Source organism: Podarcis erhardii (assembly GCF_964252035.2).
Source record: "Podarcis erhardii genome assembly, chromosome: 2".
In the NCBI taxonomy this organism is placed as follows: Eukaryota; Metazoa; Chordata; class Lepidosauria; order Squamata; family Lacertidae; genus Podarcis; species Podarcis erhardii.
This window is the reverse complement of record NC_138498.1, coordinates 126,616,864-126,721,036: the sequence shown is the minus strand read 5'-3', so window position 1 is coordinate 126,721,036 and position 104,173 is coordinate 126,616,864. Positions and strand designations below refer to the sequence as shown.

The following is a 104,173-nucleotide window of genomic DNA, read 5'->3' as shown; positions in this document are numbered from 1 at the left end:
ATTTATCCCGAGGCATGACTGTAATAGATCTTACTCTAATTGCCCCTGCTAAAAAATTTGCAGTTTTTGCTGTCACCTGGTTATCTTGATCTGCTCGAAGAAAGGAGACAGTAGCGATGGTTGAGTGACCCGTCACGGGCAATAACAGAGGGGCAATAACCTCATTCCTCAAATCTTTACAAAGAATGCAAACCAGAAGCGCATGAGCTACTGATTCAATACTGCCATCTCCACAGGGACACCACCATTTTCCCAGCGGAATTCTTTGAAACAGATCCTAAAGCACAGCTGAAGGCTGTACAGTCAAACCTTGGGTTACACACACTTCAGCTTGCGTTTTTTCGGGTTGCGGACGCCAAAAACCGGAAGTACCAGAAAACGGGTTACTTCCAAGCGCAATGAAGAATTTGGAACACAGAATGGTACAGGGGGGGGGGGAATTGCCTTAGAAACATAGACTGAACAGCTTCTATAAATCCGAGCCCCATATAATAACTGTGCTAGGCTTTAAACACTTCAAGGGCTGATGGTGTGTGATTGCCACCTTTTGTATGGAAAAAGCATTACAGAATTTTGGCGCTTTGAGACACTTTTTCCTTTGCACATTTCTGATGTGCTCCCCCTGACCCTATTGACTGAAAAACAAGGCAGAGGTATTTAAAGACTTTAACTTGTTTGGTCAACTTATTATCAATATACCATCTATGGGCCCTATCATTTCTTGAAACTTTAGTTCTCTTGCAATACACAGCCAGCTGTTCTCTTTGGCAGTATCCTGAGAATGCCCTCATCCATCTTTTTAGGCCTACTCTTGTTCTAGATAGAAGTACCGCATCATCTCTGTATAATAATATAGAAATGGTTTTTGTGGCCAGTGTAGAGGCAGGATCCTCTGGAGATGTTAAACTCTGGACAATATTATTTATATATAAATTAAATATATAAATTTAACAAAGCTTAACTGCCTTTGTGGCTGGTACGGATCCCGTGAGCTGCCCATTTGTAGAGCAACACACTATCAGCACAGCGTTTTTATACAGACGTTAAATCAATAACAATAATCTTCTATCTATACTACATGAGTTCAACTAATCCCAGTCTTACTCAAGAGACTGAATCAAATGCAGCTTTCAGATCAATGAAAGCTACATATAGCACACCACTTGGTTTCTTAACATACTATGAAGGAGCGTCTCCACCCCCATCGTTCAGCCCGGACACTGAGATCCAGCGCCGAGGGCCTTCTGGCGGTTCCCTCATTGCAAGAAGTGAGGCTACAGGGAACCAGACAGAGGGCCTTCTCGGTAGTGGCGCCCGCCCTGTGGAACGCCCTCCCATCAGATGTCAAAGAGATAAAGAATTACCTGACGTTCAGAAGACATCTTAAGGCAGCCCTCTTCAGGGAAGTTTTTAATATGTAATGCTGTATTGTTTTTAATACTGATTGGGAGCCGCCCAGAGTGGCTGGGGAAACTCAGCCAGATGGGCGGGGTATAAATAATAAATTATTATTATTATTATTATTATTATAATAAAATAGACTAGTACAAAGCAATGGTCTATAGCGGATCTGCCTTATCTAATTCCTGCTTGCTCTTCGGCAAAAATAGCTCCCATCAGGTTATTTAATCAACTATCTTACTGTAAAGATGTTTTGCATATAATTTGCTAATTACAGGTAGCAAATGAATTGGTCTATAACTAGCTCCGGATCGGGTGGAAGGCCCTTTTTGAATAAAGGGATGACTGCAGCTGTGGCCCAGACTTCAGGAAATAACCCGGATGAATCGATAAATGAGAATATTACTGCCAGCAGGGAGGCCCACCAGCCGATGTTGGTTTTCAACAGTTCTGGGGCCAAATAGTCTATGCCGGGTGCTTTATTATTTTTTAACTGTGAAGTAAGATACTTGACCTCGATTATAGATACTGGAGGCCAGTATGGAAAGTTTTCCAAAGATTCTGTTATTTGGTTGACCTCATCATCCTGCCCACGATAGAGTGAATGAGGATATTGGATCCCTTCATTGGGTCTAATAGTACATACTGGAAGATTGCAAGCATTCTCAAGCAGGCCCGATATTATACTCCAGAAGAGGGAGAGGCCTTATTATGAGAGGCCTTTATTGAGATAGGCCAAGCATGTTTTTCTGCTGTTTTTTTTTTCCATCTTAGCAGACGTTTCAAGCACTGGTATCCTTCCCCAGTATGATTTTTTTAAAAGGAGAGTGAGCCTTCTCCTGAGATTGAAGCTGTTTCCACATCACTAGCATTTAACTGGTTGCTCCCCATGTGAGTTGCTTCATGGAAACTGAGACTTTCCTTCCGACTGAAGCTCTTCCCACATTCGAAGCACTGAAACGGTTTTTGCCCGGTATGAATCCTCTGGTGGGAAGTGAGATGGGTGCTCTGACTGAAGCTCTTTCCACATTCCAAGCACTGATAGGGTTTCTGCCCTGTATGAATTCTTTGGTGCAGCATGAGACCAGTACTCTGTGTGAAGCTCTTCCCACAAATCTGGCATTGAAATGGTTTCTCCCCGCTGTGAATTCTTTCATGGGTAGTCAGATTGCTCCTATCACGGAAGGTCTTCCCACATTCCAAGCACTGGTAGGGTTTCTCCCCTGTATGAATTCTTTGATGAGCAGTGAGTTGGTTGTTCCGAGTGAAACTCTTCCCACATTCCAAGCACTCATACGGTTTCTCCCCTGTATGAGTTATTTGATGGAGAATGAGACCTGTGCTCTGTGAGAAGCTCTTTCCGCACTCTTGACATGGAAATGGTTTCTCCCCTGTATGAATTCTCTGATGGGAAGCGAGACAGGTGCTTTGACGGAAGCATCTTCCACATTCTAAGCACTGGTAGGGTTTCTCCCCTGTATGAATTCTTTGATGGAGCACGAGACTAGTGCTCTGTGTGAAGCTCTTTCCGCACTCTTGGCAGTGAAATGGTTTCTGCCCCGTATGAATTCTCTGATGGGAAGCAAGATTCACCCTCTGACTAAAGCTCTTTCCACATTCCAAGCAGGGAAATGGTTTCTGCCCTGTGTGAGTTCTCTGATGGGAAGTGAGATTCACCCTCCGACTGAAGTTCTTTCCACAGTCCAAGCACTGATAGGGCTTCTCCCCTGTATGAATTCTCTCATGGGAAGTGAGCTGGTCCTTCCGACTGAAGCTCTTTCCACATTCCAAGCACTGGTACGGTTTCTCCCCTGTATGAATTCTTTGATGGAGCATGAGACTAGTGCTCTGTGTGAAGCTCTTCCCGCACTCTTGGCAGTGAAATGGTTTCTGCCCTGTATGAGTTCTCTGATGGGAAGTGAGATCGCCCCTCTGGCGAAAGCTCTTTCCACATTCTGAGCACTGATACGGTTTGTGGCCCGTATGAATTCTTTGATGGGAAGTGAGACTTTCCTTCCAGCTGAAGTTTTTCCCACATTCCAAGCACTGATAGGGTTTCTCCCCAGTATGAATTCTCTGATGGGAAGTGAGAGCGGAACTGCGAATGAAGCTCCTCCCACATTCTAAGCATTGATAGGGTCTTACCCCTGTATGAATTTTTTCATGGGAAACAAGGTGGTCCTTCCGATTGAAGCTCTTCCCACACGTCAAGCAGAGATATGGTTTCTCGCCCTTTTGCGTTGTGTCCTGTGACGAGAGACCATCCTGCCAAATGAAGGTATTTATGCATTCATCATATTGATAGAGAAATCCAATGGGATTTATGTCCTGGGAAGCAGAATAGGAGCTCTGTCCGAAGTTCTCTTCACATTCCATGTATGTATATGGCTCATCCACTGTGTAGATTTCGTCAATCTCCCTTTCCAATTCATCACCACCTACAACAAAAAGACAAAGGGGAGGAAAGAGTAGACTCAACAGGTGATCAAGAGGACTAGAGAAGAGAATCTAAGGTTAAGGTTTTACTGTTTAGGAATATGTCTGGAATTTTTTCTTTACATTCATTTTTTTGATATGTTTGTTTATTGAAAGAAGTATTGAAATAAATTACAATTAAATGATGAATGTAAAATATATTTCTTGGACTGTAAATGGATTGAACAATAAGATGAAAAGAAACAAAATAGAGCACATATTAATGGGGGGGGGACATTATTTGTTTGCAAGAAACACACGTTGCCAGAAAACATAAAAGAGTCTTAATAAAAAACTGGGTTCAGCATTTATCTCATCAGACAGGATAAAAAAAGAGGAGTGATAATATATACGAACCCTAGATTATGAGAGAAAATGCTAGATTATAGTAATTTTAAAAAAACTATTACTGGGAGATCTGTATGGAGTACCCTCATTATTCAGATCCAAAAAAATCTGCGGACAGAAGTGATGTGATATGGGTGTCTAGTAGCCTAATGTTGAAAACCAACCCACCCCCACCCCCCAGAAATTCTATTTAGATTAATCTCAGACCATAATCCAGTTATTTTGGACTGAGAGGTGGAAGGAAAACAAGACAAAGATGGAGAAGGAATGAAAACATCCTGAATGATAAAGGGATACTGAAAAAAGCGCAAAGCACCCTAAAAGAATTTTTTGAAATCAGTGTAAGTGAATAAATTGATATAAATACAGTGAGGGATACAGGAAAGGCAGTAATGAGGAGTTTTTTAATACAACAAAACAGCATTCAGAGGAAAACTAAAGAAAAGAAAATGGAGCAAATTAAGAAAGAGATTAGCACTAATGAGAAAAAACTGTTGAAAAACAAAAAAATGAGATGGTGAAACAAAATATCAAAATGCTATAAACACAACTTTCTATACTCATAAATCAAGAAACTGAACAAAAGATTACCGTATTTTTCGCTCTATAACACGCACCTGACCATAACACGCACATCGTTTTTAGAGGAGGAAAACAAGGGAAAAAACATTCTGAATGAAACAGTGGATGTATCATTTTTGTGCTTCATGCTGTGGCCACAGACATGTGATCTGATGGTGAATTTGGGGTGACCCAATGCAAAGATCCTGAGAATCCCTGTGGATCCATGCTTTGTAACCACGTTTTTGCGCCATTGCAGCCCCAGGCAACAGTGGGTGCGTGATTTTTTTGGTGCAGGCTATAGCCATGGACATGCTATGTGATCTGATGGTGAATTTGGGGTGACCCAATGCAAAGATCCTGAGGATCCATGCTTTTTAACCACGTTTTTGCACCATTGCAGCCCCAGGCAACAGTGGGTGCGTGATTTTTTTGGTGCAGGCTGTAGCCATGGACATGCTATGTGATCTGATGGTGAATTTGGGGTGACCCAATGCAAAGATCCTGAGGATCCATGTGGATCTATGCTTTGTAACCACATTTTAAGTGGGGAGCGAAGGAAAAACAAAGAAGGGACATGAGAGGGGTGTGCAGAGAAGCAGCTGGCTAAGAATGCACGAGAGGGATTTAACGGGAGGGAGGAAAGAAAGGCAAAAGTTTACCCCCACCTAAACCAGCCATCTCTCTCTCTCTCTCTCTCTCTCTCTCTCTCTCTCTTCTCTCTCCCTCTCCCCCAGCAGCACCGGAGCACAGAGACACACTCTGCTTTCCCCTCTGCTTGCCTGCTTGTGTTTCAGCAAACACAGCAACGAAACAGAGGAGGGTGGGCAGTAAGACCCTGAGGCAGAATGCAGTAAAGCAGCCGCTTCCTCTTTTCAGGTTTCCCTTCTCCGTGAAGCGCGATTTGATTTTTGCCTGATTTTTCGGCTCCAGGGACCACACATTCGCTCTATAACACGCACAGACATTTCCCCTTCCTTTTTAGGAGAAAAAATCTGCGTGTTATAGAGGGAAAAATACGGAATAATTAAAACAGAAGAAAACTTAATTCGCCAATAAACCAGGAAGACTGCTTGCACGGTAACTAAAAAAGAAACAAAAAGAATGGATTATAGAGAAACTAGAAGAAAAAGGGAAGGTTATTGATGACCCAGAAGCAATAAATAAAAAATTAAAAAGTTGTTTCAAAAAATTATATCAAACAGAAAAAGAAGACAGCGATAAAATAGAATGTAAATTTCCAAGGATTATAAGTGACAAAACTGAATGTTTAAATTCTCCAATAACAATGATGGAAATCCATCAAGTCATAAGGAAGGCGAAACCAGGGAAGTCTCGCGGACCAGATGGACTGCCGGCATGCTATTACAAAAAAATTAGAAGATTCACTTGCAATACTGTTAAAAGCAGTTAAGAACAAGATCTTAAAAGAAGGAAAAGGACCAGAATCATGGTAAGAAGCATTAATATATTGGAGTACTTAGAAATGACACCAGACAAGCAGACAATCTTGATGTTTGTTGACGCGGAGAAAGCTTTTGACAATATATCTTGGAAATGTATGAAAAAAACCATAAAGGTGATGGGATTAGGAAAAGCACAGAGGTAATTTATCAAAATCAGAAAGCAAAATTGATAATAAACAATGAAATATCTGACCGCTTCAATATAAAGAAGGGAACCAGACACGGTTGCCCATTAACCCCACTGCTGTTTATCCTAGTTCTGGAAATATTGGCAATGATAATTAGAGAAGATTCAGAGTTAAAAGGAATAAGAGTAAGAAATAAAGCCTTTAAATTAAAAGCCTATGCAAATGATTTAGTAAAAACAACAGGAGACCCATTTGAAAGTTTACCAAAAATTCTAGAAAGAATCCACGGATTCGACCAGGTAGCAGGATTTAAATTGAATACAGACAAAACTAAATTGTTGGCTAAAAATACGGAGGCGCAAGACAAATTACAACTGCAGTCATCACCTAGTCTATTATACAATGATAATTACATAAGACTTGGAAAGAGGTAAACAAAATTATTAATATGGAAAAGACTGAATCTCTCTTTTTTGGGGACAATTAAAATGAATGTGCTGCCCAAAATGTTGTTCCTATTTTAGGCAATCCCAGTGAGGCGGGGCAGGAAGCTTCAAAGAATGGAAGAGAGACTATCAACCTTCATCTGGCAGGACATAAGGCCCAGAATAAAACAAGTTACTTATAGATCTTAAAGAAAGAGTTGGTTTTGCCCTGCCAGATTTGAAGATTTATCATGAGGCATCATGTCTATGCTGGTTAAAAGAATGGTTAATTTTGCAAATTATGGAATTATTGGATTGGGAAGGACTGGACAACAGATTTGGGTATGACGCCTATTTAAGTTACGGAAAGGTGAAGGTTCACAGGGGTTTTCTGAACTGTATAATAAGGAAAGCATACACAGTATGCGATAAATACAAAGGCCTATTGGAACAGAAAACCCTCTGGTGGCTTTCATCACTAGAAGCCATTTCAGTAAAGAAAAACATAAGGAAAAGAATTGGGCAGCCTATAAATAATTATTGGAAGAGGAGGGAAATCAATTGAAGTTAAATAAATTTGAAGAAATTAGGCATAATGTGACAGACTGGCTGCAATATTATCAATTGAATGAAACTTATTTTATTTTTTGGTATTATTAATATTTAGTTTTAAGGGCTTTAATACAATAAACCATTTCCCCCACTCTCTTTTTCATTTTTACAAGTGTTATTTTCAGGAAGGGGGGGGCGGGGAAAGGGATAATACGTTTTGCTTCTCGGTCTGTGTGTGTGTGTGTGTGTGTGTGTGTGTGTGTGTGTGTGTCTGAATGAAACTTTCAAATTAGATAAGAAAAATGGATTCACAACAGAAAATTCAAAGCTAGAAAAATAATTAATGCAAAATAGAAGCAAACGTATTATCTAAAATGTATAGATTATTACTTGATTGGGAAGCTAAAAAAAGTCATGATTAAATGGGCAAATGATTTTGGGCATACAATGCAGATGAATGCATGGGAAAATTTGTGGATCAGGGATTTAAAATTCACAGCGTGCTACACACTAAAAGAAAATATTATGAAGATGTTTTACAGATGGTATTTAATACCTAGTGAACTAGCAAAGTTGTACAAAACAATTCTAATAAATGTTGGAGGTGTAAACAGATAGAAGGAACAATGTTACAAATGTGGTGGGGATGTAATAAAATTAGGAACTTTTAGGGTAGCATTTATGAAGAATGTTCAAACAAACTTTTGTCAAAAAGCCCGAAGCATTTCTCTTGGGTTTACTATCATCAGATATCCCAAGCGATAAAAGAAGGATATTTTTATATGCCACTACAGCGGCAAGAATGCTCATAGCCAGACAATGGAAGAGTAGCAAATAAAGTTATTTGAATATATTGAGCTTGCGAAAATCACAAAGAATTAGTTCCCGACAAGCCAAAAGTTCAGTAAGGAATGGGAGTGTTATAAAAATTACCTAGAAAAACATTCCTTCCAGTAGCACCTTAAAGACCAACTGAGTTAGTTCTAGGTATGAGCTTACGTGTGCATGCACACTTCTTCAGATACACTGAAACAGAAGTCACCGGACCTTTCTATATAGTGAGAAGGTGGGGAGGGGTATTACTCAGAAGGGTGGTGGGAATGGGTGATTGGCAGATAGCTGCGATGAGCCTGTTGACGACTCTTAACGACTGCAATAGGTCTAACAGGAAAAAGCAAGGGGTGAGAAGGTGAAAAATGGCTTTGTCATGTATAATGAGATAAGAATCCAATGTCTTTGTTCAAACCAGGTCTCTCTATAGTTTTAAGTTTGGTGATAAGTTGCAATTCAGCAGCTTCTCTTTCCAGTCTATTTCTGAAATTCCTTTGTAATAGAACAGCTACTTTGAGATCTTGTATAGAATGTCCTGGGAGATTGAAGTGTTCTCCTACTGGTTTTTCTGTCTTGTGGTTCCTGATGTCGGATTTATGTCCGTTTATTCTTTGGCGTAAGGTCTGGCCTGTTTGTCCAATATAGAGAGCTTTTTATATAGAAAGGTCCGGTGACTTCTGTTTCAGTGTATCTGAAGAAGTGTGCATGCACACGAAAGCTCATACCTAGAACTAACTCAGTTGGTCTTTAAGGTGCTACTGGAAGGAATTTTTTTATTTTGTTTTGACCATGGCAGACCAACACGGCTACCTATCTGTAACTAGAAAAACATTGTTCTCAAATAAAACCTTTATTATGCTTTGATTAATTTTTGCAAAGGACAAAACAGTTATTATAATTAAATAAGTTAATACCAGGAGATGAAAAACATCTAAAGAAGGCAGTTAAGGAAGGAAATAAAAGAATGACTCAAATTGAGGTGGTGGACCGAAGTCAACTCAAAAGACAAGATTTGATAATTCAGAATAATCATCATCCGTAATTGGTGGAGGGAAAGATATTTAGTTATTATGTATTTTTTGTGTATTTGTTTCTTTTTAGAGTTAAATTGAACTGTGGATGGAATCTTTCTGTGGATGGGTGTAAACTCAAGAAAAATTTAAAACAAAAACAAAGAGAGAAAGTAATTAGGTCCTCAGGAAGAAATTGAGCCCCCAATTCTAGATGTGGGGCCTTACTATAGTTTTCACTGCCTTTGTTAACTGGTATTAACTGATATATATATATATATATATATATATGCAGGTTTTGGTGTCCTCGGGTGTCTTCCCGTGTAAAAGTTGGGGTGTCTAGGCGACGTTTCGACGAGGTCTCACTCGTCATCTTCAGGCTGGTGCTTTCGGCTTCTTGTTACTGGAACAGAGCAGGATCTCAGTGTTTGAGTTCCTATAAATACTGTAGAGGGGGTGTGGTGTATAGCCTCCAATGTTCTGGGCAGAGAGGAAGTTCCCAGGCTAGTGTGCCTTTTCTTCTTTTGTTCCTTAATTACTTGAGAGATATCTTGAGTGATTTCTTGAGTGATATCCTGAGTACCACTTAGGTGGGTCATTAGGTGTGGATTAGTTGTTAAAGTCTTTGTGTCTTGACCTCTTGAACTTTGTGAAGAGTTTTCCTGAGAAGATGGCTGTACTGTACTTAGTTGTGCTCTGGCTTGGCTTCGTGTATAGGGGCGAGCTGTGGTTTTGTGGCTTGTGTCAGCCAGATCTGTGTAGGGATTGCAGGGGGGTGCAGCATCCGGAGGTGCCACCATGGATTGGCTACTGGATGGTGTCTGTAATTCATCTGTGGAGAGGGTCTGGGTTTGGGTCTGGTGTGGTTGATTGGTGTTGGCGTTCTGTGTGCCTCTGGATCTGGTGTCAGTTTTTGTGGGGAGGGCTAATTTCCAGATGTCTGGCAAGCGGGATGTGTCGTCACGCTTGTTCATGTTGTGAGGGTGTTTCTCTATCTCGATGGCTTCCATGATTATTCTCTTGTGGTGATGTTCCGTGTTAAAGAGCAATTTGGAATCTGCAAAATTAATTTCGTGTCCTGTTTCTTTCATGTGTTGGAAAAGAGAGGAAGTTTTTTCTTCTTTTTTGACGGCATTCTTGTGTTCTGCGATACGTGCATTTATTCGTCTGTTTGTTTGTCCAATGTACGTGGCTGGGCAGACTTTGCAGGGTATTTCATAGATCCCTTGGTTTTCCAACTGGATTTTATCCTTGGGGTTTCTGAGGATATTGGCTATTTTTTGGTTGGTGCAAAAGGCTGTTTTGATATTGTGTTTATGGAGGATTTTGCTAATTTTATCTGTAGTGCCCTTGATATAAGGAAGGAGGGCCATGCCATTGTTTTCTTCTGTGTCTTGGTTTTTGGGGGGTGTTTCCTTTTGGATTAGCTTCGTAATCCTGTTTTGCTGGTATCCATTGGCAATTAACACGTTTGAGAGATTCTGTAACTCAGTTGTCAAGTGGTCTTTGTCAGCCAGGCGTTTGGTTCTGGAGATGAGAGTCTTGGCTACGGAGTTTATTTGTGCAGGGTGGTGGTGTGATTGTGCATGTAAGTAGCGGTTGGTGTGTGTTTTTTTCCGGTAGATAGTGTGTCCTAGGGAGCCATCAGGTTTTTTGTAGATTAGGACGTCAAGGAAGGGAAGTTGGTTGTTGGCTTCTATTTCCATAGTGAATTGTATTTTGGGGTGTAAGTTGTTGAGATGTGTGAGGAAGCTATCCAGTTTTTCTTTCCCGTGTGGCCAAATTACAAAGGTGTCGTCAACATATCTGAGCCAAAGACACCCGAGGACACCAAAACCTGCATTCCTGTACCCGTGAAAATCTACGAAAGCAAATATATATATATATATATATATATATATATATGGGAACCTGAGATTCCAAAAGCCCGGCTCTCTTCTGGGAGAAGTTTTGTTTGGCCCAACCATGGAATCCAGTCCATTGCCAGTTGTCTCTCTGGTCAACCAAAACTTAACAGAAGCAAAAACAAAAAACCTAACAGAAGTTACTTCAACTTCCCTAATGACACTGAAATCTACATTTTAAAAGGCCCGGGCACTTCAGACCAGCCTCATCTTTGTTTAAAGAGCCATAACTGGAGAAGAGAAAATGTCAAGAGCAACAACAACTTCCAGACCTTTAGAAAAGATCTGAAGGCTTCTTCGTGACCAGAGAGAAGAGGAGTTTCAAGAGGACTGGAGGAAATTCAAGGACTATTTGAACAAATATTGTAATATAAAAAATTAGAAATTACTTGAAAGAAACAAATAGGCCTAGGACAAATTAAGTTATAATTAAATAAATGGGATTCAGAATGTCAAGAAAAGTGAATTAAGATGACTATAATTGGAAATTGTTTTAGTTTAATAATGATATTGGAAAGCTGTTACTTTTAAAATACAAGGAAATTCAGAAGGGAGGGATTTGAGGAAGTCAGTCAAGATGTTTAAAAAGTTGGATTTGTGAAGAATTAAGTTTGTTATTATTGTCTATTTGTTTATTGTTCTCCCCCTTTTCCCCTCCCTTCCCCCCCTTCTTCTCTTTTTCCTTTTCTGTTTTTTTGTATTAATTTGCTTTGTGGTTTGTGTTACTATGGTGGAAAATGTAATAAAAAAATATTAAAAAATAAAAAAGACATCTGAAGGCAGCCCTCTTTAGGGAAGCTTTTAATGTTTGATGCATTACTGTATTTTAATATTTTGTTGGAAGCTGCCCAGAGTGCCTGGGGAAGCCCAGCCAGATGGGAAGGGTATAAATTTATTATTGTTGTTGTTGTTGTTGTTGTTGTTGTTATGATTATAGCTGGACCATAAAGAAGGCTGATCGCCAAAGAATTGATGCTTTTGAATTCTGGTGCTGGAGGAGACTCTTGAGAGTCCCATGGACTGCAAGAAGATCAAACCTCTCCATTCTGAAGGAAATCAGCCCTGAGTGCACACTGGAAGGACAGATCCTGAAGCTGAGGCTCCAATACTCTGGCCACCTCATGAGAAGAGAAGACTCCCTGGAAAAGACCCTGATGTTGGGAAAGATGGAGGGCACAAGGAGAAGGGGACGACAGAGGACGAGATGGTGGGACAGTGTTCTCGAAGAGACCAGCATGAGTCTGACCAAACTGCAGGAGGCAGTGGAAGAGAGGAGGGCCTGGCGTGCTCTGGTCCATGGGGTCACGAAGAGTCGGACATGACTAAATGAGTAAACAACAACATGACTACTTTGATATATTTGTAATTATGCAAATCTTTTCATTTTGTAAGCCACCTTGAGCATTGTTTTATCTGTGGAAAGGCACCATAGAAATAAAATGATGATGATAACTGGAGGAAGAATATTCACAGAGTAAATCCCTCCATGCAGGGTTCATGGTGGGAATGTTAGAATCCCAGATGCTTATTGAACTGCATCAAAATATTGGCGGTTTATCACATAGAGATACACATGGAATTTCAAAACAGATATTATGATCCAGCAGGAAGCCTTACGGAGAGAGTCCAGGATGTCACGATTCTCGTCCATGACCTCCGTATGCAGAGCTCTCTGGTCAGGATCCAGCAACTCCCATTCCTCGTCTGTGAAATGGACAGCGACATCTTCGAAGCTCACCGGACCCTGAAAGAAAAAGGAGAAAGGTCTCCTATTAGGCAGCGTAAGGATGATCTGCTAGACATTGTTTCCTGCCTGTTAACTGCTCTCTTGTTTTGATGGGATTGTATTGCTGTACGTTTCAATTACGGGAGTTTAAGGTGACGTCTCCTCTTCCTTTGAATGATGGGTCTTAACCTTTGGGCAAAGGGTGGAACTCCACACAGTGTTCTTCAAATCATTCTGTCTGCTCAAGCGTTCCCGTTTGGGAGACGGAAAGATCCCTTCTCTACTCTCCCGGTGCACCACCTGAGAGCCCAGGGAGGGGGAGGAGAGTGCAGAAAGCCCCGCTGTGCAACTGATGGGGCTGGTTAGGTGAATCGTGGCCGCTGTTTTCTATGGTTTGTCAACTGCCTCGTGTTAGTATTTCTAATGTAATGTCACTGGGAATGCATTTTGCAGAGAATTGGTGTACAGTGGTACCTCTGGTCAAGAACTGAATTTGTTCTGGAGGTCCGTTCTTATTATTTATTGGTTTCCCCATATTGTATTACAATACAGATGTACCAAAGCCAACACCATTTCCTCCCCATCCCCCCCCATACACTTACATTTCTATTTCCTCAATCCATCATATTATCCTTTTCTCCCTCCTCCCACTTCCCTCTGCCCCCACTCGATTTCCTCCATTTTATACAATTTACAATGATCTTTGAATTCCACAACCTTCTCAAATATATATTATTCTCAACTATATATTATTATTATCTTTCCTTACTAGTTTTTCTTCCACCCAGTACTTCACATTTTAATCTAGGCATATTAGCATATCTTTTTTTCAACAATATTTTGCCATATATTCATCAAAACTCATTCATTTCCACTCCTTTTTTTAAATTTCTGATTCGACTGATTTCTTATTATAGCAGTTAATTTTGCCAGAATTAAATATTCATTTAGTTTACAAATCCATTCCTCCTTTGTGGTTATAATAATAATAATAATAATAATTATAGTTTGTGACTTCCACCTAGCAGCAATCACTATTCTAGCAGCTGTACTTGCAAATAGAAAAATTCTCTCCCCCCCCCCCCCGTGGTATCTCTTCATCTATCAATCCAAGGAGATATGTCTCTGGTTTCTTTGTTATTGATATTTTCAACATCTTCTTTAGTTCTTCATGTACTACTACCCAAAATTTCTAAATTTCCTCACAGTGGAGGTCCGTACTTAACCTGAAACTGTTTTAAACCTGAAGCACCACTTTAGCCAATGGGGCCTCCCGCTGACACCACGCCACCGGAGCACGATTTCTGTTCTCATCCTGAAGCAAAGTTATTAACCCAAGGTACTATTTCTGGGTTAGTGGAGTTTGTAACCTGAAGCGTCTGTAACCTGAAGTGTATGTAACCTGAGCTACCACTGTCTTGGGGTAAGGATTGGCCAGTTGGCAACTGGCAGCTGGGGGCTGGTTGGTTATTTTTCTTGGTTCTCCCTTGACTGTGAAGGTGAGAGGCAGAGGGTGGAGGAGTTTGTCCATAATTCTTGCTGGTCAACTGCTGCCAGCCTGACAATGGCATTTGCCCCCTTTCCCCCCTTACAGGGTCCTCACTGCAGGGTCACATTCACCTGGTGCTCTACCAGCTGCACTGGCTCCTAGTGGAGTACAGGATCAGGTTCAAGGGGCTGGTTTTAACCTTCAAAGCCCTATACGGCCTAGGACCCTCGGACCTACGGGACCGCCTCTCCTGGTATGTCCGAAGAAGGACATTACGGTCTGCAAACAAAAACATCTTGGAGGTCCCGGGCCACAGGAAGGTTAGGCTGGCCTCAACCAGAGCCAGGGCCTTTTCGGCCGTGTCCCCGATCTGGTGGAACCCTCTGTCGCAAGAGACTAGGGCCCTGCGGAACTTGACATCTTTTCGCAGGGCCTGCAAGACGGAGCTGTTCCACCAGGCCTTTGGCCAAGGCACAGTCTGACTGCCTCCTTTGGCAATCCTCACAGAACTCTGGCCCAGTGGTTGCCATTAATTTGATTTTGAATTGATTTTAGAATGTATTGATTTTAGAATGCTGTGTTACTTTTATTGTTGTTAGCCACTCTGAGCCTGGCTTCGGCTGGGGATGGCAGGATATAAATAAAAAATTATTTATTATTATTATTATTATTATTATTATTATTATTATTATTATGTGCAGCTTTGACAGAAGCAGAGAGTCACCCTGGCTACCCCACCCTGTGATGAGATTCAGAGCTTACAGGGTTAAACAGCTCAGAGTCTACGTCCTGCCCACTTTGTGTTGTGTCTGCTTTCGGTTTTGACCTAGACGGGAGGCATCATTCCTGCGTCTCCCGCAGATGCTGGTTTATTATTGCTGCTGTGCAGAAACAAAGCTTCTTAGATCAGTGAAGAAGCCGCGTACCGACTCTCTCTTTTCTGCATGCTTGCACACAAGCGCACGCTGTGTTTACTCTGCTACAAGCCCGGAAAGCTGAGTGGCAGCAGAAGTGCACCGGACTCCCTCATAATCCCACCCACCCCCCCTTGTCAGGGAGGGGGCAGAGACCACCCCCCCATCCTGACCCTTCCAGGGAGGAGGAAAAGGAAGACAGTGTAGATTCACAACAGGGGTTTGAGGGAGGTTGCAGCTCAGCGGCAGATGAGGGGGAAAGCTGGGAAATGATGGGAGAGCCAGGAGAAGGAGAGTCTCCACCCCCATCGTTCAGCCCGGACACGGAGGTCCAGCACCGAGGGCCTTCTGGCGGTTCCCTCCCGGCGAGAAGTGAGGTTACAGGGAACCAGGCAGAGGGCCTTCTCGGTGGTGGCACCCGCCCTGTGGAACGCCCTCCCATCAGATGTGAAGGAAATAAGCAGCTATCTTACTTTTAAAAGACATCTGAAGGCAGCCCTGTTGAGGGAAGTTTTTTATATTTTATGCTGTATTGTTTTTAACACTCGATTGAGAGCCGCCCAGAGTAGCTGGGGAAACTCAGCCAGATGGGCAGGGTATAAATAATAAATCATTATTATATAATGACACCTGGCTGACATGTTGTCACTAGAAAGTATCCCAGACCCTCCATCTCCCGGAACGCAGTGAGCCTTAAAAGTAGGAGAGCAAAGAGCTCAAAGGCGGAGGGCACATAGCAGCAGCACCCGTAAAAGTGAAGAATGAGAAAGTGGGAGATTCACTTGGGACAATGCCATTATCCAGGAGGCAGGGTTCTATAGCCTCTCTCTGTAAGGACTGTAAGAAACTTTCCCTTGTCTTTATTCTTTCTTGATCAACCAGCCAGGAACCACTGACAGCATCCTGATGCGCCTCAGCCTTTCCACAAGTCTCCTTCCCCCTACCTACTACCTATGGGACCGCCTCTCCTGGTATGCCCCATGGAGGACCTTAAGAACCACAAAAAAACAACCCTTTGGAGGTCCCGAGCCTCAAGGAGGTTAGATTGGCATCAACTAGGGCCAGGGCCTTTTCAGTACTGGCCCCAACTTAGTGGAACGCTCTGTCACAAGAGACCAGGGCCCTGCGGGACTTGACATCTTTCCGCAGGGCCTGCAAGACAGAGATGTTCCACCAGGCCTTTGGTTCGGACTCGGTCTGACCCTTATGTTTCCCTCCCCTTATAGTTTTGATTTATCAGCTACTTTAAAACAAGGCTGCATTTTAAATTGCATTTTAATCTGTATTTTAAATTGGGTTTTTCCCTTCCCCCCCTTATTATGTTTTTATTGTGATTTTATTGGTGTTAGCCGCCCTGAGCCCGGCTCTGGCTGGGGAGGGTGGAGTACAAATAAATAAATATTATTATTATTATTACCTGATCTGATTCCAATTCTGCTGCATCCCCTTCGCCACCATGAAAAGACGGAAGAAGAGGTCTTACCCACATCGTTCCCTCACCTGCGAGAGAGAGAAAGAGGCAAGGGAGAGGCCATGATTCCATGCTTCTCTTGGGGGGGGGGTGAAGCCGTGCATCTCTTAAGTGCCTCTGAAAAAGTGTCACCTACAGAGGGCATCTTGGCATTTGTACCCATTTCACATTTTGTCGTGTAAAAATAAACCTCTGAGCTCTTGGCCCTAAATGTCTCCACCCCGCCCCCGCGAAAAGGATGAAAAGAACCCATGGATTAGTTTCAAAATCAACAAAATGTGACCACACACAGAAAAAGCTCCTTCTTCCTTACCTGGTGGCCTCTCTCTGGTGTCCAACGGAGTCCTCTCTGCCTCAAAGGAATCGGGGCCCATTTCTGCTAACAGATCCTTTCCCTAAAAGAGCAACACAGATTCAGAACAGAACATGAAGGATTTGAAATAGAAGAGAAGAGGCAAAAACTTTAGGATGCTTTCCATTGGTAGAGCATTTTGGAATACTCTCCCTCTTGTATGGAGCCCCTTGGGAGCATCCAGAGGAAAGTCTCTCTCACCTGCTTCCTCTCCTCTGCCTGACTCAGGAGGAAACCTTCAGCCAAGGCCACTGCCTGGGAACTGGTCTCCGCTCCACATTCCCTCACCCAGCTCTCCATCTCTGGGGGAAGGACAGCCAGGAACTGCTCCAAGATCACCAGGTCCAGCATCTCAGCTTTTGTGTGCCTTTCTGGCTTCAGCCACTGATGGTCTAGTTGGTAGAACTGGTGGCAAACTTCTCGGGGTCCTTCAGCCTCCTGGCAGCAGAACTTCCTGACCTGCTGGCTCTGCACATCAGAGCGGAGAGTGTCCTCCTCTCCCAGGATTTTCTGCATGGAGTTTTCCCAGAATCCCACACTGCTCTCAGTTTGGACGGCTTGGCTTCTGCCCACTTCAGGGCCAGCTGAGTCTTGCTCATCCATCTCTGCTCTTAGGAAGTCTCCAAGAGATCAGAAGAAGCCCCTTGGTCTTCTGCCACGTTCTGTCTCTTGAAATCAGAGGTGCTAGCAATTCAGACAAAACAAATCCATTGTTCTGTTATAAAATTGAATCACGGTCAGGAGAAAACATTCCCTAGAACCAGAGCTGAAGCAGAGCACAGCCCAGACTCTGAGCTCTTTTTTTAATTTAAAAAAAAAAAAGGACGGACGGACGGAAGGAAGGAAGGAAGGGAGGAAGGGAGGGAAGTAAGCCTCTAGCCCTCCCAGAAGTAAAACAACCAAATTTATTTCATGGTAATTACGTTGTAGTATGGAGTGAATTAAAAAAGGATTTTGAAAGATGGGGGAGAATTAAACTCTCACTGCAAGGAATGATTTATGCAATTAAGACGAACCTTTTGCCTAAAATGTTGTTTTTATTCCAGGCAAACCCGATAATAATTTATGCAGGATGGTTCAAACAAAGGAGCTCTCAAAGTTTACCCAGCAGGGGAAGAAGCCCAGAATAAAGTATAAAATATTAACAGATATTAAAGAAAGGTGGATTGGCACAGTCAAATTTAAGACTGTATGATGAAGCATCACTAGACTACAGTGGACGCTCGGGTTGCGAACATGCAACCCGCAGTGTCCACAGCCCACAGCATTGTATCTGCGCACGCGCAGGTCACGATTCGGCGCTTCTGCGCATGCACAAAGTGTGATTTAGTGTTTCTGCACATGCACAAAGTGCCAAAACCCAGAAGTAACCCGTTCCGGTACTTCCGGGTTTGGAGCGGTGCGCAACCTGAAATCGCACAACCTGAAGCGAGTAAAGCTCTGTTTTTGAAAGGGGGTTATAAAATGATTGATTTCTAAGATGGATAAAAGACTTCTGGAATGGGAAACTAAGGATGAAATGGTGAAAGTTGCAATGAGATGTGGGACATAATATAAAAGTGTCTTCATGGGAGAAGTTGTGGAAGATGTGCTTCTTGTTACACTTTAAGAGAAAACTATCTGAAGCTGATTTGTAGATGGCATTTAACACCAAACAAGTTGCCCAAAATGTACAAAGCTAATGCAAGCATGTTTCGGAAGTGTAAAACGGCAGAAGGAACATTTTTTTCCTATGTGGTGGGCTTGTAAAAAAAACAGCAAAGGGCCACCTCCTTCCTTCCCTCTCACGCCTTGGTCGCACTGGTTGATGATCTCCGGGCAACTGTGCCCCTGAAGGACCAGGTGCGCAGCCTGGGAGTCATTTTGGACTCACAGCTGTCCATGGAGGCGCAGGTCAGTTCTGTGTCCAGGGTAGCTGTTTACCAGCTCCATCTGGTACGTAGGATGAGACTCTCCCTGCCCGCAAATTGTCTTTCCAGAGTGGTGCATGCTCTAGTTATCTCCTGCTTGGACTACTGCAATGGGCTCTGTGTGGGGCTACCTTTGAAGGCTACCTTTGAACTAATCCAGAACGTGGCAGCTAGACTGGTGACTGGGAGCGGCCACAGAGACCACATAACACTGGTCTTGAAAGACCTACATTGGCTCCCAGTACATTTCCGAGCACAATTCAAAGTGTTGGTGCTGACCTTGAAAGCCCTAAACGGCCTCGGTCCAGTATACCTGAAGGAGCGTCTCCACCCTCATGATTCTGCCCAGACACTGAGGTCCAGCACCGAGGGCCTTCTGGCGGTTCCCTTGCTGCGAGAAGTGAGGTTACAAGGAACCAGGCAGAGGGCCTTCTCAGTGGTGGCGCCCGCCCTGTGGAACGGCCTCCCACCAGATGTCAAAGAGAAGAACAACTACCAGACTTTTAGAAGACATCGGAAGGCAGCCCTATTTAGGGAAGCTTTTAATGTTTGATATTATTGTATTTTAATATTTTGTTGGAAGCCGCCCAAAGTGGCTGGGGAAACCCAGCCAGATGGACGGGGTATAAATAAATTATCATCATCATCATCATCATCTCAGGTGTCCCAAGAGAGGGCATCCTGGTGGCGGATCCTTGGTTGGGAAATTCCCTCTCCCCAATTGCTCACCTTCCAGTCTTTAAGGAAGCCTTGGGCACCTGAGAAACGTGTTTTCATGACCCAGCCATTTCCTGTGACTGTCCTTGGTTTTAACTCTTTTTAATATGGAATTGTAAAATGGTTGTAACTTGTCCTGGGGAAACAGATGCAGCTGTAGAAATACGAGAAATGATAACAACCCATATAAAGTTACAGGTAGGTAGCCGTGTTGGTCTGCCGTAGTCGAAACAAAATAAAAAATAAAAAATCCCTCCAGTAGCACCTTAGAGACCACTAAGTTTGTTATTGGTATGAGCTTTTGCGTACATGCCTGAATTGTGCACGAACGATGTATCTGAAGAAGTGTGCATGCACACGAAAGCTCACACCAATAACAAACTTAGTTTCCCTAAGGTCTCTAAGGTGCTACTGGAAGGAATTTTTTTAAAAAAATTTGTTTCAACCCATATAAAAACTCCTCTATTGAAATATTCCAAAAACAAAGGAAAGAGACAACACACACACACACACACAGCCGCCACCCGTGCTGCATTTGCAAAGCAGGATCAGGCCACTTTTAAAAGTCCTGACTTTCTGCAAAGAATAACGGGAACTGTAGTTTGTTCAGAATGTGGAGAGAGTTGGCATGAGACCCCACCCCCACCCCTTCCAGCCTCAAGGCTACAATTCCCAGAGTGTTTTACACATCCACCCTTCTTGCCACCCCCACCCCCTGCTGCGGAGGACCTAAAGGTCCACAAATGACAACACTTTGGGGGTCCCAGGTCGCAAGGTGGTTAGACTGGTCTCAACTAGGGCCAGGGCCTTTTCAGCACTGGCCCCGACTTGGCGGAACGCTCTGTCCCAAGAGACCAGGGCCCTGTGGGACTTGACATCTTTCTGCAGGGCCTGCAAGACAGAGCTGTTCTGCCTGGCCTTTGGTTCAGACTCGGTCTGACCCTTATGTTTCCCTCCCCTTATAGTTCTGATCTATCGGCTACTTTTAAAACGAGGCTACATTTTAAATTGCATTTTAACCTGTATTTTAAATTGGTTTTTTTCTCTCCCCCCCCCCATCCCCCCTATTATGTTTTTACTGTGATTTTATTGGTGTTAGCCACCCTGAGCCTGGTATTTTTTCCTATTATGATTTTACTGTATAGTGGTACCTCGGGCTAAGTACTTAATTTGTTCTGAGGTCTGTTCTTAACCTGAAACTGTTCTTATCCTGAAGCACCACTTTAGCAAATGGAGCCTCCTGCTGCTGCCGTGCCGCCGGAGTGTGATTTCTGTTCTCATCCTGAAGCAAAGTTATTAACCCAAGGTACTATTTCTGGGTTAGCAGAGTCCATAACCTGAAGCGTCTGTAACCTGAGGTACCACTGTAGTTTTATTAGCCGCCCTGAGCCCGGCTCTGGCTGGGGAGGGCGGGATATAAATAAAATTTATTTTTATTATTAAAAATAGAGAGTAAGGTTTCTTATATACAGAACTGTGCCAAAGTTAATGATTGTAGCTTAAGGCATGCGCGCGCACACACACACACACACACACAACCCAGCCAGATGGGTGGGGCGTAAATAATGATAATAAATAATTATAATTATTGCCAGGGAACTGGGAATTGCAGCTCAGGCAGAGAGTGGGGGGGTTGAGGGTCTCCCCCCCCCCACTCTCTGCACTGGGGAGGGGCTGCCTCCCCACCTGATTTCGCTTCCCAGCCAGAAAAACTGCCACGCAATGGGGCTTTTTTTGCTGTTCCTGGAGGCCTCTCCTGCCTCCACGGCGAGACCCGGGGCGGAAGCGGAGGAGGAGAAGCAGCAGGGCGGGGGGGCGGGGGCGGGGGGGGCGCGCGGGACTGAACCCCCTCCCTTCGGGCCTGCGAGGCAGAGCTGGGCCGCCCGGCCTTTAATTCGAATTCGGCCTGGTCTTTCCCTTCCCTTCCTCGCTCTCCCCCGGCCTCCTCGCCAGCTCAGCCAGGCGGCCCTGCGGATCAGCTCCTTCTGGATTTCATTCATGTTTTTTATACTGTCTTTCCTGCTTCTTTTTACAATAATCACCATAAATTTTCTTTAGACCCCGCCCTCCCCAGCCAAGGCCCGGCTCGGAAAAACAAGTTGAATGAATGCAACTTAAAAACCAGATTAAAATACAAATTAAAACATTCAAACGCAGTGCTCGAAATGGGTTGCTCGCCGCCCCCCCCCCCGAGCCCGGTTCGGGAACCAGGAAGGGCGGGGTAGAAATCACAAAAAATATTAATATTATTACCCGCAGCCCCCTCCCCCCCCCAGGGGGCAGAGCCCTCGCCCCCCCGCCCCCCTGCAGGATCTGACCTGCCGCCCCCCAGGCCCCGACCCCCCCCCCTTCTCCCCACGGCGAGACTCACCCCGAGAGAGGCAGAAAGGGGGCTGGCGAGGGAGGGGCCTGGGCCAGGGAGGAGGACCTCGGCCCCCCCCCACGACGCCACTTCCGGTCCTCTCTAGGAAGCCGGCTCTGCTCCTTTTAACCCTTGGCGAGCCGAGAGGAACCTCCTCCTCCTCCTCCTCCGGGGCAGGAACCACGTGCATCGCCCCCCCCCCGAGACGCTTTATTTGGGACACCCCCCCCAAGAAGCAGGGGACCCCTCACTTGTGGGGGGGGTCTGGAAGGGGGTCCGAGGGGCGTCTAGTCCACCCCCGTCCCAGGCAGGAATCTCAGCTCCAGCATCTCTGAGGGAGGGACCCCCACCCTCGGCAGAAACCCCCTCCCCGACTCCGCCTGCCGCTCTCTTCCCCCCCCCCCCATGGCAGTTAGAGGACTCCCCAAAAATCCCGAGTCCCCCCCAAGAGATGCTTCATTTGGGAGACCCCCTTGAGCCCCCCCCCAAGAAGCAGGGGACCCCTCACCTAGGAGAGTCTGGAAGGGGGCCCGAGGGGCGTCTAGTCCCTGGTCTAATTTCTAGACCAGGCTTTCTCAAACTCCCGCTGCTGCTCCTGCTGGGTAGGTCGAGGCAGGACACCTGGGTCCCTCGCAGGGTGCGGGAGGAGGAGAGCTCGGGGCCGGACACCTGGGTCCTCTCCGAGGGGGGGGGTCCCCCTGGTAGCATTTCCTGCCCTTGCAACGCTGGGGGAAGGCAGGAACTCAGCAGGTGCAGCTTCTTCCCTTGCAAGGAGAGGAAGGGGCTGGCGGGGGGGGGGGAACATCTCAGGGATTATGGTGGGCTCACGCACCCCTCCCCATAGGCCTCACTTCCTAAATGCCATTGGAACTGAGTAGATTGAGGAACCCCCCCCCCCAGAGATCCTTCATTTGGTAGACCCCCCCCCAAGAAGCAGGGGACCCCTCACTAGAAGCAGAGCATGGGAGAGTCTGGAAGGGGGCCCGAGGGGCGTCTAGTCCACCCCTGTCCCAGGCAGGAATCTCAGCTCCAGCATCCCTGAGGGAGGGACCCCCAATCTCTGCAGAAACCCCCTCCCCCCCCGCCTGCCGCTTTCTCCCCCCCCCCATGGCAGTTAGACGACTCCCCAAAAATCCCGAGTCGTCCCCCCCCTCACCAGCCTCGAACTAAGGCCAGGACAAGGAGCTCTGCTTCCCCCTTTACCCAAGCACCAGACCTGCAGAGAGGCTCAGAAGAGCAGCCTGTCAAACTGTGGCAATAAGCAGATACCATGTATTGTCCTGTTTCCACTGATGGGGAGATGCTTCATTTGGGAGACCCCCACCCCCCCTTGAGCTGCCCCCTCCCCAGGCCAGAAGCAGGAGGAGGAGGAGCAGCCGGGAGGAGAGAAGGAGCCAGAAGAAGGAGCGGGGGATGTGGAGCCTGGGAAAGAGGAGACCAAGAGGGGGTCCCATAGCAACTGAGCATAGGAGAGGCTGGAAGGGGGCCCGAGGGGCGTCTAGTCCACCCCCTGCCAGGCAGGAATCTCAGCTCAAGCCGAGTTACAGGGAACCAGGCAGAGGGCCTTCTTAGTAGTGGCACCCACCCTGTGGAACACCCTCCCATCAGATGTCAAAGAGATAAACAACTATTTTACTTTTAAAAGGCCCAATGGGAAAATTTATGGAAGATCAATTGGAAATTCACAAATTGTTACACGATTAGAGAGAACTTTCAAAAAATGCAACGTCAATGGTATCTAACACCATGGGAACTTTCAAAAATGTATAAAAATGTGTCAAGTAATTGTTGGAGATGCGGTGAATCAGGAACATTCTACCATATGTGGTGGATATGTAGGAAAATACAGGTATTCTGGGAGAGTATACATGCAGAACTGCAAAAAATGCTAAAGATCTCTTTCAATAAAAAACCAGAGGCCTACCCCCTGGGAATAACAGATTTGGATATTCCACAAAAGAGGAAGGGTATCTTTTTATATGCAACGGCAGCAGCAAGAGTTTTGATCGCAGCAAAATGGAAGAGTAATGAAATCCCCACTATACAAGATTGGATCCAAAAGCTGACAGAATATGCCGAATTAGATGGTTTATCAGAAAAAATAAAGAATAAATCAAAACAGGAATTTGTTTCAAAATGGGAGGTTTTCAAAGATTATCTGAAAAATAAATATAGTAGTTTAAATTCTGTTGCAGCATTCGAGGAACTTCAGTAATACTCGCAAGGTAGATATAAGAAATTAGATTTATTGAGAATAAGTTTAATTATGATAAAAGCACATACTGGAGCGTCAGAGCGCCAGGTGAGAGGAACAGCCAGCAGCCCGAATCATGTGTGACTTCTCAGAAGACCAGACCGCCGAGTTCAAGGAGGCTTTCCAGCTCTTTGACAGAACTGGAGATGGGAAGATCCTGTACAGCCAGTGTGGCGATGTCATGAGAGCCCTGGGCCAGAATCCTACCAATGCTGAAGTCATGAAAGTTCTGGGGAACCCCAAGAGCGATGAAATGAATGCAAAGACACTGAGCTTTGAGCAGTTCCTGCCCATGATGCAGACCATTGCCAAGAACAAGGATCAAGGCTGCTTTGAGGATTATGTGGAGGGGCTGAGGGTCTTCGACAAGGAGGGCAACGGGACCGTCATGGGAGCAGAGATACGCCATGTGCTTGTCACCCTAGGGGAGAAGATGACCGAGGAAGAAGTAGAGATGCTTGTGGCCGCCCATGAAGACAGCAATGGCTGCATTAACTATGAAGAGTTGGTGCAGATGGTTCTGAGTGGCTGAAGATCACCTCTAGCTCCTCCCGAGAACCTCTTCCAGTTTATCCTTAAAATGTTTGTGCCTTTTTATCTGTGTCTGAATCTACTTTGGATTCCCTCTTTCTCCAGCCTCTTGGTTTAGTCCTTGAGGCGAGGGCTAAGGAAAGAAAGAAAACAACATTGGTCTGAAGGGGGGTGTTCCTGAAGGGCAGGGAAGCAAACTGCTGGCTTGTCTTGCATCACTTTATTTCCAGAAGTGTTCAGCTTATTTCCTCTTGGTTGCTTTAATAAACTGTTCCCCCCAAAAAATATTAAAAAAAATTAAAATAAAAGCACATACTGGCAAAAAGTAATATGAATTTGAAATATGGAATAGACGGGAGGTTGGGTCTTTAGTGTTAAGACCAATAGATGTTTTATTGTTTGCTAAGAAAATTATGTGCCTATGGTTATTTTTGTAATTTGTGTGTAATTTGGTATTTGTGTGTGTGTTTTTTTCTTGTTGTATAAATAAAAAACTTTTTAAAAAAAAGACAACTGAAGGTGGCCCTGTTTAGGGAAGTTTTTAATGTCTGACGCTGTGTTGTTTTTAATATTCGGTTGAAGCCGCCCAGAGTGGCTGGGAAACCCAGCCAGATGGGGGGGGGGTATAAATAATAAATTATTATTATTATTATTATTAGTCAGTCATGGATGCTTTAAGTTGAGGTTCTTGAATTGCAGGGTGTTGGAGGAGATGGCTCTTGGGGTCTCTTGCAACTCCCAATTCCATGCTTCTATGCAAGAGCTCCTTATCCCCCCCCCCCATTTTGGCTGGGAAGGAGTCCCTATTGCAAGTGTTCCACGCATAAAAAGGCTCCACAAAAATACATGGGAGGGATTTAATAATAATATTTACATGCCGCTCGATGGTAAGAAAACATCTCAGTGGTTTACTAGAAATGTTAAAATTGTAAATTAAAAATAAATTCCACAGCAAAATTAAAATAAAAACAGCCAAGATGTTAAAATTAGCAGTGTTGAGATACATCTCTGTGTGTGCAAGGTCTTGCTTGTTTACAGTGGTCCTTTAAATAAATTACAAATTTACTCAAATACTTGATCTTCCTTGTTTCGGATCTTCCTCGTCAGTTTCGCCATCTCCACATACTCCAGTTAAAGAGTTAAAATCGTATAATAAGGTAAAGGTAAAGGTACCCCTGCCCGTACGGGCCAGTCTTGACAGACTCTGGGGTTGTGCGCCCATCTCACTCAAGAGGCCAGGGGCCAGCGCTGTCCGGAGACACTTCCGGGTCACGTGGCCAGCCTGACATCGCTGCTCTGGCGAGCCAGAGCCGCACACGGAAACGCCGTTTACCTTCCCGCTGGTAAGCGGTCCCTATTTATCTACTTGCACCTGGAGGTGCTTTCAAACTGCTAGGTTGGCAGGTGCTGGGACTGAGCAGCAGGAGCGCACCCCGCCGCAGGGATTCGAACCGCCGACCTTTCGATCAGCAAGTCCTAGGCGCTGAGGCTTTAACCCACAGCGCCACCTGCGTCCCAAAAAATCGTATGATACTTATCGTTATATAACAGATGAATAATGGTAAAAGATGCAGCAAATTTAACCTTAAACATGGAACCTACGGGTCCAAAGGTTCAAAAGAACCTTGTATTTCAATGTTTGAAATGGTTATGTTAAAATGTATAAAATTATATTAAAAAATAAAGAAATTACAAAAAATGAGTTTTGCTTGAACAAATACAGCTTAAGGAGGCACCAAAAAGAGAACAGCAAGGTTCCTGCTTGATGTCAAGAGACAGAGAGTGATGGGAGTGCCCCAAAATCCAACTATTCTGGTCAAAAGCCATGTGATAAATAAGTAAAATAACCAAGCAAGTATTAGAAATTACCCCAGAACTGGCCCTACTAAACATCTTCCAAGACAATAATGGCCACTTACACCACAAAGAACTCATAACCCACCTACTTTCAGCAGCCAGAAGCAGCATAAGAGACCTGTCAGGAGTAAGCATGGACCAATGGTACCAAATAGTATGGGAAACAGCCTTGCTAGAAAAATTAACCAATAAACTGAAACTGACATGGGGACAAATAGAAGAAGACGCCTTCAGCCCGGTATGGCTCCCCTTTATCACACACACAGCCCAACAAGACAATGACAAAAACCCACCAACAGCATACAAATCAATATGGCTAACCTGATCCAAAACACCCACCCACCCCACTCACTCATGAAAACAAAGACCACCAGAGCCAACCCCAAATGAACAACCACACCCTCGGCCAACCCCAACCTCTCTCACCACCAATGGAACACAAGTGAACAGCAGAGAACCAGCATGAGTAACGCTGAGACCATACCCAACATATAGTAAGTAAAATAGAAACATCCCCGCCCCACCCCCCACCTCTTTCCCCCTTTTCTTCCTAATGTCTCAACAAATGAAACCGATTTGTAAAAATGTTAAATGGGGGGAGGAATACGCGAGAGAGACATTGCTAAGACTTTTGTAAATCAATAAAATCTTTAATAATAATAATAATAATAATAATAATAATAAAAGAACCTTCAAAGCATATTGTAACATGTTCTAATGTTACAATAGAGACCTTCACATTCAGTAATAGCTGGGGATGGATGGACTGCAGGTGATAGTTTGGTAGGCAGGATACGCATAGGCTAAAGTTATATAGACAAAAGTTGCACGTTTCAAAATCTGGAGGAGAAGACTTCTTGGGAGTGTTAGAACCCACAGTATGTGGTGCGCAAGCCCTTATGTGAAGAGAGCGGCAAGGCCTTGGCTAGAGACCATGCAGCACAGTTTCATAAACACCTCATCCATTGTGACAGACTCCCCCAATTAACACTGGGACAGAAGGAGAACAGGGTCACCTACTTGAGGAATATATGCGAGCCCCTGACAAAAATGTCCCTCTGGTCAAGATCTGGTGCTCTGTCCACATGGCGTGGGAAAAGGTGTCTGATGCCACCCCTGGAGTAAGCCGTGTTGTTCCATCTAAACCTCTTTCCATGATGTTCCATTGCTGCCGTCCTCTGTCAATTATTGACAGAGGACGGCAGCAACAGAATTCTTGACTAAACCTTCTCGCAGAGGAAAGCGTGAAACTTGTGGCTTTCCTAGGAAGTGTCCTGTGTGCGTTCAGCAGACTCCAGGAAGAGCTTGAAGCTGACACCACCATCATCCTGGTTATGCTGAAGATGACTGGTGGTCAGGAGCACCACAAATTTGCAAATGGTGGCTCTCGAGGTGGAAGTACGTGAATTGCTTCTCAATCGGATGTCAAGTGTGCATTCAACGGTCTTGAGAGGCACGGTCAACTTCTTTGCTGGGTGGCCGAAGACCAAGAACGCCGTTGCAAGCCTCACTTGCATGATAATTAAAGTTTCCTAAAGACAACCGTTGCTATGGCTTCACCTTCTGGTGAGTTCTTTGATGGGCAGTGAGATGGGCGCTCTGACTGAAGGTCTTTCCACATTCCAGGCACCGATATGGTTTCCTCCCTGAATGAATTCTCCGATGGACCAAGAGATGGGCGCTCTGACTGAAGCTCTTTCCACAGTCCAGGCACTGATAGGGCTTCTCACCTGTATGAATTCTTTGGTGGGAAGTGAGACTTTTCTTCCAGGTGAAGCTCCTTCCGCACTCTAAGCATTGATGAGGTTTCTCCCCGCTGTGAGTTTTTTGATGGGCCGTTAAATTGACTCTCTTACTGAAGCTCTTCCCACATTCCAGGCACTGAAAGGGTTTCTCCCCTGTATGAATGATTTGATGAGAGGTGAGATTTTCCTTCCAGGTGAAGCTCCTTCCGCACTCTAAGCACTGATGCAGTTTCTCGCCACTGTGAATTCTCTGGTGGGTCATGAGATTAGCCCTCTTACTGTAGCTCTTTCCACAATCCAAGCACTTGTGTGGTTTCTCCCCTGTATGAATTCTTTGATGGGAAATGAAACTTTTCTTCCAGGTGAAGCTCCTTCCGCACTCCAAGCAATGATAGGATTTCTCACCTGTATGAATTCTTTGATGGGAAGTGAGATCTTTTTTCCTAATGAAGCTCTTTCCACACACTTGGCACTGAAATGGTTTCTCCCCACAGTGGATTCTCTGGTGTTGACGGAAGTTTGTGCCTGCGTGGAAGCTCTTTCCACATTCCAAGCACTGGTAAGGTTTTTCCCCACTGTGGATTCTCTTATGAGAAGTGAGACTTTCCTTCCGAGTGAAGCTCTTTCCACACTCCAAACATTTATAGGGTTTCTCACCTGTGTGACTTCTCTGATGGCAAGTGAGACTTTCGTTCCGAGTGAAGCTCTTTCCGCATTCCAAGCACTGATACGGTTTCTCTCCTGTGTGAATTCGATGATGTGAAGTGAGATGGGCCCTCTGACTGAAACACGTTCCACACTCCAAGCACTGATAGGGTTTCTTCCCAGTGGGATTTATTTGATGAGAAGTGAAATCGGAGCTCTGACTGGAGCTCTCTTCACACTCCAAATATCGATAAGGCTTCTCCTCTGTGTGGATATCTCCTTCGTTCTTCATTTCTAATTCATCATTACCTACAAACAAGGAAAGAAGCTAATTAGAGCCTCAGAAAGAGATGGAGTCTGTAATTCTAGGTAAAGGTAAAGGGACCCCTGACCATTAGGTCCAGTCGTGGCCGACTCTGGGGTTGCGGCGCTCGTCTCGCTTTATTGGCCGAGGGAGCCGTCATGCAGCTTCCGGGTCATGTGGCCAGCATGACTAAGCTGCTTCTGGTGAACCAGAGCAGCGCACGGAAACGCCGTTTACCTTCCCGCCAGAGTGGTACCTATTTATCTACTTGCACTTTGAGGTGCTTTTGAACTGCTAGGTGGGCGGGAGCAGGGACCAAGCAATGGGAGCTCACCCCGTCACGGGGATTCGAACCGCCGACCTTCTGATCAGCAAGTCCTAGGCTCTGTGGTTTAACCCACAGCGTCACCCGCGTCCCTTCTGTAATTCTAGAACAATGCTAATGAATGCTTGTGAAAGAGAATGAGCTGAAGAGAGTTAGATGTGAGATCTTACTACAGAGTTCACTGCCTTTGTTGACTGGTATTAACTTATATACTTATGGGAACCTGAGATTCTAAAAGCCTGTCCCTTTTCTGGGATGGATTTTGTTTGGCCCATTCATGGAATCCAGTCCATCTCCAAGGTCAGTCATCTCTTTTGAAAATGGACAGAAGCAAAAACGGAAAACAAAACACACCTGGCAGAAGCTACCTCAGTCTCCCCAACCACTCTAAATCCTACATTTAAAACGGCATGGTGAGTTCAGACAAGTCTGATCGTGGTTGAAAAAGCCGTAACTGGAGGAACAATACTCGCAGATGAAACAGTCAATAGCTCTCCATGGGGGTGTGAGAATTCCAGGTGCTGTAGGTTGTCCTGTTGAGCTCCATCAAAATATTGGTGTTTAATCAGATAGAGATATGCTTGGAATTTCAAAACAGATATTATGATCCAGCAGGGAGCCTTACCAAGGGAGTCCAGGATCCCACGATTCCCCTCCATGACCTCCTTATGCAGAGCTCTCTGGTCAGGATCCAGCAACGCCCACTCCTCCTCTGTGAAACAAACGGTGACATCATCAAAGCACACCGGACCCTAAAAGAAAGAGGGAATTGTTGTGCATTTTATTGTGATTTTTTATTTATAGTGATTTCCCGCCCATCTGGTTGGGTTTCCCCAGCCACCCTGGGTGGTTTCCAACAGAACACTAAAATACAATAACCTATTAAACATTAAAAGCTTCCATGAACAGGGCTGCCTTCAGATGTATCCTAAAAGTTTGGTAGTTATTTTTCTCTTTGACATCTGATGGGAGGGCGTTCCACAGGGCAGGCGCCACTACCCAGAAGGCCCTCTGCCTGGTTTCCTGTAACCTCACTTCTCGCAGGTAGGGAACGGCCAGAAGGCCCTCGGTGCTGGACCTCAGTGTCCGGGTAGAACGATGGGGGTGAAGACACTCCTTCAGATATACTGGACCGAGGTCGTTTAGGGCTCTAAAGGTCAGCACCAACACTTTGAATTGTGCCCGGAAACATACTGGGAGCCAATGTAGGTCTCGGCCGCTCCCAGTCACCAGTCCAGCTGCTGCATTCTGGATTTGTTGTAGTTTCCAGGTCACCTTCAAAGGTAGCCCCACGTAGAGCACATTACAGTAGTCCAAGCGGGAGATAACCAGAGCATGCACCACTCTGGCCAGACAGTCTGCGGGCAGGGAGGGTCTCATCCTGCGTACCAGATGGAGCTGGTAAACAGCTGCCCTGGTCACAGAATTGACCTGCACCTCCATGGACAGCTGTGAGTCCAAAATGACTCCCAGGCTGCGCACCTGGTCCTTCAGGGGCACAGTTGCCCCATTCAAGACCAGGGAGTCCTCCACACCTGCCCTCCTCCTGTCCCCCAAAAACAGTACTTCTGTCTTTTCAGGATTCAACCTCAATCCATTAGCCGCCATCCATCCTCCAACTGCCTCCAGACCCTCACACAGGACCTTCACTGCCTTCACTGGTTCTGAATTCAAAATAAATTCTCTTCCACATTCCCCTACTTACTTTGACAGCAAACATTAATTTACCATTAATTGCTATATCCCACACTTTTTTATACCATTCATCTATTTGAAATCCACCTTGTTTCTTTCCATTTCCTAGCTATGATAATTCTTGCAACAAATTTGTGATTAAGTCCTTCATAGCTTGCATACAGTGGTGCCTTGCAAGACGAAAAGAATCCGTTCCCGAGTCTCTTCGCCTTGCGGTTTTTCGTCTTGCGAAGCAAGCCCATTAGCGGCTTAGCGCTATTAGCGGCTTAGCGGATCAGCTGATAAGCGACTTATCAGCGGATCAGCTGATAAGCGGCTTAGAGGCTTGGGGAAAAGGGGGGGAAAGGAAAAATCCCCGCAGGAACTCGCAAGACATTTTCGTCTTGCGAAGCAAGCCCATAGGAAATTCGTTTTGCGAAGCACCTCCAAAACGGAAAACCCTTTCGTCTAGCGGGTTTTTCGTCTTGCGAGGCATTCGTCTTGTGGGGCACCACTGTACATTTAACCTTATCGTAGATTTATAGCAATGGTATTTCTGGACTTTCATTCAGCCTTAACCCTGCCATTTCTCTTATCTCCTTCAACACCCTTTGCTAAACATTTTGTACAAATTTACAGCCCCACCGCATCTGAATATATGTCCCAGTTTCCTGACATCCCCTCCAACATAACACCAAATGTTTGTTGTCTATTTGATTTAGTCTTACGGCTGTTACTACCACCTCCATACTACCTTACAGTATAGTTATTTTCTTACAGATATCCTTTTCAGAGGATGTTGCTCCCATGTTTTCCCCAAGCTCTGCCTATTTATCTGACCTGTTAACTCCTTTTCGCACACACCTTTTAGTTGATCTTGCTGATCTTCCGATTCTACCACTATTTTGTAAATTTCACTGGTTTCCCCTTTTATATTTTTCTTCATCTTTCCTTTTTTTATAATCACCTTTTTGAATTTTGTATATTCTCGACATTCCTTATTTTCCCTTACCAATTTCTTTGTCCATTCCTCCAACTGTATACAGTTAAACCAAATTATTTTACTTCCCGTTAGAGAAGCCTTTCTCTACCTGTGGGTCCCTTGATGTTGTTGAACTACAACTCCCATCACCCCTAGCTAGCAAGGCCAGAGCTCACGGATGATGGGAGTTGTAGTCCAACAACATCTGGGGACCCCCAGGTTGAGAACCGTTGTTCTAAGGGAAGGTAAAGGGACCCCTGACCGTTATGTCCAGTCATGGCCGTCTCTGGGGTTGCGGCGCTCATCTCGCTTTACTGGCCAAGGGAGCCGGCGCACAGCTTCCGGGTCATGTGGCCAGCATGAATAAGCCGCTTCTGGCGATCCAGAACAGCGCACGGAAACGCCCTTTACCTTCCCGCTGGAGTGGTACCTATTTATCTACTTGCACTTTGACGTGCTTTCGAACTGCTAGGTTGGCAGGAGCAGGGACTGAGCAACGGGAGCTCACCCCATCGCGGGGATTCGAACCGCCGACCTTCTGATCGGCAAACCCAAGAGGCTCAGTGGTTTAGGCCTTATTCTGAGCACATAACGTCATTTGCCACCTTTTTTCAGGGCACCTTTGACAGAAAGCAGGAGGTGGAAGGAGTCACTCTTGCCAGCCCCACCCCTCGGCCTCTCTCCCCACAAGTCTCCTGCCCCCTACCTGATCTGCTTCCATAGCCGCTGCTTCCTCTTCAGCACCATGAAAAGACATATGAGGTCTTGCCGGCATCATCCTGTCACCTGCCAGAGACAAAGGGAAGTGGGAAGCTATGAATGCCTGCTTCTCTCTGAGGTTCAGGAGTGCATCTCCAACTAAAGATGCACATTAAAAAAAGTCTTACGTGAGTGGTGCATGTGGATGTCTGTAAATATTTCATATTTTCTTTGTGTAAAAATATTTCCTCTGGGCTCTTGACCCCCTGTGACTCCCCCCAAAAGATGAAAATAACCCATGGATTATTTTGAACATCAACAGAATGTGACCAAAGAGAGAAATAACTCCTTCCTCCGTACCCAGTGGCTTCTCTCTGGTGTCCAACGGAGTCCTCTCTGCCTCACAGGAATCAATGTCCATTTCTGCTAACAGATTCTTTATCTGAAAGAGCAACAAGGATTCAAAACAGAGAACGGGGAGAAGGATCAGAAAAAGAATGACAGAAGCAAAAACTTGGCAGGTATCAGATCTCATTCCTTGGATGCATTCCAAAAAATGGGGCCCTTAGTAGAGCATTTTGGGATCTTCTCCCTCCTGTTTGGAGGGAGTCTCTCTCACCTGCTTCCTCTCCTCTGCCTGACTCAGGAGGAAACCTTCGGCCAGGGCCACTGCCTGGGAACTGGTCTCCGCTCCACATTCCCTCACCCAGCTCTCCATCTCCGGGGGAAGGACAGCCAGGAACTGCTCCAAGATCACCACGTCCAACATCTGAGCTTTCGTGTGCCTTTCTGGCTTCAGCCATTGATGGGCCAGGCAGTAGAGTCGGCTGCAAACCTCTCGGGGTCCTTCAGCCTCCTGGTAGCAGAACTGCTTGAACGGCTGGCTCCGCACATCTGAGCAGAGAGTGTCCTCCTCTCCCAGGATCCTTTGCATGGAGTTTTCCCAGAATCCCCCACTTCTCCCAGTCTGCATATCACGGTCTCTTCCCGCTTCAGGGCCAGCTGAGTCTTGCTCATCCATCTCTGCTCTCAGGAAGCCTCCAAGAGATCAGAAGGAATCAGAAAGAATCTTCTGCCACGTTCTGTCTGTCTGCCTGATTTAGAGGTGCTCACAAATCCTACAAAGCAAATCCGTAATTCGGTGATAAAACTGATGAACTGCTAAACAGGGGTGGCCAACTCCCAAGGGACTGCGATCCACACACAGTTCAAAACTGGCAGTGATCTACCCCCTTTTTTGTTTGGGCAAATTTTGTTGGGGCAAATCTGTTGAGGTTCTTTGTGGGAAGCCAGTGATCCATCACAGACCTCCGGTGATCTACCAATAGATCACGTTCTACCTGTTGGGACGTGCCTGCACTAGAAGAAAGAGGTTACCTGAGCATGTGTGGATAAGACTTACTAGGAATCAGGGCTGGACTGCCTGTTTCTTCCCTGCTTTGGTTTCATTTTGCAGCATAATAAATTTTTATTTATACCCCGCCCTTCCTGGTTCAGAAAACCGGGCTCAGGGCGGCTAACAACATATTTAAAACACTTAATTGACGCAAAAAAAAAAAAAAAAAAACAGCATAAAGTACAGTATCAAACGTGAACAACAATAAATTCAGAATTCAAAAATCAATTTAGGGGGGAAATCCATCCAGTAAACATTAGATGATCACCAGGGCTAGCTGGCTGAATTAGTCCTATCTGGGCCAGCGAGGAGACCAGGGGAGAATTAGCTGTGGAATCCCAGAGCAGGTAATCTCCATAAAAAGGGGAGGAGGAGGGAAGGAAAGGAAATAAAAGATCAGGCTAAATTCAAATTGAAGGCCAGATGGAATAGCTCCGTCTTACAGGCCCTGCGGAAGGAAGTTCAATCCTGCAGGGTCCTGGTCTCCAGGGACAGAGCATTCTACCAGGTTGGAGCCACCACTGAGAAGGCCCTGGCCCTGGTGGAGGATAATCTGACTTCCTTAGGGCCCTCTAAACTATGGTTATTCAAAGACCTTAAGGTCCTCTGCCGGGCATACCAGGAAGCTCCAAAGTGCTGCAGACAGATGTGTGGGGTGGGGTCCCCACTTCCTTGTTCTAAGGGCCAGATTCTTACCTGGCCAATTCTGCGAGAGCCAACTGGGCCAGAGAAAAGGAAATTTAAAGTAAGTCAACATTTCCATTTCAGCAAATTAAATCATTATGCTTAACACCCTCTGCTCCTCGACATGGAGGGCCCCCCATGCATAAGTTGAACCTGCCCCCCCAGCATCCTCCCTTGCAGTTCTGGGACCCCCCCCCTTCTCCCCCAAAGCACCCCATGGCAGGAAACAGAAGAGGCTTACCGAGTTGCGCATCCTTGGGAGAGCAGTGACAAGAGGGGGGGGGCTTCTGCTCTGAGGACCCCTCCCTTGTAGCTCCGTTCCCTTTAACCCTTTGCGAACCAAGGGCACCCGCTTTCTCTCTCTCTCCCTCCCGTCCAGGGGGAACCAGGTGAGACCCCCAGAGAGGTGCTTCCCCCCCGCCCCACCGGCGCTGTGAACTATTCTCTCCCTTTGGCCAGAAAGAGGACCAGATCCTTTTTTCAACAGCTGTTAATTCTAGCATGGGGTTTCCTGCTCCTCGTTTTTTCTAGCCGAGGCGCAGAGCAGCTCGGAAGGGCAAGGGGGTTCCCCCCCGCCGCCGCCCCAAATTCAGCATCTTTGAGTTTGGGTCTTCCTGCTGAAGATGGAGACAACGCGGAGAGAGGAGAGGGCAGAGCCGGCTGCGCTCAGCACGCCAAGGGTTAAAAGGCACTGAGCTGCGTTCCTGGAAAGGCCAGGAAATAAGGGGGGGGGAGGTCCTTCGGAGCAGAAGCCCCTCCCTCCCAGGTCCCTTCCTGCCAGGGGGGGGGCTGGGGGTCTTTTTTCCTTTCTCCTCCGCCTGCTGCCTCAGTTTCCCTCCTGGCATCCTCTCTTGGGGTGCTTTGGGGAGAAGGGGGGCTGCTCAGCTTCTGTATGGGGGACCCCCCAGATTAGGGAGTCCCCTCTTCATCTTTTGCCTTGTCGGGGAGGGAGGGGCACTGGGGGACAAGGGCTGCAGAGTGACCCCTGGACTCATCCCCCAAGGGAGTCGTCCCCCAATCGCTCTTTCTGGTGCAGGGCATGGGGGGGGGCGAGCTTTGTCTGCGGGGAGGAAGGAAGGGGTTTCGGGGGGGGGGCACAGGGCGGTTTAGGGTATAAAAGGGTCTGGGTTAAAGCCGGATCTACACAGATCCTCATGGATCCTATACTTTTAAAAAAATAACTCCAGCAAGTCCAGTGTCAAATCACACCTGGAAGGCACGCCTACAGACTGGACTATAAAAAACGTGGATCCAATACTTTGCTGAGCTGCAGCACCACAAAAACACGGATCATCATGAATTCATATGATTTTTATATTGAAACAAAATAAAAACACCATGATACTCTACTACACCACGCATTTGTCTGTAGGCAGAACCAAAAAAATCACACATCCACTGTTTCATGGTACCGCAATGGCGTAAAAACATGGTTAAAAAACACAGATCCTCATGATTTTTGCACTAGATCAGCCCAAAGTCACCATCGGATCAAATATGGGCATAGCCTGCACCACAAAAATCCCATGCAGCTTCAGGCAGGTGAAGTCACTAACATCCATGGAAAAATATACCTAAGGCGAATTCTGGGACTCCAGAACCCACAGATACCTGCAGAGTCTCTAGCTCAGGTGTGGGGAACCTCTAGCCCTCCAGATGTTGCTGGACCCCTGCTTGCTGGAGTTGACAGGAGTTGCAGTCTAGCAAGAGCTGGGGGGGGCAAAGGTTCCCCACACCTCACCAGACGAAAAGGATTCTGCATATGCTCAGGAGCACATTTGCCCTGCAGTCTTTGAAATGCTACACCCCCCTTGGAGGTCAAGGATTTCTGTGCATGCTCCAGGACACTCAGCCAAGGGGCCAGGATTTTGGTCAGCCCAAAGGTGGCTGCTGCACTCTTGAGATACAACGTCTGCTGAAATTGCTGATAAATTAGCACTGGCTTCCTCGCCCTTCAAGACTATCTGAGGTGGGGATTGGAACAGGCCTGCCTCTTTGAGGACTTGTTAATTTATTTTAGCACTCCTTTGGAAACAAGCAGGCATGTGCTCTTTGCCACTGGGCATATTTCCAAATGTGAATTCTGCAGGAAAAACAACAGACTGTGAAGCATTCATGTGCCCATGGCTCTGGAATTCATGTGCTCCCATGCCAGAGAGGTTTTATGAGCGAATTTAATGGTTCCTTTCCCCACTTAGGCCAGAATGGTGCCCCACGCGTCTGCCTTTAATGTTATAAAGGGACCCCTGAACATTAGGTCCAGTCGTAGCCGACTCTGGGGTTGTGGCGCTCATCTCGCTTTATTGGCCGAGGGAGCCGGCGTACAGCTTCCTGGTCATGTGGCCAGGATGACGAAGCCGCTTCTGGCAAACCAGAGCAGTGCACGGAAATGCCGTTTACCTTCCCGCCGGAGCGGTACCTATTTATCTACTTGCACTTTGACGTGCTTTCGAACTGCTAGGTTGGCAAGAGATGGGACTGAGCAATGGGAGCTCATCCTGTCATTGCGGGGATTCGAACCACCGACCTTCCAATCGGCAAGCCTTTAACCTACAGCGCCACCGGTTTAACCCACAGTGCCACCCGTGTCCCTTTAATGTTATGGCCCACCATTAAACTTGCATGCACCACGAAATGTGCCACCCACACGGAAAGATCAGGCTGCATATACCCTTTTCTCTCCCGATTTGAGTTCCACCTGGAAATTATGTGGCAGAAGTTACAAATGCTTGCAAATCCATGCCCCTGCTTGATTCACAGAGTGCAGAAGGGTAGTGATATTATTAAGGCCCCCGCAGCAAACGTAGAAACTGAGAGCCCCCAAGCACCTTAGAAACAAAAGGACTTATCGTGGCAGAGCCAGCCGTGGGGCTACAGAGTTTGGGATCAGAGCATTCTGCAGGCGGAAGAGCAGGTGCCTCCGAGTTCTGACAGAGGAGCATCACCACTCAGGAGGGGCCAGGTGGGGCCAGGTCCTGGGAGGGGGGGTTGCCACGGTGACAAGGACCCGCCCTCCTTTGTGACATCTCTTGCTTCTCCTTTAAAAGCCACTGACTTGCAGGCAGCCATTGTGGGTTAGTGAGGAGAGGTCAGAGGAGAGAGGTGGTGGCGGCATTTGATGGAGAGTAAGCGGAGGGTTAGTGCTTTGTTCTTTTTTCGTTTTCTTATTTTGATTTTGATTTCATTTATTACTTTTATTTTTTATTTTATTTTATTTTATTTATTTTGATTTTCTTTTATTCTTTCCTTTTAACACTTTTATTTATTTTATTTTGTTTTTGTTTTATGTTTTATATTTTTTGTGCACACCTGTGCATATTCTGTATATATATTAATTTTTTACATAGAGTAGTTAGGGTTGAGTGTAGGGTTAGGGCGGGGGTTAGGTATAGACAGGGCAGGGGTTGGGGTTGGGTTCAGATTTAGGCTTGGGTGGGCATTTTAGATAGTTACTTTAGATAGGAGGGTGGGATCTTTTCATTGACAACATGGGCAGGCTGTAAGTAGCATCCCTTTCTCTTCATCTCCATGTGTGTGTGTGTGTCACAAAATGGGAGGTTTTTCTGGTCGACACCTGAGTATCAGGTTTGTCCCTGTCCCTGTCCCTCCCTTGACCTCCACGTTACACTCATTAAGTAAAACAAAAGAAAATATATACATGTTCCTGTTTCCCAGCCAAGTTGAGTGTCCCCTCTTGTCCTGGCCAAGTCCCCAATCCATGTAGGTTGGATCCACTCTTGTCCTTGAGATGGCTACCTGCCTGGCACTCAGAGACCAGGAGGGCAGTGATTATCACCCAGGCAGAAGGGTTGCTGGGTACCTGGTCTCATGCTTCAGGGATGATGGCTGCCCCAAGTGCCTCCTCTGGTAGCCATCTTCCTTCTGAGCAGAACAGCATTGGAACAGTGTCAGTCCGGTGTTGGATTGCTTTTATATGAATATTTGGAGGTTTTCCCGCTACAAGAGTAGGCGAGTGCTACGACCAGATATCATCTTCTTCTTCTTCTATCACTCGTAGCCGAGTAAGATTGACTTCCATGAACAGTGAGTTTTAACCATGAGTCCATAAGTGATTGTGGAGGCCAATTCTGGATCCACACGTCCTTCCACAGTGGGGACATTGGTTTCTGGGCGGGAGTTGATCCATAGAATCATAGAATCATAGGGTTGGAAGAGACCACAAGGGCCATCGAGTCCAACCCCCTGCCAAGCAGGAAACACCATCAGAGCAGAGCGGATTGGACGCTCGCGGGGTGGGGAGGTGGAGTGGGCGGGGCTTGCAGGAGTTTCTCCCGGGGCTGAGCAGAGAAAGTCCCATTTCATAGAATCATAGAATCCTAGAGTTGGAATAGACCACAAGGGCCATCGAGTCCAACCCCCTGCCAAGCGGGAAACACCATCAGAGAAACACCATCAGAGCACTCCTGACATATGGTTGTCAAGCCTCTGCTTAAAGACCTCCAAAGAAGGAGACTCCACCACACTCCTTGGCAGCAAATTCCACTGTCGAACAGCTCTTACTGTCAGGAAGTTCTTCCTAATGTTTAGGTGGAATCTTCTTTCTTGTAGTTTGGAACCATTGCTCCGTGTCCGCTTCTCTGGAGCAGCAGAAAAGACTAGTTGCCCCCCATGCCCATTCCTGCCCTCCTCTGTCCAAAAAAGGAGGGCCACTGGCTTACCTGGCGCCACGTGGTCTCTGCCGTGGATGGGGTTGTGGGTGGGTGGGGGGGCAGAACTCCAGGGGGAAGGAGCAGGCGGGAGGGAGAAGGGGCAAGGGAGACTCTAACCCTCTCCCTTTCATATTTTATTTTTTTTGAAAATATTTATTTGCTTTTACAGAAAAAAGAAAAACATCACAACCACAAAAATGATAAAAAACAAAAACAATCACAAATACATCAAAAAGAAAAAAAGATTAAAAGTAAAAACTCCAATTTTTGAAATCATGTTTACATAACTTTCTTTCTTGACTTCCTCACGCCTCCCTTTTTTGTGTTCCTCTTTAACCAATCAGATACAGCAATTCCTTACCCTCTTTAAAAACTCATTTCTAATTATTAAAATCAATTTTAGTATGTCTCCGATCTTTCCTCCTTATGTTTAAACACCTTTAGCATATTATTTACTTTTGACATAATATAACTTTAGTCTTACACCCTTTTTCTATTACATTTTTGCATACTTTTTAACACTGTATCACTAATGCCATTTTTTTTATATCCAACATCATTTTAGCATTCATAAACTTTGCAGTGTTTCTGCAGATAGTCCTTAAACTTCTTCCAGTCCTCTTCCACTGCTTCTTCTCCCAGGTCTCGGATTCTGCCAGTCATTTCTGCCATCTCCATGTAATCTATTACTTGCATCTGCCATTCTTCCAAGGTGGGCAAATCTTGTGTTTTCCAATGCTTTGCGATGAGTATTCTTGCTGCTGTTGTTGCGTACATAAAAAACGTTCTATCTTTCTTTGGCACCATAACCCTCTCCCTTTCATCTCTGCAGCACGCTGAGGCCCAAATTCAGCTGCAATATGATCAGTGCCATCCTGCACAGGCCGTTGGAGGCCGTGCTGAAAGGGGCCGAGGAGGAGGAGAGAGAAGTATGTCCTTGGTCTTGACTTCCCTTCACGGCTCTTCTTCGTCACACACTGGCAGAATCCAGCCCAGCATTCAAACTCTCTTCTCTCTTTCCCCGCAGGAACTGAAGAGGCACTTCCGGCTCCTGCTGGGCAGCCTCCTTATGGAAGCCCCCAACCCTGGCACCCTCCTCCACCTTCTCAGCATAAGTGTCCCGATGGCATCAGGGGTGGTTTTAGGGTTGTCACCCCCCCCGTCCCTTACTCAAAGGACTTCCCCATTTCTGGGGCACAGAGCCTGTTTGGCCCCCAAGACCAAAGCTGGCAAACCCTCATGGTCCAGAAGTGCCAGGGACTCCGTGGTGGGGGCAGTGGGGGCCGCTTTCCTTGCTGCTGGCCGTTGCCCGGAAATACCCCACCCTCAGAGTAAGTACCTTGCCTTCTGCTAGTCATTTCTTTGGTTACTTCCACCCCCCCAAGATCACTTCCCCAAGTGATCTTTAGTGCAGATGATGTGGGGTGTGTCCCTGGGGGCCAGGATGAGGCCGGAGGCTTTTCCTGCCCCCTTTCCTGTTGCTGCCCTTCCACCTCTGTCTAGGGAGGTCCTCTGGAACAAGGGATTGGGCCCAAGATTACCTGTTAATGCTCACTTGATTGGATACCCTGGGGAGCCTGGCCAGTCTTTTGTAATGATAAATGCTTAGTTCCTGGGCCAGGTCACAGGCTCTTACCCTATTCAAACACAGACATACCTTTAAGACAGGATTTGTGAAGGAAAAGACAATGGGGAGGCTTTTCCATTTTCCTTCGACCTTGCAGAGAAATATTTGAGGTCATTTTGGGAGTCAAAATGGTTCCAGGGCGGTCCTCCTGTGCTGCTCCAGACATGTGGTCCACACATCTATGTATGCGCTTGGTTGGTACATTTATGAACATTTATTATATATATAAGACCTTCAATTTTTTATTTCATTACAATAACAAACAAAAGCAATAAGGTCACATAGAGACTCGTGTGCTCCTTCAGACATCCAAGCCCTCGGGTGTTCAGAGAATATTCTGAGACCGAACAGAAAACCCAGTGGCAAAACCCTGCAGATCTCACCAGCCATGGAAGGCAAGGCAGGAGACACCCTGCAGGAATAATAATAATAATAATAATAATAATAATAATAATCTGCCCATCTGGCTGGAAAAGAAATCAGCCTGGGGAGAGGGAAGAGGCAGACACTTCCCCCCCCCAAGTGTTGAGAGTGGTTAGAAGACCCCCTCCCACCAGCGCCCTCTGCGCAAAGTACAAATTCCTGGCAGGATTGGTAAAGCACTCCTGGAAGGGCAGCTTTGTGACTGGAAAGGGAGGTGGGGTTGGGGGGTGTCTTCTAGCAACGCTCAGCATCCTGAACAAACTACGGTTCCCAGAATTATTTGGCGAAAGCCGGGACTTTTTAAAATGGCCTGATACAGCTTTGCAGATGCAGCGCAGGTGGCGGCTCTGTGTGTGTGTGTGTGTTGTCTCTTTCCCTTCTTTTGGGAATACAGTGGTCCCTCAGCTTACAGACAAAAGTGATGAGCAGAGCTCCTGCAAACTCGCCCCCCTGCCTTGCTTGGCCGAGAGGAAGGGGCCAGGCCCCTCTGCTCCCTGACTTGGGGGTCACCCCATGCAGCCCTGAGATTCTCCCTTCTCCCAGTGCACCCCGGGGGGGGGGTGAGAGGGGATTCCCAGGAGGGGAGACCCAGGCAGGTCGGGCCAGAGCTGTCCACTTTTCCCTTTTCTTGCGAGGAACCCTCTTCGGAATAAGGGAATTTCCCTTTAAAAAAGGGGAATGTTGACAGCTCTGGCTCTGGGGCAGGAGAGGGCCCCCCCTCTCTTCCCTCTCCTCTCCGGACCCAAGGCGACCAGGAAGACAACAACGAGGACATGCGGGGGGGGGGGAAGGGGGTTTCTGCCCAGGTTGGGGGTCCCTCCCTCAGGGATGCTGGAGCTGAGATTCCTGCCTGGCGGGGGGGGGACTAGACGCCCCTCGGACCCCCTCCCAGACTCTCCTAGGTGAGGGGTCCCCTGCTTCTTGGGGGGGGGTCTCCCAAATGAAGCATCTCTGGGGGGGGCGATGCACGTGGTTCCTGCCTCGGAGGTTCCGCTCGGCTCGCCAAGGGTTAAAAGGAGCAGAGCCGGATTCCTAGAGAGGACCGGAAGTGGCGTCGTGGGGGGGCGAGGTCCTCCTCCCTGGCCCAGGCCCCTCCCTCGCCAGCCCCCTTCTGCCTCTCTCGGGGTGAGTCTCGCCGTGGGGAGAAGGGGGGGGGGTCGGGGCCTGGGGGGCGGCAGGTCAGATCCTGCAGGGGGGGGCGAGGGGGGCCAGGGCTCTGCCCCCTTGGGGGGGGGAGGCTGCGGATAAAGCCCTTTATTCTCCATAAAGAGTTGAGGAGGGAGGGTCTTCTTCCTCCTCTTTGCCCGGTCCCTCCGGTCTTGCAACTGTGTCTTTTCTTCTGGCAGATCAAGGGGACCGGGAGGAGACAGCAGAAAGGGCAACATTGTTAGCAGGGCAAATAGAGGAAGATCCAGTATTCTTATTGGATTAAGTTTCTAGCATTGCTCAGCCTTTTTCTTTCCTTAATCAAAAGGAAGTCTATTGGCTCACATGTTTTCTTCGTCAGTTGTCACTTTGGTCATTGGTATGGATGTCAACCTTCAGAACGTATTTTGCATAGCAAACTATACAAAACTCTATCGGGTCTAGGGAACCCCCCACTAACAGGGCCTCCGTCTGGTCTGGATAAAGCCCTGTACTCTCAATAAATAGTTGAGGAGGGGGGTATTCCTCCTCTTCACGAGGTTTCATATAGATGTTGAGCAACCCCACATTGACGGCTCCATGAGGTTGAAAAGCACTCCCCAAGCAACACCCACCCTCTGGGAACACCCATCCCAGTAGGACCAGGACCAGCGCAAAGGGGGGCCACCCCTAACTAGGACAGGCGCTCCACGGTCGTTGGTATCAAAAGACGCTGAGAGGTTGAGGAGAATTAACACGGACGTTTCCCTTGTCTCTCTCTTGACATTGGTCATCATACAGGGTGACCTGTATGTATGTTTCAAGGAAATCAGTTTCCTCTAAGAGTGCCTTCGTCAGGTCCTTGACCACCTACTTCAGAACCTTGCTCAGGAAGGGGGATTAGCAACTGGCCAGTAGTTAGTTCAATTTTCTGAGCATGCTTGTTCCATGAACGTTTTACTTCTCCTGATGGTATATCAATTTTACAACAGAGCAACACATTTGCTTTGTAGGATCTGCTGGCACCTCTGATTTGCACAGACAGAACGTGGCAGAAGATTCCTTCTGATTCCTTCTGATCTCTTGGAGGCTTCCTGAGGGCACAGATGGATGAGCAAGACTCAGCTGGTCCTGAAGCGGGAAGAGACCGTGATATGCAAACTGGGGGAAGTGGGGGATTCTGGGAAAACTCCATGCAGAAGATCCTGGGTGAGGAGGACACTCTCTGCTCAGATGTGCAGAGCCAGCAGGTCAGGCAGTTCTGCTGCCAGGAGGCCGAAGGACCCCGAGAGGTTTGCAGCCGGTTCTGCCAACTAGACCATCAGTGGCTGAAGCCAGAAAGGAACACGAAAGCTGAGATGCTGGACCTGGTGATCTTGGAGCAGTTCCTGGCTGTCCTTCCCCCGGAGATAGAGAGCTGGGTGAGGGAATGCAGAGCAGAGACCAGTTCCCAGGCGGTGGCTCTGGCCGAAGGTTTCCTCCTGAGTCAGGCAGAGGAGAGGAAGCAGGTGGAAAAGCAGGTGAGAGAGACTTTCCTCTGGATATTCCCACGGGGCTCTGAACATCTCAAAATCTCTAGTAATGACCCATCCTTTTTGGGGTAGCACCCAAGGAATGAGATCTGATACCGCTAAAGTTTTTGTTCTCTAATCCCTCATTTTCTCTTTTGAATCCTTCTTGCTCTTTCAGGGAAAGGATCTGTTAGCAGAAATGGGCCCCGATTCCTCTGAGGCAGAGAGGACTCCGATGGACACCAGAGAGAGGCCACTGGGTAAGGAAGAAGGAGAATTTTCACTGTAATATTTAGTGGATTTTGAAGCTAACAATTGGGTTCTTTCCATGTTTTGACGGGAGGCATATGAGACCCAAAGCCCAGAGGAGCAGAGACAGTATTTTTACACAAATAAAATATGGTTTAAAGTGTTGAAATACGCTTAGCAGGTGAGACTTTTTTCTGAGGCTCATATGTAGTTCGAGATGCACAGCTGAATCTCAGAGAGAACAATACACTCTGGATTTCCCAGTTAACTTTGTCTCTCGCAGGTGAGAGAACAATGGCAGCAAGACCTCCTTGTCTGTCTTTTCATGGTGGCGAAGGGGAAGCAGCGGCTGTGGAACCCGATCAGGTATGGGGAAGGAGACGTGTGGGGAAAGAGGCCGAGGGGTGGGGCAGCCTTTGAGCCAAACAAATCTCTCACCTTTTCTTGGCTTCTGTCAAAGTGGCCCTTCACGATTTCCGCACATGTATTGAATTTTCTGGATGCAGCTGACATACCATAAAAAGGTGCCAGGATTCATCTAACTCAGCTGCACATTTTGGCGCTCGAAAGACCATGGAGTGCGCCTCTGGGGGTGAAGTCAGACTATTGGAGAATCACAGCCTTTGCTGTGGGTGCAGAGACCAGTAAACTGACCTCCTTGGGGCACAAGCCTGGGCAGTGTGGACGGAGGTCCTGGGCTGCCCAGATGACAAAACCTCACTCTTGGCCTCTCTGACGTGGTCCAAAGGAAAGCAGAGCAAGATGCTTGGCATCAGCTGGGCTGTAGGAGTTGCTGGAAGGAGGCATACAAGGCTCCATCCAACCGCTTTAGGGACTCCATTCCAAATTTGTGTTGGCTTCGCTCCGTAGCCTTTTCTTCTCCCGAAGATATCCCACAAGGCAGAGGAGGTTTAGGATCAAAGTTTTCCTTCTCTTAGTTGGGTTCCCTTCCCAGGTGGACCAACCCCATCTGCTCTGCTCTTCTCTCTGAAGCACAGGGAGCAACCACCAACTTGACTGTGGGACCTACTCTTGTTATCTTCTGCTCAGTGTGCTGAAACTAGTCTTAGCACGGACAGGCAAGTCCCTAACTCATTGAGGGTTTAAGAGCCATTGGTTCCCTTCACCTGGTTTAGCCGGTCAGTCAAAGCTGTTCCCAGGATTGTGGCCGCTGTCTCATGCTGACAGCTTCTAGGAGCCACAGGTGAGAGCAGAGTGCAGGATGGGGACCAAAGGTGGACAAACCACCCCAGAAGGAGCAGAACGTGTCCACCACCAAGGGTACTGCCACCCCACACACCCCACAAGGATGAATACTCATAATTTAAATACACAATAAAAGAGTTTCACTAAGATGTTAAAATAAGCATTCGTATTGAACATGTGCACAAAGCAATCCCGTTCAGACATGATCACAACAGAGCCTTGTGGAGTAGATCATCTTTATGTTGTCTAAGAGGAGGACATTTCCCTCTTTCTTTTAGGGTCCGGTGTGCTTCGAAGATGTCGCTGTTTGTTTCACGGACGAGGAGTGGGCGTTGCTGGATCCTGACCAGAGAGCTCTGCATAAGGAAGTCATGGAGGAGAATCGTGGGATCCTGGACTCTCTCCGTAAGGCTTCCTGCTGGATCATAATATCTGTTTTGAAATTCCACGCGTACCTCTATGTCACAAACCGCCAATATTTTGATGCAGCTCAATGGAAGGGTATCAACTGTTTTCTCTGTGAATATTCTTCCTCCAGTTACACCTTTTTAAACAATGACCAGGATGATCTGAACTAGCCAGGCCATCTTAAATGTAGGCTTCACAGTGCGGTAGTTATATGCCTGGAAGTTGACCCAGGTCGTTTGACTCTTAAATATCCTTGGATTCAGAAATTTACAACTTATATGTGGTACATAAAGAACACTCTGATTTGCTTTACTTCAGTTCCCAATTAGCAGTTTAAATATCCCGAACCTTTACCCCATATTTTTATAGTTTTACCATTAACTATTAAAATTTCGCCATCAACAGTTAACCTTTCTCGTACCACCAATGAAATTCACATTGTGACGCATGGACATGCTCCTGAGTCAGCCAACGTCACTTCTGGCTTCTCATCTGACAGACTCATTTCGTGTGGAACGAGATAACGGTATTTTCTGGCTCAGTTGCAGTTTGACTGCTTACTTTGAGATTTCTTCACCTTTGGAGCTCTGCAAAACTTGGCTGTATGTCCCTCCTTATTACAGCTGCAAGAGCGCAGCTGGCGTTGGGTTTTCAACCCCTGAGCCTCTTGGGCTTGCCAATCAGAAGGTCAGCAGTTCGAATCCCCATGATAGGATGAGCTCCTGTTGTTCAGTCCCAGCTCCTGCCACCCTAGCAGTTAGAAAGCACACCAGTGCAAGTAGATAAATAGGTACCACTGCAGCGGTGTCCTGTTGTGCCAGAACAGTTTAGTCCTGCTGGCCACATGACCTGGACAAACGCCGGGTCCCTGGGCCTGAAAGCCAGATGCGCGCCACAATCCCATAGTCGCCTTTGACTGGACTTAACTGTCCAGGGGTCCTTTACCTTTTACCTTTGCCTTTATTACAGTTGTAGAAAATACCGTATTTTTCGCTCTATAGGATGCACTTTTCCCCCTCCAAAAATGAAGGGGAAATGTGTGTGCATCCTATGGAGCGAATGCAGGGGGGAGACAGGCAGGAAAAGCCGCCAAAAGCCGCACACAAGCTCCGTGCGGCTCTTGCGGGCTTTTCCATGGCTAGTCAGTCCCTTCGCCACTTTGCTGAAGGGGTGCTGGGCAGAGAGGGGGAGAAATTTTTTTTCTTGTTCTCCCCCTCTAAAACAAGGTGCGTCCTATGGTTGGGTGCGTACTATAGAGCGAAAAATACGGTAATCTTCTTATGAATGCCCTTGTTACTTCTCTGAGAAACAAAGCTTGAGTTAGAGAATCTGATTGAAGAATCCTCTCTCCTTTTCAATGCATTCCTTTGTTAATTCAGAGTGTTAAATTTGGATTGCCATCCATTCTGGATACGAAAAAGTAAAAAAAGAATTCCAAAAGATCCTAGAATATTGTTTCCATTCTGTTCTTCAGACAGAATATTCTGCCAGCTTTAACTTTTCAATAATAGTTAAAATTCTGTCACATGACTCTGGCAATCTTTCTTTTCTTCATGTTTTAGTCTAAATAAGTTTCTTATTAAATTGCGAAGGAAACCTTGTAAATTCATAAACTTTCTTTAAATTGTCAAGAACTTCTCTGGTGGTGAGACACCTGCCTCAATACATAGCATCGCGTCAAGTCTGTCTAACACTTTTCTCAGTCTCCTAAAGGCAAAGGGACCCCTGACCATTAGGTCCAGTTGCAGACGACTCTGGGGTTGCGGCGCTCATCTCGCTTTAATGGCCGAGGGAGCCAGTGTACAACTTCCGGGTCATGTGGCCAGCATGACTAAGCCGCTTCTGGAAAACCAGAGCAGCGCACGGAAATGCCGTTTGCCTTCCCGCCGGAGTGGTACCTATTTATCTACTTGCACTTTGATGTGCTTTCGAACTGCTAGGTGGGCAGGAGCAGGGACCGAGCAACGGGAGCTCACCCCGTCACGGGGATTCGAACTGCCAACCTTCTGATCAGCAAGTCCTAGGCTCTGTGGTGCAGCCCACAGCGCCACCCACGTCTCCTATTCCACTGTAAAATTTCCTCTAACCATCCTAAAAAAATCTTTCTTCTTTTTAATCTGCTTTTAAAAATTGTTTTTGAGAGAATAATTAAGAGAACAGTGGCATCGAGTGGTGAAATTATTAACATCAGTGTCTGAGGGAGAACCCTTTTTCTGCGGTGTTTATATGCATGGAGGCTGCCCCAGGTTGTCTGACCCTTTAAAAAAATATAGCTCTTTTTCTCTCCTAGGAAAGACTGCGCAAGATTCTCTGTTTAGAGTTTAAGCAGAACACATTATATTACTTGATATACTAAGACACGCTTACGTGTGCTTATAACCAGTTTTTATTTATATATATATATAGAGAGAGAGAGAGATTTCGATTATTTGTACATTTATTCCATTCATTATTCAAGACATAATAAGCTACACACAAAACCCCAAAATAATTCAACACCAGATAATCCTGCTACATTAAGTCTTAAGAGTGACTGACATGTGCCTCTATCTCAGTGTTTCCCAACCTTTTTTGGGCAAAGGCACACTTGTTTCATGAAAAAAATCTCAAGGCACACCACCATTACAGCCCCGTGACGTCAGCGCGCAGCGTCACGCCGGGAGGGACGCACGAAAGTGTAAGTTTCAATTTTTCCCCTCCCCCTTGCCTTCCTTCTGTGCCAACCGCCAAAAAGCCAAGAAAAAAGCCAAGACTTTAGGGCAGCAGGTCGACACGGAAGAAGCTCCTACCTAAGGACAGGTGCAACGGCCGTGTCCTCTTCTGCCACACTTGGCAGCCCTGCCTCACGGTCGTGACTCCCACCCTGATTTCTCCCCGCAGGTCGAGCGGCACAGGCAGCCCAATGTGTCCAGCCCAGACACAAGCCCCGCTTCCCCACTCTAGATCCTGAATGCGACCAAGTGCTCTGGACTCCCGAGCAGGGTGGGAAAGAGGACTCGCATCTGGTAGCCTCCGGGCTCCTCGCCTGCTCGAGGGATGGCATTGCAGGCAAGCTGCCGGCCGTCGCCATCGCCGCCCCCTCATGCGAGTGGACCTGCCCGGAGTGGTGGGCCAGGGGAGGCTCGCTCTCTGTGGGGATGTGGCCCGCACGCGCGGCCCCACTTCCTCCTGCCCAGGGCTGAGCTCCTTACCCGCGATCTCGGTCTCGCGCACGCGGATCCCACTTATTCCGAAGCTCGTGCCACTAGCTGGGGCTCTCACACCGTGCCAGGGCGAGGCGGCGCGGCCCACTGACGTCATCGCGGCTCGCCGCCGCCCTCGACTTCCCTGTTCCCTCCCCTCCCTCGGGTCGCCGTGGTTACCGAGGACTGCAAGCTGCTCGGGCGAGCGTGGGGCATTAAGTGGGAGAAGGAAAATTAAAATTAAAACTCGCCCGAAGGCCGCCTCTCCGGATATGTTTCGAATTTTTTAATTTTTCCCGCGGCACACCAGGCAACGTCTCGCGGCACACTAGTGTGCCGCGGAACACCGGTTGGGAAACACTGCTCTATCTATATGAGACTTTATGGACTTATTCTGAGGCACATAGCAGCATAAAACTGTTAGAATTCAGGCTCGGTCAGAGGTATGTGCCTATCTATCCAGGCACCGGCTGAATTCCTTTGACCTCCCTCCGGCGACTCCCGGCAGGAAAAACACACGAGGTCCGTTCCGGCGATTTTCCTCAGGCTGTGAGAAAAACACACCAACTGCTTCTCCTCCTTCTCCTCCTCCCTGCATATCCCCAGGGAGGGGAATCAGACACAGACAGAAATTTAACTACATGCTTTTATTCCTGTCTTTAGCAGCCATACAGTCAAAGATGTCTGCTCTCTTCAACAAACAGAGAGAAACTCCAAACTCCACTCATGTACATCCTGTACAGGTCATATGACACACACTGAGCTCACATCCTGTGCTCAATAAGGAGAATGGACTGCCCCTTTGTTTCCATGGCAACAGTCACATACATCCTGTCTGGCTTTGCAGCCACAAGCAGCTGACTGAGCTGCTAGAGCCTTTGCTTGCTGCAGCATTGCTGCTTTAGAATAACATACTCCCCCTAAAGTATCAATGCGTGCTGCGAGCAAAGCGTCATCCAGAGAAGAAAACAAACAGTTGTTATATGTATAACACTCCCCTGTTGTTTCAGTTCCACCCTTGGAACTACCCGCCTCTGGTTTTACCAATGTACCTCTCTGGTTGTGTGACTTCCAAGGAATGAGTGCTTCTGCATTACCTTGGTTAGCAACTCTCTGTTGTGCCTTTGTCTCTGACTCAGACACAGCTTCAGTTTGACCTTGGTCGCTTACAACAGCAACACATGCAATAGCTAGGTTGGCAAACTCTTTTGAATACCTCTTGGGTGGTACACCCTTCGTTGCTCTCTCAGACCTACGTAAGAGGTGCTGCTCTTCTTTGCTTTCTGGTTCAGCCTTTGGACTCTCTGGAGAACCAGTACCAATTGTAAACAGTGGTTCATCCTCCTCCTCTGAGGGTCTAGTCATCGTGTGAGATTTCCTCTCAATGACTGTGACAACTGAGCTGTCTGAGCTATCGCTGTCATCATCAGTACTACTGAATTCAATAAAATCAACATCATCATCATCATCATCAGAATCATCATCATCTCCTGTGGGAAATGTGTGAACAATCACTCTCTCCTGTTCAGGACACTCTCTAGAAATTTTGTGAGAATCACCTTACCAGATTCAGACAAAATTACTCTGTAGAGACCCTTTTCATAACCCACAAAAATGCCTCTGGCATTCTTTACTCCACCCGGAGCTTCTGTCCTCACATGAGACCCAAAAACCTTGAAATGGGCAACAGAAGGTTTTCTATGGAACAGTTTCTCAAAAGGAGAACTTCCCAACTCTTTTGAAAACTTTCTCAACCACATATAACAAAATGACGTTAGCGACTCAGCCCAGTACTCATGTGGCAGATGTGAACTAAGCAATTGCGCTTCCATTCCCTTTTGCAATTCTTTGTTCACCCTAACACAGACACATCTCTTCCAAGCTTCTTCGGAAGCTGCAATTTTGTGTCTTATCCCTTTCTTCTTCAGGAACCTCTGGAAATCCTGTAAGAGAAAAATTGGCTTCTCATCTGTGCAAAGACAATTTATGTCAGCATCATGCATATTTTTAACCTTGTCACAAAACTCTTTAAACCTTTCTAAGGCTTCTTTCGGTCTCTCCAAAAGATAAATCCAGACAAAATCTGTGAAAGAATCAACACATATTAGGTAATACTTTGCATTGCCTCTAGATGGTGCTAAAGGACCAATCACATCAGCATACACTCGCTGAAATGCCTTGTCGACCCTCGAGGTGACCTGCTTGGCGTTCTTCTTGGCTACACCTGCAAAAGAAATCATGTTAGAATCACAAGAATTACATTCCATGTAATCACTTTGATCAAAAGTCAACAAATACAGTCCATCTTTCTCTTTGGCAGAAAGATACAACTCTCCATCTTTGTAGATCTCGCAGTGTTGATCATCATAGGACAGTTTTAGTCCCTTCTTGGCAATCTGCGAAACGCTGAGCAGATTGTACTTCACCTCTGGAACCAAATAAACATTGTTTATAGTCAAGTTCAGACTTTTAAGATACACAGTCCCAATTCCGGTGGCTTCCAGCTCTTGACCGTTGGCTTGTTGTACAGCGAAGCTTTGCTTCTTAAACGACAAAAATAGCTGGCTGTTCGGGGACATATGAAATGTGGCGCCCGTGTCTACGACAAACGCGTTCTCCACTTCCAGCTTGGTTCCTTTCGACATCAAGGCCTTTGCAGGCTTCGCCTTTGAGATGGTATGACTTCTGCCTGACGCCTCAGACTTTGTGGAGCTTCCCTTGGCTCCTTTGTTCTGATGTGGCTTCTTGCAGTTCCGCTGAAGATGCCCAGTTTGTCCACAATTGTAGCATCGGACAACGTTCAATGCTACAGCATTTTCTCCAGTAGCAACAGCAGTGGGGGTGTCAGAACTCCGTTCTCGTCTCCCCCTGTCCTTGACTTCCAGGGCGGTGAGTCTGTCATGTTCACAAAGAACCACGGCAAAGACCCTGTCCGACGTTAGATCTTGCGCTGGGAGGGACCCCAGCTGACTGGCAACCGTCTTGTAAGTCCGATTCAGACTGTTGATCACCATGAAGCAAAACACTTCCTCCTGCAGACGGAAATTGCGTTCCACCATCTGTTGACGCAGAACTTTCATTTCCGTCAGGTGCGCTTGAACATCTCCATCAGGCGCAAGCCTCAGGTTGGTCAGCTTCTCAAAATACAGCAACGCTGAAGAACCTGCATCTCTCTGATGTGTCCTTCTCAGCGTGTCCCAAACATCTCTCGCGTGCTGTAAATCTTGTATATGGATAAGCTGAGAGTCTGACACGCACAGAATTATAGCAGTTCTGGCCTTCACATCCTGTGACTCCCAAGCATGCGTTGGTGCAGCAGGGATGGGGTTCTCAATCACCTCAAACAGTCTCTGATTCTGCAGCAAGGCCTTCCTCTTAATAGACCAAGATGCATAATTGTCACTGGTCAGGAGGGATGGAGAAGGCAGGCCTCCCCCCTTCTTAGCATCCATTTTGAGTCCTTGCATTGACTCTCAAACACAAGCCTCTAAAATCCAATAGCTGGCTTGTTTACACCCTTGTGCACCTGGCAGCTCTAACACTGGCCGCTTGGAAAGTCCCTTCCAAGAGTTCCTTTGGGCCTAAGTCAAAACAAAAACTTTGTTTTTGCCTCTCTGAGGCATAGCCTGACTGTACAGCCCTTATCTTGAAACTGGCCTGCGTTGCTAAGCAACAGCATTCCTTTCCTTGGACAGGAAAAACCACAGGAATGTTTGGAATGCAGAGCTCTTCTCTCTCGGAGCTGTTTTTCCCAAACGTTGCTCCCCTGAAGCAGAGAATGAATCAATCTGCATTCACACTTCTAAGCCGGAAAATCTCATACCTGGGCTCCGTAGCTTGGCTTTCAGCTTCTTCTGGTCAGCTCCTGGCTGCAGAGAATCAGCCCCCATTTCAGGCTTCCATGGAGAGGGATGAAAATAGCAGCTCTGCTACTATTTCTGCAGACTTCCATGGATCGTAGAAACCAGCAGCTCTGGTACCACTGTTAGAATTCAGGCTCGGTCAGAGGTATGTGCCTATCTATCCAGGCACCGGCTGAATTCCTTTGACCTCCCTCCGGCGACTCCCGGCAGGAAAAACACACGAGGTCCGTTCCGGCGATTTTCCTCAGGCTGTGAGAAAAACACACCAACTGCTTCTCCTCCTTCTCCTCCTCCCTGCATATCCCCAGGGAGGGGAATGAGACTCAGACAGAAATTTAACTACATGCTTTTATTCCTGTCTTTAGCAGTCATGCAGTCAAAGATGTCTGCTCTCTTCAACAAACAGAGAGAAACTCCAAACTCCACCCATGTACATCCTGTACAGGTCATATGACACACACAGCTCACATCCTGTGCTCAATAAGGAGAATGGACTGCCCCTTTGTTTCCATGGCAACAGTCACATACATCCTGTCTGGCTTTGCAGCCACAAGCAGCTGACTGAGCAGCTAGAGCCTTTGCTTGCTGCAGCATTGCTGCTTTAGAATAACAAAAACAAGCAGCAGCTGCTCTCACAGAAAATCTCTCTCTCTTACTCGACAGTTGAGAACAGACCTAACTGAAAAAAGGGCCACCTGGAATCCCAGTCACCCTTTCCACAGGATTTTAGAGGCAACATTCACACACAGAGTTGTTAGGGAAGTTGAGGTAATTTCTGTCAGGTTTTGGGTTTTTGTTTTAGCCTCTGCCAGTTTTTTAAAGAGAAGACCAATGTCAGAGTTGGAGTGGATTTCATGATTGTGGCAAACAAAATCCGCCCTAGAAAAGAGCCAGACTTTTTGAACCTCTGGTTCCCATAAATATGTCCGTGTGTGCTGGGCCCATGGGTAACCCATGAAACGTGGTCCAGAATCCGAAGGTTCCGTTAGGAGTCAGTCCGACAGGGCCAAGGCAGGACACGAGGCAGGAAAGCAGGCAAGGACAGGTACAGGATCTCAGGCAGGATCTAGCATACAGCAATGTTGCTCCCACAACCTGGGGCGGGGTCTGACAGCCTTTTATCTTTGTCGGGGTAGGGGCCGGTCCTGATCCCCTGGCAACTCACCTCCCTGTTTCGCCTAAATGCGAGCACTCCTCCTGCGAGTAGTCAGGTCTCTCCTTCTCTCAGACCTTAGTCTCTGCAGCTCAGGAGATGTAGGTGGGTTACTAGACCCAGTGGCTGCCTCAGCCTCCGCTGACCCAACCGGTAGTGGAGCAGCTGTAAGTGATGGCCCAGCTGGAGGCAATGAGGCAATCCCCGCATCTGGAGCCAGGGCAGGCTCAGGCCCCTGACTCGGCCCAGCTGCTGTTTGTTGCAGGGGGAACCTGTGCAGACTGGGGCTCTTCAGAATCAGGCCCCAGACTTGGTTCAGATGCTGCCTGAGGCAAAGGATCCGGTGCAGGCTGAGACTCCTCTGGCTCTGAGTCCAAACCTGAATCCCAGGCCATCACACTGTGAATGCTGTTCAACAAAGATCATGACCTCTGTAGAAAGACCTCACATCTTCCATTCTTTCTCTTTCACAAACATTCATTAGCATTGTTTAATAATTGGGGGCTCAGTTTCTTCCTGAGGATCTAATTAGTTTCTCTCTTCATTGTAGGTGGTGATGGATTGGAAATGAAGAATGGGGGAGACCACAACAGAATCCACACAGTGAAGAAGCCATATCAAGATTGGGAGTGTGGAGAGAGCTTCAGTCAGAGCTCCCGTTCCCATCGAAGAAAGCACAGTGGGAAGAAAGGCTATCAGTGCTCAGAATGTGGGAAGAGCTTCACTCGTAGTGCCACTCTCACTTCCCATCAAAGAATTCATACTGGAGAGAAACCTTATCACTGCTTGGAATGCGGGAAGAAGTTTAATACAATACCAAACTTCCATCGACATAAAAGTATTCACCGTGAGGAGAAATCCTATCAGTGCTTGGAATGTGGGAAGGGATTCAGGTGGAAGAGTAGTCTTGATTCCCATCAAATAATTCATACAGGTGAGAATCCCTATCAATGCTTGGAATGTGGGAAGAACTTTAATAGAAGCACAAGCTTCCATCGACATCAAAGAATTCATCGTGCGGAGAAACCCTTTAAATGCCAAGAGTGTGGAAAGAGCTTCAGTCAGAGCACGAAATTCGTTGCCCATCAAAGAACTCACAGTGGGGAGAAACCCTATAAGTGCTTGGAATGTGGGAAGAGTTTCAGTCAGAGGGTAAATCTCACATCCCACCAAATAATTCATACAGGGGAGAAACCTTTTCAATGCCTTGAGTGTGGAAAGAGCTTTAGTCGCAGCTCCCATCTCACTTCCCATCAAATGATTCATACAGGAGAGAAACCATATAAGTGTTTAGAATGCGGGCAGAGCTTCATCCAGAAGGCAAGGCTCACTTCCCATCAAATAATTCACAGTGGGGAGATACCATTTCAATGTCCAGAATGTGGAAAGAGCTTCACAAGGAAGGAAGGTCTCATGCTCCATCAAAGAATTCATACAGGGCAGAAACCATTTCAGTGCTTGGAATGTGGAAAGAGCTTCAGTCGGAACTCCTATCTCACTTACCATCAAAGAATTCATACAGGGGAGAAACCATTCAAATGTCAAGAATGTGGAAAGACCTTTAATCATAAGGTAAGTCTCACATCCCATCAGAGAATTCATACAGGGGAGAAACCATATCAGTGCTTGGAATGCGGAAAGAGCTTCAGTCACAGGGCCAATCTCACATCCCATCAAAGAATTCATACAGGGGAAAAACCCTACGAGTGCTTGGAATGTGGAAAGAGCTTCGGTCAGAGGGTGCAGCTCACATCCCATCAAATAATTCATACAGGAGAGAAACCGTATGAGTGCTTGGAATGTGGACAGAGTTTCAGCCAGAAGGCGAGTCTCACTTCCCATCAAAAAATTCATACAGGGGAGAAACCATATCAATGCTTGGAATGTGGAAAGAGCTTCAGGACGACCAACCATCTCACTTCCCATCAGATGATTCATACAGGGGAGAGACCATATAAGTGCTTGGAATGTGGAAAGAGCTTCAGTCACAACCACAATCTCACTTCCCATCAAAGAATCCATACTGGGGAGAGACCTTACCAGTGCTTGGAATGTGGAAAGAGCTTCAGTTGGAAAGAAGGTCTCAATTCCCATCAAATAATTCACAGCGGGGAGATACCATTTCAATGCCAAGAATGTGGAAAGACTTTCAGAAGGAGGGCAGGTCTCATTGTCCATCAAAAAACTCATACAGGGCACAAACTGTAGTACAAATGGGGAAACAGCTTCCCTTCCAAGAGGAGTCTAACTTCCAATGAATAAATTCATACAGAGTGAAAGCAGATCAGTGCTTGAAATGTAGGAAAGGCTTTAAAAAAAGCACATACTTCCATCAACATAACATTAGTCACCAAGGGCAGAAACTATTTCAGTGCCGAGATTATGAAGGGAGTTTCAGTCAGAAGGAAAATCTCACACCCAATCAAAAAACTCACAGCAGCGAGAAGCCATCTCAGCACATGAAATGTGGAAACAGGTTGATTAAGAGGGCCAGTGTCGTCGCAATAGGTATATATAGGATTTAATTTGGGGAGGCTTTGATTAGTATGTGGGCAAGGATTGGAAGAGTGTTCTTGTCATTCAGCGACCCAGCAACAGAACTTGACCAGGGGGACATTTTTGTCAGTGTCTCACATATATCCTCAAGCAGGTGACCTTGTTCTTCTTGCCCAACTGAAGTGTGGAAGAAATAAGGAGTGTGTGTTGTGTTAGACTAGCATCTGGCACTCTTCCCTGTGCCTCTGAGCCTTTGGACTTCTCCCTGGCTCCAAACAGAGTTTCGCAACAGTGGTATGTGCCTTGTGTGCGTGCAATAAATAACAGTCCGTACACAAGCTTCTTCCTAATCTAAGAAGCTTTAATTTATGTACAGCATAGCAAAATAAGTCATCCGGGAGAAACAGCAGACATCCTCCTGTTCGTCAGCGGAAAACGAAAGTAACTCACACACAAAGAAACATTCCCGTATGTGAACAAGCCACACCTCGGTAGGCAGGGACGATACACAGAACTGTTTATCCCTGCAAGTTCTGATTTTCCTCACACCTCCTCTTGTCCTGCATACTGAGGGAAACTGTAAGTACAACCACTTACCCCAAGAACAACCCTTCACAGAACTCCCCACGACGCTGGAAGCTCAAAGGTTTTCTGAACCCATCTGTCAGGTTCTCCTGGCTTCAGCTGCACCAAGCCTGCCTGGACACTTTGACACACATTCTGGAAACGTATGTCCAAATGTTTGGTTCTGGACTTGACTCTGCCTACTTCAGACAGGGTTGATTGTCTTCCCAAACAGTAATGGGCAAGCAACAATCCCCACAGATCTCTTGGACCAAACACCGGTAGAACTCCAATTCCCTACACAAATCAGACAACGCACTGAACTCAGCTTCAGTACAGGAAAGTGCAATAAGACTTTGCTTTTGGGACTTCCACCCAACTAGGGATTCCCCAAACTTCACTACCATCCCAGACACCCGATTTCCTTTCTCCAAGATTTGCCCAATCACTGTCAGTCCAGCACGTGAGCCGTGCGTCCCCTTCAACTGACAACGTGAGGCAACAATCTTTGGTATCCTGCAAATACCTCAGCACTCTCTTGATGCCAAGCCAGGCACTCGCACTGGGCTTTGTAGCCCCCTGGCTGAGCAGATTCACAGCAAATGCTATGTCAGGTCTGCTCCACTGGGAGAGATACAACAGATTCCCAGTGCTGACTGAAAAACCTCAGGGTTTTGGAACTCAGAACAATCCCTAAGCTGACCGTCCTTCACATAGCTTGTCTCCATGGGCGTTTTGACCCCTGCACATTCAGACATCCTGAACTTCTCAAGCAACTGCTCAATCTTGCCTTTCTGACTGAGCAAAAAACTTCTCAGACCTGTCTATCTGAACTCCTAGGTAAATCTTTACCGGACCAAGGTTTTTGAGCTTAAAATGTTTCCCAAGCTCTTTGGCAAAACCTTGCACCTGTTTCCCTGTCTGCGACACATGTATGATGTCATCCACAAACACCAAGACCAGCTCCTGTGTCTCTCCTGACCCCTTCAGGTACAGGCAGCTGTCTGCAAGACTTCTCTGGAAACCCATTCAGACACATGTTCCAATTTCTGGCAGATTGTTTCAAGCCATAAATGGACTTGTGTAGTTTCCACACAACATCTGGCTCATTGCCCTCAAACCCTGGAGGAGGGAGCATGTACAGATCCTCCTTCAGGTCTGAGTTCAAATAAGCCACATCCACATCAAAGTGGTGCACTTGGTGCCCTCTTTGTCCCCATACACTTCAGTGTAATGCAGCCACTTCTGCTGTGTGAACCCTCTGGCTACTAGCCTAGTCTTGTACTGCGGTTCTCCAGTCGCTGTGGGCTTAATCCTGTAAACCCAGCGACAGCTCATGGCCTGCTTGCCTGCTGGCAGCTTCGTGGTGAAGAACACACCTAGAGACCTCACTGAGTTCAACTCCTTTCCCATTGACTCTTGCCATTTCCTGGCTTCTGCTTCAGGCAGTTGTTGAACTTCCTCAAAACTCTCTGGTTTGCACTGTGCCAAACCAAGCCACACACTAGTGACCTCGAACCTCTCTGGAGATATCCCTTTAGTAGTGCATGTGGAATGCCTGATCACTACTTCAGGTGCCCCCTCTGACTCACTGGGGCCAGCTAGTGCGTCCAAGTCACCAGAAGACTCCCCCTCTGACTTACTGCGTCTTCTGAACTTCTGCGCTGGACTGGTGGGAGATGAAGGTGCACTCCTTTGCTCCAGCTTAATAGCCTGCGGAGATGCCCTTCCCTGTTCCTGCTCCTGGTCAGAGACCTGGTCCTCAGCAGCAGGTTCAGTGTCAACCTCTCCCTCCTCAGCAGAATCAAACAGACTCTCTGAGAGAACGTCAGGATTCCCATGGATGCGTGTCCACCCACTCTGCTCACAGAACTCAGCGCTCCTGCTGACTAGAACTCTTGACTGATGGCCTTTTGGATAGGCAAATCTCCCCCCCCCCTTTGTCCCAGGTTTGTACCCACAAAAGATAATTTCCCAGGACCTTGGGTCGCCCTTCCTGCATTGGGCCTTTGGCACAAGAACCCAAGCCTCACCCCCAAAACGCCAAAAATGCTGTCTCTCTTCCAGTCAATGGAGAGACAACAGGTGGCCAGTTAAAAAGTGGTTATTCAAAGGTCCAGGAGTGAGTCTTTCTTTTGATAGCTCCAAAAGAACCCAAAACAAAGAATGCATGAAGCTTTTATACAACTGTAGGAAACAATGCTTGCATGGAGAAGACGTTCAGAAGTCAGGAATTTCTTCTCCTTGTCTACAGGGCGGTTGCTTCCTGGCCCTTATCTTGAGCTCAGGCCAGGCCTAAGTGGTATTGGGGTTGCAACTGGGGAAACATCTTGCTGTTTCATCAACTCTGGATGCGTTGTGGTGGGGACTGTGGGAACGAAGTTATGCCAACCTGGTACTCAGCTGGGTGTGTGATGTGCCAACTTCCGGGTTATGGCTTTCAGGTATTCTCGTGCCTCCCAGGTATCATTCCCCTCCCCCTTTGAAGGACGTACCAGTGTCAGTACCTGGACTGGTGTCAACTGAGGGTTTCGAGGGATATTCAACAATATGCGGAAGCAGATCCAATTTACAAGGAGTAACAACATCCCTCTTGCTATGCTTGCTAATGCTTTAACTCTTTTTTGTGTTAGGACAAAAGAAGAGAAAGATAAAAAAAGATTAATGGAAGGGGGGGGGGAATTAAAGGATTTCTGGTGCTCTGTCCTGCAGCAAAACACATTATTCACTTATTCAGATCCAAATGTTCTGTCTCCTCTAAACCAGTACATCCAGATATTACAAGTTCCTTTTCTCTTTCACACAGAAACTGCACAAGAAATGGAAATCCTTGATAACTGTCAGTGATGATTTGTCTCTAATTAAGCATGTTAACTTTGCCATTTGAGCCAACCCCTATAGTTTCATCAGCCATTCTTGGGTCGGACTGTATCTTTGCATCTTTGTGTATATAGCAATCTCGCAGCTATAATCATATATTGAAGTAATCTTCCGTAATCCTTTTCTAATGGTGTGTCTAAAAAGTGTCCTGGTGTCAAATGAATATTAACTTTTAAAATCTGCTGTATCAATGTATGTATTTGAATCCAGTATATATTCTAGCCTGTTTACATGTCCATCCAGCATGATAAAAATGTCCCTTTGTGTTCTTGGCATTCCCAGCAAACATTTGAAACATCTTTATACATTCTGAAAGGTTTTCCAGGAGTTAAATACCAGCGACATCACTTTATGAAAAATCTCTTTGAGATCATAACAAAATGTAAATTTTAACTCCTTAGTCCACATAGGTTCCCACTGTTCTTTCCGTATATTATAACCAGAGTTTGTGCCCCTTTCTTTAATCATTCATTCTTTCACCTGTTCTTCAGTCTCAAATTTAAGCAATGGTTTATACATTTTGCACCATCTGTGTACTGTGGAGTTTCAAAGTCTGTCCTTTCTTGCTCTATACCATAATATTTTTTATCCAGCTTAATCCTCTCTACTAAATGAGGGAACCAATCAAGATTGTAACCGTCCATTAGGAATTGCTCCCTTGCTTTCCTGTGAAAATCCTGTGAACTCAGTTCCGGCACCTCTTTTTCTCAGTTCCGGCACAGGTAATGCCAAAATACTTTACTTCACCCCCCGCCCCAAGGCTGAGCTTCTCTCTTACCTCCCAGGTCCTGCTCCACAAAATATAACCCATAATCTTTAAAAAGAATTAAATACAGATGATTGTTTATGCAGCCCAGTGAACAGTTGCAAGGATATCTTTTTGCAGTGTCAACAGTCCCATCTGAAAGCAAGACCAGGATAGAGAACCGTCCTCAAAACAACCACATGAAATCAAAATAAAATATTTCAGAATTTCTTGAAAGGAGGTAGCATTGCTCCAGAGACAAAGGCCACAACGCTGGGCTTTTCTGCTTCCAAAGAGGAGTCTGGCAGATCACCGTCTTGGCGCCTGGACTGGGACACATGGCTTCTAAAATGGAATTAAACAACCATCGCAGAAATCTTACCATACCCGTTAACCTGTTTAGTTATAGGCAGCCCAGTTCTCTAGGTCAAGAAATCTGAAGTTGGGGGACCTGGAATGCCCGAGACATTTGAAGCAAACACACACACACACACACACACACACACACACACACCACAAAACACACCCATACTTGAATGTATTTTAAAGTTGTGTTTTTTAAAATGTTCCCTTTATGTGTCTTTGTTATGTTTCTTTGGTGCAGTGTTGCTACTTCCATATCAAAGCATAATATATTTTAAGATGTAATGTTAAGAGTAGAAACGCACCATTTGATCCACAGGGATCTGCACTGCTAAAGTATCATAAATGTTGTTTGTCTGGAGAATTCAAGGAGGCGAGGAAATCGTTAACCTGCTTGCACAAGTTTAATGTTGTTTGGAGACTATAACTCCCAGGAATTTCATATTAGCTATGTTTTTGTGTGTGTTCAGCACACAGAGTTGTAGGTAAGATTGAATAAAATGCATCCCAGGAAATTCACTTTGACTTATTCATTGTTTCGAATGTGAGTTCACTTACAGATGAGAATGGACCCAGTGCCGGATTTATGTATAGGCTAAGTAGGCTGAATCCTAGGGCTGCTAAATCTAGGGGGCCTCTCCAGCCCGCCCGCCCCCCAGCAGGCAGTCTCTCCTCTCCCCAAATTGCAAACCCAAGACTTCATGCAAGGGCAGGGCAACTTGGGCCCAGCAACTGTGGGACTCAAGGCCAGCCAGTGTGGCCCAATTGAAACTCGGGGGCACAACTTGAATTTTTTTTGTGGAGCCTGAGTTCACAGCCAAAGCCTGCAAGATCTTAGAGATATAAATCTGTGTGCTAGGTCATTTTCACAAGGTCAGCAAAGCCCTTCAGAAATCAGGCCTGTTATTGAGTTCTTGTACAAGTGTGTACAGTTCACTTCTGGATTTTTGCAACCAATCTGTAACTAACTGTCTTAGGTGTTCAAATCTTTTCAATTTCAATTGTTCTACTCTTTATCGGTTGCCCACACACCTTTTGCATTAACATTTTTAAGGGATATTGCTTCCACTGGGGAAAGCCATCATGGTGTCTTCTGTTTTAAGAGGTTTTTATTTTTCCCGATACACCATAAGTAGTTTTTCTTGCCAAATGGTTCAAAAATCCTTTATGCCATTTGCTCTTTTCATACCATAAATATCCATGCCAACCACATCTATTATTGTGACCCTCAAGGTCTAAAATATCTGTATTTCTTAAAAGTTATCCATTCCCTTAGTCAGCAGAGACAAGACGCCTCATAATATAATTTCAAATCCAGCAGAGATTATCTTTTGATCCATAAAGTCAAACAGTGTTGTTGTTGTTGTTGTTGTTGTTTTGTTTTGTTTTATGTTCCTTTGGTGCAACTTGATTTTCTGAGGTTTCATTTATAGATTGGGTGTAGTTACTTCTGTATCAAAGCATATATTTTAAGATTTAATGTTAAGAGTAGAAACGCACCATTTGATCCACAGTGATCTCCACTGCTAAAGTATCATAAATTTCATTTGTCTGGGGAATTCAAGGAGGTGGGGAAATCATTAACTCGCTTACACGAGTTTACTGATGTTTGGAGAATATAACCCAGTGATTTCACTTTACCTGTGCTGGGCAAATGTGGGGACCGGCTCAATGGCAAAAAGGCAGACTGTGCTTGCAAGCTGAGACTGTCTGCACACAGACAATTACATGATTATTTCCACAAGGGGGGAAAAACACATTTTTTTAAAAAAATACTTTTCATATATATATATATATATATATATATATATATATATATATATGCAGGTTTTGGTGTCCTCGGGTGTCTTCCCGTGTAAAAGTTGGGGTGTCTAGGCGACGTTTCGACGAGGTCTCACTCGTCATCTTCAGGCTGGTGCTTTCGGCTTCTTGTTACTGGAACAGAGCAGGATCTCAGTGTTTGAGTTCCTATAAATACTGTAGAGGGGGTGTGGTGTATAGCCTCCAATGTTCTGGGCAGAGAGGAAGTTCCCAGGCTAGTGTGCCTTTTCTTCTTTTGTTCCTTAATTACTTGAGAGATATCTTGAGTGATTTCTTGAGTGATATCCTGAGTACCACTTAGGTGGGTCATTAGGTGTGGATTAGTTGTTAAAGTCTTTGTGTCTTGACCTCTTGAACTTTGTGAAGAGTTTTCCTGAGAAGATGGCTGTACTGTACTTAGTTGTGCTCTGGCTTGGCTTCGTGTATAGGGGCGAGCTGTGGTTTTGTGGCTTGTGTCAGCCAGATCTGTGTAGGGATTGCAGGGGGGTGCAGCATCCGGAGGTGCCACCATGGATTGGCTACTGGATGGTGTCTGTAATTCATCTGTGGAGAGGGTCTGGGTTTGGGTCTGGTGTGGTTGATTGGTGTTGGCGTTCTGTGTGCCTCTGGATCTGGTGTCAGTTTTTGTGGGGAGGGCTAATTTCCAGATGTCTGGCAAGCGGGATGTGTCGTCACGCTTGTTCATGTTGTGAGGGTGTTTCTCTATCTCGATGGCTTCCATGATTATTCTCTTGTGGTGATGTTCCGTGTTAAAGAGCAATTTGGAATCTGCAAAATTAATTTCGTGTCCTGTTTCTTTCATGTGTTGGAAAAGAGAGGAAGTTTTTTCTTCTTTTTTGACGGCATTCTTGTGTTCTGCGATACGTGCATTTATTCGTCTTTTCCAACACATGAAAGAAACAGGACACGAAATTAATTTTGCAGATTCCAAATTGCTCTTTAACACGGAACATCACCACAAGAGAATAATCATGGAAGCCATCGAGATAGAGAAACACCCTCACAACATGAACAAGCGTGACGACACATCCCGCTTGCCAGACATCTGGAAATTAGCCCTCCCCACAAAAACTGACACCAGATCCAGAGGCACACAGAACGCCAACACCAATCAACCACACCAGACCCAAACCCAGACCCTCTCCACAGATGAATTACAGACACCATCCAGTAGCCAATCCATGGTGGCACCTCCGGATGCTGCACCCCCCTGCAATCCCTACACAGATCTGGCTGACACAAGCCACAAAACCACAGCTCGCCCCTATACACGAAGCCAAGCCAGAGCACAACTAAGTACAGTACAGCCATCTTCTCAGGAAAACTCTTCACAAAGTTCAAGAGGTCAAGACACAAAGACTTTAACAACTAATCCACACCTAATGACCCACCTAAGTGGTACTCAGGATATCACTCAAGAAATCACTCAAGATATCTCTCAAGTAATTAAGGAACAAAAGAAGAAAAGGCACACTAGCCTGGGAACTTCCTCTCTGCCCAGAACATTGGAGGCTATACACCACACCCCCTCTACAGTATTTATAGGAACTCAAACACTGAGATCCTGCTCTGTTCCAGTAACAAGAAGCCGAAAGCACCAGCCTGAAGATGACGAGTGAGACCTCGTCGAAACGTCGCCTAGACACCCCAACTTTTACACGGGAAGACATCCGAGGACACCAAAACCTGCATTCCTGTACCCGTGAAAATCTACGAAAGCATATATATATATATATATATATATATATATATATATATGGTTCGAATCCCCGCGCGGTGGGGTGAGCTCCTGTCGTTCGTTCCCTGCTCCTGCCCACCCAGCAGTTCGAAAGCACTCCAAAGTGCAAGTAGATAAATAGGTACCGCTCTGGCGGGAAGGTAAACAGCGTTTTTGTGCACTGCTCTGGTTCTCCAGAAGCGGCTTAGTCCTGCTGGTCACATGACCTGGAAGCTGTACGCCGGCTCCCTCGGCCAATAAAGTGAGATGAGCGCCGCAACCCCAGAGTCGGCCACGACTGGACCTAATGGTCAGGGGTCCCTTTACCTTTATACACATTTCACTGATTTTATATTCATTTTGACATTTGAAAACTTGACTTCCTACCCCTGAGTAGAACAACATTGGAATGGCGTAAATCCCTCCCTGGAGTTATTTTAAGGTTTTCACTACAAATGTGTCAAAAGTAGTTTGGATTGCCTGTTTCCATGTTCCCTTATTCCCAGTGGTGCTTCTGATTACTTAAACAGAGCCAAATCTGGCTTGAGAGCTGCAGTACCTGTGTAGCCCTCATGCGGGGCGCTGTTCCGTAACTCCCATTGGTTGTTATATCAGTAGCTGTCAACATAAGGGGACTTTATTGGCTGCTAGTTTGACATTGATACGCCTGCTGTTATTGATGGAGGAGACTCTTGAGAGTCCCATGGACTGCAAGAAGATCCAACCTCTCCATTCTTAAGGAAATCAGCCCTGAGGGCTCACTGGAAGGACAGATCCTGAAGCTGAGGCTCCAAGACTTTGGCCACCTCATGAGAAGACTCCCTGGAGAAGACCCTGATGTTGGGAAAGATGGAGGGCCCAAGGAGAAGGGGACGACAGAGGGCGAGATGGTTGGATAGTGTCTTCGAAGCTACAAACATGAGTTTGACCAAACTGCGGGAGGCAGTGGAGAACAGGAGGGCCTGGCGTGCTCTGGTCCAGGGGGTCACAAAGAGTCAGACACGACTAAATGACTAAACAACAGCAACAGGTTTGACAGTTATTTGAATGGTGCCTGGTGACTGGTCAGGTGTTTTATGAATGGAAAGCTTATTTACGGGAGAGCTTTGGATAAGGAGAGGAAAAGGGACAGTATAGCAAAAGGGATGTCAATGGTGCAACTTTGAGGTGCGGTTTAAAGCACAGTATCATGTTTAAGGAATGCCCGTTTTTCCGGAGGTGCAAGGCTTTCCTGCACTTCTTTAAAAGTATCAGGACTCGATTCTCCGTCCCTGGATTTCTGCCCTCCTACCTCCTATTGTGAGGCTAAATTCACACCTTATGGAGGGGAAAGGAGTATATGACTTTATGCTTAAGGGATTATGGAGGAAGGACGAGCCCTGAATTCCCCTCTTCCAGAGGAGATATTAACCACTGGAACCAAGGAAATTGGTCGAACTGCTGAAGTTTGGTGATTATTTGTGAATATTCTATATTTTCTCTATTTCTGTAACAATTGGATATGTTGAGGAAACAGTAAGATACATGTTGTTGTTGTGGTGGTTGAGTCCTTTAGTGGTGTCCGCCTCTTCCTGCCCCCCTGGACCAGAGCAGGCCAGGCCAGGCCCTCCTGTCTTCCGCTGCCTCCCGCAGTTTGGTCAGACTCAGGCTGGCAGCTTCGGGAACACCATCAGTGGATTGCCACAGTTTGACAGGCTGCTTCTCTGAGCCTCTCTGCAGGTCTGGTGCTTGGGGAAAAGGGGAAGCAGAGGGGTCCGGCTCCTTGTCCTGGCCTTAGTTCCAGGCTGGCGGGGGGGGGGCTCGGGATTTTGGGGGAGTCCTCTAACTGCCATGGGGGGAAGAAAGCAGCAGGCGCCGGGGGGGTTCTGCCGAGGGGGGGGGGTCCCTCCCTCAGGGATGCTGGAGCTGAGCTTCCTGCCTGGCAGGGGGGGGGACTAGACGCCCCTCGGACCCCCTTCCAGACCCCCCCCACAAGTGAGGGGTCCCCTGCTTCTTGGGGGGGGTGTCCCAAATGAAGCATCTGGGGGGGGGGCGATGCACGTGGTTCCTGCCTCGGAGGAGGAGGTTCCTCTCGGCTCGCCAAGGGTTAAAAGCAGCAGAGCTGGATTCCTAGAGAGGACCGGAGGTGGCGTCGTGGGGGGGCAGGTCCTCCCTGGCCCAGGCCCCCCCCCGCCAGCCCCCCTTCTGCCAGCCGAGGGGCTGCTTGGTCTCCCTCTCTCGGGGTGAGTCTCGCAGTGGGGAGAAGGGGGGGGGTCGGGGCCTGGGGGGCGGCAGGTCAGATCCTGCAGGGGGGGCGAGGGGGGGGCCAGGGCTCTGCCCTCGGGGGGGGGGAGGCTGCGGATAAAGCCCTTTATTCTCCATAAAGAGTTGAGGAGGGAGGGTCTTCTTCCTCCTCTTTGCCCGGTCCCTCCGGTCTTGCAACTGTGTCTTTTCTTTTGGCAGATCAAGGGGACCGGGAGGAGACAGCAGAAAGGGCAACATTGTTAGCAGGGCAAGTAGAGGAAGATCCAGTATTCTTACTGGATTAAGTTTCTAGCCTTGCTCAGGGAAGCCTATTAGGCTCACATGTTTTCTCTACACCTAAATCGCCAGGTATCAGTTTGGTCATTTGTATCGATGTCAACCTCCGGGACGTATTTTGTATAACAAACTTTTATACTCTATCCCCCAAATGTGCAAGCGGAGCCTTCAGGCCACCCGGCTCCCAGTCTTTGGAAAGGGCTCCTAGCCCAGGACTTGAGCACCTTCTGCACCATTCGCAGGGGGTTTCCCAGGGGGAGTTGAAGACTGAGTGGGGATTTGAACCCTGATCTCCCCGGTCCTTGTCTGACACTCTAAAGTTTTTTATCTGAGTTTCCATTGAAATGAGGCTGCATTTTAATGTTTCAATGTTGTATTTTAATCTTGTTTTTAAGTTGCATTTCAATCAATTTTTTTTTATATTAGTTGTTAGCCGCCCTGAGCCTGGTCTTGGCTGGGGAGGGCGGGGTATAAATAAAATTTATTATTATTATAGCCACTACACCTGGAGTACTTCTGCTTTGGGGCAGCTCCATAAGACAGGTAAATAAATATAGTGGATGCTCGGGTTGCAAATGTGATCTGTGCGGGAGGCACATTTGCAACCTGCAGCATTCGCAACCTGCAGCGTCGCATCTACACACGTGCATGTCGCAATTCGGCGCTTTTGCCCATGCGCAAAGCACAGTTTAGTGTTTTTGCACATGCACAAGTGCCAAAACTCAGAAGTAACCCGTTCCAGTACTTCCAGGTTCGGCGTGGTGTGCAACCCAGAAACACATAACCTGAAGTGTCTGTAACCCAAGGTATGACTGCATGGGCATAGCAGCCAATTCCTATGCCAGGCCAGCCTCCCTGGGGAGAGCATTCAATGATGGGGAGCCACTGCAGAGAAGGCCCTCCAGGCATCACAAGATGATCTCAGGGTCCAGGTACGTTCGTATGGAAAGAGGCGGTCCTTGAAGCATTGTGGCCCTGAGCCGTCAAAACCAGCACTTTGAGCAACCTGGCTTCTGAATTCTGCACCGGCAGAAGTTTCCAAACCTTCCTCAGAGGCAGCCCTACACACATTGCATTGCAGCAATCTAACCTTGAGGTTACCAGAGCACAGACAACAGACATGTTTCCCCTGTCTCTCTCTTGACAGAGGTCATCATGCAGGGTGACCAAAGCAATTTCTGTGTCAAAACCAGGCCTAAACCACAACTGAAATGGATCTTGAAAACTGGCCAGTAGTTAGTTCAATTTTCTGAGCATGAAGGCTTGTTCAATGAACGCTTTACTTCTCCTGATGGTGTATCAATTTTACAACAGAGCAACACATTTCTTTTGTAGGACTTGCTGGCACTTCTGATTTGCACAGACAGAACGTGGCAGAAGATTCCTTCTGATCCCTTGAAGGCTTCCTGAGAGCACAGATGGATGAGCAAGACTCAGCTGGTCCTGAAGCGGGAAGAGACCCTGATATGCAAACTGGGAGAAGTGGGGGATTCTGGGAAAACTCCATTCAGAAGATCCTGGGTGAGGAAGACACTCTCTGCTCAGATGTGCAGAGCCAGCAGGTCAGGCAGTTCTGCTGCCAGGAGGCCGAAGGACCCCGAGAAGTTTGCAGCCGGTTCTGCCAACTAGACCATCAGTGGCTGAAGCCAGAAAGGCACACAAAAGCTGAGATGCTGGACCTGGTGATTTTGGAGCAGTTCCTGGCTGTCCTTCCACCAGAGATGGAGAGCTGGGTGAGGGAATGCGGAGCAGAGACCAGTTCCCAGGCGGTGGCTCTCGCTGAAGGTTTCCTCCTGAGTCAGGCAGAGGAGAGGAAGCAGGCAGAGCAGCAGGTGAGAGAGACTTTCTTCAGGATACTCACAAGGAGTTCCAAACAAGAGGGAAAGTATTCCAAAATGCTCTTCTAATGGAAAGCATCCTAAAGTTTTTGCCTCTTCTGTTCCATGTCAAATCCTTCATGTTCTGTTCTGAATCTGTGTTGTTCTTTCAGGGAAAGGATCTGTTAGCAGAAATGGGCCCCGATTCCTCTGCAGCAGAAAGGACTCCATTGGACACCAGAGAGAGGCCAGTGGGTAAGGAGGAAGGAGTTTTTACTCTGTCATATTTAGTGGATTTTGAAACTAATAATTGGGGGGGGGGTCGTGTTTTGGAGGGGCAGAGGAGCGGGGACAGTATTTTAACACAAATAAAATATGAAATGGATAGAAATGTCAAAATGCCCTTAGCAGGTGAGACTTTTTTCTGAGGCTCGTCTGTAGTTCGAGATGCACAGCTGAATCTCAGAGAGAACAATACACTCTGGGTTTCCCAGTTAACTTTGTCTCTCGCAGGTGAGAGAACGATGGCAGCAAGACCTCCTCGTCTGTCTTTTCATGGTGGCGAAGGGGAAGCAGCGGCTGTGGAACCAGATCAGGTAGGGGGAAGGAGACGTGTGGGGAAAGAGGCTGAGGGGTGGGGCAGCCAGGTGACTCTGGGCCTAAACAAATCTCTCTCTTCCTCTTGGCTTCCGTCATGGTTGCCATCAACAAAGGCTGAAACTAGTATTATTTAAAACAAAATAAAAAAATTCCTTCCAGTAGCACCTTAAAGACCAACTAAGTTAGTTCTTGGTATGAGCTTTCGTGTGCATGCACACTTCTTCAGAACGAAAGCTCATACCAAGAACTAACTTAGTTGGTCTTTAAGGTGCTACTGGAAGGAATTTTTTTATTTTGTTTTGACTATGGCAGACCAACACGGCTACCTATCTGTAACTGGAACTAGTATTATTTGTCAGCAGTTTTCTTTATATATCTAACACTTAACACTAATAGAAGATTCTAAGCCAGTGTTTCTCAACCCTGGGTCCCCGGATGTTCCTGGACTACAACTCCCATCATCCCTGAGCTCTGGCCTTGCTAGCTAGGGATGATGGGAGTTGTAGGCCAAAAACATCTGGGGACCCAGGGTTGAGAAGGCTGTAATCTAAGCAGTTGACCATAAAAAGTGACCAGGATTCACCCAATGAGCCTCATCTGTTGTTGGCCTCCATCTGACTGAAGAGTCTGCTGTGGCTGCAGAGACCAGTGAACTGACCTCCTTGGGGCACAAGCCTGGGCAGTGTGGACGGAGGTCCTGGGCTGCCCAGATGACAAGACCTCACTCTTGGCCTCTCTGACGTGGTCCAAAGGAAAGCAGAGCAAGACGCTTGGCATCAGCTGGGCTGTAGGAGTTGCTGGAAGTAGGTGTACAAGGCTCCATCCAACCGCCTTAGGGATTACACTCCAGATTTGTGTTGGCTTCACTCTGTAGCCTTTTCTTCTCCCGAAGATAACCCACAAGGCAGAGGAGGTTTAGAATCAAAGTTTTCCTTCTCTTAGTTGGGCTCCCTTCCCAGGTGGACCAACCCCATCTGCTCTGCTCTTCTCTCTGAAGCACAGGGAGCAACCACCAATCTGACTGTGGGACCTACTCTTGTTATCTTCTGCTCAGTGTGCTGAAACTAGTCTTAGCACGGACAGGCAAGTCCCTAACTCATTGAGGGTTTAAGAGCCATTGGTTCCCTTCACCTGGTTTAGCCGGTCAGTCAAAGCTGTTCCCAGGATTGTGGCCGCTGTCTCATGCTGACAGCTTCTAGGAGCCACAGGTGAGAGCAGAGTGCAGGATGGGGACCAAAGGTGGACAAACTACCCTGGAAGGAGCAGGACGTGTCCATCACCAAGGGTACTGCCACCCCACACACCCCACAAGGATGAATACTCATAATTTAAATACACAATAAAAGAGTTTCACTAAGATGTTAAAATAAGCATCCATATTGAACATGTGCACAAAGCAATCCCATTCAGACATGATCACAACAGAGCAATCTTTATGTTGTCTAAGAGGAGGACATTTCCCTCTTTCTTTTAGGGTCCGGTGAGCTTTGAAGATGTCGCTGTTCGTTTCACATACGAGGAATGGGCGTTGCTGGATCCTGACCAGAGAGCTCTGCATAAGGAAGTCATGGAGAAGAATCGTGGGATCCTGGACTCTCTCCGTAAGGCTTCCTGCTGGACCATAATATTTGTTTTGAAATTCCAAGCGTATCTCTATGTGATAAACCGCCAGTATTTTGATGGAGCTCAACAAGCATCTGGGATTCTAACATCCCCACCGTGAACCCCAAATGGAGGGATTTACTCTGTTTGTTAATATTCTTCCTCCAGTTATGATCATCATCATCATCATCATTTTATTTGCATGTTGCCTTTCCACAGTTAAAACAAAGCTCAAGGCGGCTTACAATATGAAAAGATTTACATAATTACAAATATATCAAAGTAGTCATAGAAATAAATAAAACACACGAAAAACTACACAATGAAGCTGAACAATTTAAACATAAAAATAAAACAGCAAAAACTCCCAACAAATTTCCCCCCCAAATTCCCCAGTCCTTGCTGAGCAGCAGCCACAGCAGCAGTTTTTATGAGGCCAGGAAGTGATGGCTTTTAAAATAGTGACCAGGTCTACTTAAATGCAGACTGCAGAGTTATTAGGGAAGTTGAGGTAACTTCTGTCAGCTTATGAGGGGTTTTTTTGGCTTCTGTCCATTTTGGAAAGAGAAAACCGATGTTAGAGTTGGAGTGGATTTCATGATTGTGGCAAACTAAATCCGTCCTAGAAAAGAGCCAGACTTTTTGAACCTCTGGTTTCCATAGATACCATATTTTTCGCTCCATAAGACACACCTATGGAGCGAATGCGTGGTCCCTGGAGCCGAATTGACCAGGGGCAAAAAGCAGATCATGCTTTTTAAAAAAAAAAAAGAGGGAAGAGGGTGTTGAAACAAAGCCGCTGATCGGCAAGCGAGTGAGATAAGGGACACTAGAGATAAAGGAGGGTGCCTGGGAGGGGGAGGGAAAAGCCCATGGATCCTGAAGATTCTCGATTGGGTCACCCCAAATTCAACATCAGATCACATAGCATGTCCATGGTTATAGCCTGCACCAAAAAAACCACACATCCACTGTTTCGTGGGGCCGTAATGGTGCAAAAACGTGGTTACAAAGCACGGTTCCACATGGATTCTCAGGATTTTTGCATTGGGCTACTCCCAACTCACCATCAAATCACATGTCTGTGGCCACAGCATGAACCACAAAAATCATACATCCACTGTTTCATTCAGAATATTTTTTTTCTTGTTTTCCTCCTCTAAAAACTAGGTGTGTCTTATGGTCAGGTGCGTCTTATGGAGCGAAAAATATGTATGTCTGAGAATGCTGTTCAATAAAGGCCATGACCTCTGTAGAAAGACCTCACGTCTTCCGTTCTTCCTGTTTCACAAAAGTTCATTGTTGCTGTTGTTTAGTCGTTTAGTAGTGTCTGACTCTTCGACTCAACTAAATGACTAAACAACAACAATGAACTTTTGTGAAACAGGAAGAACATTGTTTAATAATTGGGGGCTCCGTTTCTTCCTGAGGATCTAATTAGATTCTCTCATCATTGTAGGTGGTGATGGATTGGAAATGAAGAATGGAGACCACAACAGAATCCACACAGCGGGGAAGCCATATCAGGATTGGGAGTGTGGAGAGAGCTCCAATCAGAGCTCCTGTTCCCATCGAAGAACTCACAGTGGGAAGAAAGGCTATCAGTGCTCAGAATGTGGGAAGAACTTCAGTCACAGCGCCACTCTCACTTCTCATCAAAGAATTCATACAGGAGAGAAACCCTATAAGTGCTTGGAATGTGGGAAGAGCTTCCGTCAGAGGACCAACCTAAAGACCCATCAAAGAATTCATACAGGAGAGAAACCATATCAGTGCTTGGAATGCGGAAAGAGCTTTAATACAAGCACAAATTTTCATCGACATCAAAGCATTCATCTTGGGGAGAAACCATTTAAATGCCAAGAGTGTGGAAAGAGCTTCAGTCGGAGTGCCCATCTCATGGGCCATCAAATTATTCATACAGGGAAGAAACCCTATCAGTGTCTGGAATGTGGAAAGAGTTTCAGTCACAGCGCCACTCTCTCTTCCCATCAAAGAATTCATACAGGGGAGAAACCCTATAAGTGCTTAGAATGTGGAAAGAGCTTTAATACAAGCACAAACTTTCATCGACATCAAAGTATTCATCGTGGGGAGAAACCATTTAAGTGCCAAGAGTGTGGAAAGAGCTTCAGTCAAAGTACGAAATTCACGGCCCATCAAAGAACTCACAGTGGGGAGAAACCCTATCGGTGCTTGGAATGTGGTAAGAGTTTCAGTGTAAGTACCTACCTCACTTCCCATCAAAGAATTCATACAGGGGAGAAACCCTATCAGTGCTTGGAATGTGGAAAGAGCTTCAGTCACAGGGCCCATCTCACCGTCCACCAAATAATTCATACAGGGGATAAACCATATCAGTGTTTAGAATGCAGAAAGAGCTTTAGTCAGAGGGCCCATCTCACAGCCCACCAAATAATTCACACAGGGGAGAAGCCCTATCAATGCTTGGAATGTGGAAAGAACTTCAGTCGGAAGGAGAGTCTCACTTCCCATCAAAGAATTCATACAGGAGAGAAACCATATCAGTGCTTGGAATGCGGAAAGAGATTCCATCAGAAAGAAACTCTCAATTCCCATAAAAAAAATCATACAAAGGAGAAACCTTATCAGTGCTCTGAATGTGGAAAGAGCTTCAAGTTCAAGAGGAGTCTCACATCCCATCAGAGAATTCATACGGGGGAGAAACCATATCAATGCTTGGAATGTGGAAAGAGCTTCAGTCAGAGGACAATTCTCACTTCCCATCAGAGAATTCATACAGGGAAGAAACCATATCAGTGCTTGGAATGTGGACAGAGCTTCAGCCAGAAGGTAAGTCTGACTTCACATCAACTAATTCACAGTGGAGAGAAACCATTTCAATGCCCAGAGTGTGGAAGGAGCTTCACGCAGAGGACAGGTCTTATGCTCCATCAAAGAATTCATACAGGGCAAAAAACATTTCAGTGCTTGGAATGTGGAAAGAGGTTCCGTCGGAACTCCCATCTCACTTCCCATCAAATAATTCATACAGGGGAGAAACCATTTAAATGTGAAGAATGTGGAAAGAGCTTCAGTCATAAGGTCAGTCTCACTTACCATCAGAGAGTTCATACAGGGGAGAAACCCTACCAGTGTTTGGAATGTGGAAAGAGCTTCAATCAGAGAGCCGGTCTCTCTTCTCATAAAAAAATTCATACAGGGGAGAAACCACACCAGTGCTTGGAATGTGGGAAGAGCTTCAGTCATAGGGCCAATCTCACTTCTCATCAAATGATTCATACAGGGGAGAAACCATATCAGTGCTCAGAGTGTGGAAAGAGCTTCCGTCAGGGGGCAAAGCTCACTTACCATCAAATAATTCATACAGGAGAAAAACCATACGAGTGCTTGGAATGTGGACAGAGTTTCAGCCAGAAGGGAAGTCTCACTTACCATCAGAAAATTCATACAGGCGAGAAACCATATCAATGCTCGGAATGTGCAAAGAGTTTTAATAAAATCACAAACCTTCGTCAACATCAGAGAATTCACAGTGGGGAGAGACCCTATCAGTGCTCCGAATGTGGAAAGAGCTTCAGTCAGAGCTCCCATCTCACTTCCCATCAGAAGATTCATACAGGGGAGAAACCCTATCAGTGCTCGGAATGTGGGAAAAGCTTCATTCAGAGCACCCAACTCACTTCCCATCAAAGAATTCATACAGGGGAGAAACCATATCAGTGCCTGGAATGTGGAAAAAGCTTCAGTTGGAAAGAAGGTCTAACTTCCCATCAAATAATTCACAGTGGGGAGATACCATTTCAATGCCAAGAGTGTGGAAAGAGCTTCACAAGGAGGGCAGGTCTCACTTTGCATCAAAGAATTCATACAGGGCAGAAACCCTATCAGTGCTTGGAATGTGGAAAGAGCTTCAGTCGGAAGGATAGTCTCAATTTACATGCAAGAACTCACACGGGGAGGAAACATTTCAATGCTAGAAATGTGGAAACAGCTTCACCTTCAACTGGAATCTAGCTCCCATCAAACAATCCATACAAAGCATATCAGGGCTGAAAATGTATGGAAGACTAATAAAGATCCATACTTCCATCTACACCACAGTGGGTAATTTGGGGAGAAAGTATTTCATTGCCAAGAACGTGGAAAGAGTTTAAGTCAGAGGAAAAATCTCACACCCAACCAAAAAACTCATGGCAGGGCAAAGCTATGGAATGTAGAAAGAGCTTTAGTAAAGGCGTCAGTGTCACATCCCATCTATCTACAGTGAAGAGAAACATAGTAATGGGTGTGTATTATTTTAAAGGAGACTTTGATTGTTACAGGGGCAACAATTGGAACAATGCTCTTCTCATTCAGCAACCCAGCACCAGATCTTGACTAGGGGTACATTTTTGTCAGTGTCTCACATATATTCCCCAAGTAGGTGACCCTCTTCTGCTTCCTCCCCAGTGATAACAGAGACGTAAGTCCAGCACAACAAATGAGGTACTTTTGAAACCATTCTGGGCGGCAGGGTCTCCAGCCAAGGCCTTGCGACCCGTTTCACATGAGGTCTTGTGTCCCACATATTGTTGGTTCTAACCTTGTGAAGTTTTGCTCTTCTCCAGATTTGAAAACCATTTTCTCCAATTAAACGTGATAGCAGTCTTGCTGCTGTAATCATTTATTGAAGTAATCTTCCATAGTCCTTTTCTATTAGTGTGTCCAGAAAGAGTTCTGCCTTCAACTGAACTTTTTTTGTTTGTTTGTTGTTTTTATATAAAAAATGCTTTTATTTTTTATCTATGTCATTTAAATTGTGATTAATATTATTGCTGTATTCTTAGTTTTAGATTTTATGATTTATGTGGAAATTGTTTTCCATTTGGCTGGCACATTTTGAGGTGTTTTATTTATTATGACTATTGTTATGTTGGTAATTATCTAAATCTTGTCATGTTGTAAGCCACCTTGAGCATTGTTTTAACTATGGAAAGGCGGCATGCAAATAAAAAATGATGATGATGATGATGTTGACTATTAACTTTAAAAACCTGCTGTATCAACGTATGTATTTGAATCTAATATATTTTTTAGCCTTTTTACATGTCCACCCAGCATGATAAAAATGTCCCTTTGTGTTCTTGGCATTCCCAGCAAACATTTGAAACACCTTTATACATTCTGAAAAGTTTTCCAGGAGTTAAATTCGAGTGATACACCGTTTTATAAAAATTCTCTTTGAGATCGTAACAAAATGTAAATTTCACCCCTTGGTCAACATATGTTCTCTCTGTTCTATTTGTATAAGATCTGGATTTCAAGAGAGGTGCCTTTGGGTCCTGGTGAATCTTCTCTCTTGTGCACTGGTGGAGGAAGTGGGGTGCATGTCAGCAGGTCCTACTCGCGTGTAGGTGTCTTCCAGAGACACATGCCCGACTGGCATGTTCTCTCCCTGCTGGTCGATCATTCGGGAGATTAAAAACCTTTCTCCAGCCCGAACATCACAACGACTGATACCTAGAGGCATCAGCAAACTTACAGCATCAGCAGAGTACTTAGACAGTCAGCGTTCAGACTCAGTAGCGCAGCATTTGGCTAAACTACACTTATTTGCATTATACACACTCGGAGCATTCCAACTCAGCTCCCTTCTCTTTCTCTTCAGACAGCAAAGAGAGAAAGAACAAAGGATAATAGCCCTACTTCACGGAACACAGTAATACCAAAACATCCTGTCTTCGTCACTTCCCACAATGTGGAATGAAAACGTACACCGTCATGTGATATAAACAATCCCATGACTGCATCTACCAGACTTTTAGAAGACATCTGAAGGCAGCCCTGTTTAGGGAAGCTTTTAATGTTTCATAGGTTATTGTATTTTAGTGTTCTGTTGGAAGCCGCCCAGAGTGGCTGGGGAAACCCAGCCCGATGGGTGGGGTATAAATAATAAATTATTATTATTATTATTAACAGAACCCTAACAGTGTGGGGAGTGTGGGCCACCCCAGGGGGGGTGATATTGCCGCCCCCCCGGTATGCTTGCCACCCCACCCCTGTGGGCAGCGCCCTTTACCCCCCCCCCAGGTGCACAGCAGCTAGCTCTGCCTCTGTGTGCACTGGGCAGAAAGGGGGTCCCAGGGCTGCAAGGGAAGGATGCATGGGGGTGGGGCTGTTCAGCTCATGCATGCAGGGAGGAGGAATCCAAGTCAGGGAATCCTGCCCCCCATTCCTCTCTGCCAAGCCAGAGAAGGGGCGAGTTTCCAGGAGGTCTGCATCTCTGCTCTTCCTTTGCATCCAGGCGCTGCTTCGTCTTTGGGGAAGGACGGGGGGAGGGGAAGGCCTCTCTAAAAGAGCAGAGAGAAGCTTCAAAAGCCAGAGATATAAACAGAAATCACGCAGAATGAAAATAAAACCCCCGATAAACGAGGGAGCCCAGGGAAACAGCCGCCTGGTCTGCCAGGAATCGGCCTCCTTGGCGCCTAAAACTGAGGGGAAGGTCAGGTTTCGAAAGGTGGGAAGTTGGGGAAAGCCGTTTCCCTCAGAGCAGCCGCCGCCGCCTTCCCGACGGAGGGGCAGGGCCAGGTCTGTTTAATCACTGGACCTTGCCCCGCCCTCCCTCCGCCTCTCCCTTTCCCCGCTTCTCGCTCTGAGGCGTCCGGGTCGCCGGCAGGGAGCATGCGCAGCTGCTCAGAGCCTCCTCTGCCCTCTGTGCGCTCGGCTTGCCAAGGGTTAACAGTGTTAAGATTAGATTTATTGCTCAGATAAATCCTGGCGTCCAGCCCGCTTCGGCTGCGCAGCTACCAGGCCAGGATTTCGGACTTCAAAGGCCACATTGCAAAGGCTCTGAGCAACAGCAGAGTTTCAGCAGCGGCAAGAGAAAGCTGCAAAGACTTCCAGTGCTTTCTTCAGTGTGCCCAAACAAAGTCCACACAGGATCTCAGCAGCTAAAAGCAGTTTTTTACTTACAGCAGACTATCCATTATCTATCACAGCGAACAGCATCGTGAAAACACGTCCTCTCTCCTCAAAAGCGAAAGTAGAGAGAAAGAACAAAGGCTGGAGACTCTCGGAAATGACGCAGTGTCTCCCCCCTCCCAACAGTAGGCAGGGCGTACACTCTGAGCTGCTTAACACTGTAAGCTCAGGTTCTCCTCACAAACAGGAGCCGAGCTGGAATCCTAGAGAGGCCAGGAAGTGGGGGCGGGGGTCCCAGGTCCTCCAGAGCGGAAGCCCCTCCTCCTTCGTCCTCCGCCAAGGCTGCCTTGATGGCCCCTCCTGGGATCCAGTGAGTCTCCTCTCTCTTTCCCCTTGGGGCACCTGGGGGAGAAGAGGGGTCCCAGGGCTGCAGGGGGAGGATACCCAAGGGAGGAGGGAGACCCCCAAGGCAGGGAGCATCCTCCCCCCTTCCTCTCTGTTATAAACAAGGACCATAGGAAGAAAAAAGGTTCAACTAAATTGACCGATTTGTAGATCACAAAAATAACAGAATAAATTTGCTCACTGCATGAGTTCTTGGCTCAAGAACCGGTTAAAATACAAAAAGAGGAAACAGGATAGAACAGAGTTAACAGATTAACAGTCTGCATTGCATAGTCAGGAGCCCTTGTGGTTGAGGTTAGATTAAGTGTAAGAGTCATTTCCCCCTCTTCTGTTACCATTGAAACAATATATAGTGTTGGTTTATTAATGAACTTGGGGGACTTCCGGGTTAGCGCCATCGGCAATGGCGGAATTCCTCTGACTGAGAGGAACCCGCTCCGTGAAATTCGGATCTTGCCGCCGCGGCGAAGGCGGAGACCCCTTAAAAATCCCAGGCGGAGGAAGCCTGGGAACGTGGGATTCGGCTGACACCAGGAGCGCCCCCCTACTCGCAGGGAAACCCCTTTTTTGGGGATCCGAAGCGACGTGGGGCGAGCGGCGCGGTGTTTTGAATTGACCGCTATTTTTACGGAGTGAAGCCGCACAGCCGTTGCCGGAGAGCGCTGACTTTTTCCTGTGGACAATTGGATTTTAAACAACAACCCGTGAGTAGAACGGGAAATTGCCGAATTTTAAAAATTTTTGTTGGGGGTACCCATGCTTCGAGCTCAGAAGGGTCCAATCCTCTCATATTTCAGCTGCTTTGATGTTCACAAGTCCCGCCTTCCAATCTTCTTCTTCTTATCATTTTTCTTCTTAATAACCTCTGAGTTATTTCCACAAGCGAGTTGAAGCAAACATTATTATAGTCCGGTGTGGATTTTCACGCTAATCCAAAAGTCCTATTCAAGCGGCAGACACCATTTCGGCAGTTCCCATGAAATACAGTCTAAGCGTCTGCTCATTAACTTTCCCAGACCAGTTGCTCCATAAATCAGCCTTTCCAGGGGAGTTCTTGCCAGATCAGACGTAGAATTCAAATAAGATAACAGAACGTGGCTCACCTCCCCCTTTGACTGTAAATCTTGCAACAAAGTCTGTCTCATAATGGCGGTTCCCAATTAGAACTGCATCATCCAAAAGACTTTCATTTCATTTCCAGATCTTCCGCAAAACAAAGCCTTTAGTTAATAATTTTGTTTCCACACAGTTTATTTTCCCGTCTCACTATCAATCATGTGGCGGTTCTTCTTGGGGAGGGGTTGTTAGGTAAATCATATTGAAAAAGAGAAAAGTTCCCCCCTTTCCGATCTGTTTCAACATACCGACATAGCTGTGATTCTTTGATGTAGTATTCTGTTCAGTCCAACCCGTCACTCAGCTTCTCAGTGGTCGAATTATTTAGCAATCAGTACACCCTTTCCTTTGCTCGAAACATGCATTTACTCTTCTCCAATTATTTATCTTAAGCAATGCAACTAGGATCGCGGTCAGAAGCAGCATCCAGGAGATCCAGAAACTCACTCAATGGCTTTCTGTCCACTGCCCCCACCCCTTCCTTCTTTCGAACTCGGGGGTGATTTATTGGCAACCACGGACGAAGTAGCATCTTCCCATCCCCTGGGAAAATTAGGGAGGCTAATTTACTCCCATAATTAGCCTCTTAATTACCTCGTGTGAGCCAGAGAGATGGTATTGTCGGCCATCTTCCAAGGCACCCCTAGCGGCACCCAACTTCTCAAGCTGTTTCAGTCCTCATGGGATACGCTTCGACCCATCCTGTTAACGTATCCACAAAAACCAGCAAATAGTGATAGCCTCTTGCCCTGGGCATCTCTGTAAAGTCCACAATCAGATTTTCAGCTCTCCCTCCTACAGCACCTAAAGTCTCTAGATCTGGAGGGGCTTTGGTTTCTCCTTCCTAAAAGACTTGTAATGGGCCTTGCAATGGGCCAGCCTGAGGAAAAGGTAGGGCTGGTGCTGGTAAGGTTCCAGGTTGTAGAATTGGTGGTGGAAGCTGGTTCCTAGGCAGTGGAGCTGGTGGTAGAGACGGGCTTCTGGGTGATGGAGCATGAGGAGGTGGGAAGAGAAAATCTTCCTCTGGAGGGCCTTGATTTATTATCTTAGTAGGCACTGGAGGTTTAGGCTTATCTACATTTCTCCGGGCCTTCTGTTTCACTGCCAGTATCTGGCAGGCTGCTCCCTTGCATTTCTTCATCCATGGAGGATTCTTTAGGCAGGCATCGTACCACTGGTCGATGTACGGGAATTGGTCTGGGTGGCCTCCCGGGTCTCTAGTCACTGAGGCCCTCACCTGCCTGCACAATTCTACATCAAAACTGCCTTCTGATGGCCATTTTGGGACCTGGTTTGGCCAGTTTAGTTCACAATGCGTTCTCAGGGCCTATGGGGTCAGTTTGACACCATAGTCCCCGGAGAAGGCTTTCTTGAAACTTTCAATCATGCATCCTAATGGCATGTTTGCTCTTGAACAGCCCCCTCCCATTATTATGTCCCTTGTGAAATGCCTTCACCAAACTCTCAAATATATGCTTCCCTCTGTTCCCAACCAAGTGCGGTCACCCGATTTGGAACTGCGGTACGGCACCCTGGTACCGTCAATTCCTTTGAGGTCTTCAATCACTCACATTCATTCAGTCTTCACTTCGCCACACAGCTAATTTCCACACCGTTTCCTAAGCTCACCCAGGTTCCTCCACAAGGACTATTCCCTTTCCTTGGAAGTACTGGTGGGTAGCAGAGGCTGATCAAACCTCTCTTCCCCCTTATGGAGGGTTCCCTATAACCTTAAAAATCCCTCCTTCCAACTTACCCTGCTGGCGCGCCTCCATTCTAATTACTTTTGATTTCTCCGCACGGCCCGTTGCCATGGCAGGCAAGGCACAGTGCAGTGGAGCAATGTCTCCCTCCTTGGAGAAAGTGTCCAATGGCGCTTGGGGGAAAGCCGGCAGTGCAGAGACATTCCACCCCACCCAGTGGGCAAGGGCCTGGGGTCCCTGAGGCCCCTCTAGCCTGCTATCCGAGTCACGGCACCAGAATGTTGTGTGGTACCCTGGGAACCTTGTTCTGGGTGAACTCAAAGATCACAAACGCATCAGTTGGAGAAATAGAAAGTAAGTTTATTGCTGACAGCAATAGGCCCAGTGGAGTCTCCTCTCAAAGACTGGACCCCGGTCAACGGTTCCATGGGTTTATCGACCTTTTTTCCGGCTAGCTTTAGGCATTACATATTCATGTACTAGAGCAAAATTAAGCCAATAAACTTAGACATCGCCCTTCCTTATGTCCTTATAAAGATAACTTCTTTATTTCTGCAATAGCTCATTACATTAGACATTTTCTCATATACTGTGTTATCAGCAAGCAAGCAAAAATCCCCTTTTGGCAGGCAAGCAAAAAAAAAACCCCTTGTTATCAGACATCCTATGTGGAAAGCATCAAACTTGGATATCCTGTTTCACAGAACATCTGGTGACTGTTGCCATCTTGTGACTATGATGGATGTCTTTCCTGCAAGCTGCAAATTCAGCCAAATGCATATATGTTTTTGCTAGCACAGCAATAATAAGGCACAATGAAAGACACAGTATTTGGTTTCTTAATGAAAGACACAGTATTTGGTTTCTATCTGCCAATCACCCATTCCCACCACCCTTCTGAGTAATACCCCTCCCCACCTTCTCACTATATAGAAGGGTCTGGAAACTTCTGTTTCAGTGTATCTGAAGAAGTGTGCATGCACACGAAAGCTCATACCAAGAACTGACTTAGTTGGTCTTTAAGGTGCTACTGGAAGGAATTTGTTTTGTTTTGGTTTCTTATAATTAGGCACCATAATCTAAGGCAGAATGATACACCTACATACTTTCTTTAGGCAGTCTTGCCACAGTGCAACTCAGGGGAGATCATCCCAAGGCTGTGACATCATGATTTTGACAAAATAGATGGGTCTTTACAGAGCAATTAACAAATCACCCACTATGAGGAGATAAAGGCATCAGGGCAGGGGAAGGAGGGGGCTGTCGCTTGAAATTGGACTCATACCGCCTGTTGAGGGGCAAGCTGGAGGAAGAATGGGGGTGTGTGCTTTTAATATACTTTAATATATTGTTATACTTCCTGGCTGCTAATTATGAGCCCTGAACCTCACAAAGGAAGACGATAAGCCACGAAGGAAGTGGGGCCAGATGCAAATGAGTGGACCCCCACCCTGAGTTAGGGGGCAGAGACAACAGGGTTTTGAGCTTTTGGGATTTCAGTTTGCTGTGGCGGAAAAGGGTTCAGTCTGTAAGTGGCAAGCTAGAGGGAGACCCATGGCTGGGGCCTTGCTAGAATCCAAGGCAGCTGTGGTCAGGGGAGAAGGAAGAACCTATTGGGGTGTGAATGCTGTGAGCCCCTCCACTGTAGGCTCAGGCTGTAGAGATGTGTAAAGAAACCATATGTCCTAAAGACACCACAGTCTCCACTGGGCCTCATTTCCAAAGGAAGCACAAACTGGGTAGGTGCCTGGACCCCTGCAAACTTACTCAGAGATTGGGGTGGAGTGTATCAATACAGTTGGCTAATTCCTATTTGGATCAGGAAGAAGAGGATGGGTCTCATTAGCTGCAGGGGGGACGGGGGACGTGGACTCTTGTCCAGAAGGAAGGTCCTTTTTGAAATTGAGGTCGAGGGTATGTTCTATCTCATATGGTGGACTTGTAAAAGGATAAAAGAGTACTGGGAAATAATTTATAATGAATTGAAAAAAATGTTTAAAAGTGCTTTTCAAAAAAACCAAAACCAGAGCCCTTTTTGTTGGGGATAATTCCGATGGAAATTCCCAGGTGTCAAAAAATGTTATTTATGTCTGCCACTAATTGCAGCCCGTGTTTTATTAGCCCAAAAATGGAAAATGAGTGAGGTCCCAACCAAAGATGAATGGCAACTTAAGCTGACGGAATATGCCCAGCTTTCAGATTTAACATATAGTATAAGAGCACAAGAAGTAGATACGTTTAGGGAATGTCAGGGAACTCCATCAGAACAGGGGCGGGAAACAGAGGGGCAGTTGTGTTACAGGGAGCCTCCAAAAATCTTGTGAAGCAGTTCCTCTTACGGTGACGAGGAAAACCCCACCTCCAGTGGGGAAGAGGTGAAAGGACCAGAGGATGCTGGTGGGAGCCTCAGCACCGCTCCTGGCAAAGCCGGCCAGGGGGGAAGCACGCCCCCTCCGTCGCTCACCCTGTGCAGAAGTCTAAAGCACAGAGAGGGAAGGAAAAGGCTGGGCGTAATGAGACTTTTATGCTGGGGGAGGTCCAGGAAACAAGCACTCCCGGATTCTGCTAGCGATTGAGGCAGACGTGAACTTTGGGGTTCTGCACTGTAAATAGTTTTTGCACCTAATAAAACCTGTAAAAGACAGGTGGGAGTCCTGCCCGGTTACTCGTGAGCAACCACCTGTGCCATCTGACAGAGAAGGTTGGAAAATGTTTATTGAATATATGGGGAGAAATTGTGTACACTTGCAGGGATTTATGGTATGTAAAATGAACCATGGAAAGAGAAGGGAAATCATTTATATTTTAAGATTGTTTACAGGCATATTCTAAAATGTAAAAAAAGAAAAATTAATTGAAAAATATACCCCCAAAAAAGTGAGTCAAATTTTATGAGGCTCCCCATCAGGGCTTTAAGAACTAACATTCGGTCCTGACAGTCTGACTGGATCCATCGTTGCTTTAAGGCTCAGCTCAGGCTTCTCTGGGGAGATTCAGAGCACAGAGTCTCCAACATAGATGCGCAAATAAAGCTATGTCAGGCTAGGATAACTGCCAATCTGCCAAATGAAAGAGCAATGGAAACCCCAAGCGACACCCAGAAAAAGAAGTGATAAAAAGCAACCAACGAAAAGCTCCCATCCTCTGAGCATGGACAAAGGGCAACTGGCAGGAAGAACAGAGCTTCTCCACATCCCAGGATCCCGAGGGAGCAGCAAGGTTCTAACCGGTGAGTCCTGCAGGCAGAGAGAAAAGAGAGACAAGCCCATCACTGTGGGGAGCGAAGGGGGGGATGAATCCCTGGCAGGATTTGGGGGACCACTCAGCAGGGATTCTGAACTACAGTTCCCATTGTGCCCTCTAACCATTGGCCATGCTGACTGGGGATGGTGTGAGTTGGAGTCCGCGGGGCCTGGAGGTTATGGGTCTGGCAGGGGAGGCTCTGAGGAGGGAGTCTTGGCTGGCTTAGGCAGTGGGAAAGAGGAGGTTCTGAAGAGGGGTGGGGAATCCCAGGACTCTGGCCCAGGAGGTGGCCCCCAGGACTCACTCACTCTCTCTCTCTGGTCCCTAAGATGACTCCTGTCCCTGCTTTGCACCCTCCTCAAGTGTTTCCACCTCCCTGGGATGCTCCTTGAACTCTGAGGATGCCTTTTGCTTGCCCAGATGAAGAAGAAGAAGAGGAGGAGTTTGGATTTAATATCCCGCTTTATCACTACCCGAAGGAGTCTCAAAGCGGCTCACATTTTCCTTTCCCTTCCTCCCCCACAACAAACACTCTGTGAGGTGAGTGGGGCTGAGAGACTTCAGAGAAGTGTGACTGGCCCAAGGTCACCCAGCAGCTGCATGTGGAGGAGCAGAGACGCGAACCTGGTTCCCCAGATTACGAGACTACCGCTCTTAACCACTACACCACTGAAGAATGGAGAGGGGTAGAAGGTAGTCTATTCTGGGAAGGGGATATTTGCATGTGTTGCTCCACCCACTTTGGGGTTAAAAGGGTTCCCCACCCTTGGGCTACGTGTCTTGGAAAGTGGGCAGGGGAACAAAGCCCTGGTCTCCTCACTTGGCCCCTGAAAGTGAGCTTTGCCTGACAGCCTCCCAGGTGGGGAATTCTCCTGCAGACCCACTTCCAGGAGATGAAATTAGAGCGTGTGCATATTGGGGGTGGGGTTAAACCAGAACCACCCCCAGCTGTATGAAAAGCAAGCAAGGGGGCCACCCTAAGCAGCCAGGAGACGGAGTGGGCGAAGGAGGAGGTGGAGGAGGAGGAGGGATGAAAGTTACCTGCCGGCTGGGGGACAGCTCTCCCTGGGAGGGAAAAAAGATAACAGCATCAAATATCAACTGGAATAGAGATCCCCTGAGAAGGCACAACTAAGAACTGTTAGAACTGTTTCCCCACTCCCTCTGCAAAACAGAATATGAGGGGTTAAAGATTATTCGTTAAATGGAAATGAATATTTCTTTCCCAACACAGGATGTGTTGCAATCGACTCTTCTCCCCATCCCCCAATGCCCCCCACAAACCGCTCCTCATTCCTTAGGCTGCATTTCTTAGCCTTGCCTAGTTATTAATTAATTCACGCAAAGTTATTCATGCAAATGAGGAAGAGGTCCAAGTGAGGCGATGGGATCCTGGCTGTGGGTGTCTCAAAGGCCCTTTGCTCTGTGTGGCGAGAGAGCCTTGCTCTTACTGCTTTGAGCAGAGTTTTGATCAGGAGAAGAAGAAGAATTGGATTTGATTCCCGCTTTATCACTCCCCTTCAGGAGTCTCAAAGCGGCTAACATTCTCCTTTCCCCTCCTCCCCCACAACAAACACACTGTGAGCTGAGTGGGGCTGAGAGCCTTCAGAGCAGTGTGACTGGCCCAAGGTCACCCAGCAGCTGCATGTGGAGGAGCGGAGACGCGAACCCGGTTCCCCAGATTACGAGACTACCGCTCTTAACCACTACACCACACTGGCACTTCAGGGAAGACAGGAGGACCTTAGAACAACAGCCCTGAAAGAACAAAGACTTCTAAATCCAGAAGAAGAGCTGTGTTTCTCCACAGTGTAAAAAAGATGGAAGGAGTCTCAGGTAAGAGACAGAGATCCTGCAGGTGATTCTGGCCCGAGACCAGTTTAGACTAAATTCTGAGACCAAGAGGGACCTCCTAGGAGTGGAGAAGGCACAGAACCCTCTCCAGACCCTCTGCCTAAAAACAGGAGGGGAGCCTGGAGCCCACTCCAGCCCCACACCCAGCCCTCCCTCTCCCCCTGGCACCCCACCCTCACCTTTCTTGTTCTTCAGGTAAAGGGCGAGTCCAGTGGCCCCAAAGACCAGCCCCAGCACAATCCCCACAATCCCCGTCCACATCTTGCTCCTGGCAGAGTCCGACTGTGGCTCTGAAGAAAGAAAAAGCCGAGAGTGAGGAAAGGCAGGCCTGGGATCAGCCCCCTGAGGGGGGAGGAAGCCACATAGTCCCCCAGGAATGCCCCCCACTCCCAGTAGGAAGGCATCCTACCCCATTTCACTGTGACGGGGCCTTCGAAGCTGGCGTGCTCCACTTGGCAGGTGTAGACGTCTCCACGTTCTGGCTTTGTCTCCAGCATCACCTCAATATGGAAGGTCCAGTCCCCGTTCCGGATGAGGTCTGTGGTCCACACTTTCGGCTCCTCCTTCCCGTTCCTGAACCACTTGATCTCGATCCCCGCAGGGAAGAAGCGGTTCACGGTGCAAATCAGCAGAGTGTTGTGTGGAGAAGATTCAACGTTGTCTGTGGGGGTGATCTTCACCTTGGGCTGGACTGTGGGAGGGAGGCCAGGGAGGGTCATGTGGAAGGAAGGTCAGAGATTTAGGCAGGGAGGGACCCAGAGGCTTCAAGGGAGGGAGGAGAGGGGAAGGAGGGATCCTCTCCCACTATCCCAGTGGAAGGTCCAGGGCCATAGTTAAGGGGGGGGCGCTAGCCAGGGTCTCAGCCCCGGGTGAAGCTTCTAGGGTAATTTTGAGAATATATCGACTCTTCCTGGAATGGGAAGTTGAGGAGGAGGAGGTTAAGGCAACAATGATTAGATGGGCAGCTTTGGAGAACAAATATGAAATTTACGGCGTGTTATAACATCAAAGAAATATGTTAAAGATGCAGCACAGATGGTACCTCACCCCCTCAAGACTATCGAAGATGTATAAAAACTTAGTGAATATTTGCTGGAGGTGTGGTGGGAGTAATGGTGACATGTATCATATGTGGTGGACATGTAGGAAGATCAAAGTGTTCTGGGGCTTAATTTACGAGGAGTTGAAAAAAAAATGTTTGGAATAGCTTTTTTTAAAAGACCAGAGGCATTTCTGTTAAGCATTGTTGGCAGGGACATCCCAAAGGCCTTCAGGGAGGTATTCTTACATGCAATGGCCACAGCTCAGACTTTGGTAGCAAAGGGGTGGAAGGAAGAAGAAGCCCCGACAATAACGGACTGGCATTACAAGCTACAATAATTTGCTGAAATGGCGCAGTTAACAAATACCCTGAGAGGCAATTCAAAACAAAAATTTATGGAAAAGTGGAATAGATATAAAACATATGTTCAAAAATACAGTAAAGGTTCGCTATCTATGCTAGCATTTGATTGACATTGGAGTGAGACTGAGATTTTACCCCTCCCATACCCAAGAATCTCCTGATCATCTCCTGAGGTCTCTGCTGACTCTACAGAGAGGAGGAGCAATGTACTGCTCTCTACTTAATTAGTCAAGTGAGTGAATCTCTGTGTGTGAGAGAGTCAGTCAGTGTGTTGGAGAGAGAGTGCAAGAGATCGTGTTTATAGATAAGATTGCTGCTAAGAGCAGCTGCAGGCACTCAGAATATAGCATTGATTTATGCTCAGAATATTTAGCTCTGTATATAGTTTTGTATAATAGCTGTAGTTATAGAATAAAGGAAGATATTCTACAGAGCTGCTCTCCGAGTGGTTTATACTCTGCAAGACTCTGCAAAACGCTGCTGCGCAACGGCTGTATTATTGAGACAGTGAATCCGGTGCTCTCAGCTCCAAGCTGTGAGTCCACAGCACTGTGACCTGTTCCTGTGGGAAAGGAGGTCTCTGGCAGTGCTACCCAGCTCGCCTAGCCCAGTCGGGGCTGTAGTGCATGAGTCCAGTTGGTGCACTGGCTCAAGGGCGATGCTGACAGAATAGATATAAAACACATGTTCAAAAATACAGTAAAGGTTCACTATCTATGCTAGCATTTGATTGACATTGGAGTGAGACTGAGTTGAGAAATAAGACTAAGAGCACATATTGATATAGGAATGTATTAGATAATATGTAAAGAAATATACAATAATAAGAGTACATTCATTTGTAAAAAAGGAATATACAATGGGATAGACAGGAAGTGTGTTGGTATGTATATGATTTTGGTGGGGGTGGGTTGTTTTTTCTCTTTGGTCTTTCTTTTGTTTCATTTTCTTTCTAGGTACCGTATTTTTCGCCCTATAGGACGCACTTTTTCCCCTCAAAAAATGAAGGGGAAATGTGTGTGCGTCCTATGGGGCGAATGCAGGCTTTCGCTGAAGCCTGGAGAGCGAGAGGGGTCGCTGCGCACAGACCCCTCTCGCTCTCCAGGCTTCGCGGACCTCTCCGCAAGCGGCGAGAACGCTCCCACCGCTTGCGGAGAGGTGCCTGCATGCCGAAGCCTGGGTGCACTGAGCTCAGCACGTCCAGGCTTCGCGGACCTCTCCGCAAGCGGCGGGAGCCAGCCCTGGGCTCCCACGGCTTGCAGAGAGCTGCCTGTTTGGGGACTGGGGTCGGGGGAAGGTCGGGCCTCCCCCGCCCCGCGCCTGGGGGGGGGGAATAATTTTTTTCCCTTTATTTCCCGCCCCCAAAACTAGGTGCGCCTTATGGGACGGTGCGTCCTATAGGGCGAAAAATACGGTATATAAAATTTGTATATAATTTTTGTATACACGTTGGAAATTGTATTATAGTAAGTCCTGTAATGTAATATGACAATGTTTACCGATGTAATATAAGAATGTTAACAAATAAATAAAATGCAAATTCCAAAAAAAAATCATAATATTTCTTAGAATTCCTCAAATGATCTACTCTCTGAGGAGATCTGCTTAAGGTTGAATGAAAGCCAGATAGCACACAGACAGTGTTACTATTTGGAGAGACTATTTCTCTTTTCCAGCATCTTTCTTTTTATGCCCTTTGTGAACAAATATGTTGAGGGGTGTGTGTGTGTCTTTGCCCAGGTGACAGAAAGCCGAGTTTGGGGCCCTGGGGTCAGTCTATCCTACGTTCCCAGCCCCCAACTTCCCACTCCCACCAGTGGGATCTCTGACTCCCCCCATCTACTCAAAGTCATCCCAGTTTCCCCAGTGGTCAGGCTGGTCATTCCACAAACAGGGAACTGCTCCTCCCAGGGGGTCCTGGGATGCCCCTCCCCTTCTGTCTCATTTCCCAGTCCTGGGAATCTCAGGAGTTTGTCCTTCCTTTTTTCCTGGCAAACAGGATGCTATTCAGAATCACTGCACAGTATCCTTTTGATTTAGGCATGATCCATGGAGGGCCGGGGGGGGGGGGGCGGAGCTGCAGGGGAGCCTTGTAGCTGAAAATAGTAATGAGTGGGTGGGAAGGAAATGGACCATGTTTATAATAATAATTATTTAATCCTGAACGTATGTGATTTTGCAATTGTGGGGTTAATTTCTAAACCCCCTCCCCCCCCCTTTTAAACACCCTGATTCCCTGGGAAACCTGGGCATATGGCAGCCCTACCTGAATCCATGTCAAGTGTGCAAGAAACGACATGCTAAGGTGTCACAATTATTAATTGAGTGATGTCCAAATAACATCTTATTGTACTTTTAAAATGTTCAGGGTTTCTGCTTGAAATGTGCTTTCTCTGCTCCCCTGAAAGGCTGCCCATGCCCCCCTTGCAGCCCCCCCCCACTCTAATGTAGTCCAGCATTGGACTGTGTCCTGGGTTCAAATCCCCCTGGGCCCTGAGTCTCCTGGGTGTCCCTGGCCAGCCCCTCCCCTCAGCCTGGCCTCCCTCACAGGGTCGTTGTGGGGGTGGAATGAGGGGAGGGGGTAGCATGGACAGAACAGGCAGTAAAGGAAGTTTTTAATGTTCTATTGTGCTTTTAATTCTGTTGGGAGCCACCCAGAGAGGCTGGGGAAACCCAGCTAGATGGATGGGGTATTAATAATAATAATAATAATAAATCATTACTTCTATTATTGTTGATGTTATTGTTGTTTGTTATTGTTATTTATTATTATAATTATTATTGTAAATACTGCAATTTTGTGTTGCAAGCCGCCCTGAGACCTACAGGTATAGGGTGGGATGCGAATTTAATTAATAATAAATAAATAAACAGAGAGACACCCTCCAGATTGCAACACATAAAATGGTTCGTGATGCTTCCAGGGACACAGAAACTCTTGTCAGGAAAGGCCCCTCTTCCTCTCTCAAAAGCGGGAGGGGGGGCAGGGAAGGGAGAACGTCCCGGGTTCACCCCACGCCCCCCCCCATTTTGGGTTCTTCCAGGGGCCCGTTTCCCATGACGCCCCCCCCCCCCGATTCCGGACTCACCGCGCCGGGACTGGGCGAAGGGCTCGATGCCCCCGTAGTTGTGCCGGCAGAAGCGATCCACGGCGGCCTTCTTCCTCCGCAGGATGTCCTTGTCCTGGTTCCATGCCTTGGCGTCGGGCTCCCCCAGTTCAGCCACCGCCACGAACTTCCCTCGGTCGCTGTCGAAGTAGAGGAGCTCCTGCCGGCCGAAGAAGTATCTATTTAGGTAGCGGACCCGCTGCGTCCCGCTGGAGAAGTGGCACTCGGACTTCGACTGGAACAGGAAATGCTCTGCGGGGGGGGGAGGGGGGAGAATGAAATTGGGGGGGGACGAAGACTTCCGGTCTCCGGTTGCCTTGAGGGCGCAGCTCCCACCATAGCATATAGTTGCAGCTGCCGGGCAGGAGAGACTATCTTCCATTCTCGGTCTCCCTTGTCATGTGATCCCATGGCGGGGGGGGGGGGCGGAGGCTGAGCAGGGAGACCCCCTCCCCCTCCCCCTCCCCCCCTCCCCTAGGAAAGGGGAAATCAGAAGAAAGGCCATTGTGGAGAGGGAGGCACAACCTCCTGGACCCTGGACCCGGCTGGAGGAGAAAATGTTGGGGGTGGGAGAGAGACCAGGAAAAGGGGGAGATGCCGAGGAGGGGGGAGACGCTTCACTGCCCCCTCCCTCCCACAAGACCCCCCTCCCGCGGTGGGAGACGCAGTTTCACTTTCGCTTTCCCTGCCAGAGCGCACGAAGCGACGCCTGTCTACGCAGGAGCCCATTTCAGCACCCAGGGGACCCCAAGGCGGGGAGGGGGGGGGCTAGGAGAGGGGACCTGCCACGAGGGGCGGATTTCAGGTTCCCCTTTTCCCCAGTTTTGCTGCCAGCGTCACGGGCGTAGGCAGGGAGGGGCAGTTGCTCCCCCCCCAAATCAATAAACATCAAGGGGGACAGGGAGGGGCAGCTGCCCCCCACCATCAATAAAAATCAATAAAAATACATAGCAAACTGAAGTTCTGCCCCTCCCTAACAAAATCCTGGCTACGCACCTGTGTCAATATGGTGGTTTTATTACAATTCAATTGAATGTTATTTGTAAGCTGCTGGGGTAGGATTTTATTCCTGAAAAGTGGGATATAATTAATTTCAATAAATAAATGCTCTCCTTCCCAATCCCAGAAGCCTGAGCTGCTCTTTTTCAGAGGGGGGAATGTTTCCCCTTCCCTCCTGCCCCTTTGCCCCCCCGTGTCCTGAAGAAGCAAAGATCCCCCTGGGGAAGCAAGGATTCTTCAGCATCAACTTGGCTGAACTAAACCAAGCGGAGTTTCCCCTTCCTTCTCCCCCCATGGCAGAATCCTGGCTCACCTGGAGGCGCCTCCACGCCCAGCCCCTCCGAAGCGGAGACCACCAGCATCCCCAGCAGGAGCCCCCCCAAGGCCAAAGGCGCAGCGCCGGAGCCCCCCATCCTTCTCTCTTCTTCGCCCCCCAAGACTCCCCAATGGGACTTGCTCCGCTCAGCCCCGGGGGAAACTCCTGCCCAAGCCCCGCCCACTCCGCCTCCCCGCCCCGCCTGCGTCCAATCCGCCTCCCAGCCCAGGCAGCGTCATCGGTTGCCAGGCAAGGAACTCCTGGAAAGAGCATTATCCGGGCTCGCTCTGCTCTCGCTCGACCTGCAAGTTCCTCTTCGCCTTCTCAGCTGCTTCTGATCTCTCCATTGTTGCTGCGTCGCGTGTGAATCAAGATCTTCCCCAGAAAACCTTTGAGGGGATACAAAGCTTAACAAGAATCTCTCAGTTCCATCCAAAACTTTCCTCTGGCAGCAAAAAGGGAAATTTCAGACTCGGGCTTCGAAACAGGGAGACGCGCATTTCTTCTGCTGCGTTTTAAGCCGCAAAACCTTCCTTCCTTCATGTATCCGGAAAGATGAAGGAAGTTTCAAAGGGGGGATTGAGGGAGGGGGCTCCCCCCTTCGCCCCCCCCAGCCTGCATCCCGGGGAGACCTGGCAGCCCCCCAGTAAGGAGACCCCCAGTAAGGAGACTCCAGCCCCCAGCCCCCCTTTGCAGGAAACATCCCTGGCGCTGGTGTCTGAGGAGCCCCATGAAGAAACACCCAGGGGGAGACAGAGAGGAGCCCCCGCAGCCCCTTCCCTGGAGGAGACCCCGCCCCTCTTGGGGAGATCCAGCCCCCCACCCCACCCCACCCCAAAATATTCGCTGCCCTTTTCCTGCTGCTGTTTTCGCTCCGTCTCCGGCTGAGGCTCCCGCCTGGGGCTGGTTTACCTGGAGACAGGCTGGTCATCGCCAGGGCGCTTTCTCATTGGCCGAGCGGGCAGGGACTTTTCTGCTCGGCCCAAGCCGCCCCCTGGCCGCCGCCGCCCCACAGCCACTTGGAGGGCGAGCATCCAGGAGGAAGGGGCAAGGGACACTTGGGCTTGAGTCGCCCCTCGCCCGCCTCGGCCCAGGAAGAGCTGCAGAGATGGAGCCCAGAGGAGGAGGAGGAGGAGGAGGAAGAGCCCTTTGCTGCCTCTGGGCGACCCTCCTCCTCGCCCCGCCATGGGGGGCCGGAGCCCTGAAAGATCAAGGGGGGCGCAGAGGGAGGGGGAGAGGCCTGGGGAGGGGGCCCAAGAGGGGGGCTAGGGGGGAATGGGGGAGAAAGATTGCGCCCCTGGGTGTTGCTGGTGGGCAAAGGAGGAGGGGTCTCTTGGGCTAAGGGAGGAGAAGCCCCCTCCCCCCGACAGGTGCAGAAGCTGCCCCCGGGAATACGGAGGGATGGGGGGAGGAAGGGAATTGGACGACCCCCCCCCCAGGAAAGAGTGCTGGGAGGTGAGTGGAATGGGGGGGTGACGGGGAAGGAGGATTTGGTCCCTCAAATAAGGTGGTCTAGGTTTTGTTTTAAAAAAATGAGAGGGGAAAACGGGGGGGGGGACAGCACTCCCCCCCCTACACACACCTAGCTTAAAAGATCAGAATCTGTGCCCCTAGCCTTTCCTGTTACAAGGAGGGAAAGGGAAATAAAAGAAGAATTATTATTCCTCTCTGTGGGTTCAGCTGCCACAGAGACCTGCCTGGTCCGGAAGCCCCCAGTGGTCGCCCCCAAAAGACATCAGCCCCCCCACCCCACCCCATAGCCCCCGAAGACAGAGTGGTGTCTCTCCTGGCACAAAAGGGGCCAGAACCTGCCCTCTTCGGCTGCCCCCCCCATATCGCCACTTGCCTGGCAAGGAACCCAGCCGGACGCAAAGGGACTTCACTCCCGAGAAGACGCGATTGAGTCTGAGTGAGTGAACTCCAGAAGGAAGTCGCTTTAGGAAAGGAAAGAGGCCTATGGCCAATGGCTCCGTCTGCGTGCCCAGCAGATTTATCTCTATTAAAAGCATGCCCAAAGTTTTAATTCGAGGCATAAGTCACAAGTGGTGACTGTGGATGATCCACGGTTGAGAGAGGAAATGCATTTATTACTGGTTTCACTTTGGGAACAAAGTGGAGATCTAGGCACATGGAGACATGGATTATTCTCTTAAATGGTTATTCCAACTCCAGTCACCCACATTCAAGTGCACCCAGGACCACCTTTTGGAAATGGGGGGATTTTAAAACTGACATGTGTGTGTGTTTGGGAGCAGATGTTGGCCCCCCCCCTCTTCTTAGAGAGCCTTCCTGGTGGTGGCCCCATTCCTAGCAATGAGGCAGGTTCTCCCTCATCCTGCTGCAGGGTCCTAAAGCCTCCCTCTCTCTCTCTCCCACCCCTGCAGTGGAGGACACCCTGGTGGAGCTGGACTTCTTCCAGGAGAGCTTCCCTTCGGAGAAGAAGTCCGGGGAGTTCCTGCTGGAGTTTGACAACGAGGAGATCCTGCACGTGGACTGGGAGAAGAAGCAGAACGTCTGGAGGCTGCCGGACTTCCAGCGCTTCACCAGCTTCGAGGTGCAGGGTGCCCTGGCCAACATCGCCGTCATGAAGAACAACATGGAGGTGCTCATGAAGCGAAGCAACCGCACCCGTGCCCTGAACGGTAGGCCACGCGAGGGGGGCAGGGGAGAGAGCTGGGGGGCAGGCAGGGGGTGGCCTCTTGGCTTCTGACCCGGAAGACCCTTCAGGACCCCTTTCTGCCTCCCCAGAGGGAACTCTGCTCCAGGGAGCCAGTCCTTGGCTGACTGAGACAGGCTAAAAGGGACGGGAAGCCTGGTGGTAGGGGCAGCATTGCACTCTGTAGAAGCTCAGAGGCATTCCCAAACCTGAACACCAAGTGCAAATTACAGATAGGTAGCCGTGTTGGTCTGCCATGGTCAAAACAAAATAAAAAAATTCCTTCCAGTAGCACCTTAAAGACCAACTGAGTTAGTTCTAGGTATGAGCTTTCGTGTGCATGCACACTTCTTCAGATACATGCACACGAAAGCTCATACCTAGAACTAACTCAGTTGGTCTTTAAGGTGCTACTGGAAGGAATTTTTTTATTTTGTTTTGACCATGGCAGACCAACACGGCTACCTATCTGTAACTGGAACTATGGAAGGCACCACATTGAGCCGCATGAAATGGAAGTCCATCAACCTAGGTATCTGAAGAAGTGTGCATGCACACGAAAGTTCATACCTAGAACTAACTCAGTTGGTCTTTAAGGTGCTACTGGAAGGAATTTTTTTATTTTGTTTTGACCAAGTGCAAAAATACCCAGAGCAGCTAACTGCTATGCTTTCCATTTCTAGACTGCTTCAAATGGGTTTTAATCCCCTTTCTTTCTCCATCTCCTTCCTCAGTTGCTCCTTCGGCCACTGTGTACCCGGAAAATGCCGTGGAACTGGGGGACCCCAACGTCCTCATCTGCTTTGTGGACAGGTTCTCCCCCCCAGTGCTGAACGTCACCTGGCTGAAGAACAACGAGGTGGTCTCCAAGGGCGTGGAGGAGACAGACTTCTACCCCAGCGTGGACAACACTTTCCGCAAGTTCTCCTACCTCCCCTTCGTCCCTCAGCAGGGAGACATCTACGTCTGCCAGGTGGAACACTGGGGCCTCCCAGAGGGAAAGATGGAGAAGATCTGGGGTAAGCACCGGGCAGGATCGGGGCATTTCTCTGGGACTTGAACTCAGAAACCCAGATTCATGGCTCATAAGTAGGAAGTTCTGAAGATCAGAGAAATCTATGCAAGTGAAGTACATTTGCAGTTTTGAATAATTTATTCTACTCCTTCTAGCCATAGGAGACAAAAAGGTGCTCAGCTGCCTTGGGGGGGGGGGGTTCCTTGAGTTAGTTTCTCTCAGTTTACCTTAAAAGTGTGCATTAAGGGCTGTGGGGCGGGTGTGTCAGGACTCCTGGGTTCTTTCTTCCTCTGAACACGCTCAGAGAAACAGAGTCCCCCCTTAGCCCTGTCCTCTCTCTCTCCATCCCAGTTTCCAAGGCGCCCTCTCCCATCCCGGAGACGATGGAGAACGTGCTGTGTGCCCTGGGCTTGGCCTTTGGCATCCTGGGCATCATCGCTGGCACCATCCTTTTCTTCAAGGCCATGAGGATGAACGATCGCAGGGGCTTCATGTGAGTCGAACCCGTTTCCCTTCATGGGCTCAGAGAGAAATGCAAGGGAAGCCAAAATACACAGCAAAGGGGTGGGCCTCATCCTGCCTGGAAGGTGCTCAGCCTCCATACTCCCAGCTCACCATCTCCCTTCTCCTTCCTTTTCAGATAATGGGGGATTCCTTTCCTGACAGCCTCTTCCTTAAACCCTCTCAGCTCAGCTCCTTTGCCAAGAGTCTCTTCTGCTATGAATCAGCTGGAAGGAGTTGCTTCCTCCGTGTGCAGATCGTCCTTAGAAGCTTTCGGGATAATATGTTTAACTTTTAAGAACAAAGATGCTTAGCCAGACTTACATTACTTTTCTCCCTTTTATGTTTTCCTCTTAACAAAGAAATTGCTGTTTAAATAAATAGGAAAAGTATATGTTTTACTCACATTTAATGTCTTGCCATGGTGCAACATTTACAGCTCCCTCTATGCAGGTTCTGAAACTCCCTGGTGCCTTTGCTTCTGGCTGTTCAGTAATCATGCATTTTATTGAATCACAGAATTGTAGAGTTGGAAGGGACCCTAAGGGCCATCTAGTCCAACCCCCTGCATTGCAGGAATCTCAGCTAAATCATCTCTGACAGAGGGGCTTGTGGTTTGGCTGCAGATCCTCCCCCAAACTCCATAGTTGAGTCAGGATAGTTTTCTGTGGGGGCTTCCTGCTTTGCCCCCCCTTGCATCTGCATGGCTCAAGGAGACCCCCTCCCAATAGAGTGTCAGGCATACTAATTCCTATCTCCACCCCACTTACCCAAAACCATTCACCTCCCTCTCCAGTTTTTGGAGAGAGCCTTACTCAGTTCCGTGCATTGAACTGCAGGAATACAACCCTCAGGTGTTTCGTTAATCCCAAAGAGGATTCATCCATATTTTGAGGGACGTTTAGTAGCGAAGAGACCCCAAACACCTTTCTTGTCCACATAAAGCAGGGTTGTATCTGTATGTGTGGAGGAAAAGATCCGTTCTTCATCTGCAAAACTTTCCCAGTGGCTTCTGTGCAGCCCATATTTCCAAAAGCAATGAATAAATCTTACAGTTTGTTGATTTGTTTCTAGTGCTGTTTTCTCTGCCTATAAGCTCTGGATATATTTATTATTTCAAAATGAAAAGGTGAACCATTGAGGAGATGGGTAGCGTTGCAACCAGAGTGGCTACACTGACTCCTCGTGTCTCTAGGCCCAGATTCTGGGAGATGATAAGAGATCAGGAGACCCAGCGCTGGTGCCTCCCTGCCTTTGCCCTGGGCTGCCTGTCTGTCCCCTGCTGGGAACAGGATGCTGGGGCAGGGGACCCTGATCAGCCTGATGATGCAACAGGACTTCTGATCTTCTTCAAGGCCTGCTGTGGGTTGTGTGATGCCCCAAAGCATTATCCCACAGAACCTATGGATTCCCACTCTGGGGGAACAGAGGAGAGAAACAGAACAGCCCATTCGCCTGTCCTAAAATGCCTCACCAGATCCAAGCACCTGCTCTTCCTGAGACTGGAGTGAGTGATCAGGGGGAGGGGTAGAAAATGTGCAGAGCCCCCCCTCCAAATTCAGGGTGGATGAATGAAGGTCTTCTTCCAGGGGCAACACCACACTAGAGAGGTGTGTGTTTCAGGACCTCCATCATGAGTTGACTGTGTTGCCTGGAACATGCCTTAAAACCCTCAGAGAAGGATTCACTCTTTGCTGGTAGCTCCCTGTCTTTTTGTGTGTGTGTGTCTCATTAAGATAAATTAATGCAAGGAGTTGTTGAACTCTTTCTCACCCCCCCCCTTGCAAGAGTCTCCAGACGGTAAATGGGGTTTGGGAGAGGCGTCCTTCCTGGCACCAAGCCTTGAGAAGGAAGGAACATCCCAGAGGCCAACAGACAAGGCACAGCTTGCTCTGCAATCTCATATCTTCTTCTGGATCTGAAATGGGTGGGATCCAAATTTTTTTTGGGGGGGAGTCAATTAATGCAGCAAGACAGAAGGCAGAGTTTGGCAGAGGGGCAGGGCAGGAGTGCCGCCAGGGCAAGACTTGGGGGCAGAAGGCCAGGGCCCCAGTCGGCAGAAGGAGCAGGAGGCCCCTCAAGGCTGCAGGGCTGACTCTCCACATCTGGAAGCAGCTGAAGGAACACCTGCTACCAGTAAGGGGGGTAAGAGTCGGAGTCTAGCATGGCCAAAAGACCCCAAGTGGGCAAGAAGGGGCCCCTGAGCAGTGATCCTTCCCTATGGCGACATTTCTCAAATCTGGGATAAGTCTGGTCTGGTGCAAGTGAACAGGGGCCTCCACAGCAGGAGGGCTGATCCCCAAAAGTCAGAAGTTGGAGAAGGGCTGATCCAGAGGGAAAGAGTTAGGGAGAAAGTGGGGTGCAGGTGGCCTGACCTTGGCAGGCTGTCTTCCTCCTCCTTCCTCCCTCTTGCCTTTCAAAGGCTCCTTCTCCCCTTCAGCAGCCCAGAACACAGTCAGAGACCAGCAAGTGCTGCACTCGAAGGGGTTTGGCAAGAGCAACGCGTTTCCTGCCCAGCAACCGATGACCAGGCAGAGTCGGGACCTGTGATTGGCTCCCATCAAGCCTCCCCTCCAGGAAAGTCCCCAGAAAGACAACACTATAGACCCCCCCCCAAGCAGCAGCAGCAGCAACTCTGCTTTTGCCCTCCCCCAACCCTGTTTTGTGCTTCAACGCAGAAGTGGAGATTGTGACATTCAGGTTCCCTCGAAACAGGAACTTTTTAAACAAGTCATCGGTTGGAGCATCTCTGGCTTTACGACCCGCTTCAAAGAATTATGGGGGGGGGGAGTTAAGAGGCTGTCTTCTCCCCACTGTCAATAATCATCCCATGTAAAATGTGAAATTCAATACTCTAATCCAATACTCTGATTTCTATTTTTGTGCTTAAATGCAGAACTGCAAATGGCAGACTCTTCATGTTAATCACCGTATTTTTCGCTCCATAAGACGCACCTTTTCCCTCCTAAAAAGTAAGGGGAAATGTGTGTGCATCCTATGGAGCAAATGCAGGGGGGAGGCAGGCAGGAAAAGCCCCCAATAGCCGCACACAAGCTCCGCGCGGCTCTTGCGGGCTTTTCCCCAGGAGGGAGAAGGGACTGACGCGGCCAGTCAGTCCCTTCTCCCTCCTCAAAGAAAAGCCCGCAGGAGCTGTGCGCTCCTTAAAGGGTGCACGGTTCCTGTGGGTTTTTGCGGGTGGTCGGGGTATAGCCATGGCAGAAGGCAAGACAGCAAGCACATGGATCCCACTCGCTGTCTTGGCTTCTTTGCTCTTTGGGGCTGGGGGGGGGGGCGGGCTTCACCGGGCAGCCCCAGAAGCTCTGGGAGAAGCGGACAGGCTGCATGCATATTTTTTTCCTTGATTTTCCCCTCTAAAAACTAGGTGCGCCTTATGGTCCTGTGCGCCTTATGGAGCGAAAAATACAGTACCAACAACGTTTGCAAGTTGTGAGATTGTGACAGCCTCTGCATTTTGCATTTTGCTTCAAAGAGGAAGGAGGCAATTTTATCCCAGCCCTCTGCCCTCCCCCCCAGTGGGAATTCTCTGCATCTCGTTTTTCTGAAGGAAAAAATGCTTCAAAAAAGGACCAATCAAATAGCGTGTAAGCATGGGCACAGCCGGGGGGTGGGGTGGGGGGGGGGACTGCTGCCCCCAATCAATAAAAATTGATTAAAATACAAAGCAAACTGAAGCTCTGCCTCCTAACAAAAGGCCTCCCCCCAAAAAAACAACAATCATGGCTACGCCCATGGTTGCAGGTTATCTGTACATGAGCTTCCAGTCCCATAACTGGATTTGCACATTGGCCCAGTTCCTGGTGGGGGCACAAAAGAGCAGCGACACCTGAGGACAAAGGCTCAGTTTAAGAGTAGAGGAGTCACTTCCACAGAGAAGGGCCTTGGCTGGAGAGAGAGAGGGAGAGAGAGAGGAGGAAACTCTGGGTCAAAATCTCTTCAGAATACAAGATGTTCAGGGATGGGCTGCCAGGGGACAAACTGGGTGTGAGAAATGAGGGTTTTGTGGACCCCCAGAGGCACTGAGGCTGTAAACTTCAGATCTATATTCCACAACTCTCCCATGGGAGAAAAGGAGAAAGGACCGCTCCACTGTAGCTGCAGCTTCATGTTTTTACTGTCGTCTCACCAATGTGAAGGAGAAGCAGAATAACCTCCCGGCAGGCAGGAAACTGGGGCAACGGCTTGGCCTGCAGCCTTCCTCCCTGATGTGCTAGATTTCTCCTTGCAGGCAGTGCCACTGTAATTTGGGTGTCCATGCAGCTCCTGCCTGAGGCTGGGAAGGAGGCCTCTTGGTGGAAGAAACAGACCAAGAGGAGGGGGGCAAGGGGGTCCCAGGACAGGAGGGGCAGGATCCAGGCAGCCTGCTCCCTGGTGACAGAAGCAGGACTTCTGGGCCCATAGCACATGTCTCCCTCCCCCACCTCTCCCTCCTTCTGCCCCCTTGTTTCTGGCAGCAGAGGAGACGCTGCAGAAAGGCGCTGGGGGGAGTTTCGCTTCCCCCCACATGGAGGCCTGGAGCACAGCTCAGCATTCAGGGAAATGAAAGAGGGAAGCTGGCCACGATCCAGGAGACGGAGGTCAACCGGGAGCGCAGCAAAACCTCCTCACTGAGAAGTAGCTTCCAGGCCCCCCCCCAGCACAGCCCCCCCTTCAGCCCAGCAGCAATGGCTTAAGAGGAATTGCAGTTTTAGGGAAGGACCCCCTTGGGAATGGCTGAGCTGAATGGAGTGGGGCTGGGCAAGCCCCATAGCATCCTCTGCTAGAGGAATAGGGGCTCCTTGGCTCAAGGTGGGGGGAGATTTCCTTGGAGAGCAGCCCCCTCCCTCTTGCGTCAGGAGAGCAAAGTGGGTCATCTGTTCCCAAGGCAGGAGGGTGGAGGAAGGGGGGAGAATGGGCACAGACCCCTCCAAGTCCTCAAGGCTATGGGGCACAATCCACAGGAGAGGGTGGGGCTGTTTTTCAGGTCAACCAAGGCCAGGATGTGGCCCAGTCAGGCTGGCCAGACCTCCTTGTGGGGCTGTGGGGCAGAGACAGGTCTCTTAAACCTTTCCAGACCCCAGACCCCCTTTTGACCCAAACATGCATTTCTCCATCTTTATATCTGCGAGGTCTCAGGGCTCCTGTTTCAGCCCACATGGGATCAGGCTGCGACCAACCAATGGAAGACCAGGGGCACAGAACATGTGCTGACACCCCCAGGGAAGGAGTCACTGCTTTCGGGGGACTTGATCTGCTGTTTTCCCTCCTCTCCCCATTCTGCCCCTTGCAGAAATGCCTCCTTCCAAAAATGAATGCAAGTCGAAAGAGTCGTCCAGCTCTTCCTCCCCCTGGCAAGAGGCTCCAGGAGGGGCATGACCCCCCAGAGAGGGGTTTGGGAGAGGCATCCCTTCTGGGGCCAAGGCTTGTGCAGGGACATCACAGGGACTGGCAGACAAGGCCCAGCCTGCTCTGCAATATTATACCTTGCAGTTGTCACGGTTTCTTTAGAAGGGGAAATGGGATCCTTTTTGCAGATCCTCTTTCAGCAAAAGAGCAAACATTCTCCTGGATCTCAAGGCAGAAGCAAAGGAGAACCTTCAGCAAAGTCTCATGTGGGGAGGGGGGCCAGGGGAGCTGCCAGGGCAAGGCTGTGGGGCAGGAGGCCAGGGCCCCCCTCAGCAGAAAAAGCCGCAGGTCCTGTGAATGTGAAAGGGCCCATTTGCCTCATTTGAAAGTAAGTGAAGCAAGACATGTGACCATTAGAAGAAGGAGAGTAAGTGCCCAAAGTCTAAAGTTATCACAGGGGCTTCTAAGTGGGGTTTGGTGGGATGAGCAGAGCAGCCTCTCCCCAATTTCATCCCTGAAAAGGCTGGTCCTCCAGGAGAGACACAGGGAGGGGGGTGGGGGCTCCACAGCAGGTGGGCTGATCCCACAAAGGAGGACTGATTCTATGCAAGGGGTGAGGAGGGGGCAATGGGGTGGGGGTAACCTGGCTTTTCCTTCTTTTCTATCCCCTTTCCCTAGCCTAGAGAAAGATTCCTTGTTGCCTTCAGCAGCCAGGGACAGAGTCAGAGAGGAGAACAAGAAGTGTTGGGTTTGGCAGCAGCTGGATCTTCCCTGCCCAGCAACTGATGATCAGGCAGCCTCAGAGCCTGTGATTGGCTCTGGTTGAGGTTCAGGAAAGTCCCCAGCCACTTTGCCCTCCCAGAAGACAACAGCAAGGTCAACGCTGGCAGCCCCCTCCTTCAGAAATGCATCAATCACCAGCTCTTCCTGGGGGTAGAGTGATGGGGGGCGGAGAGAGAGCATGCGCAGAGAGACCCCTCCAAATCCAGTGCAGATGAATGGAGGTATTCTGCCAGGAGATACAACGCACAGGGGAGGACAGGGGTGTGCCGTATTTTAGGTCCGTCAAGGCCAGGATGTGGCCCAGTCAGACTGGCCAGAAGTCCATCATGAGCTGGACATGCCCTGCAACCGGCAGGGGAGAATTTGCTGCTTTCTGGTGATATAAAAATTTAATAATAATAATTTATTATTTATACCCCGCCCATCTGGCTGGGTCTCCCCAGCCACTCTGGGCGGCTTCCAACAAAGTATTAAAATACAGTGGTCTGTTAAACATTAAAAGCTTCCCTAAACAGGGCTGCCTTCAGATGTCTTCTAAAAGCCTTCAGATGTCTTCTAAAAGCCTGGTAGTTGACATCTGGTGGGAAGGTGTTCCACAGGGCAGGTGCCACTACTGAGAAGGCCCTCTGCAAGAAGCCAAGTTACAGGGAACCAGGCAATGAGGGAACCACCAGAAGGCCCTCGGAGATGGACCTCGGTGTCTGGGCAGAATGATGGGGGTGGAGACGCTCCTTCAGATATACTGGACTGAGGCCGTTTAGGGCTTTAAACACTTTGAATTGTGCTCAAGAAACGTACTGGGAGCCAATGTAGGTCTTTCAAGATGGGTGTTATATGGTCCTGGCAGCCGCTCTCAGTCACTAGTCTAGCTGCCGCATTCTGGATTAATTGCAGTTTCCGGGTCACCTTCAAAGGTAGCCCCACGTAGAGTGCATTGCAGTAATCCAAGCAAGAGATAACCTCCAAGTCACCTTCAAAGGTAGCCCCATGTAGAGAGCATTGCAGTAGTCCAAGCGGGAGATAACCAGAGCATGCACCACTCTGATGAGACAGTCTGTGGGCAGGTAGGGTCTCATCCTGCGTACCAGATGGAGCTGGTAAACAGCTGCCCTTTTTCCACTATTGATAGCCACTCATTCAATGCAGTGTGACTAATAAAGGA

The 104,173-nt window shown here is 47.7% G+C and overlaps 5 protein-coding genes and 1 pseudogene across 13 annotated transcripts; 3 read left to right on the top strand and 3 right to left on the bottom strand.

The window, feature by feature from the left end:
• Window positions 1-1,537: 1,537 nt before the first annotated feature.
• Window positions 1,538-18,264, bottom strand: LOC309334659 (uncharacterized protein). The gene is made up of 6 exons (XM_081849162.1): window positions 18,070-18,264; window positions 17,255-17,737; window positions 17,015-17,096; window positions 16,648-16,730; window positions 12,719-12,845; window positions 1,538-3,839 (listed from the first exon to the last, which is right to left on the bottom strand). Exons 2-6 carry the CDS (start codon window positions 17,654-17,656, stop codon window positions 2,218-2,220), a joined length of 2,316 nt encoding a protein of 771 aa, XP_081705288.1. The 5' UTR covers window positions 17,657-17,737; window positions 18,070-18,264; the 3' UTR covers window positions 1,538-2,217.
• A 6,053-nt stretch (window positions 18,265-24,317) lies between these two features.
• LOC309335513 (myosin light polypeptide 6 pseudogene) lies at window positions 24,318-25,117 on the top strand (annotated as a pseudogene). The gene has a single exon. The product of its transcript is annotated as a myosin light polypeptide 6 pseudogene (transcript).
• Window positions 25,118-27,353: 2,236 nt separating this feature from the next.
• Window positions 27,354-34,724, bottom strand: LOC309334676 (uncharacterized protein). Of its 2 annotated transcripts, XM_081849218.1 has the most exons (6): window positions 33,678-34,724; window positions 33,419-33,500; window positions 33,066-33,145; window positions 30,329-30,455; window positions 28,835-29,383; window positions 27,354-28,414 (listed from the first exon to the last, which is right to left on the bottom strand). In XM_081849218.1, the coding sequence occupies exons 1-6, from the start codon at window positions 34,077-34,079 to the stop codon at window positions 28,233-28,235; spliced, it is 1,422 nt and encodes a 473-aa protein (XP_081705344.1). In that variant the 5' UTR covers window positions 34,080-34,724; the 3' UTR covers window positions 27,354-28,232. The 2 variants fall into 2 exon arrangements, with proteins under 2 accessions (XP_081705344.1, XP_081705343.1); XM_081849217.1 differs by having other exon boundaries at window positions 27,354-29,383; window positions 33,678-34,723.
• A 9,195-nt stretch (window positions 34,725-43,919) lies between these two features.
• LOC309334645 (uncharacterized protein) lies at window positions 43,920-76,794 on the top strand. 7 transcript variants are annotated; one of them, XM_081849111.1, is made up of 5 exons: window positions 43,920-44,491; window positions 44,673-44,754; window positions 45,027-45,109; window positions 46,228-46,354; window positions 73,140-76,794. In XM_081849111.1, the coding sequence occupies exons 1-5, from the start codon at window positions 44,090-44,092 to the stop codon at window positions 75,677-75,679; spliced, it is 3,234 nt and encodes a 1,077-aa protein (XP_081705237.1). In that variant the 5' UTR covers window positions 43,920-44,089; the 3' UTR covers window positions 75,680-76,794. The 7 variants fall into 7 exon arrangements, with proteins under 7 accessions (XP_081705237.1, XP_081705233.1, XP_081705236.1 ...); XM_081849107.1 differs by having other exon boundaries at window positions 43,920-44,503; XM_081849110.1 differs by lacking the exons at window positions 44,673-44,754; window positions 45,027-45,109; window positions 46,228-46,354 and adding exons at window positions 69,652-69,733; window positions 69,992-70,074; window positions 71,553-71,679 and having other exon boundaries at window positions 43,924-44,491.
• A 6,045-nt stretch (window positions 76,795-82,839) lies between these two features.
• LOC309334733 (H-2 class II histocompatibility antigen, E-S beta chain-like) lies at window positions 82,840-92,967 on the bottom strand. The gene is given in 8 exon segments (XM_081849345.1): window positions 82,840-85,025; window positions 86,074-86,097; window positions 87,066-87,176; window positions 87,296-87,577; window positions 91,381-91,650; window positions 92,711-92,828; window positions 92,831-92,881; window positions 92,884-92,967. Coding segments are annotated over 8 exon segments (939 nt in total). The 5' UTR covers window positions 92,953-92,967; the 3' UTR covers window positions 82,840-85,011.
• Window positions 92,968-93,714: 747 nt separating this feature from the next.
• LOC309335347 (HLA class II histocompatibility antigen, DR alpha chain-like) lies at window positions 93,715-97,948 on the top strand. The gene is made up of 5 exons (XM_081850302.1): window positions 93,715-93,921; window positions 95,098-95,355; window positions 96,104-96,388; window positions 96,736-96,877; window positions 97,025-97,948. Exons 1-5 carry the CDS (start codon window positions 93,822-93,824, stop codon window positions 97,026-97,028), a joined length of 789 nt encoding a protein of 262 aa, XP_081706428.1. The 5' UTR covers window positions 93,715-93,821; the 3' UTR covers window positions 97,029-97,948.
• The last annotated feature ends 6,225 nt before the right edge of the window (window positions 97,949-104,173 follow it).

What these genes read in the sequence shown, in the direction of transcription:
- LOC309334659 (XM_081849162.1), bottom strand. Translation starts at nt 17,656, where the DNA reads ATGGATGAGCAAGACTCAGCTGGCCCTGAAGTGGGCAGAAGCCAAGCC. An exon ending in CAGAATTGGAATCAGATCAG is followed by an intron (nt 12,846 to 16,647) that starts GTAATAATAATA and finishes TTTTTCTTTCAG; the next exon opens with GGTCCGGTGAGCTTCGAAGA. An exon ending in TGACATCCTGGACTCTCTCC is followed by an intron (nt 3,840 to 12,718) that starts GTAAGGCTTCCT and finishes TTTTTGTTGTAG; the next exon opens with GTGGTGATGAATTGGAAAGG.
- LOC309335347 (XM_081850302.1), top strand. Translation starts at nt 93,822, where the DNA reads ATGGAGCCCAGAGGAGGAGGAGGAGGAGGAGGAAGAGCCCTTTGCTGC. An exon ending in GGGGGCCGGAGCCCTGAAAG is followed by an intron (nt 93,922 to 95,097) that starts ATCAAGGGGGGC and finishes CCACCCCTGCAG; the next exon opens with TGGAGGACACCCTGGTGGAG. An exon ending in CCGCACCCGTGCCCTGAACG is followed by an intron (nt 95,356 to 96,103) that starts GTAGGCCACGCG and finishes CTCCTTCCTCAG; the next exon opens with TTGCTCCTTCGGCCACTGTG.
- LOC309334645 (XM_081849107.1), top strand. Translation starts at nt 44,090, where the DNA reads ATGGATGAGCAAGACTCAGCTGGTCCTGAAGCGGGAAGAGACCGTGAT. An exon ending in GGAAGCAGGTGGAAAAGCAG is followed by an intron (nt 44,504 to 44,672) that starts GTGAGAGAGACT and finishes TTGCTCTTTCAG; the next exon opens with GGAAAGGATCTGTTAGCAGA. An exon ending in TGGGATCCTGGACTCTCTCC is followed by an intron (nt 46,355 to 73,139) that starts GTAAGGCTTCCT and finishes TCATCATTGTAG; the next exon opens with GTGGTGATGGATTGGAAATG.
- LOC309334676 (XM_081849217.1), bottom strand. Translation starts at nt 34,079, where the DNA reads ATGGATGAGCAAGACTCAGCTGGCCCTGAAGCGGGAAGAGACCGTGAT. An exon ending in CACCAGAGAGAAGCCACTGG is followed by an intron (nt 33,146 to 33,418) that starts GTACGGAGGAAG and finishes TGTCTCTGGCAG; the next exon opens with GTGACAGGATGATGCCGGCA. An exon ending in CGGCTATGGAAGCAGATCAG is followed by an intron (nt 30,456 to 33,065) that starts GTAGGGGGCAGG and finishes TCTTTCTTTTAG; the next exon opens with GGTCCGGTGTGCTTTGATGA.